Genomic DNA, 144,179 nt, shown 5'->3' with positions numbered 1-144,179 from the left:
GGCCTGTGCCAAGATGCCCATTGATGAGCGTCGTGCTTGGTCTAGCTCGTATGATACGCGACGGTCAATCAACAGAACTGTTTGATCTATGGTTTCGTTTACTTTGTGTAGAAATTGTTCAATTGGACCGACAGTAGTTGTTACGGTTTTTTTCATAGTTTTGCTTCTGGAGCCTCTCGTGGTCATTGTATGTTTGTTGACCAGGTATGGAGCAAAGGTAATAACCTTGGTTGATTTTGGTTCGAAAGGAGGAGTGCTTATACTTTTTATTATTAAGGGGCCTGTCCTCTGTGGTTTACCTTTACTTAGTTGTTAGGGGGGTGCACCCGGCCCGGTCTCCTCCGGTCTGTGACGGGCTTGGACGGGCCCACCCTTGGCCCAGGCTTCGCCCAGCGTCCCGCTCGCGTCCCGCGAGGGGGGCGCTGACGCCCTTTATGCGCCTCCTAGCGCGTCGTGAAGGGGGTGTGGCTGGAGACCTCGAGGGCTGCCGGGAGTTGTAGGCAGCCCCTCGCCTCGCTCCACTCGGCGGCCCCGCTGTCAGTTGGCAGCAAACAGCAGGACGGCGGTAGAGAGGCGGTGGGGGGTCTCAACAGCGCAGGAGTCCGTGACGGTGGCAGAGCCTTCCTCGCTCGCTCTGCGGAGTACAGGTCAGGCCGATAATGCAGCTGGGCTAGTTTGGTGAAAACAGCGTGTGTCAGTTTCCTTGTGGGAGTGACGCCCTTTATGCGCCTCCTAGCGCGTCGTCAAGGGGGTGTGGCTGGAGACCTCGAGGGCTGCCGGGAGTTGTAGGCAGCCCCTCGCCTCGCTCCACTCGGCGGCCCCGCTGTCAGTTGGCAGCAAACAGCAGGACGGCGGTAGAGAGGCGGTGGGGGGTCTCAACAGCGCAGGAGTCCGTGACTGTGGCAGAGCCTTCCTCGCTCGCTCTGCGGAGTACAGGTCAGGCCGATAATGCAGCTGGGCTAGTTTGGTGAAAACAGCGTGGACTTAAGTTGGCGTGGTGGTGGTGGTGGTGGCACTGAGCCCAATGGAGCGGGGGTGCTGCTCCCAGCTTGGTCCCCAGCAGATCCCGCTGCTGCTGCAGGCGTACTTTTTTTTTAACTCCCAAAAAATGTGGCGGGCGGCACACCAGTCTCCTTGGTAACTTGCTTCTTCTGCTCCTTACTGGCAACTTTCTTGCTAGAGGAGCTACGGGGAACTTTTTTGGGGGCCATCTTCTTCAGAGGTCAGAACAGCAGGCCGCAGTTGCATGAGTTGTAGAGTTGTCTGTGGCTAGACGTGATGTCGCGTGACGTTATGCTGCACACACACACCGCTGCAGGAATTTCAAATTTTGTAATTTCGCGCGTGCGAGATTGTTGCTGCTCGCCGAAACTACGTGTTCGCCATTGCGAACTCTCGCGATGCATGCTGTGCAAGGTGGCAAGCCGCGATTACGTAATCGCGGTTGCCAAACTCCCGCGGGATCCCGCAGCAAGATCCAAAATGGCGCAGCACTCGCAAAATATCGAGAAAAACAACTCGGCAAACGCTGAATGATGGTAAGTGAACGCCGCACGCCGCAAAATTGTATCACCAAGAAAAAAAAATCCGCTGCGTGCGAATTTGCGGATTTTCGGTAAATTCGCGAGTGTTCGCGGATTGCAAATTTACCAAAAATCCGCAAAGTCCGCGAGCGGAACAGATTTTACGCCCATGCTTACTGAGGACAAATTTAGATCAAAAGCTGAATTCAAGTTGTGAACCCTGCTGTCTGCAATGTAGCTCAAAGGTACTACTCAACAGAAACATTGGTGAATGCTATTTTATCACAGTTAATAGTATCTGGAGACACAGTACAATTGTTTTTGCCTTAAATAAAGCATGGCAGGATTCAATGGTGTCCTTAGTGTAGATGGAAAGTTGAATTGAAGTTGTGAACCCTGCAGTCCGCAGTGTAGATTGAAGGCTGTATTGAGCAGTTATAAATGAACGCTATTTGTCACATTCTTTTACAAAATCGGAAGATGTAGAATCCATTAGTTTGTACCTTACATAAAGCAAGGCTGTATTCATCGTTTTCTGTAATACTGGTGCTGCTGGTATCAAGTTTTGAGCTTTACTGTCTGCAGAATATATTGAAGGTAGTTGTCACCACAGATAATGAAGAGAAATTTTGATTCAAAGCTGCATTCAAGTTGTGAATGCAGCTGTCTGCAGTGTAGATTGAAGGCAGTTCTTTACACAAAGATTGATGAATGGTATTTAATCTCAGGTAACAGAATCTGAGGACACAGTATATTTGTCCTGCCTTAAGGAAAAAAAAGCTGAATACAATGCGGTCCTTAATGTAGAAGGAAAGCTAATTTGAATTTGTGAGCTGAGGTGTCGACAGTGTAAATTGAAGGCAGTTGTTGACACAAAGATCGATGAATGCTATTTAGTCGCAGATAATAGAATCTGAGGATAAAGAATAATTGGCTCTGCCTCAAGGAAAGCAAGGCTAAATGAAATGCTGTCCTTAATGTAGAAGGAAAGCTGAATTCAAGTACTGAACCCAGCTGTCCGTAGTGTAGTGTGAAGGCAGTTGTTCACACAAAGATTGAAGAATGCTATTTAGTTACAGATAACAGAATCTGAGGACACAGTATAATTGTCTCTGCCTTAAGGGAAAAAGACTGAATGCAATGCGGTCCTTAATGTAGAGGGAAAGCTGAATTGAAGTTGTGAATACAGCTGTCCCCAGTGTAGCCATTTGTCTCTACCTTAAATAACAAAGATTGGATTCAATTTTTTCTGTAGTAGTGTCCCTCCTGGTATGATGTTTTGAACTCTACTGACCGCAGTATACACTGGAGGGAGTTCTTGGCGCAGATAGTGAAGACAAATTTGGATTCAAAGTTGAATTGAAGTTGTGAACCCTGCTGTCTGCAATGTAGATAGTAGGTACTACTTAACAGAAACATGGATGATTGATTGTGTGTCGAATTTTGCTGTGGGAGGTTGAGAAATGGCTACCACATGGAAGCAAGCAACGTAAGTGCATGAAAATCCCATTGTGGGCGATAGGGTTGAAAAATTACAACACCGGGCCCATTTCAGGGCCTCTACTTTTAATTAGAATAATACTTGGCAAAGGCAGCAAGAAAGACAGCCTGTAGGTGTGTTTCAGGTAGTGGATGCAAAATAAGGTGAAAAGGAAGAAAGGTAGGAGATGCAGAGACAAGGTGCTGCCTTGTAAAGGAAATGGGTATTTGGTTTTCCAGTGCATTACAGACTGTGAGTTGGATTCCGCAGTGGGAGCCTGAGAAACGGGTATCTCATCTAAGGAGTTAAGCAAGTGCACAAAGTACACGCGCTGTGCGCTTGAAAGGACACAAGAAACAAAACAAGTGTGCAAATTACCCGCTGCTATTCACGGGTAGTAGTTATCAAGAATGTTCAATAAAGGGCCGGAAGTTTGAATTTGAATTAGTTTAAGAATAATTGACAACCCCACCCAAGAAAGGTAGTATGTGTGGAAACTTCACACTTTCTGTTGCCGGGGTAGTAGCTACAACAAAATGGCTCCATAAAGTGCCTAGACTTTGAGGGCCCGATTCACAGAACTAACTTAAGACAAAATCCTAAACTTACTACTTTTGGTATTCACAGAAGTTAGGATTTTGTCTTAAGTTTGTCTTAAGACAGACTTAAGAGAGACAAGTTAGGATTTTGTCTTAAGTCTGTCTTAAGTTTGTCTTAAGACAAACTTAAGACAAAATCCTAACTTCTGTGAATACCAAAAGTAGTAAGTTTAGGATTTTGTCTTAAGTTAGTTCTGTGAATCGGGCCCTGAATCAGAATATGAAATTGAAGAATGATTGATAACCCCAGCCAAGAAAGGCAGCACGTATGCAAATTTCTTACTGCTTTCGGGTGGGGTAGTTCTTACAATAAAAAGGCTTGATAAAGGGCCTGCACTTTGAATATGAATATGAAATAGAAGAACAGTTGATTACCATAGCCAAGAAAGGCAGCAAGTAGGTGTGTGTATGTGTAGATGATGTCTTGATTGAGTGGAAGATGTATAAGGTGAAAAAATAAGAAAGGGTGCAAGTGTGCAAATTACCCACTGCCATTCATTGGTAGTAGATACCAAGAAGGCTCAATAAAGAGCCTGTACTTTGAATTTGTATTACATGAAGAATAATTGATAACCGCAGCCAAAAAAGGCATCAAGTGTGCAAATTGTCCACTGCTTTTGGACTTATTTTCACTAAGACTTGTCGTCCTATCTATGACAGACTTTCCCTAATTGAAAAAAGACTTCTGTGTCTAGAGTTGGGACTTGATCCCATCGTGGCCTGGGTAGACCCCCTTGATATTGAGAGTAATGGTATTGGTGAGGGGGTGCTGTCCCATGGCCACGGAGAAGGCAATAATATCCCTGCTGCACTTCCTCGGGAAAACCAAAACCCCCCTCCTGACAAAGTCCTACAACAAATGTTGGACAGTGATGTACATAACTACAACACCACACTTAGAAGGGGGAGGTCTGAAGGGGGGCCAGGGCAGGGGGTCCATCAATCACAAGCCTGTAGGAAAAACGCACCGGAAGAGAATATAAAAACCCTACCTCGCATTGACCTTCCTCTGGAATCTATTCAAAAGGTTGTCGCCCTGTTTCTAACGGAGGGAGAGATTGGTACAGTCAGTAATGTTGTGAATTATCGTAGGGTGGTAAGAAATTCACCCTGGGAATCCATTTTGTTGGATTTAATGCCCTCACACACCCTTTCAGGTGTCATGCTTCATCATTTGGGCCTGCTCCTCGTTGGGTCGGCGGTGCAATACCCAACGGGCAACACCTCAAAGAGGGGCTCTTTAGCGGAGATCTTTTTCCAACTGCCGTATGGATGAAGTGCGGGTATGGGGCCAGAAACAAGTGGTAGACGTGGATGTGGTGAGTTAAAATAAAGCTAGTGGTACCAGTAATGCTTTATTCAGAAGGGCCACTGCCTTAGTTAAAAATGATTAACCTGGAGGAGAGTAATGGAAAATAATGTTTCCAACTCTTATCCAAGGATTACTGTAATCCGGTCGACATGTTTCTCGCTATGGTGAATTTATCTAGCGATTCTTCAGGACCAAAGAAGACTATCTAGCAGGTATCTAATGGTGAGAGGGACTGTCTACACTAATTTATCTAGAGTGTGGTGTATGTATGCTCGTATGGCTGCCACACTGTGAATGGAGGGGATAACACTATTATATTACCCTTCTTCAAGTTGTGATTGCCAGTACCTGTTAGGAGAAGAGGCAAAAGCATATCACAAACACGTTGATAGGAAAAATACAAAAATACATCATTGACTGTAATACTTGTGCGTTTAGCATGCCAGTGGGAATCAGGCGTGTCTCAACACCGTTGCACAAGTGTATCAGGCACTCTCAGATGTGTAATTTCAGTGAGAGTGACATGTGAAAATATAAAAACTTTAGAATCAAAAATCCCCCTATGGGATTCCTCATCTACTGCTATTTCAAAACTCACCTAGTGTTAAAAACAATCAGACAACGACAGTGTCCGGCAGGTAAAGCTTCAGGGAGATCTTCCACCATGAGGCTATATATAGGGGAACAGCTTAATGACTGTTGGTTATATACATTTATTGATTAATGTTAACAATCTAGTATTGGAAGATTATTCATCAGACTAGTGTCAGAATTACACATTCATACTTAGTAACTGGAAATAGCTACGATTGGAAGCATGATAATGGTTACAGAGGGCTCAAAAATCTGTAGTTCTGCCCTTAGTTCTCAGGATATATGGTACCCACTCCTATGGGGTTATGATGTTAAAAGTCTAGGGCCTTTTTATGGTCCAGGATGACTTGAGGGATTATGTGTAGTTCGTGCCCTCTCTCATGTCTCAGACCAGAGGATATATTTATCAGCGAAGGTATTATTCAAGAGGGTGTATCAACAAGAAAGTATACATAATTATGATACCGTTGCAAATTAACATTTGTAGTCATTGTCCCGCTGTAGGAGTGGCATAGTAGACTACCCCACTAGAGTTCCTTTTAATGTGTTCATCTTGGACCGCTCAAGATGACGGTGAAACAAGCATCATAACAGTGCGGTTGCCTGCATGAAAGACTCTTTTTTGTGTTAGCTCAAGATTATTATTATTATTATTAAGGAAGAGAGAGAGCTCCGGGTTACTGATGGATCTCCTTGTATTATGACCCAGTACGATCCGGGGCAAGACCCTGTGGTCGATTCTTATTCTAGAGAGTTTCCTGTAATCTGAAGAAGTATATGAGCCAATCAGTTAGCGTCTCTGGCGTTAGGTTGAGTGCGCTATTGGCCCGGCGGGACTGTGTACAAATAGAGCCTCTGTTTGTGAGTAAATGGGTCAGAATTCCTGGGGTAGAGTTAAATTAAATGCCCTAATCGCTCACAGAAACTATGCATAAACGCTGCCTATGGGGAGCTAATGATATGGAAAAGCTCGTAAGGTTTGTAAAGAGCGGCGTGTGCAGACTCTGTACCGGTAGCGTATGGTGTGAAGTGTCCCTTGTTATGGTACCAGTGTTCATCTTGGACCACTCAAGATGACGGTGAAACAAGCAACATATCAGTGCGGTTGCCTGCATGAAAGACTCTTTCTTGTGTTAGCTCAAGATTATTATTATTATTATTAAGGAAGAGAGAGAGCTCCGGGTTACTGATGGATCTCCTTGTATTATGACCCGGTACGATCCGGGGCAAGACCCTGTTGTCGATTCTTATTCTAGAGAGTTTCCTGTAATCTGAAGAAGTATATGAGCCAATCAGTTAGCGTCTCTGGCGTTAGGTTGAGTGCGCTATTGGCCCGGCGGGACTGTGTACAAATAGAGCCTCTGTTTGTGAGTAAATGGGTCAGAATTCCTGGGGTAGAGTTAAATTAAATGCCCTAATCGCTCACAGAAACTATGCATAAACGCTGCCTATGGGGAGCTAATGATATGGAAAAGCTCGTAAGGTTTGTAATGCGCGGCGTGTGCAGACTCGGTACCGGTAGCGTATGGTGTGAAGTGTCCCTTGTTATGGTACCAGTGTTGGTAGTTAGTATAAATAAATAAATAAATACCCCCGGTTCTGCTCGCATGTGCCGTAAGGAAAGCCCACATGTCCCTACCGAGAGCAATGCCCGCGTTTAAAATCGGACTGAAGCCTATACTTGTAGACGTCAGAAACTATGCATAAACGCTGCCTATGGGGAGCTAATGATATGGAAAAGCTCGTCAGGTTTGTAATGCGCGTCGTGTACAGACTCGGTACCGATAGAGGAATGTCCCTTGTTATGGAACCGGTACTGGTAGTTGGAATAAATAAATAAATACCCCCGGCTTTGCTCGCGTGTGCCGTATGAAGAGCCCTCGTGTCCCTGCCGAGAGCAATACCCGCGTTTAAAGTCGGACTAACGCCTATAATTATAGACGTTATTCCGTAGCTGAAGTGACCTGATGTAACTGTGTTCGAGGCCGCACTTAGTAAATTCTCTCATGAAGCAACGTAACAGCAAGTCGCCACTTACTTGGTATTTCCTGAGCTTCGCTTTTAGCACCTACCCATCGCCGCCGGAACCGGGTGGATAGGGTAGATGCTAAGAGTTCCGGTTTTATAATTTATGCAGATCTCATCTGGTTGGTCCGCTATACTGAGGGCCATCTTGTAATGGTAAAAACTGCAAAAGGTCCGTAGTCTGTACATACCGTAGCCTTTTGAATTTATGGTCATGCCCTTTAAAAGGTTCGAGCTTAGAGAATAAAAAGGGATTTAAACGTCGATCCTCTAGATTATCCATATGCATTTGTCCATAATATTGGGGAATAGAATTGTTTGAATTAAATTAATAATTAGGTGTGATAATCATTATTAGTCGTTTGGGCAAAGTCATTTCGGTCTTATAAATCAGAAAACTCATATTATCGAGGGTTTTGTTGAACAGATTTAGCACATCTAGGAACCCATGTCGGTGTGCAGTATTGTTTCGGCCACATTGGAATGGTGGGGTGATGTAGTGGTGCTCATATAAGAGTGAAACACCGGAAGTGATAGTTGTCAATACACTTTCTCTCACTTAATTTCTGTCTCTCATTATATTAGGGAGTGAGGTTCGGTTTGTGCATTTGAAGTAGATAACAATCCTGTTAGCTAGTCAGAGGCTGGTCCAAGGTATGTCTTCATTAAGACCATTGCTGTCACAAGATAGTCTATGAATCCACCTCTGTTCTTTGTAGAACAGTCCTTCTATGGATACATGTTGACATGCTTCTAGGACAAGCCATTGGAGAGAGTCTGGTGTATGGTTTGCTTCCAAGAAATGCTTGCACATTTTAGTGTTGTTTTTCTTGCATCTGAAGTTACTGCGGTGTTCAGAGATTCTGGTCTTAATATTGCGTGTCGTCATGCCTATGTAATATAAGTTACAGGGGCATATAATCAGGTAGATGCAGTTTGTGCTATTACAGTTTGTGTGAAGAAACAATACACTTGCCAGTGCTGAGAAACTTATTTTTCAAATCTAATTAAAGAAAAGAGTATGCATGAATAGAACATGGACACTTGCTTTATGAATTGCCACTTTTGGTTTTAATTTTCTTTTGAAGATTATTTTAGTTTTTAGTCAATTTTTAGTTTTTGTGCATGGGAATACAAAAAGGTTCTATATACATTTATATACAAACATGAACAATGCAAATGGGTATGTACAATAAATCAAACAGACTCACAAAAACTCACAAAAAACACTCTTGGCCATCCATTCATACTACTCATCATACATACTGGTCCCGGTGTCAAAGAACCTATATACACGAAGCCAGAAATGTCTTCCAGCTTTTTTTAGTCGTTTTTTGGAATTATTTGTGAAATTCAAAGGAAAGCAAACAGTCTCTCTGTAGATTGCGGCGATAATTAAATTTCAATATAAATTCAAAGGGATGACCCGGGACCGCCAGGGTTCTCCTCAGGACCAAATGTAACTAAAAAGAAAAGAAAAAACACTTTTAAATCTTATGTTTATAAATAAGAGAAGAACCTTGTTCACTATCTAGCTTCCCTCAGCCTACCTCTATTCCTGGGTCATGGCTCCAACCGTTAAACCAAAACAATTGTATTCCAAATGAAGGGGAGAATGAGGTGCTAGAACACAAGGAAAAAACATGTGCGCTAAGTTTTAGGTGCTGCCAACACAGTTATCACAGTTATCCGTCCTCTCTTCACTCATTCAGAGCCAAGCACTGAGCCTACCTGTGCGGTTGCGCGTGTTTACAAAGGAATGGGTCCCAAATAATCGGAATCTGTCGTTATGTTTCCCGCGTTCAGACGCTGAAAAATGAAAGGGAAACGCGCGTTACCGCTGAGTGTCTAGCGCGCCAGTGGCGGTCAATGGATGTGTCCGCTAAAACTCGTTGAGCCATTCTTACCGTGGCTATGTGCACCGCCGCTTCACGAAATCAGCTACAAGTCGTTCTCTTCCACTCCTTCTCCTTCAGTCTCCTGGGAGTGAATGAGCACAGACTAGGTTGTTGACTGTGGGTGTGGCTACGCTCCTGGAATTGTGGGAGATTGTAAAGATGAGGCGGAGGCAAGGAGTTGTAGATGGAGGTTTATTCAGGAGAAGAGAGCCGTCCAGCTTGAAGGGAAGACACAGCAGCTGCAACTGCCAAACAGGGAACACTGAGCAGGAATGTTCAGTACATGGAAACCCCATGGATGACATCACAGGGTTCAGTGATGAGATGATAACAGGCAGAACACAATACAGATCACCACACACCTCCCCCCTTTTTGAAAAAAGAGAAAGAGAAAAAAAAAAACTAAAAGCAGAGTGAAATTACAATGAAAAGCAAATCAGATATAATCACGAAATTTGTTAGGCCTAACAGTCATTCTTGAGCTTTTCCTTAAACCATTACCAACATTGACATTGGGTGAAGGAGCAGTTGCACGGGAAGGATCTTTAGCGACACGAGAAGTGCTCCACCAATTGCCGTTTGATAATTTGACAGCATTCTTGCGAACTTCCACAACTTGCTGAGAATCAAGACATTTTGAAAAACCTTTCTTAACAGTGACAGGATTCTTAATCCTGACCCAATCACCGGCATGAATACTGTGAAAAGACTTCTTGCCTAATTCCACATTGCAAAGCAGTGAACTGGAAGACTTTTTATTAGCACATTCCCACACCTCTTCCAAATCACAACCTCTGTGGAGACTTTTGACCATCCAAAAGGGGAAAGCCTGGGAACAGGCTTTCCTTCCTCTCATCAGTTCAAAAGGGGAAAAGCCCATGGCAACATGGGGGGAAATCCTATAAGACCATATAAGATCTTTTACAGCTTGGAAGATACAGTTATTGGACCTGAAAGCAGCTTGCACACATTCAACAATAACTCTATTAAACCTCTCGGTTTTGCCATTGCTCTGGGGATGGTACAAAGGAGTTCTGGTATGTTTAATACAGTAATTATTCAAGAAAACACCCATTTCCTTAGAAATGAATTGAACCCCATTGTCAGTGAGAATTTCTTCCGGACAACCCTCCCTCAGGAAGATTTTGCTTAAGCAATCAATAACACTTTTAGAATTGGGAACATTGATAGGTTCAACTTCGACCCACCTAGAGAGGTGATCAACAAGGACCAAGAAGTATTTGGAAGTATTGGGAAGAACATGAAATGGACCCAGAAAGTCCAGACCAATTTTTTGCCAAGCTCTAACGGGTGGGGGAACAACGGAATCACAAACACCTTCCAAGATAAGGACTTTGTCACTGGTGTTGCAACGTGTACAGAGTTTGATAGCATCCACAATTTGATTGTCCATTTTTGGCCACCAAAAATTTGATCTGACATTTCTCTTGGTAATGGTGGCTCCTAGATGTCCAGAATGGGCATCAGCAATAATTTTCTCTCGGTAAACAAAAGGGGGAATAAATTTATCACCCCTAACAATTTTGCCATTTTCCAAAGAAAGTTCTGAATTAATTTTCCAATATATCTGAAGTTCGGGAGAAAGAGATTTTTCTTTGGGCCAACCTTTTTGTATGAAGGAAATTACATCCTTAAGCACAGCATCATTTTCAACAGCTTTAATCCAATCACTTTCAGCGAAAGAAATGGAATTTTGGGAAATGTTGGCCACAAAACATTCCTCAATCTCAGTTTCCCAATCATTTTCGTCAGGTTCTTGTATGGGTAACCTGGACAAACAGTCTGTTCGTTTGTTTTTACCACCAGGAATATAGATAACTTTGAAATTGAATTCCAACAATTTAGTAGAAAGTCTAGCCAACCGTGTGGTTGTACGTTTGATATTTCTACCTGACAAGATGTCGACAAGAGGTCGATGGTCGGTTTGAAGAATAAACGGTCTACCCCATAAGTAAGATTTGAATTTCTCAACGCTCCAAGCGCAAGCCAGCAGTTCTTTCTCAATGACCGAATATTTTCTTTCAACAGGACGGAGAGTCCTGGAGGCAAATCCTACGGTAAATTCCTTACCATAAGCCAATTGTGAGAGGACAGCTCCTAAGCCATATTCACAGGCATCAACAGTGACAACAGTTTCTCTATTCCCATTAAAAGGCTGAAGGGCGGGAGCTTTAGTGATATGCTCTTTAATGAGCTGACGAATAAATCCTTTATGACGTGTAGAAGAATGCACTTGAATCCAGCAGAGATGAAGCCTTTGTGACGTGTAGCAGCCGGCAGACAGCAAGAGCGTCGTGACGAATGAAATTTGCTATGACAACCAGCGTGCGTGAAGCGTGGTGGCGCTTGACGGAGGAACGTTGGAAATCCTACAACGTCATCATAATGAAGAGCAGTTTAGTAGGAGAGGAACAAGCGGCAAAGAAAACACGCAGCGCTGGGATAGCGAAATCAAAGGTAAAGAAGACTTAAGTAGTGGAGAAAAAAGTCTTGATGAAGTCAGCCGGTAGAGGGAATGTTCCGTTGAGTTTCATAGACCGGCACAATGAAAAGTTGCACGCAGCTTAGAAAGTCAAATGCAGTTTAAAGTCACACGCAGACCAAGCTTAATTAGTAAAAGATAACGAAGTGGCAGGCAAATTGAACGAAAGTCCAGTGGCTGTGACGGCTCTCAGCAGGTACAGCAGGCAAATAAGTTTGAAAATGTACTCACATGAGCGTTGTTCGTGGAGATAAAAAGGTCCTGAATTTCAGAATGATTTCAGAACGATTAGCGTGACGGTTGCAGAAACAGCTGAGGAACAGCTGACCATCCTCGTCGCCAATGTAAAGATGAGGCGGAGGCAAGGAGTTGTAGATGGAGGTTTATTCAGGAGAAGAGAGCCGTCCAGCTTGAAGGGAAGACACAGCAGCTGCAACTGCCAAACAGGGAACACTGGGGAGGAATGTTCAGTACATGGAAACCCCATGGATGACATCACAGGGTTCAGTGATGAGATGATAACAGGCAGAACACATTACAGATCACCACAGAGATGTAGTCTCTTAAGAGATGACATGTATATGGTTCTTGAAAAGTTTACATATTTGATTTGTAAATTTCAGAGATTTCATTCAATCAATTAACTGCTGTGTCAAATTTCATTATTAACAGCGCTTCTCTTTGACTTAGACGTGTCTCTAGGTTGCCACCTCTTGAATCATTTTCAATTTTGGATAGGACAGTCCACCTTAGCTTGGTTTTGTCGTGATTCTTAGCCAACCAATGATTCACTAGGGGGGCATTCTCAACTTCTCGGCGTACTCTTGACTTATGCTGAGTGATGCGTTGTCTGACTTCCTGAGTTGTTTTCCCTATGTATAACATTGGGCAGGGACACATTATGGCATACACGACATTCCTTGTCTTGCAATTGGTGAAAACTTCATGTTTCCAATTGATGTTGTTGAATGAAAAAACCGTGTCCTCTATAGTTTCATCACAACATATGCAGGTTCCGCATTTGTGGTGTCCTGCTGTAGGTGGAAACCCAAACAAACTTCTTAGAGTGGGTCCTTTCTCAATCGGTAAGTCTGCTCTCACAATGTGGTTTGCCACGCTTTTCTCCTTTTTGTATGCAAACAAAGGCGGCACTTTGAAATCCTCATGTAAATCTTTTACTAGGTGCCAATTAGATGTTATCAATTTTTTGAGTTGGTTGGCCGCTGGACAAAAAGTCGAAACACAAACCAATCGCTTTTGATCTGCTTTAGTTTTCTTCTGCATTAGCGTTTCACGTGGCGTCCACCATGCCCTTTTGAGAGAATTTTTTTAAAGTTTTTTAGGGTATCCTCTTAGGAGAAGCCTCTCCTTTAATAGATTTGCATGTTCGAAATAATCCTCTTTTCTTGAACAATTCCTACGAATTCTGAGGAATTGCCCCAGAGGTAGATTTTGTCTAAAGCTGCGTGGATGATTGCTTGAGAACAGCAAAGCTTTATTTCTGTCCGTCGTTTTGTGGAACAAGGTGGTTCCTAGGCCTCCATCAAACGGTTCAATTTTAACATCCAAGAATGTTATGGATTTATTTGATGACGTGCAGCTAAATTTTATGTCATTTGTACGTGCATTCAGCCATCTGACAAATTCATTAAGAGTTTCGGGGCCTCCAGTCCAAATGAGGAAAACGTCGTCTATATATCTCATATAGTGGGAAATCCTGTCTTTGTAGGGATTATCATTGTAAATGAATTTTTGTTCGTAAAGTCCCATGTACATCACAGCTAGTTCCGGGGCAAATGGACACCCCATCGCTACTCCCTTTACCTGGTAAAAATATTCAGAGTCAAAAGTGAAAACGTTTTTTTGCAAAGCAAAGGAAGCCAATTCCAGAATAAATTCAGTAGGCACTTGCACTGGTCTATCACGTGTGTCCAAGAAGATTGACAATGTTTCAAGGGCCTGATCTTGGGGGATCTGGGTATAGAGTGATACGATGTCTAGCGTCACCATTAGTTGTTTGTTTTCATCAAACTGTATTGTCTCGATTTTTTGTAGAAATGCAGTTGTGTCTTTAAGGTGAGGTGGGACTGTTTCAATAAAAGGTTTCAAAAAGAAATCTATGTATTTTGCCACAGGCTCAGTTAAGGATTCACATCCAGAAACTATTGGACGTCCTGGTGTTTTTTTTTCATCCTTGTGAATTTTTAGCAATACATAGAACACAGGGGTTCTTGGATTTTTATTTTGTAGAAATGCCAATTCCTTTGGGCCCACAAAGCCTTGGTCGAAGCCTTTTTGAATGATCTGAAAAAGTTGAAACTGAAGTTCATTTGTTAGATTTTTTGCAATGCGTCTATAGCATGTAATATCATTCAATTGTCGATGGACTTCTGTTTTATAATTGTTAATGTCCCAGACTACCACCGCTCCCCCTTTGTCCGCTTGCTTCACAACCACTGTTTTGTCATTTTTCAAGGTAAATAATGCGTCTTTTTCTGCTTTGGCAAGATTATATTTCACATAGTTCCTCCTTTTCTCAAACGCAGATATTCCAGATAGAACTGTACGTATAAACAGAAGTCCATCGACAATTGAATGATATTACATGCTATAGACGCATTGCAAAAAATCCAACAAATGAACTTCAGTTTCAACTTTTTCAGATCATTCAAAAAGGCTTCGACCAAGGCTTTGTGGGCCCAAAGGAATTGGCATTTCTACAAAATAAAAATCCAAGAACACCTGTGTTCTATGTATGCCAAAAATTCACAAGGATGAAAAAAAACCACCAGGACGTCCAATAGTTTCTGGATGTGAATCCTTAATTGAGCCTGTGGCAAAATACATAGATTTCTTTTTGAAACCTTTTATTGAAACAGTCCCAGCTCACCTTAAAGACACAACTGCATTTCTACGAAAAATCGAGACAATACAGTTTGATGAAAACAAACAACTAATGGTGACGCTAGACGTCGTATCACTCTATACCCAGATCCCCCAAGATCAGGCCCTTGAAACATTGTCAATCTTCTTGGACACACGTGATAGACCAGTGCAAGTGCCTACTGAATTTATTCTGGAATTGGCTTCCTTTGCTTTGCAAAAAAACTTTTTCACTTTTGACTCGGAATATTTTTACCAAGTAAAGGGAGTAGCGATGGGGTGTCCATTTGCCCCGGAACTAGCTGTGATGTACGTGGGACTTTACGAACAAAAATTCATTTATAATGATAATCTCTACAAAGACAGGATTTCCCACTATATGAGATATATAGACGACGTTTTCCTCAGTTGGACTGGAGGCCCTGAAACTCTTAATGAATTTGTCGGATGGCTGAATGCACGTACAAATGACATAAAATTTAGCTGCACGTCATCAAATAAATCCATAACATTCTTGGATGTTAAAATTGAACCGTTTGATGGAGGCCTAGGAACCACCTTGTTCCGCAAAACGACAGACAGAAATAAAGCTTTGCTGTTCTCAAGCAATCATCCACGCAGCTTGAGACAAAATCTACCTCTGGGGCAATTCCTCAGAATTCGTAGGAATTGTTCAAGAAAAGAGGATTATTTCGAACATGCAAATCTATTAACGGAGAGGCTTCTCCTAAGAGGATACCCTAAAAAACTTTTAAAAAATTCTCTCAAAAGGGCATGGTGGACGCCACGTGAAACGCTAATGCAGAAGAAAACTAAAGCAGATCAAAAGCGATTGGTTTGTGTTTCGACTTTTTGTCCAGCGGCCAACCAACTCAAAAAATTGATAACATCTAATTGCCACCTAGTAAAAGATTTACATGAGGATTTCAAAGTGCCGCCTTTGTTTGCATACAAAAAGGAGAAAAGCGTGGCAAACCACATTGTGAGAGCAGCCTTACCGATTGAGAAAGGACCCACTCTAAGAAGTTTGTTTGGGTTTCCACCTACAGCAGGACACCACAAATGCGGAACCTGCATATGTTGTGATGAAACTATAGAGGACACAGTTTTTTCATTCAACAACATCAATTGGAAACATGAAGTTTTCACCAATTGCAAGACAAGGAATGTCGTGTATGCCATAATGTGTCCCTGCCCAATGTTATACATAGGGAAAACAACTCAGGAAGTCAGACAACGCATCACTCAGCATTAGTCAAGAGTACGCCGAGAAGTTGAGAATGCCCCCCTAGTGAATCATTGGTTGGCTAAGAATCTCGCCAAAACCAAGCTAAGGTGGACTGTCCTATCCAAAATTGAAAATGATTCAAGAGGTGGCAACCTAGAGACACGTCTAAGTCAAAGAGAAGCGCTGTTAATAATGAAATTTGACACAGCAGTTAATGGATTGAATGAAATCTCTGAAATTTACAAATCAAATATGTAAACTTTTCAAGAACCATATACATGTCATCACTTAAGAGACTACATCTCCCACAATTCCAGGAGCGTAGCCACACCCACAGTCAACAACCTAGTCTGTGCTCATTCACTCCCAGGAGACTGAAGGAGAAGGAGTGGAAGAGAACGACTTGTAGCTGATTTCGTGAAGCGGCGGTGCACATAGCCACGGTAAGAATGGCTCAACGAGTTTTAGCGGACACATCCATTGACCGCCACTGGCGCGCTAGACACTCAGCGGTAACACGCGTTTCCCTTTCATTTTTCAGCGTCTGAACGCGGGAAACATAGACGACAGATTCCGATTATTTGGGACCCATTCCTTTGTAAACACGCGCAACCGCACAGGTAGGCTCAGTGCTTGGCTCTGAATGAGTGACGAGAGGACGGATAACTGTGATAACTGTGTTGGCAGCACCTAAAACTTAGCGCACATGTTTTTTCCTTGTGTTCTAGCACCCCCTTCTCCCCTTCATTTGGAATACAATTGTTTTGGCTTAACGGTTGGAGCCATGACCCAGGAATAGAGGTAGGCTGAGGGAAGCTAGATAGTGAACAAGGTTCTTCTCTTATTTATAAACATAAGATTTATAAGTGTTTTTCCTTTTCTTTTTAGTTACATTTGGTCCTGAGGAGAACCCTGGCGATAGCAGGGTTTGAAACGCGTCGACCGACCCGGTCCCGGGTCATCCCTTTGAATTCATATTGAAATTTAATTATCACTGCAATCTACAGAGAGACTGTTTGCTTTCCTTTGAATTTCACAAATAATTCCAAAAAACGACTAAAAAAAGCTGGAAGACATTTCTGGCTTCGTGTATATAGGTTCTTTGACACCGGGACCAGTATGTATGATGAGTAGTATGAATGGATGGCCAAGAGTGTTTTTTGTGAGTTTTTTGTGAGTCTGTTTGATTTATTGTACATACCCATTTGCATTGTTCATGTTTGTATATAAATGTATATAGAACCTTTTTGTATTCCCATGCACAAAAACTAAAAATTGACTACAAACTAAAATAATCTTCAAAAGAAAATTAAAACCAAAAGTGGCAATTCATAAAGCAAGTGTCCATGTTCTATTCATGCATACTCTTTTCTTTAATTAGATTTGAAAAATAAGTTTCTCAGCACTGGCAAGTGTATTGCTTCTTCAGTTAAAATTGGCTCAGCCTTGCTGAGTTTAGGAGTCAAGACCCTTTTTGTTGTCTAATTACAGTTTGTGTGGCCTCTCATTACCCACTTGAAGGATTCAGATATGGTGATGCTTTTATATTTCTTAGTAAATGGTCATGCCGCACAGCTGCCACAAGGGTAATGCCCTGTTACTGGTGGTAAGTTCCATAGTGTGACTTGTCGGTTAGGTTCATTTTTGGTCTTAGGTCTGGTGTGGATCAGAATATCTTTTATATTTTTTGACCTTTTAAAGGCGAACCTTGGTTGCTCTATGGTCAAGGTGCCGGTATTGAGTATGGACCAATGGCGTTTCACTATTTTTCTTAGCTGGTTGGATTTTGGTGTGAACGTGGTCACACATGTCATAGGTTGACCAGCTAGGGGATTTCTTTCTCTTGGTTCTATCAGACTCTCCCTGTTATTGTTCTGTGCCCTCTTCATACTTATTTTTATTTCTCTGGTTGGGTATCCTCTTTCTCTCAGATTTCTAGACAGTATAGTAGACTCCGTTTTGTAATTAGCCATAGTACTATAATTGCGTCGTATTCTAAGGAATTGCCGAAATGGAAGGTTAGAGCGTAGGGCTTTAGGGTGATGACAGGTGTAATGCAACATGCTGTTGCGGTCTGTGCTTTTCTTAAATAGGGTAGTACTGAGGGTTCCCCCTTCAATTCTAATTTTCAAGTCAAGGAATGCTATCTGACTATCTGAGGCCGTGATGGTGAAAGTTAGGTAAGGATTGATGTTGTTAATCCATCTAAAGAACTCACTGTATGAGTCTCTGTTACCTGACCAAAAGATCAGGATATCATCTATGTAACGTCTCCATAGCTTGATGTTCTCATAGTATGGATTTGTCAATGCAGATATGTGGTTCTCCTCAAAACTAGCCATATAGAGGCAAGCTATACTGGGGGCTACCGTGCTACCCATGCAGGTTCCCTGTATCTGATGGTAAAAGGTCCCTTTGAATTCGAAGAAATTCTCAGTGAGAACTTTTTCAGCGCACTCCATGATAAAGGGAATGGGTGTTATGGATGTCCATTAGGTTCTTTCGAGTGCCGCCTCCATGACTCCTAGCTCCTAGGGAGGCCCTATGTGGGATGTTGGTATAGAGGGCCTCAACATCTAGGGTTATTAGAAAGTCAATGGATTGTGTCTCACCATAGTCTTGTAACAGGCGCAGTAGATCTGTTGTGTCCTGGATGTAGGACGGTATTTGTTTCACAAGGGGCTGTACGAAATGGTCGCAGAATTTGGACAGAGGTTCTAGCACTGAGTCAATACCGGAGACAATGGGTCGACCCGCAACAGGAGTTACCCCTTTGTGTATCTTGGGCAAGGTATAAAAATACGGAACCCTAGGGTTTTTATTCACTAAGAAGTCTGCCTCTTTTTTTTTTTGTTCAAATCTGTTTTTATTGTGAACACAGCGATAAGCCTACAACCTCATGCTGAGGCCGGCCGCGCATAAGAGAACTCGTAGGTGTATACCAACTGGGGTGGGGAAGAAGCGTTAACACAGCGCCCTGCCTACAACCCCACTAAGGGGGCCGGCCGCGTGGCTTAAGGGTGATGGTCGCAAAGGCTGGCTTTGCGCGGGTGCTATGTTGCTACGCTAGGGAGGCGCACATAGAATAGCTAACTGTAGTGTCACAGAATTTAAAGGCCCAACAGGGCTCAACTGCCCCATAGGGAGGCGAAGGCCAGGATGGCAGGTAGCAAAGGAGAAAAGATCAGAGGGTAGCTAGGTAGAGATGAAAGGGGGGCGGGGAGAAAGAGCGGCAGCATCGTAAATCCGGTCAGGGGGCAGAGTGCGGGAGGACTTGCACGATTGCAACAGCGCCTGCAGGGGAAAGGGTAGTCAAGGGCAAAGTCTGCCGGGGTCTGCTGGGATAAGGGCGTCGTCGGGAGGTGTAGAGCACGGAGCCTAGGAGGCATGTGGCGCGGGTAGCTGATTGAGCATAGGTGGTGCACAAGGGGTTCCCACACTGCTTTGAAACGCGCGTCTCTCGCTTGTATCCACGCCGTAAGCATTTCCATTGCTAGGACCTGCCAGAGGCGCACAAACCAGGAAGCTATCGGCGGTGCTTCGGCCCGCTTCCAGTACAATGCGATGAGTTGCTTAGCAGCGCCTAGCATTTGGAGCGTGAGGATCCAGTCGCTGCGCGTGAGGGCCCTAAGCTCGGGGGTCGGATGCCTAGCAGTAGCGTGCACACCTCCTCAGGCAGGGGGAAGCCCAGCACCCTTTTGATGTGACTTAGTACCTCCTTCCAGAAGACAGCTAGATTGGGGCACGTCCACCAGATATGCACAAAGTCACCAGTCGCAGATCCACACCTCCAGCACAGCGGCAAGGTGTTAGGGAACATTTTGCTAAGTCTCAGCGGGGTATAGTACCATTGTGTGAGCATCTTGTAGGCATTTTCCCTCTGGGGGATGCTGCGGTAGATTTTGGGGATATCGTTCCACAGCCTGTTCCATTGGGAGGGCTCTATGTCGACGCCTGCTGCCAACTGCCATTGCCCCTGATAGGGGTGTGTAGGTGCCGAGGCAGGATGTTGCAGTATGCTATATATTTGAGAAATAAGCCTCTTCAGCCCCCCTAGGGAACGTGCTACTTTCTCAAAGGGTGTGTAGGCCGTGGTGGCCGCCCGGTACATGTCGTCGCCCATAGTCCAATGGCGCAGCTGGGTGTATTGCAGGCCAGCAGTCGAGGGTAGTCCGAATTCCTCCCTGCAGTCCTTCCACGATTTGGGCGAGCCTCCAATGAAGAGGTCACCTATGACCCTGCAGTCTCTGTGCGTCCAGCTCTCAAATGCTCGAGTCCGGGCGGCGGGAGGAAAGTGCGGGTTTCCAGCGATTGGGGTGTGCGGGGACGGGAACGTAGTGAGGCCTTTGGACACCGCTATCTTGTCCCAGATATCCAGGACCGTTTTTGTCGGGACCGCCATGTACGCACTCCTGGATCGCGCCACTTGCGGCAACCAGGGTAGATCTCATATAGTGCGCCCTGTGACTGCCCTGTCCATGTGGAACCAGTGCTTGTCGCTTTCACGTGCACCCCATTCCACCACGAACCGGAGGTGCGCTGCCCAGTAGTAGTGTAGTAGGTTCGGACAGGCGAGGCCGCCTCTATCTCTCGGTTCCATAAGAACCTTCCGGGAGAATCGGGGGCGTTTTCCACCCCAAATGAACGACGTGAGATTGCGCTGGAGACTCCTAATGCAGTGGAGTGGGATCGGGGTGGGCAGACACTGAAAGACATAAAGAATTCTGGGGAGAATCGACATTTTAACCGTGTTAAGGCGCCCCAGCCACGAGACCATCAAGGGTTTCCACTTCCGTAGGTCTGCCAGGACTTCTTTGCGGCATTCCGTCCAGTTCACCGAGGACCAGGAGTCTAAATGGGGCGTCAAATCAAGGCCCAGGTACGTCTGCCTCTTTTTTACTCAGCCAACCTTGACATTCTGCTGACTCAACCATACTCTTGATGGACAGTGTGAGACGTTCTGTAGGATTCTGTGTGACTGCCTTGTAGTATCTTGTGTTATCGAGTTGCCTTAGACATTCTGTTTCATAATCCACTGTGTCCATTATTACAGTGGCACCCCCTTTGTCAGCTTGTTTGATGGTTAAAGAGGGATTGTTGGCTAGTATGTCCAGAATGTTTTTTTCTTCCTTAGACATATTGTTATATGTCGAGGGGATAGGTAAGTTGTTAATATCTCTCAGAACAGCTTGTTCAAAAATGAGAACTTCGCTTGGTGTCACACCGCTGTGGGGGGTGAAGGTGGAGGCGTTGTGTAGGCCAGAGTCACCCTGGGGTTCATGTGGTTTACCATCAAACAAAGCATGCAGTCTTATCTTTCTGAAGAATTTTTGCAATTCAACAGTTTGAAGGAAACTGTCGGTTCTGGGAGTGGGGACGAAACCGAGCCCTCTTTGTAAAACCCTCTCTTGTTCATTTGTTAGTTGATGAGAGGAGAGGTTGACAACAAGACTCATTTCTTGTTCGTTTTGCTCCGTGTATCCATCCTTTGGGGTGTCATATCCTCCCATTGCACCCGTTTGTCGGTTGCGTTCCCTCTCTTTCGCCCTCGCCCTCCGCCCCAACCTCTGTCTAAAAAAGGCCGGTTCCCTTGGGGAGCAAATTGAGGGGGATATTGTGGTCCAAATTGTGGCATGGGGTAAGGATATTGTGGGTACTGCCACATTGGGTGTCCAGGGAAAGGTACCTGTGGTGCGTGGTATTGATATTGTCCCCGTCTTCCACCTCTACCGCCACATCGTTGGCGGGGTTGCCACTCGTCCCCACTGGAATTGCTTTCACTATTGGACCCTCTTCTCGAAGAGTTGTTGCTAGAGTCGGAGAGGTACCCTGTACCAGATAGAGTGTAATCCTTTTTGAGGTCTAGGTATACTTTCTCTTTGTCAAAACGATCAATGTCCTTTTGTAACTTATTCACTTTTTGTTTCATAAGATAGTCCTTGTGCTCACTGATCTCTTTATTAATTTCTGCCAGTTTTGTTTTGAAGCCTGGGTTAGTGACCGCGTTCTTGAGCGTCGCTCCTAGGGCCTGTATCTTTTCCAACAGGGCATCGGCCAGGCGTTTAGATGTATTTACGATCAGAATTAATAAATAATGTGTGCACTTCCAGGATATCTGGCACCACTCAACATTGAATTGACCGTCTTCCCAGAAAATCCTCGGGAAATTCTTTACAATCAACCCATTTGGTGCGATTTTAGCCTTGAAATATTCTGCCATTAGGGCGCCATGTAAACTGACTCTAATCCACTCTCTTTTGAGATCAGAGTGTCTTCCAGTCAGCTGTATTACTGCCCGTTGCGGTGTCATTATGCATGTTTAAAATAGAGGGAGTTCTGTGAATAGCTGCAGCATCATCCTCACCGAAGCTTAATCCCTGCCCTTCCTTTTTGAGCAGTATGGGATAGCGCGGGGATGTAATTTAAGAAACTAAGCCTGGCCGCACTTGGGTTATGCGGTTGGAGTGGTAGTGGGGGACAGAACAAATCTTACCCACCAATAAGTAAACTCCTACGGGTGTTAACCGTGCAGAGGATTTGGTATCAAGGAGAAGGAGTGAAGGGCTATTACTGTTCTAAGGAGAGAGCAGAAGGTCCAGTCACGACGTGCCCCAACAATATATCTAGTCAAAAGGTTGTCGCGCTGTTCCTAACGGAGGGAGAGATTGGTACCTTTTGAATAGATATATTGTTGGGGCACGTCGTGACTGGACCTTCTGCTCTCTCTTTAGAACAGTAAAAGCCCTTCACTCCTTCTACTTGATACCAAAAAACTTCCTCTGGAATCCCTTCCATACGTGGTGGTGTTTGCCGGGATACCAGTCTTAAGCCAGGGGAAAAACGAGGATCATGTTGTACTTAAAAACAAATGCATCCACTGGCTTAGTCATAACAGGACTCTTCCCCCTAATATCACTGGGGAAATATTGTTTGTTGGACGGGTTGACTGGGTGGGGCCTAGACCAAAAACCATTGTAGCTAATTGTGTGGTAATTAATTTCAGGAACACCCATGCAGTGGAATATATTTGATGAGACCACTGACTGGACCAAAACACAAATTCTACCCTTACTCTTAACTTACTTCTACTATGCTTCCCAGTCGGGCCTAGGCATAATAGAGGTGATCAGTTCAGGGGGGCTCGGAATATGCCATCTAATACAATTCAGCATAGGAGTGCAAATTGGGAGGGCCCTCGACCATCTACACCCTTACTCTCACGGTGTCCACAAAGCAATAGGTAGAGTACCCTAGATCTAGTGGATTGACGCCCTGTGAGGCATAGTCCCCCACCTCAAGTAAACAGTAAACTAGGCCCCCAAGTAGAGACTGTGAACGGAAATGGTAATATCAATACTCATGGAACCCCAACCTTTTCTAAATGTAACAGCATTGGGGGTAGGCTGGAAACCAGGGTTAATAATGGACCGGCTGAAGTATGTGTCCCCATCGCTGAGCAGATAAAGGGGCGAGTTAAAGGAAAAGATACAAGTGTCAGAGAGGCCATTGTGCTCCAGTAGGAATGATATTAGTGAACACAGTCATGTTAAGGATATACCCCCACCTAATGCGGTGGAACCCGGTGTTAGTGTCAAAGTTCTATCCTGGAACCTGGCTGAGATGAATAATAAACTATCCTTACCCGAGTGGGGTCTGTTTATGGATAAACATGATATCTGCATGATGTAGGAAACTTGGGCATTGGACGACAGTATGAGGGTTGGTTTTGCCACTTTTAACATCCTTGACAAAAAGCAGAAGTACCCACACTTCACGTTATTTCAACAAATCTTACTCAAAAAGAGAAATGAACCAACTTTATCATGTTCATCTCGGCAATTATTTGTGCCTTTTAATCGTTTTTTTTAGAATAAACAATGCTGCTTTTTAGAAAGAGAAGAAGGAGTTCTTCACAGACATAGCCACACGTTTTTGTGATCTAAATTGTGCAACAGCATATGTACAGAAAAAGTGAAACATACAATCAATACGATTCATTTCATAGTATGACGTGTTATAAAACAAACAGGTGGAAAAAGAAATTATTAAAGTGAAAAAAGATGTCAAACTTGCTTCAAATAGACATCAGCACATAAATACAATTATTTCAAAATACTGAAATGTCATCAATTACTGTAGATATTCAGTATAAAGTCACATGCCAACAATATTTTCAATAGATAAGGTTCAGTCCCCTTTGTCAACAGTATTTTCAAAATTGTGGGATTTAATCCTTTATGCCAACGCGTTTCGAGTGTGGGTTTCCTGTACCCAAACTCTCATCAGGGCCGAGTAAATCGTTTTTCCAATCCTTATCCTAGTGATAAAAAAACACAAAATGTGTATACTTATTAGGACCGCCTTCCTTAGTTTTCCCAGTTTCTTAAATAGCTACATGGTTAAAAGCAAGGCGCCTTACCTCAAAGGTGTAGAGGTGAAGGTCACACTTGGAGCTTTAGAATGAAGCTGTGTGCATGCTTCTAAAAATAAAAATCGTTGTATATTTGTTAGATACGAATATCTAACATCATTTACTGCTTGCAGTCAAAATTATACAAAGCCAGGACAGAACGTTTTTACCTTTCACGATGTGTCTCAAAGGTTCAGTAGTATGTACTATTTTCTCTCATAGTTTTTATAAACAAGCGGGACCACTCCTGCCGTATAGTTCTGTGAAAAGAGTGACTGACATGCCATTATTATGTCTGTCTGCATTTTTAGGATCGTATCAATTACACTGCTTAGTGAGCCGCTAAAACACTCACCGCGAGTTTCCTCACGTGTTTAATGGTGTCTCTCACCAATCTTGTCGAGCGGTACTCGTTCAATGTTCACGGATCTGTAACATTAAAAGGCCATTTTAGGGACGCTGTACTCAAAGATAGGGTCGCAAACTTTTTTTCAGCGGACTGAAGGTACACGCTTACCTATTTCTTCCGCTTATTTCTCCTCTCACTCCACTCCTCGATCTGAGTCACCAGTGTTGTTTAGACCGGCAACTGCCTATGCGTTTCTTGAAACTTTCGTGACCAATCAAAGGAGAGTATTGCGAAAAAGCCAAAGGAGTGCATTCTGGGAATTGTAGTCAATGGAACAGTTCACAATGAATTTTCACAGTCTGTTCAATTCACTCATTGAGTTGAGTCCTTTATTGATACTGTCGAACCTCATTATTAGGTATGCTTCCTTGCGTAACAGCGCTTGTTCTACGTTTGGTGATCGATGTTTTGGGCCAATGCTTGATAGCACCGTCCAAGTGAAGTCGGACTCTTTATGATCGAGAGCCACAAAGTGGTCGACCATTGGGGCATTCGGGACTCTTTTCTTTAGTCGTGATCGGTGTTGTGAGATTCGGGCGTTCACTTGTTGGCAGGTTTTGCCGATGTATATTTTATTGCAGGCACACATTACTGCATAAATTACATTCTTGCTTTTGCAATTTGTGTGCATCTCATGTCTCCATTTGATGCCGTTGTAACTAAATGAATTTCCTTCCATAGTACTGCTGCAGGAGGCACACATACCGCATTTGTGGTGTCCAGTTATGGGTTTTAATTTCCACTGTGATATAAGATCACTCTTGGTTTTTGGGACATAACTGTCCGCCCGGATGATTTGTTGGCCGATGCTGGGATTTTTTCTCATGGCGAAAATTGATTTCTACAAAGGGTTTTCAAGTCCCTCTAGTAAGTGCCAGTTTCGCAGGATTATTTTCCTGAATTTATTGGTGTGAGCCCCATATGTAGTAACACAAACCAATTTATTAAGTTCCTTTTTCGGTTTTATTTTTAGGAGCTCTTCCCTCGGGGTATACCTTGCTCTTTTTGTTGAGTGCTTTAGCAATTTTCTTTGGGTAACCCCTATTAATCATTTCATCGCAGAATGTAGCTGCATGTGTATCAAAGTTAGTTATTTCAGAGCAGTTTCTTCTAATCCTCAGTAACTGGCCATAAGGTAAATTTTGTTTCAGACACTGGGGATGCGCACTATTATAATGTAGAATGGTATTTTTGTCTGTCTGCTTTTTAAATAAAGAGGTTGAAAACCTATCTCCTTCGATGCCGACTTCCACATCCAAAAAGGTCATTTTCTTGTTGCTCGAATCAATTGAAAATGTTATGTCCGGGTGTCTTGCATTCACCCAGTCATAAAAATTGTCAAGTTCAGTCTGGCTCCCCTGCCACAGGAGCCAGATGTCATCAATATACCGTGCCCACTGTTTTATGTTATTCCTGTAAGGGTTGTTCCTATAAATGAATTTTTCTTCGTACTGGGCCATGTACAACACCGCCATTTCTGGCGCATAGGGACAGCCCATGGCCGTACCTTTGATCTGAATAAAGAACTCATTTTCAAATTTAAAGTAATTGCTAAACATCCTTCATTTCTCTCACAATAATGGAGGTGGAGGGACTTTCCTTTTGGTCTTTTTCGTCGAGAATAAAAATTCTTACTTTTACCTTGGGACTTTTCACCTTCATAAGCACAATATTTTCGAATATCTTTACATCTATTCTATATACACATTGTTTTGGCGAACTTCAAATGTGTTTTGTCTTCTACATGCAGGTGTGTACGCGAAAATATGTATTATTTCAGTTCATTATGTGCAATGACACGTCGTGAATTTGGATCACTTTTTTCACCTTTTCTGAGCATGTGCATGTCACTTACATGAGTGAAATGTGCAAGTGTAACAAGTATAACATAATGATGTTGATAAATGGGGGTTCGTGTTTCGTACATGAATAGGACTTTTGGTCTTCAAACCCCTTCATTTCAATCTACGGTGCTTATGCTGCACAAAATGTTGAGATTTTAGGTTCAGACCGATATAAATCCCCGGGCATGTTATCAAGACCTGGGGCCTTGTTGAGAAGTAGTTTGAGTATCGCGGACTCCACCTCCTTAAGAGAAATGTGCTGTGGCCCATCCAGTTGTTGTTCAAACCCGGTGACCAAAGTGCCCAGACCCAACTTGACGTCCAGTGTCTCTGTTTGTTGATACTAATATCGGGCTCCTAGGGTAGCCAAAAGGGGGATCTCTACGGCTTCCCCCAACACAGGATCCATTGATCCCACAAGTCTGTGCTCATCGGAATGGTTCAAGGATCAGGAGCAAGGAGGATTCTTCAGTAGAATTGGCATGGAGTGCACCATAGTGAGCTTCCCAGGCTGCAGGAGCTATATTTGTCATGGGCGCTGGTACTCTCCCGCTCGCCCCAGAGCTAACAATTGCCCAAAATGCCTTGGAGTACTTACGAGAAAGTGCTAGTCTAAGTTCTTCCCATCTATTTTCCTCCCAGGCTTTTTTCCCCCCTAATAATGGCTTGTTTATACCCAAGTCGGCACTGCTTGATACTAGTTCTGTCCTTTGTTTTTATTGCCATTAGCAAATCTAATTTTGCTTTCCGGCAGGATGTATTATACCAGGGATGTGTTCTGGCTAGGACAGCATTGTTACTAACCAAAGTGTAAAACACACCAAAGAGTTTAGCAACCAGTTGCTTGTGGATCCCCATGATCGTAGCCAGGGCACCTGGGTCTAGATTCTTTACGCCCATTTCCCCCATTTCTATTTGCTGTGGTAATGCCAACTGATATATTTCAGCTAATTTAATCGGTGAACCCTGGAAGTTAGACCATTTAATTCTCTGCCTATTATTTGCTAATAGGAGGGGCGGTGTTGGATCAATAAGCTCAGGAGCAGGGTTAGACAGCCCAAAACGTCCAGGTTTCAGTGACAGAACGAGGGCATTATGGTCACTATCATTCCTGGGAAGCACCCTAAAATCCAGCACCTTAGCCAAATTTCTTTCTTCAATTATTATATAATCAATAATGGAAGAGTGACCTGGTCTGTTAAAGGTAAATGACCCCGGTATATCTGGCTCCATCCTCCATTTACACGCCCGCAAAGACTTTGTAAGGGCAAATTATTTGGTTTGAAGAACCAGCAGAGTCCAAGCTCTGACAGGTGGGATCTGGGTGTCAGGGACATGCCAGAGCTGATCCACATCGTTTAATTTTCCCAAGACCGGGCTCTCAAGGGGCTCAAACTGGCAATTGAAGTCACCTCCCACTAGCAGGGCTACTGCAGGATCTAAGGATAGAATGAACTGCGTTAATGGTGCCTGATTCTTGTCCACTCTGTCGCGGCCTTGAGTAAATGTTGAGTAGGGCAACCTGGGTCAAATCGGGGAGCGTCAGAAGTACACACTTGACGTCAGGTGAATTCGTAGGAATAGCAGCAGCCTGAATGCCCAAACACCCATATCGACAGGCCACCTGATGGTCTCCCCCTACCCCGGGTTGTTGCCAGGATGTTAAAAGTTTAGGAACTGGGGGGTATGGCCCTGTGGACAGAAGTGGGGCAATATTCATGCTAAAACATACCTTTCTCCTAATGATGGCGTATGTTGTAATTCCTATAAAAAATTAATGCACTTAAGTGATGGGCTTAATGCGACTTGGAACGGAATAGCCGTTTTTACAGCACGACTTACCACTTGACCGATGATAATTCCAACCCGGTAAGGGTATCTTGTGTAGTCACTCGTGATAATAATCTTCGCACACTTCTTCATTGTTTATGGGCAATACCCCACTTTCATGTGTACCAGAATAAAAAAGAAAGGTCTAAGTAAGCTGCTGATTCTAACCCAGTGTATATGAAAAAAATCGGGTTGCCAAAGCACTTATCAATATTTCAATCAATAGAAACGTCAAAAACCATAGTGATAACACTTTTGAGAGGAAATGGAAAATATGAGGCCATAAGGATGTTGCTACCTTGCACGAGACGATACCCATATCATTATATTGCTCTTTTGTTTACAAAAACGAAAAGATGCGACTCTACTTTATAACTATATCTTTGTCGACTATAGTCATTCAAAAACACCAGTCAAAGACAATCTAATTTTAAACATTGTTGCGCTATGGAAGAACAACCTGAAAGGTCTTTAGTTCCCCCATGATATTCTCCGACCAAAATGAATTTTATGTTGGTACACTTTTATCTCTTTCTGTTGAGTGGCAGTCATTGCCCCAATGTCTGCCTGAATCCATTTCACCCCCAAGCTTACTATGTTTGATGTAAAAAAGAGGGCAATTTGACCAGAAAAATGTTAGATGATATAGTCTTAACCTTAATGAAAAACCTTCTAACCTCCCTTAACTCAATCGAATTTAATAATCGATGCTCACCTTTAAAAAATAATTGTCATGTTATAGAATGCCGTATTCAGGCGCAAGGGCGGAACAGGAATAATCTTTGAAATTCAATCGTAAATTCCTAGAAAGAACGTGTAGAGATTTTCAAAATGGAATCTATTCGATATGTCACATATGTCACAGTATATTGTTATTAAATTAATCTAACACCTCACAGGGCTCGTATGCTTACTGCTTAGGAGAATCCAGTATGATCGAGTAGGATCTCGTTTGTAAAATAGTGCTATGTCGTTTTATTCAACACACAAAGTCCGAATGTCCCTGGACCTAAAATTGTCAAAATACATTAAAATTAACCCAAAACCTCTGTGTACGCTCTCTACAATGCATAATACAAGCAAATTCTTAATGTAATACCTCCTATTCTGCCCAGCCACGAGTCCGGCGTTTCACAGTCAACTGTGTAGCGCAATACGGAAGAGAAAGTATTAAAGCGCGAAAGATAAAGGTGCACTCCTCCCAGTCAGCAAAGGCTGGACCGCAAACACTTACTTCGGGTTTATCGTAAAGAGGGCAACCCGGAAAAGGATACAAAACGAGTTGATCTCCAACCGCATACGATTATAAAAACGCTGTGCTTTTGAAAGATCGTACATGTCAAGCATGTGTAAATTGTACGGATGGCATAGGGAGCTATATGTTACTACTATAAAGTTCAGGTGGAACAACAAAACAGTTGTGACTGTTTCAAAAATAAAAAAAATAAGAAAAAAACGTTACGAAATACTTGTGTACAATTCAATTTCTTAGAGAAAAAAATATAGGTCGAAGGAGACAATGGAATACCAATCACTACTGTGGTGTGGCGGGATACTTAAAGTAATTGTTCCCTTTACACCCGATGTCTGAGAATGATTTTATAAGGGCAATCTTAATCATGAAAAATTTGTATCTGAGTTCTGTCTCTAGAAATAAGTCCCCACATCATACGAATTTTCAAATTTTAGGGCGTAAGTAACCTATAAATCGTGTTCCTATATATTGATGTCCATGGATTTATATGTGTTTGAAGTCACCACGTTGTGCATTCTCAGTGACATACATGAGTGACCTTTACTATATGCATATATGGCTTTATATCTATGGACCCTTGTCTCAATACGGTGTCCTAATAAAGCATCAATAAGACATGTTACAGTTGATTACATACATTTGGATACACTGGAACCCGTCTTGTTATGCCATGGTGCACATTTATCCCAAGAAAAATTGCATTTCGGAGTCACAATTAAGACCCCGTTTCACTGATTCCAAACGCATTATCCAAAGTGCCTCAGCTCTGCGGATTCTAAGTTCCCTATTACCACCTCTTGGGTTTTGCTCTATTACCTCAATACCAAAGAACGAAATCTCCTTATGAGTGTTTTGGGCTGGCAAAGCGAAGCATGGATCGCTGCAGGATATCTTGGGTCTCCATTTTTTAGAGCTCTTATGTGTTCTGTGATTTGCTCTTTAAGGGGTCCGATGGTGGTTCCCATATACTGTTTGTTGCATTTGTATACCAGTATATAGACCACATATCTTGTAGTGCAGTTACTATTTTGTCTGATTTTGTAACAATGGTTGTTGGGTCCTTTGAACTCTTTAATTTTATGTTTGGCCCACTTACAAATGTTGCACAACCCACATTTGTAAAAACCTTTGCTGTGTGGTGTTAACCAAGTATTAACCTTTGGAGTTCTTGGCAAAGACGGGCTGAGTCTGTTGCGTAAAGTCCTCCCTTTCTTAAATGTAATCAACGGTCGAGCTGGTATTTCTTGTGACAAAATATTTTCTCGTTTAAGGATCCCCCAGTGTTTGTTGAGAGTTTTCCTTAGTATTTGGTTCATTCCATTGTATTCTGTGATCATGCGCACTGAGGTTGAGTCTGATTTATTTGTTTTGCCACCTTTGAGTGTTTCTGTTCTTGTTACCTTCTTTATTCTATTGGCTGCTCTTGACAATGTGGTGTTATCGTACCCCCGATTTTTGAATCTTTGTTCCATATCTTTTACACAAATTTTAAAATCTTGGTCATTACTACAAATACGTCTGGCTTGTAAGTATTCTCCATACGGTATTGAACTGATTTGATGTTGGGGATGGCTACTGGATGCGTGCAATATGGAGTTACACGAAGTGTCCTTTCTGAAGAGTCTGCTGTTCAGTTTGTTATTCTCAACATACAGTTCTATATCCAGAAAATGTATTCTCTCAGCACTATGTTCCATGGTGAACTGCATGCCATATTTGTTCTTATTTAAATACTCACTTCAATGGTCGAGCCCGACCAAATGAGTAAACAGTCGTCTATGTACCGACCCCAATAGACGATTCGTTCAATCTAGACAGACAAGCAAGAAGATGTTTGCCATGTGCTGTTTTTTTGCCCTGCCTACCTAGAAATAAGGAAATGCTGGGTGATTCCACTATGCAGGAACCTAGGATTTAGACAGTGTGTTCAAGCGTGCAGGGTCTTTAGATATTATCTGCACTTTTATGGTCATCGACCGAAATAAAGTTATCATTGAATTGAATTGATAATCTGATGCACCTCCTCACAATCTAATATGACCTTTGATACACCCACTACTTTAAAATACAGACTACCATGTTCAATACCATAGACACAGCAATACCAGTTATTACATACCCACTCACTGATTCCTAGGTCTACACACACATCCACTCATTCACCCATACAGTCACTCCTACAAGCAGTCACTCATTAATACAGCACAATCCTGTGCACTCACACACCTATACTGACACTCACACACTGCCACTCATCCATAGAGTTACTCACACGCCTGGTCAGTAATGCAAAGAATCAACCACTCTCCCATTTACTCACCTATACTGTTATACATACACCCCCTCACCTATTCATACAGACACTAACACATACTTACTCTCTTATACAGTCACTGATACAAGCACACACTCATCAGTACAGCAACTCTTACAATTACTCACTCTCACATATAGTCATTTATATACTCCAACACACACATATACTGCATTTCACATATGTAGTTACTCATACATGTAACACTGATACATCTATTCCCTCACCAACACACCCATACACACAACACTCACCCACCCACACAGATGCACTCTTGAATCCATACACCCAGTGAATCACCCACTCACACATCAATGTACAAAGTCACACACCCCCACCCACCCACACATACACTCAGGCACCCATTCAGATACTCAGGCAAACAATCAATCACCCATATAGACACTCATGTATCTACTCACCAACCCATGCAGCTGCTTACACAATCAATCAATCAATCAGAGCATTTATATAGCGCACTACTCACCCGGAGGGTCTCAAGGGGCTAGGGGAGGGGGGTACGCTACTGCTCGAACAGCCAGGTCTTGAGCTGCTTCCTGAAGGCAAGGTGGTCATGGGTCAGGCGGAGGTGAGTCGGGAGGGAGTTCCAAGACTTGGCGGCCAGGTAGGAGAAGGACCTTCCTCCTGTGGTGGCTCTTCGGATGCGGGGTCGGCGGAGAGGGCGTGGCCGGTCGATCGAAGCTGGCGTGCGGGAGTGTAGAAGTTGAGGCGGCTGTTGAGGTATGCTGGGCCTTGGTTGTGTAGGGCTTTGTGTGCGTGGGTGAGGAGACGGAAGGTGATTCTCTTGTTGACCGGGAGCCAGTGCAGATCTCTCAGGTGTCCGGAGATGTGGCTGCGACGGGGGATGTCCAGGATGAGTCGTGCTGAGGCGTTCTGAATCCGCTGGAGTCTCTTCTGGAGTTTGGCGGTGGTTCCGGCATAGAGGGAGTTGCCGTAGTCCAGACGGCTGGTGGCGAAGGCCTGGGTGACCATCTTCCTGGTCTCGGTGGGCATCCACCAGAAGATCTTACGTAGCATGTGCAGGATGTTGAAGCACGACGAGGAGACGGCGTTGACTTGTCTGGTCATGGAGAGGGAGGAGTCCAGGATGAAGCCCAGGTTGCATGCGTGGTCTGTTGGTTTGGGTGCGCTGCCCAGGGCGGGGGGCCACCAGGAGTCATCCCAGGCGGAGGGTGAAGATCCCAGGATGAGGACTTCCGTCTTGTCCGAGTTCAGTTTCAGGCGGCTGTTAGTCATCCACTTGGCTACGTTTGTCATCCCCTCGTGTAGGTTGGCTCTGGCGGTGGCGGTTTCGTTGGTGAGGGAGAGGATCAGCTGGGTGTCGTCGGCATAGGAGATTATGTTGAGGTTGTATTGGCGTGCGATGGCTGCGAGGGGGCTCATGTAGACGTTGAAGAGGGTTGGGCTGAGCGAGGAGCCTTGAGGAATGCCGCAGATGACTTTGGTGGCTTCTGATCTGAACGGGGGGAGGCGGACTCTCTGTGTCCTTCCGGTGAGGAACGAGATGATCCATTCCAGTGCCTTCTCCTGGATTCCGACGTTGCTGAGGCGCCGCACTAGGGTACGGTGGCAGACAGTGTCGAAGGCCACGGAGAGGTCTAGGAGGATGAGGGCCGCTGTTTCTCCGTTGTCAAGCAGGGCTCGGATGCCATCGGTGGCTGCGATCAGGGCGGTCTCGGTGCTGTGGTTGGCCCGGAAGCCAGACTGCGAGAGGTCGAGGGATCCGTTCGTCTCGAGGAAGGCGGCCAGCTGCTTGTTGATGGTCTTCTCGATGACTTTTGCAGGAAACGGGAGCAGCGAGATGGGGCGGTAGTTCTTGAGGTCGGTGGGGTCGGCTGATGGCTTCTTTAGTAGAGCGCTGAGTTCGGCGTGCTTCCAGCTCTCCGGGAAGGTAGCGGTGTCGATACAGACATTCAAACAGTTTAGTCACCAACCCATGCATTCAGTAAGACATGTTTAATCACTCACTTATCCAGTCAGTCACTCACCTACTAAATCATCTATCCAGAAACGTATACACTCACTCATTCTTCAATACACCTTGACATATATATAGATATAAAACATATTTAAACTTTACAGAAAGGCAGTTGCTGAATGATGTCATCAATGATATCATCAGTGATCTCATTTGAGATGTCATCAGTGATGTCATCAGTGATGTCACTGACCATGTCATGAATGATGTAATATATGACGTCATCAGCAGTGCATTGCGGGGGCGCAAAGCATATTTAGCTCAACTAATTATAACAGCTGAATTTCTCTGGTTTTGTACGAGTGAAATGTCCAACTAACTAGAACGTCTCTGAAACCTGTGCTTTTTTCAGTGAATATATGTCTCCCTTGGAACCATTTTTAGTACCAAAGGGGTAGGGGCCGAGCAGTGCCAATAAAAAAGGCCCTGGGAGCCCTCCCCATGGGCCAACATATTAAGAGAAGGAGAGGGTGCAGCGTGGTTCCCCCTCCCAAAGCCTTTAATGGCCCAGAAGAGCCCATTCCAAGGCCGATAATTTTAATTAAGGGAAGGTGCCACACAGCCCCTTCCCTGAGCCTTTTATGGCCTGGGAGTTCACCCCAGGGCAGGCTCAGATGTTGCGTCCTGGTGGCCCACTCTGGGACATAGAAGCTTCCCTGCCTGCAACGGCAAGAGCAGGGAAACCCATGTTTGCTCCTGCTTGACGGGAGTTTTTTTTAATCTTCTGCCATTCAGGCACAAACACAAAGCCTGGTACCAGCGGTTGGGATCTTGGAAAATGCTTCCACCAGCTAGCAGCAGAATTTTGATCTGTTTTTCTTCCCGCAGCGAAACAGAAATTCACTGAAAAGAAATAAAGGGTAAACTAATTTTAGAGTTAGGTGTGGTAGTACAGAAATCCACAGAAAAATGCATGGGTTCTAGTGACATTATACTTAGATGTTCAAAAGAGATAAGAACTAACATTTAACAAGACATCATTGATGACATCACTGATGACAAGTCAAATGACATGCTTGATAGGGATTTGCTTAAAAAGAACCATAGATGGTTGCATGGAAACAGCTATGTGCCACCTATGGTATGTCTTCTAGACACAAAGGTGTGCAAGGAAGCACATAGCGCTACTTTATGTTGCGTAAGGCCATTTTGCAATACAAATCAGTATTTGCATTAGAATACATCTCTCAACAAAACATTTGGTTCTGTGTTATGATCACTTTTGTGAAGCAAGCGCCGCACACACTGTTTATAAATTCCACCTTAGTACCTCCTTTCGGTTTCCTAAAAGGTGCAGTGGCGTTCATCTGATCGCTTAAATAGATTTGGTGGCATTTTAATGTATCAACTGTAGATTAAAATTCGTGAGATGTTAGCACCATATTAGTTTCCGCTACATGTTCAATAATATGTTGCTCAACCGGTATCAAATATCTCTGAATCCTCTTAGGGCTGACAAATTTAAATACTACAAGCATAAATCCGGTCTAGGGATCTAGGCAATACCGCTGCCACAAACCGCTTTATCTTTTGGAAACCCGCGGTTCTGCCTGAATTCGAGAAACTTGAAGTGAGCTTTGTAATTACTGGCTGACGAGAGCCAAAGCGAGTAAAATGATTGAAAAGTGCATTAAAACTCAAAATGCAAAACGTGACTCATCGAAAAGTCATCAAATATTTATTTGTCATGTGGCCGCGCACTCCGTCTGAGCTTTATTCCATATGACAGAGACTTTCCGACACTCGCATTAGCAATCGTCAGTGCTCCACTTTTAGAACAATGCCGAGTCCCATCCTCTTATTGTTCCCCTTAGACTGCAGCGAAACAATGTGCATAAATCAATAGGAACAACCTTGGCAGAACTTCTCTTTTAGGTATGTCTTCCAAAAGCAGCAGAAAAACTACAAAAAAAATGCAAATAGCGACTAACAATAAACATTCTCGACGAGGATGACGATCAGTGGGTGATAAATATAAATCCTCAGTCTTTGATCCTTTTCCATCTGTGCTTCTGGGAAGACAAGCGGGTCGTGCCCATGCTGTACCTTTGTGAATTTATTCTGAGCTATACGCTCTGAGCATTTTTAGTGAGAGCTCCAGGATGTGCGTGCATCCCGTGCTGTGTCGCGTGTTACAGTTCAGAGCAATTTCCATTGGGACTGAAGTACATGCCTTAAAAACGGATAATTAGGATACATTTTATTTACGGAATCTGTGCCTCTATTTCCAGAAGTAAAATAATACAGAAAAGCCTATTTTTACCCAACACGTTATCCTCTCGATGTTCCAAGGGGACATGTATACCCTGCCCCTTCGCCCATCTTCCCTGACCCAGTCCTAACCACGCGAGGTGGGGCAGATTCCAGAAATAGACACCCTTCGAAGCTCAATGAAAGTAAATAGCAATTTAGCTCTGCTTTTTACTTAAATCGCTCTGCCCCGTCCCTACCTCAGGGTTGGATTGGGATCAACAACAGGCCGGGGCATGCTAAAAAAAAAGTGGCCCACATTAGCAGGATCTTTTCATAATTTCACTTAGATTAAAAAAATGATTGGATTAGGTCACACTGCAGAACCACATATGAATGCAAGTGAGGCCACATCTGCTCAGCCCTCCTTCCCCACTCAATCTGCATACATTAATGGGGCCAGGCCAGCGAGAAAAAAGGAGTGATGCCTCCCCCATCCACCTCTGGAAAGGCCACTCGGGCACCACTGGGCCGCTGGCAGCATCCAAACAGCGCAGCCAGTGGTCTCCAAACCGGTCCTGGAGGGCCGGATCCCTGCCAGATTTTTAAAATTACTACATGTATCCCAATGGGGATATCCCAAAAATCTGGCATGGATCCGACCCTCCAGGACCGGTATGGAGACCCCTGGCACAGACATTCCACAGGCTGCCCAAACAGGCATTTACAATGCAATAGGTCTCACATTAGGAAATTTTGAGCTATTGGTATTGTAAATGACATTTTTTTTATTTCTGTGTTGGTTTTGAAAATAGCTAAATTAATAGCTTTGTCATTTACAATGCCAATAGTTATAACTTTTGCAAATGTGACACCTATAGCATTTGTAATGCAATATGTGTTGTATTTACGTGACTTGGATGTATTGCTATTACAAATTACAATGGCTTTTAATGTTTTTAAATAATTAATACTTAAATTAAAGTTATTGTAATTTATATTAGCAATAGCTTAAACATTTGTAAATAACTTTTGCAAGATTGTGTTAAGTGTATTTTATTGAGACGAGAATCCAAGAACAGAAGTGAAATATAAACATCTATTTGTGACATTTGTAATAAAGTTTGAGACATTGAGAGAACATATTTGAAACAGTTGTAGTTGAATGGTTGCACAGATTGATGCTGTGGTGCCCCTGAGTGGTGGTGCTGAGTGAGTGCGATAGGTAGACAGAGTAATGTAATGTAATGTAATGTGTCTTGTAAAGCGCACTGCTGCCCTGAGGCGTAGTGGCGCTGTAGACCGCTGGGGAACCCGTCCTGGCTATCCCTGTGAGATGGTCCCTACTGGGTATCTCCAAGGTGAAACCAGGCATCCCCGGCGAATGTGGGGGGGCTGTTGTAGAGATGAGGCAAGCTAATGCCCACAGCTGCCGAGTGTGATCCCTGGTTAGAGTAGGCACTGAGGCATTATCGAGTCCGCTGACCCTGGTCCACGACCCTGCCGTGTCGGGAATTGAACCCTGGTCCCTGGCCGTTCTCTGCTTTCGGGTCTGCCGCCTCTAACCAGTGAGCCACACCACTCCACTAGAGTGAGTGCGATAGATAGATAGAGTGAGGGCGACAGATAAATAGAGTGAGGGCGATAGATAACTAGAGTGAGGGTGATAGATAGATAGAGTGAGGGCGATAGATAGAGTGAGGGCGATAGATAGAGTGAGGGCGATAGATAGATAGAGTGAGGGCGATAGATAGATAGATAGATAGATAGATAGATAGATAGATAGATAGATAGATAGATAGATAGATAGATAGATAGATAGATAGATAGATAGATAGATAGAAAGATAGATGGATAGTGCCTATAAATAAACCCATCAAAAACATAAACACCTAATAAACAAAAATGCCTGATTATTGAAAATGAATAGACCAAGATATTAGATTTGTGCAAATACAATAAACAGAAGCAAGACAGTGAAGGGGCAGGAGAGAGTGAGCGGAAACTGAGGAAGAGTGGAGAGGTCAAGACAGTGAAGGGGCAGGAGAGAGTGAGACGGAAACTGAGGAAAAGTGGAGAGGCCAAGACCGTGAAGGAAGCGAAACAAAAGGGGGTGATGGACGGAGTGTTTGAGCAAATCTAACACTCACCCCCAGTCAACTGATCTGGGTTTAATCCATCACCATTCTTTAGCCCAGTCAGCCACCCCTGTTCAGACATGGCCATATGCAAATCAGTCTGACCCTGTGCCTCATGGGAACAGTCCAGCCCGAACTGCCAAGCCATGTCTGTGTCTCTGAGTGTTTGATTGATTCAGATGCTCCATCCAACACAACCCCCTTTTGTACCGCAAGACAGTGAAGGGGCAGGAGAGAGTGATACAGAAATAGAGGAAGAGTGGAGAGGCCAAGGCAGTGAAGGGGAAAGAGAGAGTGAGACCGAAATAGAGGAAGAGTGGAGAGGCCAAGACAGTGAAGGGGCAGGAGAGAGTGAAATGGAAACTGAGGAAGAGTGGAGAGGCCAAGACAGTGAAGGGGCAGGAGAGAGTGAGACAGAAATAGAGGAAGAGTGGAGAGGCCAAGACAGTGAAGGGGCAGGTGAGAGTGAGATGGAAACTGCGGAAGAGTGGAGAGGCCAAGACAGCGAAGGGGTAAGAGAGAGTGAGACGGAAACGGAGGAAGAGTGGAGAGGCCAAAACAGTGAAGGGGCAGGAGAGAGTTAGACACAAATAGAGGAATAGTGGTGAGGCCAAGACAGCGAAGGGGCAAGAGAGAGTGAGGCAGAAACTGAGGAAGAGTGGAGAGGCCAAGACAGTGAAGGGGCAGGAGAGAGTGAGACATAAATAGAGGAAGAGTGGAGAGGCCAAGACAGTGAAGGGGCAGGAGAGAGTGAGAGGGAAACTGCGGAAGAGTGGAGAGGCCAAGACAGTGAAGGGGCAGGAGAGAGTGAGACGAAAACTGAGGAAGAGTGGAGAGGCCAAGACAGTGAAGGGGCAGGAGAGAGTGAGACAAAAATAGAGGAAGAGTGGCGAGGCCAAGACAGTGAAGGGGCAGGAGAGAGTGAGGCGGAAACTGAGGAAGAGTGGGGAGGCCAAAACAGTGAAGGGGCAGGAGAGAGTGAGACAGAAATAGAGGAAGAGTGGAGAGGTCAAGACAGTGAAGGGGCAGGAGAGAGTGAGACAGAAATAGAGGAAGAGTGGAGAGGCCAAGACAGTGAATGGGCAGGAGAGAGTGAGACAGAAATAAAGGAAGAGTGGTGAGGCCAAGACAGTGAAGGGGCAGGAGAGAGTGAGGCAGAAACTGAGGAAGAGTGGAGAGGCCAAGACCGTGAAGGGGCAGGAGAGAGTGAGACAGAAATAGAGGATGAGTGGAGAGGCCAAGACAGTGAAGGGGCAGGAGAGAGTGAGAGGGAAACTGCGGAAGAGTGGAGAGGCCAAGACAGTGAAGGGGCAGGAGTGAGACGAAAACTGAGGAAGAGTGGAGAGGCCAAGACAGTGAAGGGGCAGGAGAGAGTGAGACAAAAATAGAGGAAGAGTGGCGAGGCCAAGACAGTGAAAGGGCAGGAGAGAGTGAGGCGGAAACTGAGGAAGAGTGGGGAGGCCAAGACAGTGAAGGGGCAGGAGAAAGTGAGACAGAAATAGAGGAAGAGTGGAGAGGTCAAGACAGTGAAAGGGCAGGAGAGAGTGAGACAGAAATAGAGGAAGAGTGGAGAGGCCAAGACAGTGAAGGGGTAGGAGAGAGTGAGACAGAAATAAAGGAAGAGTGGTGAGGCCAAGACAGTGAAGGGGCAGGAGAGGGTGAGGCAGAAACTGAGGAAGAGTGGAGAGGCCAAGACATGAAGGGGCAGGAGAGAGTGAGACAGATATAGAGGAAGAGTGGAGAGGCCAAGACGTGAAGGGGCAGGAGAGAGTGAGACAGAAATCGAGGAAGAGTGGAGAGAGAGGAGAGAGTGGTGTGAGAGGAGAGAGTAGGGAGAGTGAGGATAGTGAGGAGAGGGGAGATTGAAGTGAGAGGGAGGTGGGAGAGGGAGGGGAGAGTGGTGAGAGACGGGAGAGTGGTGAGAAGGGACAGTGGGGAGAGTGAGGAGAGGGGAGAGGGGAGAAAGGAGAGAGGAGAAGAGAAGAGAGAGAGGAGGGGAGAGGGGAGAGAGGAGAGAGGAGAGTAGAGAGACTGAGGGGAGGGGAGAGTCAGGAGAGAGAGGATAGGAGAGGGGAAAGTGAGGAGAGGGTAGAGTGAGGAGAGGGGAGAGTGGTGAGAGGGGGGAGTCATGAAAGAGGATAGAGTGGGGAGAGAGGAGAGAGTGGGGGGAGTGAGGATAGTGAGGAGAGGGGGAGAGTGAGGAGAGTGGAGAGTGAGGAGAGAGGAGAGCTAGAGAGGAGAAGAGAGGGGAGAGGGAGGGGAGTGAGGAGGAGAGAGGGGAGAAAGGATGGGAGAGAGGGGCGAGAGGAGGGGCGAGAGGTGCGAGAGGGGCGAGAGGAGGGGAGAGAGGGGAGAGGGGATAGTGGTGAGAGGAGAGTGGTTAGAGGGAAGAGTGGTGGGAGGGGACAGAGTGGAGAGTGGTGAGTTTGGGGATGGAAGGGCTTCGCTGGGATGGAAGGGCATGTTCTTCACGTTGCACAGAAAATACGTTCATAATCCGTTCATAAAGTTGTCGCAGTATCTGTTTGTTCTCTGCTGAAATGATTTAGCCGTCTCGTTTTTTCGTCTCTTAGAAACGGAAAATATCAATGACTGCATCTGTCAAAAGCTAAAAAAGAAAGTCGTTGTAGGCCAAAGATGATAGGCGCATACCCTGTTTATGTTGCAGCACAGAAATTACAGAATGGAAAGTCCAGGCAGGCCCTTCAATTCCATTTGAATCTAAGGACAGGCAAAAGTATGTCTGGGGATGCAGGACCTTTAGCAGTGCAATTACCAAGTACGGTTAGATCATAAATAAAGCTATTACTCCATGCCAGGCGTAAAGAAGCTCGTTTCTAAAATGGCTAGATAGCATTTGAAAAGCATAGTCAAGTTGCAACCGTTTCAACCAGCTTGTTGGCTTAAAAGACTGTAACCAGGCAGGGAGCATCAGAGGAGTACAATTTAATAATATTAACATCTGTTTACAGATACATTACATCTCCAGACCTTCGAACTCACACCATGCAACAGTGTGCCACACGATATCGACTGCCCTCACACGGTGGGAGGGAAACTGCTGGAGACCACTGCACAATAGTTTCTGAAATGTATCAAGTTGGCAGGTTTGCAACTCACATTTTTATTAGTATAATTGAATAGAAATAAACTCAGTATAGCTGGAGAAATACACGAGACAAAATAATATAGCCACATTAAGTGGAAACTTTGGAACAAAGTGAAGATTTTTTAAAGCCTGTACTATCTTTTTTACATATTAAGTGCTTGGTCATTGTACAGAAGGGTGGTGAGTTCCTACAAACTGTGCTAGAGTAGTAATTTACCTTATTGATGCAGGAGGAGTGTATGTGTTTTTAAAATTCCATATTAAAGTGAACGCACAATTGTCCCCCATTTTATGAGCTTGATTGTTAGTTTGATGTGCTTTTTTCTTTATTACTGGATGGATTGCTGAATAATTCGTTTTAATTAAACTGGGCTACAAAATCATTCAATGTACCCATTCCCTCGGTTTTACTTTTTTAGATTTCTTTTACTAAATGCAGTTCTTGGTACACCCACTCGATAAGGTATCAACAAAAAAAGAGAACGAGAGAGCAAAGTTAGATTCAGATTTAGAGGGGGTGAAACGACGACAAAGGCAGAGAGGAAAGGAGAAATACAGAGGGAGTGAAAGAGTGTATAAGGAAACGAGACCGGCGCAGACATCAGAGAATAATAAAAGACACAGAGGAAGAGAAAGAAAGGAAACAAGGTGAACAAGCAGTGTAACAAGAGGCTTTCTTTCAAGTCGGGTGGGGGGCGGGGGGCAGGGGAGCAAGCGAGTGGGAGGGAACGTGGGGCGAGCGCTGTGAGCTGGCTGCACAGGACAAAATGAGAATGAGCGGTGGAATGGGGGGGTGCAAGGGAAAGTAAATGCACACACATAGAAACGAAAAGATAATGCGCGGCGCTCATGAAAGAGCTCTGCGCCAAGCTAAATTATGTTAAAGTGTCTACAAAGTAAACAAGACACACAGCGGCATCTATTTAGATAGGAGCAGCAATGGCGCAGGGAGAGACTAGGTGCAGGGCATGAAATGATCACAAAAGCCTACGGAGTCTTCCGGGATCCCAGAGGTTAATTACCATTGCAGAAGTGGCTTCAAAGTGGCTGATCACCGTGGCTGTTGCAGCTGAAGAGGTGATCCCCGGGAGAGGCTGATGATGAAGGGGCAGTCTCCTTAACCTGGCAGCGGGGAAGGGGGGTACATTACCCAGGCAGCCTGTTTTAAGTGGTGGAAGTGAGGGCACCCCACAGACAAATGCATCGTCCAAACTGCAAGGGAAGCGGAAGAGACTGAACCGGGTCGAAGATAAACTCCTTAATCTGGCAGCAGGGGTGGGAGGGGCGTTCCATAAGCAGCCTGTGTTTGGTGGTGGGAGGGAGAGCACCCTTCGGGGAGATGGGGCTTTAAAGTTGAAAGCACGGCGTTCGTAAATGGGCGCAGCGCTGAATAGTGTGAAGGACAATAAAAAATAAGCTCTTAGCATTGCTGTGGGGGGGGGGCGGGGTGGGAGGGCATTGGCGTAGGAGCAGCAGCCTTTGTTGTTCGAGCGATTTGGAGGTAACACTATATGGGGTGTGATTGAGAAGTAAGGCCAAGCGCGCGCTGGGGAAGCGTTGCGCTTGAGTTCCTCACATGCATTGGGGACAATCCTTGCTGGTTTCAAGAGGCGTTTTGCCTACTATACTCTCGCAGAACAACGCATGCTCGTTGGTTCAACGAGAGCTAAAAATGGCCCACTGCTGGAACTTGGCTACTGGCCCTTCGGCCATTGTCCGAGTGCACGCATTACCAATCCGATGCTGCCCTACCTATATCTCTCACCATCACACATCTTTTTTCATTCTGTCCTTGTAGAAAAGATATCCCTATTAGTGTTGGTCATCTGGAACAGATCATAAGTAGGTAAGGTAAGCATTTTAGGCAATTATTCAGTTGCTCTCTCAGCTTTTTTTACTTTATTGAGTGCCTGTGTATTGTGTGGACGCAGGTTGTCTCTCCCTGCTCAGCTGCTCTAGCTGGGGCGGATGCTCGATGCTCCTAGGAAAGTGGCGTGAGAAAACCATTAAAGGCGTTTCTTTCCAGTTTTCTGCAGCACTGATTGAGCGTGCAAGAACGATCCTAGCAGTGCAGGTTGTAACAAACCTGTAATATCGCAAGATGGAGAGATTCAGGCAGGGTGCAAGTCGGGGGTACACACAGGTACACGGAGCCCACCCACTATTTTCACAGGGTGGACACTGTCCCCGGCCAATGAACTTGGGCCCCCCAGAATTATGTTGAACTTTGTCCCGGTGTAATTTTTAAACACCGGGACAAGGTCAGCAGCACCTGCACATTGTCTGCTATCTATTCCCAGCAGCAACATGCAGGCAGTGAGGGGTTTTTTTCACCTTTAGCTGGGCCGAAGGTAACGCCTTAACCACGGCGGCAATTCCGCCACGGTGCGGGCGTTCCATTAGTTGGGCGGGGCCATGTCGGCCAATGGACGTGTGCAGCACTAACGAGGTAGTGCTTGCGACGGCCATGGGCCGACGGGGGCACTTAAAGGGGTAAGGGTCCATCAGACCTCCTTTTGTTTGAATAAGCTGACTGGAGGTGGCCTGGAACCTCACAGTTAAATGTAAATGCTAAAGAGAGGACACAAAGGCACACAGCTTGCTATCACTTCACAGGTACTAAAAGAGGCATGCTTTTGCCTTTGTTCAGGCCTTGTATGTAAGAGACACATGCACTGTAAGAATATCAGGTTAGTCTGTACCGGTATTTACACAAATAACAATTTCAATAGCACTATTTTATTTATTTTAAAGGGCTACACAACCCAACAAGTGGCAGAGCTCTTTAAGTAACATACACATTATACATTGACAATAAATCATGTGCATTTGTAAGTCAATGTACAAGATGAGTTACATGAGACAGGGTTACTTACAAGGTATAGGAGTCACACTTTCTTCATAGCTTATTGTGCTATATTACAAGGATTACAATTTATGAACTGCAGGTAACAAAAAGAACTTTGTGTTAAAAGTAGGAGCCCACTTTTCAATCTACATAAAATACAAATCTGTCATCTGCATGTTACGTGATGTGCTTTGCAGGAGACACATTAACCTGCAATACTACTTTGATTCAAAACTGGGACTTCACAAAACACAGATCTCTCCAAAAAAAGGCGGTCACCTCTAGTTATCTCACCCTTATTTATATTCCCTGAGATTTACTGGGCACCTTTACAGCAGATGCCTTAACCCATAAAATATTTTAAAATACAGACTTTGCAACCAATTAAGCAGAATATATCTACTGTATTGCTGCTCCTGGTGGCTAATTTCTTTGTGACAGGGTTTAAAAGAATAAATACCGTTCAGGTAATCAGGTTATATATAGCAATTTAGGGAAACAGGCATCGCTGGTCCATCTATTGAAGAGCAAAGCCATTGAAGCCAGGAAAACCTCTGAAAAGAAATAGAGTTGTAAAATTACCCAGGTTAGGAGATTGTTTCTCTCGCTATGACTGACTTCAAGGACAAGATGTTGGTAGCTGTTGCTTGAGCCTCAAAAGTGCCAATTTGAAAGAGACAGTTTTTGGACTATGATGTTGAACAGGACCCAATGAATGTCAATTCACCAAAATGCCAGGGGTTGCGGAAATGACATCACATGGCATTTAACCTTTATTCATTTAGTTATTTATTTATAAAGTTTTATAATGCATGCATGCTCATTCATACAAATACTTACTCTCTCTTACTTAAGCAAGCTCTCACCCACAAGCATGCACACCACATATATTTAAAAGCATTTTTTCTACCCTAGTTTCCAGAGAGGGTCTTATTCCAACTAATTTTAATCCATTCATATTATAGCAATAGTGAATTATAAAATATTATTCACTATATCTGTAATCAGAAACTGACAGAAAACAAAGAAAGTAGACCCAAAACCAACATCCATAAAGACGAGCTGGTATTGAATACATGGCACTCATTTTGCCACCTCTAAGGCCAGGGGTCACAAGGGCATTGCCAGTCGAATCTGCGACCCATGGAAACCCCTAAATGACGTCCATGTAGGACTGTATCAAAAGTGAAACGTACAAAGAGCGCAGTTTCATGAAATTAAATAGCACATTAAAGAGATTCCAGGTTTGCAAATTAGTAATCAAAGAACATGGATTTGATTTTTATGCACACTATGCCGTTGCAAACACTGATGATCTCCCATTCCAAGACGTATTAGAAAACACAGTTTAGAAGGAGTGGAAAGACATAGATAAATCAAATTTCCCCAGGTTTTTGAGTAAGACGTAACCCCTGGGATTAATATGAAGACTTTAGGCAAATGCCAAAAGTCAATTGTAACGGTACCAATTCGCACAGGTAAAATTAGACCAAAAGTCAAAGTTTAGACACAAAATCTAACTTGACTACTTTTCGGTATTCACAAAGGTAAGCTATAAGTATCTTTACGATTACAGAGATTCCGCCTGTGTACGGAATCTGTGGCCCAAGAACAGAACCTCTGTAATTGTAAAGAATCTACTCACAAGTTACATTTGTGAATACCAAGAAAGTAGAAAAGTTAGGCTTTTAGTCTTACTTTACCTTTGTGAATTCAGCCCTATATGTGCAAGTATAATGTCCACTTCTTCCTTGGCATCTGAAGAGTCACACCTTCCTGATGCTGTAAACAAAAAGTGTGGAGACTACCATTAACCCCTTCGCTGCGGCGGCTATTCCGCCGCAGCGCTAAGGGGGGGCGGCAGTCGCGCGGCGGGCCCGTGCTTGTGACGGAACCGCTCCGTCACGGCTCACGGGTGAGCTGTGCTTGTGACGGAACGGTTCCATCACGAACCCGCCCGCCCATTAATTAGTCAGCGCAGGCGCGGAACCGTTCCGTCACAAGCACAGCTCACCCGTGGCTTGTGACAGAGCGGTTCCGTCACAAACATGCAACGGGTTAAAACGTTCATATTCAGTTGTCATTTAAAAAGAAGACTGGTGTCTATGCAGCTTGAACTGCTCATACTCTTGAAAGGCTTTGCCTCCTTTTTTGACTGTTTACAGGAGGGAGCTGGTCCTATTGCAATATTGGGCAATATGGATGTTTTGGGAAAATTGGTCTCAGATATGTAATTTCACATGTTCCTCAGTTACAGGTGGGGGGCCTCATTTGGGGAAAGGTGCTCACTTTGTTTACATATTTTGAAGTTAGATGCAAGGAAGAGGGCACTCAGCCAGTTATTTCTTTGAGGGATCAAAACTTTTTTCAAACAACTAAAAATTATATGGAACAAGTAAGTAGGCCTGGGCAGAATGTCAAGTTTATGGAGCAATTTTTGTAATTCTGTGATACTCTGTGATGTGGAATTATAGACAATAACACGATTATGTCTGCTCATGTAATCGGGAATAAATTGGGGGGAAAAATCCTACAGCAAGAGCATGTTTAGCGAGCGCTGCTGCTCACATGTGCTATTTATGTTTTGTGGCATTTACTGCTATTCCATAGGGCAAAATGCATTCTTGCATCCGTTTTGGGTGCAGTGGTGCATTTTGTGCTAAATAGAGAGTTTCAAATACTGGGAGTAAATGGGGGAAATCTTACCCCAAGTGCACATTTATTCATAATCTCTTGCATTTAATGCTATTTCTTAGAACAAAATGCATCCTCACACCCATTTTGCACACGAGGGGGCATTTTTGTGCGAGGAAAATAGCACTTAATGCAGAATTACTCTTCTTGCATTCTACCATGTAATCTTGCAACATTTTTGGGTAATTTAATGAGAATACACTACATGGAATTGGGGGAGTAATACCCACTCCTAGAAATAAATTCTTGAATGAGCAATTATACAAGTGTCACATTGCCAATGGAATGCTGGATTATACTCAATCCTTTTCTCTGTAGCAAAACCAGGGGGGGAAGTTCCATTTGCGTCTAGATCTGAAGACATCGAATAATTATATTCTATATGTGTAATTTTAAATTACAACCCTGGTGTCAGATTCTACTGGGGACAGATGAGGACTTTCTTGTTATACTGTACATTCAAGATTACTGTTTGCATGTGCCCGTTCATTCGTAGGGCCAGAGATATCTTCACTTTGCAGTGGATGGACAACACCATCAGTACAAAGGGCTTTCATTCAGAACTGCATGATCACCCAGGACATTAATCCAGGTAATAAAACCGGCAGTAGCATCTCTACATGTGAATGTACTATAGGTTTGCTCCTCCCCATAATAACTGGCTAATTTAGGTTTGTTCTTTGTGAATACTTGAAGGCTCAGTCATATGATGTTAAACTTTTGTAAAAGCAGCTGTTACCCACAATGGGTGTGCTGGCTCTATCATACCATCTTCAACCATCAACCTCAAAGTCTTGGGGTCTCATTCATACTATGTCTGGGGTTCTACTCACCTTCAGAGGTCAAGCCTGATACTAGCTCTGGAGAGGCACTTCACTGGAGCATTATTCAATCCAGAATAAGGACAAGCTATTCTATCGGAAACAAGAAAACAGAGTTAAAGAATGAGCTAACAAATATTTTATCTCAGCAATAATCATCCGAAAGGACATGTTGGAGAGTACAAGGGCTGATATCAGCAGATAAATCAATAGTTTCTTGGGCTAAACGTCACCTAAAACCTTTTACTCTCCTCCATCTATCAAGGCATTGGTCATCAGAATAACAGGACTACGAAGCAATGATACCAATTTCCAGAGAAATATCAGAAAGACTTCCGTGGTTGTTAATCTAGAACATCTGCAGAAGGGTGTTCCTCACACTCAAGTGGTATAATCAGTAGTGATGGAAGTTGGGAGGTGTGGTGTGTCTTGGATGAAGTTCTCAAGGTAAAGGGTAGTTTGCCCCACCCGGAGAGCAGTCAGTGTTCAAACTGGAAAGATCTCCTGCAATTCAAAATGCTTGTCAACGATTTGCTTCCCAAATACAAAGTAAACCAGTATCGGTATGTGCAGACAATCAAGTAGCCCAATACTGTATGAACAGGCAAGCGGGGATGAGAGTGAACGGCTTAATAAAGGTAGCCGGTTCCCTTTGTTAATGGGTTGGTTCACATTACAGTCTCTGAGCAATGCACCTTCCAAGGAAGCATAATTGTTAAGCAGACATCCTGAGCAGGAACATTCCATCATTTATGATCAGCTGAGCCAAACAACCTTTTGCCATGTTGTTCAAATGCTTGGTCAACCCTGGGTGAAACCTATTTGTGACCCCCTTGAATGTACTTTTTCCTAACTTCTGCTAGGTGACATAGTGTCTGGAGGAATGGGGTACAAATGGTCTGGCAGTTCCCTGGGACAAGAAGACCACTGAAAACTGTAATAATGATTTTTCCCAGCCTAGGATTGAGCCTTGCCTATACCCTTGTATAACCTCTTAAGCCTTTTTAGCCCACAGGGTGGCAGATTGGGAGTGTACATCCCCAATCTGATTCATCTCCCAGGTTGACATAAAATCTACTAGAAACACAGCATATTCTTAAAATAAAATCTATATGGGGTGCCTGCCCTGGCATAAGATTTTGCCTTCATCCTTAACCAAACTCAACAGAATGCCCCTGGACATTCATTAAATCTATTTGTGATTCAAACATTCACTCATCATTTAATATTACAAATTTCTAATTTCGAAAAGATAGTGACAAGAAACGTTTATTACAGTTACTCATTTTAAGAAAGTGCTATTTTTTATAATCAGGTTGTAGTAATCACAGCAGAAGATGTAATCTCAATGAGTTTTATTGTAATAAATAAAGTTCCCACAGACAAGTTCAGGTGTGTGTGCAAGCACCCCAAAGTGGTGGCATCAACTGATTCACAGATATCAACTGTCAAAGTACAACGGGTTCTCGCGTGCAAACGGGCAGCGCGAGACACAGAGCACAACAGTTTCCTCGCGCCGGGAGACGCGCGAGGAGAAGACACTACATATATCTCCTTTCCTATATAGAGAAGAGAAGAAAAATAGAAAGCTGTAGAAGAGGAAGAGAGAGAAAGAGAGAGTGAGAAAGAGAGCGAGAGAGATAGCGAAAGAGAGAGAGAGAAAATAGTAAAGAGGAAAAGAGGTGTTACCAGAGCCAGGACAGAAAGGGAGCGAAGAAATGGTCCACCTGTACCTGGCCGGTAATGTGGTCACTCTAAAACTTCTCCTAGAGGAAGCCAGAGGACGCTTAGAAGAATCTACATCACAGTTTTCGGATACAAAAGTACGTGTCAAGTCCGTTTCATTATTTACACAATGTCTCACACCAAACACATCATTGACTTTTACAACCTTATTCATGTTCCACCAATTACACCCATTGACAGGTACTGCACAGCCGCATACTTTGTCATTGACGACTGGTTCACTGTATTTGGGTGCTCCTTTTTTCACAAAATTTTGTTTCTTTACTTTCACAACGTCGCCTACAGCCAAACTCTGCTCTTAGACATGTTTTCTTTGGTCAAAATACATTTTTTGCTTGTTTTTCACCTCATGGACTTATATCTAGTTCTTGGGGTGATTCTTTGTTTTTAAACAATTTTGACATCCACGCAAGAGTGAACTCCGTGGAGGGTTTCCTACCTCTGAGCAATTCAAACGGTGAGACACCCTTGGATGAGTGGGGAGTGGTCCTGTAAAACCATAACATGGTTCTCACTGCAGCGGGTATGTCACTGTTATGGTGTATGGCCCACCTTATACAATCCCCTATGACTCTGTTGAGTCTTTCTACCAGCCCATTAGTCTGAGGATGGTAAAGTGAGCGTTTGAGATGAGAAATGGATGAATCTTAGAGGAAATCTTCAACATCAGATGAGTCAAACTGTACACCATTGGCTGAAATAATAGTCTTAGGGAAACCCTCCGTCATGAAAATGTCTTTCATGAACTCAATTATCTCTTTAGAGTCGGCTTTGGATGCAAATATGATTTCTGGCCATTTAGAATAATAGTCTATTAGGACAATGGCAAATTTGCTATGATGAGCCTAATTGTGAAAAGGTCCTAACACATGAATACCCAATTTCTCCCAAGGCCTTTCTGGAAAAGGAATACGGGTGAATGGAGGATTGGCAATGCGAAGACTTTTGTCGCTACTAGCACAAATGGCACATTCTAGTACTAGATCATCAATGTCTCTGTTCATTTTCGGCCACCAAAAGTACTCTCTAATTCTACGTTTTGTGAGCGTGGCTCCCAATTGTCCCTCATGGGCCTTAGTTAACAGCGTTTTCCTAACTTTTTTGGGGGGAACAATTTTGTCTAACCTGAAGACAAGTCCATCTTCTAATGATAACTCATCCCCTATTTTTAAAAACGGCTGAAGATCAGCATCTACATGTTTCTCTTTTGGCCACCCTTGTGTAATGTATAGTTTAACATTTTTCAAAATATCATCAGAGTCCATTGCAGCATACCAGCTACTTTCAGTCACAGAACACACATTTTGCAACTCTACACTGGTAATTATGCAATCTTCTTGCTCAAATTCCTCAATGTTGTCTTCACCCAGAGTCGACGTATTTGTTGCAGAGGGCAAGCGTGATAAAGCATCCGCACGTACATTCTTTCCACCCGCAATGTGTATAACTTCAAAATTGTATTAAAGAAGTTTTGGTGCCAAGCGTGCTAGGCGTGGCGTGGTGTTGTGGTGGTTGGTGTTCCCCAATATGGCGACTAAAGGTTTGTGATCTGTTTTTAAAGTATATTTCCTGGCCCACATGTAGCACTTGAACTTTTCAATACCCCACCAGCATGCTAGTAGTTCCTTTTCTATCACAGAATAGTGTGATTCTGAATCCCTCAACACCTTTGACGCGAAGCCAATGGTATTTTCCTGAGGACCAACCTCCTGGGTTAGATCGGCCCTCAGACCATAACAGCTAACACCCACTGTCAAGATGTAGGGCACAGAAGGTTCAAATGGTTTTAAAACTTTAAAATTGCACAGTTGTTCTTTGAGCCAAGAAAATGCTTAAATACAACCATCATCCCATACAAACTCAGTTTGATTTTTACAGGGGTTTTTACAGACTTCAGGTCACTAATGGCTGCATCAAGTTCATCTTCAGTTATCAGTTCATCCAGGGTACAGCACTGGATCACAGTTAAAGGAAGGAGTCGGTATATTGTTAGGAAGCGGTTGAGTACCCTCTATGGAGGGCCACAGACAAGCAGGCGTAAAGCTGCCTGTAGTAGGCTGCAAATGCTTCTGAAATATCTTGGGCTGTAGTGACTATAGATGCCGAGTCATCAGTGACCTGCGGATATATCATGAGGCAATGTTTCGAGTCACCAGTTGATATGAGGATCACATCGTTTTTGTTGCCTTGTTTGTAGATATGTTGGGAGGTCGCCCTCCAACAACAGCATGCTTCACACAAGAATAGTTGCCATAGTGCAGACTTTTCTAGATCGAGCGGATGGGTGAGCTCCTAAGTGGTCACCCGGTTCATCCTAGTCTCATTGTCAAATATGTGAGTTTCCAGGTCTGCAGTGCTTGCTGCCTATCTCTCTATTTACGCTTGAGGTAACCCCTCACCTTCCTGCCAATTGTTGAATTATTGCCCGCCTAGAGAGTGTCAGGGTTTTGCACAGACCCAGTATTAGTATCAAACTAGAAGCTGAGCTCGCTAGACAGGTGTTCCATGATTATCTAATCTATCAGGAGCCATACATTATAAAGGGCCACATAGGGCAAGTAGAAGAGGCTGAGCTGCAGAGCCGAAGGAAATGTGGAGAAAAAGCATTAATGCTCCCACCATGATGGAAACGTCCATCGATGAAAAGTAGCCATAGTCAATTTGGGACATCAACTTAGTGGAGGCCAACAAGTGGCAATAGGCCCTTCCACATGGATTCCAAGCCCTCCAGCCATCACAAAGACCCAATGAGGCCAACCAGTAGTTTAAGGAACGGGACCAAGCCTGTCAATTCTGAGCGAAAGGGTAGAACATGTCAAGAAGCAGATCAACCACTGCATTAAAGTTACCCCAAGGACCAATGAGCCCCTGCGGCAAGTCGGACATGAGCCGGGTCAGGTTGTGGAGAGTTTGTGATTGCAAGTGTGGAGGAATGTAGACACTAAACATTTTATCATGTATTCTGTACAGTGCACCCATCACCCTCACGTACTTACCCAAGGGGTCATGTAGTATTAGGGTGACTACAAGGGAAAAATTCTTATGGAGGAGGATGGTCATTCCTCTTGAACCTCTTTCAAAGCCAGCGTGGAAGACAGAATTGTAACCACATTTTCCAAGCAAGTGGCACGTAGTGCCCTTAAATGCATCTCCTGTAATATTACTATTCCTGGTCAAAGTTGATGAATACATTTGAGGACCATTGTCCATTTGATATGGTCCAGAAGGCCATTGCCATTCCAGGAGAGGAGACTAGGGCTGATCATCTAGCTCGGTGATATGTGAAATATGTATTTTTTCGGAAGGAGAGCAGACAGGTTCTCCACGGAGAATGGACAGTGGCCAAACCCAAAAAGCAATAAATAACAACAAAGCAATCATCTAAGACTCATTACAGTACTCCCAATTTGACCCACCCACACCTCTACATGGAAGCATATGTCGCCCAATAATGTTCCCCAACAAATCATAAAACACATCACTGGGACTTCGAAAAGACCTCCTACAAGCATTACTAGGGACATTGGGTCACGGATGAGTAAGAGTCAGTTCAGAGAGCACGAGAAGTCATGGTAAGGCTGTCAAAGATGGCAGGTCATTGGACACATATATATCACCTGCTGTTGGGGAATCACAGTATACAAAAAGGTGAGCAACCCAATATACCCTTGCGGGCTCGGGCAAGGTTTGTAAGAGAGAATGGCCAGCAAGGGGTTTTGTTTATTCTAAGATTTTTACAGCACCGTTAGGACTTGTTTAGGATTAATCACAGTACCTAAGCATGAGTTTAATCAGTGGCTGTTAAATTCAATTCAGGGGAAACAAGGAACATAAGATGTTACCACACTAACATCAAACTTAAGCATGAATGCTCAATAAAACGAGAAACCAGGATTTATTGTCTGAAAGTTATTATTGAACTTCAAGGCAAAATATATAAATTTCTGTACAAAAACAATGAACAATCATGAAGAATAGGGTGCATACATGGATATAATGAGGATATTCAAGGCCTTGGTTGCTTGTCCTTGGACATATCCAAATTTAAGTCCAGACTGCTACGTCACAGTAGTTGATTGGTTTTAACTCAAAGTCAGAAGAAAATCAAAAGATGACTTGAGACAAACTAGGCAGAATTGGACTGAACAGGTCGACGTTTCGGTCTTATTATGGTTATTCTTAAGACCATCATCAGGACTACAAAGTGGTATATACAATTGATGACCCTCTGTAAAAAAACAACAATAAATTACAATATGTACAGTTCTAGTTGAATACCTGGATATTGACATAGAATTATTATGACAAAGCTAGAAATATTTACATTTTAATATTTACACTAAACATATTTGCATTACATTGCTAACATTTAACATTTCATGATAAATAAAATTAGTCGGTGTGGCGACTAAAGTGATTCAATTTGAGAAAAAGACAGTCAACTTAGAAAACTTCACTGGGTTATTCAAGAATGCTAAGCCTAATGGGCAGAATTTGCTTGAAGTATTGATTGCTGGGCACCGAATTGTGGCTTACACTTACTTTTCAAAATAGAGACGGTGTCAGTTAAAAATTCTTGATGGCACCGGTACTTTTGAGGTTGGGCACAGAAGTAAATCAATTGTGCATGAAGTACACTAGAAGGAACAAAATATAACTATAATTCCTGTTTAGTGTAGGAAAAAACTCTTTTTTATATTTAGAGTTAGAACATTTACCTTGCAACGAGTTAAGCGAAGCAGTAGAGGGACTCTGATAGTTAGTCCACTTTTGGTTGAAGATCAATTGTCTCAGAATAGGAACTGAATGAAAAAGAATTGTGCAAATGATATAGCGTTGTTTGGTTTTACATAGTGGCGCATAAATCATAAGGAATTGTGTTTAAATTAGAAATATTGCAGTTAATCCTCTAAAAAACTGCATGTATATTTTTTAAAAATTAGTAACCAGTATTTTCCGATTGCACAGTTGTGTAATTATCGAATATATTGTAACAATTTTACAATGTTAATTACACATCAGTTATTAGGGCACTAGGCAGAGCTAACGTTATGGGCAATAAATGGAAGTCTGAAGGAACCATCTGGTATTAGGGCACTTGGCAGGGTTTACGTTATGAGCAATGGAAAAAACCACAGGACTTAAAAGTACCATTGAAAATATAGCCCCTTTAAATGCTGAAAAATAGGTTCCTGTTGCAAGTGGTTGTGCCCAACTATGCACAAGGCAAGGCTAGTTAGGTTGTTAAAAATCAAGGATGATGATTCCAGCAAGTGCGCAAAAGCGGGTGTCATGAACCGGCTTTTTTTTGGAGAGATTGCAGACGCGCATGCGCAAGGAGCCGGCTCTAAATCTACTTACTTGGGAACAATCCGCCTTGGAACGTCAATGAAGTACGATCGAGAGGATGTAACAGTGTTGCAGTTACACTCTCTTTATATATCGTTCATAGGCTGGCTAACCCTCGCGTGGTCTCGCGATATTCTGTGACGCGGTTAGTGACTTGTTGTATATTGGTAATCGCGGCGGCCATCTTAGTGTGTTCCCGGCGCGTTTAAAAGCATATTTAGAGTTTGTGCAAATAAATTTATGAAATGAATAGTGAGTTATTAAACATAGTCGAGGGAGACTGATTGGTCAAGTGGTTGTATTTTAAAGAAACGCGTCGCTATTTTACTATTAGCGCTCTTTATGAAAAAAGCACGGGTTGTGTCAAAGTAACCAGTAATTATCAAAAAAATATTACTGGAAGTACATTCAATGTTATATTCACCCGACAATGTATGAGATGGCATAGATGTCATTAAAAATATGGCGGCAAATTATTATGGAGTTAATTGCAATGGAGGCTCACATCAGGTTTCAGTGTGGGGATACAGACTAACTAGTGGCAATCAAATCTGTCACCGGACAGGTGCTCACAGGCTAGCCACTTAGGGTCTTTACAGTCAAAATAAAGCAGTATTGGGATACATACTAACCAGTGGCAATTGAATCTGTCACTTAATGGGTGCTCACAGTCTAGCCACTTGAGGTATTTACAGTCAAAGTATGTCATTATTCCAATCTGGTATACACATTCATGTTTAAGTACTGGCAGACATATAATAATGTGTACAAATGTAGTTGAGAAAATGTTACTGAAGCAGATTAGGTTAGGCAGGCCAGAGTGTGCCATTCGGTGCATGAATTAAGTCCATTTTTAACACTATTGGCCATCTCAATCCAGCGGTTTTCATGAATAATCAGACTCTTGTCACCGTTTTTTTGTCTGATTGAGGGTTTGACAACATCGATAACCCACCATGTCATTTCTTTTTCTGAATGTTTGGCCAGGGAGTAGTGTTCAACTAAGGGAGCGTTTTCCACTTTGCAGCGAATCCGGGATTGATGTTGAAGGATTCGCTGCTTAATCATTTGGGTGGTTTTCCCTATGTATACTTGACCACATGGGCATTGTATACAGTAGATGACGTTGGTGGTTCGACAGTTGGAAAAGTGTCTGATGGTGAATTCACGTTCGTTGATCACAAAAGTTTTAATGTTTGTAGTTGTTTTACAGGCCCTACAATTGTTGCATCTATAGTGACCAAGAATTGGGGATAGCTGTTTCATGTTGTCAACAGTGTTGGCATCCTGTTTATCGTAAGCATGAACTAAATGATCTCTAAGATTCCGCCCGCGCTTGAATGAGAACATTGGTTTATCTCTGAGTTCAGGTAGCTCATGTAGGAGAGGCCAATTCTTTGTAACAATCTTTTTCAGTTGCTGACTGTGTGTTCCAAATGTGGTTACACACACTAGTGGTGCCTGATTGTTTTTGGTCTTAGTTTGCATCAGAGCTTCACGGTCATTATACCATGCACGTTTCATGGAATTCTTCAGTAGTTTATTTGGATAACCTCTTTCCAGTAGTTTAATCCTCAGAATTCTAGCCTCGTGAAAGTAATCACACCGTTTGTAGCAGTTTCTGCGTAATCGCAGAAACTGCCCAAATGGTAGCCCATCTCGAAGAGATTTTGGATGGTGGCTGTTGTATTTGAGTAGGGTGTTGCGGGTGGTAGGTTTGGTATACAAGGTTGTATATATTGTGTTATCCTTACTGACTTTGATTGTTAGATCAAGAAAGTTCATTTCATGGGCATGGTAGTCCAAGGTGAATTGTAGTTGTGGATTTCTTTGGTTTACCCATCCATGAAATTCTTTCAGTAGTTCTTGTGGACCTTTCCATATTAAGAACACGTCATCTATATATCTTAGCCAACAGGATATGTTGGCTAAGAATGGATTAAGGTTGTTGTAGATGAACTCATTCTCAAAGTGGTTGACATAGATATTAGCTATGTTGGGGGCGTACACAGCCCCCATTGCCACGCCTTTCAGTTGTTGGTAAAACCTTTTTTCAAAAAGGAAAAAGTTTTGGCACATTGAGATCCTAATGCATTCCACTATAAATTTGCTAGGGACAGAATGTGGTCTATCTCGGCTGTCGAGGAGGTTTGTGATAAGTTCCAGCACTTCGTTTTGTGGGATGTTAGTATATAGACTATTTATGTCCATAGTCACAAGGTATTCATGTTCAGGGTCATATATATGATTCTCCAGTTTGGTGATTACAGCAGTCGTGTCCCTAATGTATGTATCGGACTCGGTAACAAAGGGTCTGATAAAAAAGTCTGCGTACTGAGCTAGTGGTTTGAGAATTGAGTTGCAGCCGGCCACAATGGGTCTTCCTGGTGGTTTAGTGGCGTTCTTATAGATTTTGGGGAGGATATAAATGGCTGGCACAGTTGGTGACTCATTGATAAGAAAAGTAGCTTCTTTTTGGCTCAGCCATCCTCCTTTGTATCCATGCTCACTGAGTTGTTTGATTTCCTTTTCTAAGAGGGGGGTTGGATCAGATTTTAGTAGTCTGTAGTTGTCAGTTATAGAGAGTTGATCTAACATCTCTTGCCTATAGGCTTCCCGATCCCATAGTACCAAGCCTCCCCCTTTATCAGCAGGTTTAATTACTGTGTCCTTAAGGGATTCAAGGTTTTTTAGAGCTAGATGTTCTTCCTTGTTAAGGTTGTTTCTGCAAAAGATTTTTTGGGTAAATAGTGACTCAGTTTCAATTAGGACTGCATTCTCAAAGGTTAAGATGTTTTTAGAGACCATATTGTTTGGAGGAAAAAATGTTGAGGGCGGCTTAAGTCCAGTAATATTCTTTTCTGGTATGCTTTCTTTCGAGGCAAAAAAGTTTTTAAGTCGAATTGTTCTAAAGAATTTGTAGAGTTCACACTTGGTTACAAATTGATTATTCCTATAAGTAGGAACAAAGGATAGGCCTGACGAAAGGACAGATGTTTCAGCCTCAGACAAAGTGTGCTTGGACAAATTGAATATTGGAATGGTAGATAAATTGTCTACCACTGGTAGAACTGATTCCGCGTTTGTCTCTGGCCGGGGGTGTATTGGTTTCTGTACCATCCTCGTTTCGCACCTCTGGGTTTCGGAGGTTGACCTCTCCCTCTCCTGTTGTCCTGACCTAAAAAAGGACGTGAAGTTGATGGCTGTTGGTCAAAGGGGGGTCTGTAGTGACCTGTTGGTATTTGGTCACCGTCGGATTCTGAACCAGTCTCAGAAAAGGTTGCTCTTTTCTGTTGTTGTTGGTTGGGATTGGGGCCTCTAGGATTGTTTTGGGCCTGGTAAAAATCTTTTTGTAAATAAGGGTATGTTATTTCTCTGTTGTATTTACGGATATCCTTTTGGAGCTTGTCTGTTTTTTTCATGGAGTTAAATTCTTCAAACTCTTTTATTGTTTGTGATACTTTGTCTAAAAGAGCTTTAGCGTTGGTGATGTTGGAGTCACTATTAATTTTATTTTCAAGTGTCTCAATTTCTTTTAGAAGGATTTTGATCTGTTTAGCCGCAGTTTCAATGCTGAGCACCATCCAGGTGCGTGAGCACTTATTGGCTGCGTGGCTGAACCCAGTTTTAAATTCACCGTCCTCAGTAAAGATGATGGGAATGTTACGAATCTGTAGGCCGGTGGGGATTATATTGGCACTAAGGCAATCTGTCAGGAACTTAGCGTGGAGTTCGGTTCTCACTAATTTCTTTTTTAGGCGTTCTAGTTGATTAAGATCAGATTCTAACGGTGAATTTACTGGTGTGCTTCTGTTGCCTAATAAAGATGGTCCAGAGGCAATTTTCTGAATGTAATCATCAGTGTAAGACAAGGTCTCTGCTTCAGACATAGAAGCACGACTGATGACCAAAGAGGAGATTACGTTGATTAGAGGAACTGTTCACTGACAGTTTTACCACTTAAGAAAATGGCTCACAGCAGAGGTTTTCTGCGCAAATACAGTATACAAAAAGGTGAGCAACCCAATATACCCTTGCGGGCTCGGGCAAGGTTTGTAAGAGAGAATGGCCAGCAAGGGGTTTTGTTTATTCTAAGATTTTTACAGCACCGTTAGGACTTGTTTAGGATTAATCACAGTACCTAAGCATGATTTTAATCAGTGGCTGTTAAATTAAATTCAGAGGAAACAAGGAACATAAGATGTTACCACACTAACATCAAACTTAAGCATGAATGCTCAATAAAACGAGAAACCAGGATTTATTGTCTGAAAGTTATTATTGAACTTCAAGGCAAAATATATAAATTTCTGTACAAAAACAATGAACAATCATGAAGAATAGGGTGCATACATGGATATAATGAGGATATTCAAGGCCTTGGTTGCTTGTCCTTGGACATATCCAAATTTAAGTCCAGACTGCTACGTCACAGTAGTTGATTGGTTTTAACTCAAAGTCAGAAGAAAATCAAAAGTTGACTTGAGACAAACTAGGCAGAATTGGACTGAACAGGTCGACGTTTCGGTCTTATTATGGTTATTCTTAAGACCATCATCAGGACTACAAAGTGGTATATACAATTGATGACCCTCTGTAAAAAAACAACAATAAATTACAATATGTACAGTTCTAGTTGAATACCTGGTTATTGACATAGAATTATTATGACATTATGTTGGGGGATCACAGCAGTGCGGAAGAGCCGCATTGTCCCCTGGTTGATGCTGCAACCCAGGATGTACAATGTTCGAAGGTGCAGAGGACTGATTACGGACTCCATTCCTGTTTTTAAATTTACAACATTGGTGAGAGCAAGGGTAAACACCAGATGATTGTGAGACTCTCGTGTTACGCCACCCAGTGTCCCCTGGCGGATTATGACTGCAAAGTGACCTTTGCTAAGCTGCCCACTCCCAAGCCACCTTCAGAGCGTCAGAGTGTCTAAAAAGTAGGTATGGGAAACATGTATCCCTCGCAGTTTGTCAGGTAAAAGAAATATGTAGGGGACAGACATGGCTCCAGGCCTCTGCTTCACCACATCAAATGATTTGCATTGCAGCTGGATCCCCCTCATACATTCACGGAATATCTTGATCCATTTTGATTGATATTGGAGAGTTTCTTGGGTGCACGCTTCACGCAAGACTGTGTAGTGGTCCCAGTAGTTGAGGCTTCATACAAACAGTTTTCATGTCACTGATTGGCAGGCCAGTTCCACCGCGAACCATAGTGATAGGGAGCCTTCAGAAATCCAAGATTGAAGCCAGATCTCTACAAACGCCATTGAGCGAGAATCTCAACCCCCACAAGGAATCCCAACAAGCAGAGGTTATTTCAACAGGATCAATTTTCAGGGTCTTCAGATTCAAAAGGTTTGCAGAGTAGATACTCTAGCTTTAATGTATGAAGAATCATTTCCAAAAGTGGATAGGTGATTTTCAGCCTCTGTCACCCGACCCGCTACAATTGTGGAGATCTTTTAGCAATAGGGCCACATCCATTCAGACCTCTCCTATTTTAGATTCCAGATCTTCCTTGGATCCCTGGAGGGCCTGGAGGATATGATGCACATCAAGAGACCGCACCGGCCAGTGAAGGCCCCCTGTCAGTTTCCTTTGAAGGTCAAGTGCCGATGAAGCAAACCTTGAGGTTCCATGACGATCGTAAGTGGTGTTTTTTGACTCGCACGAATATGGTCGAGTCTGGTATCTATGAACCGCAAATGACGAGTTTAGTGGGTGTACTCAGTTTCGCTGTGCTAACCTAAACCGTTCGGTTGTTTCGTGGGTTCCTACATCTGAGCCCATGGGTTCCATCTTAGGTACGGCATCCATTTTGTCTCTTGCCCTCAAGTAGCCAGCGGACGGACGCTGTCCGTTTCGCGACCCTGGGATTCCCAAGACTCTTGCGGAAGACACGTTTCCTTTGAAAGTGTCTTTATGATGAGGGGGATGATACTGTAAGGCAGATGGCCCCGCTCGAGGCTCATCTTGCCGTGCCGGTCTATTGTCTTAGCCGTGCATCTCATTAGGCGCGTCCCTTTGATGCTTGCAACTCGTGTTTCCCGATACCACCCCCTTTTACACCCTTTCCGATCTCCCCACTGTTTCTGCCTTCCTCTGCACCTGTTTCTGTTCTTCCTTCGATCTGTTTACTGCCAATTGGAATGTACTAATGGTGGGAAGATGGGTTTTTACAGTTGGGAACCACCAAATGTTTCCGTACTTATGTTCCGGGCCCTGAATACATGAAGGCAACCCCTTCTGGCGTTTATTATGGGAACCAAGTTGTAAACCTTTGTGTATCATGTCTATCTATGAGAGAAATGTGTATAAAAGGAGCGACCCACAGTAGCAATTTGAAGCAGTCTCCCAGAACTTACACGTGTTGTACTTCTTGTGACTTCTGTGTTCCCTGCAGTAATAAACCTCGAATCTTTGACTCCGAAGGAAGTGTCCCGTGTCTCTGTCATTTGTACGCCGGAACAGGTTACCCACGAAGGTTTCAGGTGTTTACCCCTGGCACCGCTGGGTCTTAGAATAACCCAGTCCTTCAGTTGGCGCCCAACGTGGGGCTGCATCAGTGGTACCGGTCCAAGCCCGACGATCGTGAGGAACTTCGTGTGAAATCTCTGAGGGAAGGTGCACCCCGCTTCATCGATCCTGTTGTCGAAACAAGTGGCCTGACGACTTTTCCCGCGAAGATTCCCGCCTCCTGACGGCTGCGACGGACTGCTGCCCTGACTGTAGACCTGTTTTGGCGCCTGGCGTAGACCTTGGTACAGCGAGACGATTGACGGGCCTTCCTGGTGACGCCATCGATCTTTGAGTTAAGTATTTGTGGGTCGCTCCCAGAGTCCTTAGTTGTGGTTGCTTAATTGTTGCATGGTTCCATTGCATTTGTGGTTCTTCGTACTTGTTTCTTTGTTGTGATATTTGACGCCTGCAGTCGCCAAAAACCGAGGGTTTTTGCTCTTTGCTGGGACTTGGTAAATCCCGTAACCCTTGAAGTTTGTGAAACTCAGCTAGTGTGCAAGATGCCTGGCCGTAGTACTTTGTTCAGTTGTTTTAGTCGTTGTGGTGCGGATTCCCGATTGGAGGACTCGTGTCCGATACCTCCGGTTGAAACTCCAACTTATGAATTATATAGCAAGCATGGATTAGGTCCGATTACCTTTAATGAATATTGGATTTGTTACACTAGAAAGGACGGTGTCCTTAGTTGGCCACCTCATGGTAGTTTCGAGACCCCGATTTTAGATAACCTTGAGGCTAAATCGTTTAAGAAAAAATCAAGGCCGGCCATGTTTGATGCCTTTCGGTTGTGGCGCAAAGAAGCCAAACAGAAAGAAATCAGACAGACAAAACGTAATCAGATAGATGGAGTTGCTGCCATAGTAAAGAAAGCAGAACAGTTTCAGCGAGATAAGGAGGAAAAGGAATAGGAAGTTTTTGATAGGCTTCAGCGTATGTCTATAGATAAATGTTACCCCGCTTTGCCAATGGAGTCGGATAAGAAAGAGGAATCAGTTGAGGACCCTTTACTGTCCTACCTTCTGAAATCACCACCTCCGTACGCCCAGGGAACCGCAGTTCCTGTGGTCCCCCCTGTACCTGTCCCTGCACCTGTTCCTCAACCTGTTCCTCAACCTGTACCCGTTCTTCTGACTGTTCCTGCTCCTTTGCCTACTTCTATTCCTACTGCTCCACCGCTTGTACTTCCTCATACTCCTGCTCCCGCTGCTGCTCCTGTTCTACTTACTCCTGCTGTTTTGTCTGTTTCCGACTCTTCTCTTGTTAATCCCCTCTGTTATACTTCTCCATCTACCCGACGTCGCAGCCCCTCTGTTGCTGCTAACTTTTTCAATTCTCTTGGACCTATTCTTGAGTCCGCTGGTTCGGACGGTCCCCAAAGACGTAGTCAGCTTCCCGGTAATAGGGAACGTGCTGCATTATATAATATGGCGATGGCTTGGATGAGATACCCTCTTAGAAATCCTCCAGGTGCGGTGCTTGATACGTTCTGTCAATTCAATATACCGACACAAAGATACGTTTTCGAAGAAATTTGCAAAGTTTTGCGTGATCAAATATCGGCCGATGCATCGGACGATGTGTTGACCGCTTTGACTAATCTGCAGCTCCAGTTTTTGAGCGGAATGATAGTCGATTCAAATGTTCGACGCGCTGTTGAGCAGTTGTTATCTTTTCGTCCTTCTATAATGCCTCGGGCATTGTTTGTAGAAGACATTGAGGGATCACCAGCAGCGCCTGTTCAGTATCCCATGCGTGAAGTTCCACCAGTGTGGATGCAGGGTAATGCTGCAGCTCAACCTCCGATCTTGCCACATTTCCAGAGAGTGTGGATACATCTCCCGTGGAAACGATCAGAAGTTCTCCAGGTGAAGCAATCTTTGCCTGACCCTCGCAAAAATCCTGCAGGGTATTATAAAGAATTATCGCAGCTCGTAGACGCTACGATAATGATTCTTGCCGATATCGATATGCTGTTTGGCAATGTCGTACCGCAACCGGTATGGGCAAAGATTCGTCAAGAAAACCATGTGGCAGAATTAGGTGGTGATTGGGCTGCTCTTACCGCGGCAGACACACGACAAATTGGTGGGGCTAAACCTGAACAGCTCATTACCGATCTCCCTCAGAGGATCATTACCCTAATGAAAACGCTTATGCCAGCTATGAAAGTAAATTGGGATAAGTTGTCTGCTTGTAAACAAAAGAAGGATGAGAGCGTCTCTGATTTCTTTACGAGATTTGAGGAGGCTTTCATTGACCACAGTGGTCAAGACATGGGTACCGAAGGTGCTCAAAGGTTGTTTGTGGACAAATTTGTTTCAAATTTACTGCCTGACTTAAGCAACAAATTACAAAATTCTGAAAGTGCGTGGGCTGTTTCTACTTCTGCTCAAATATTGGCTACGGCTCAATATTATGAGAATAGGGAGAAAGAGGAGAACAATCGTGCTGACAAGAAAACGAAAGAGCTCAAAACTAAAGTGTTGTTGCAACAGGCGTACCCTCCGCGTTCGAATCAGAATGACTCGCAACAACGTAATCGATCGCAGTCTCAGTCAAATAGGTCACAATCACGTAATGATTTCTCTTCACAGAGATCGTCGTTAGGATACAATCAGTGTGCCTATTGTAGACAGGCGGGTCATTTGAAATTCGATTGTCCAGTCCTCAATGAGCGTAATAGTGGTAATTCGTCTAGAGGAGGTCATGGTGGTTCTCAACAGACATCACGTGGTAGAGGTCGCGGTGCTCAGAACGATCGTTCTACTAACACTTCTGACTCCAATAATTGTTTTGATCAGCGTGGATCGTTGCAAGGGCGATCTGCTCAGTACAATGTAGATGATTATTACGTCGATCAGGATGCTGACGACGGTAATTACTAGGACAGCCATAGACAAGGAGAGGGAGTGGTATCAGTTCCGGTTGATCAGAGAGGGCCTTACGTCGCAGTTGCCACCTCGGGCGTCGTTGAGCCTTTTCTGTTGGACACTGGTGCAGCAAAAAGTTCCATAATGCATTCGAAACTCCCTGGCGCACCTTTGTCTGGCTTAACAAATGTTTCCGTTGGATTCTCTGGCGCCCCTGTTAGCAATGCGGTTTCGCACCCTTTGCCTCTTACAATTGGGCCGCGTGAGCTCAAAGCTCCATTGATTTTGACCACTGGGTGTGGTGAAAATCTCTTGGGCCTGGATTTGCTAAAACGTTTGTATGCGACTTTGTATTGTTCTCCTGCGGGAGTGAAGCTTACTTTGGGTGAGAGAGTTATCTCTCCAATGTACTTGTCTCTCGATAAGCTTCCACCGGAATTGAGTTCTCTTCCTGCATCTTTGTGGGCAACAGGTCCCAATGACGTGGGCCTGCTTGACATCTCCCCTTATGTTGTTCACTTGAAACCTAATGTGCGTTTGCCACGTATTCCCCAATATCGTATCTCCCTTGATGGTGAACGAGCACTGTTAGCCATCATCTACGATTTCATTGAGAAAGATGTTATCGAGGAGACTCGGGGAAATGTGTGCAACAGTCCTGTGTTGCCCATTCTGAAACGTACTGATCCTTCGAAACCACCTGTTTATCGTTTTGTTATCGATTTACGGGAGGTAAATAAAATTGTGATTCCTCAGTTCCCTGTTGTGCCTGACATCACGGCGCTACTGACTCTGATTCCAGCCTCTGCATCTTGGTTTTCAGTGATCGATCTGAAGAATGCGTTCTTCAGCATCCCGATTGTTGAAGAAAGCAGAGACCTTTTCGGTTTCTCTCTTGGTGGTCGCAGCTTCCAGTTTAAGCGTGCTCCTCAGGGCTACTGTGAAAGTCCATCGATATACAGTCAAGCCTTGAAGGGCCAACTAGATGCGTTTGTGTTGCCGGCTGGTGCAGCCTGATCCAATATGTTGACGACTTATTGGTGGCTGCAGATACTCAGGACATTTGCAAAATTGCCACGGTATCGTTGTTGCAACATCTCTGTGACTTCCATCACAAGGTGTCTCCTTCTAAACTTCAATATTGTTGTCAAGAAGTAACCTATCTAGGTCACTTATTGTCAAAGGAGGGAAGAAGGTTGACCCCAGAGAGAATTGCAGCGATTGCCCGAATGACTGTGCCAACAACTCAGAGAGATGTGCGTGCCTTTTTGGGCATCACGTTATACTGCAGAAAGTGGATCCCAAATTTTTCACTGTTAGCGAAACCATTGGTGGCTCTTACGTGTAAGGATGTTCCAACTCCTTTACCATGGACGGAAGAATGTCAGAAAAGTTTTTCTGAATTGCGTGACGCGTTATGTTCGGCTCCTGTGTTAGGCACCCCTGACTACAGTAAGCCGTTTACACTATACGTGCACGAGAGAGAAGGTTGTGCGTTGAGTGTGTTGACGCAACCTTTTGGTGGTAAGCAGCGTCCATGTGCATATTTTTCCTCGACCTTGGACCCAGTAGCTAGAGCATTGCCGAGTTGTTTGAGAGCAACAGCGGCAGCTGCAGTGTCCATCCGACAATCAGCAGGATTGGTCATGGATAATATGCTTACGGTGATGGTTCCGCACGCAGTTGACACTCTCTTAAATCGTACGAAAACTCAGCACTTGACGAGTGCAAGGTTGTCTGGGTACGAGTTGACGCTCTTGGCAAGTCACATTCAGATAAAACGTTGTAATGTCCTGAACCCGGCGACTTTGTTACCCATTAGCATGGAATCAGACGAAGTAACCCCTCATGACTGCTACTTGCGGACTGAGGAGGAAACAAAAGGTCGTGTGGACCTTAAAAACACTCCTTTGGAAGATCCCGATGGGACTTTGTATGTGGATGGTTCATGTTTTAAATTGCCAAATGGTGATGTCACGACTGCGTATGCTGTGGTAACTTTGAATACTGTCGTGGAAGCTGCGAGATTGAATCAGAACTCTGCTCAAGCTGCAGAACTGATCGCTTTGACTAGAGCGTGTGTGTTGTCGAAAGGGAAACGGGTGAATGTGTTTACCGACAGCCAATATGCTTTTGGCGTTGCCCATAGCTTTGGACGATTGTGGAGAGAGAGAGGTTTTATGACATCGCATGGCACTAAGATTCAACATGGACAGCTTGTGAATGATCTTTTGGATGCACTCACGTTACCTAAGCAGGTGGCGATTGTTAAATGTAGTGCGCATCGTAAGGTGACAGATGATGTTGGTCGTGGTAATGCGTTTGCGGATGAGACTGCTAAGGAGACTGCCCGGAACCTTAGCACTAGAATGTATGTGACGAGTTCGGTTAGGTGGCCTACAGAGACTAGTATGTGCGAGGATACCATCGAGAGTGTGAAAACGATACAGAATGAGGCCACCGAGACCGAAAAGACAAAATGGAAAGAGAGTACGGGAAAGTTGGATGCGAATGGTTGTTGGATTGATTTGTCAGAGCACAAGAGGTGGATGTTGCCAGATGCGTATGTATTAGCTGTTGTGACGATGGCACATGGGTTAGCACATATTAGCGCGAAAGGTATTTGTAAGTTGTTGTCCCCTGTGTGGAAGAATGATGGTATCACGAAGTGTGCTGAGAGATTGGTGAAGAATTGCATGATATGTATGATGTGCAATCCTGGTAAGGGAACCCCTACACCTCCTGGCCATTTTGCTCCCCCTTCATGTCCGTTTGAAGTGATCCAGCTAGACTTCATCCATATGGAGCAATGCAATAACCTGAAATATGTTTTAGTTGTGGTTTGCGCATTCTCCCGATGGATTGAAGCCTACCCTCTTAAAGACAACACTGCTATGTCCACTGCGAAAATCCTACTGAAGGAATACTTTCCTCGGTATGGAATGCCACGAATTGTATGGTCTGATAACGGAAGTGAGTTTGTAGGGAGTGTGATGAAGAGTGTGTGTAAGGGCCTTGGAATTACTCAAAAATTCCATAGCACCAATCATCCCCAGTCAGCAGGTTTGGTTGAAGGGTATAATGGCACCCTTAAACTCAAACTAGCGAAGATTCAGGCTACGACTGGTCTTTCGTGGCCTGACGCTTTGCCTCTAGCTCTGTTGTCAACAAGGGCGACTGTACACTCCCGAGTAGGGCTCAGTCCCTATGAAATAGTGTTCGGCCGTCCTGCGAATGTTTGGGGGGTCCCTAGACCAAGTGTGTTTTCTGATCTTGAGTATCCAATGTTGATCGATTATCTTCATGATCTGACTGCTAAACTGAGGTTAATTCACCAACAGGTCTTTGAAGCACTGCCGACGCAGACGGAGGGTCCAGGCCACCAGCTCCAGCCCGGAGGCTGGGTGGTGACGAGGAACTTTGGAAGGAAAAGAAACCTCGAGCCTCGTTTTACTGGACCCTTCCAGGTCCTCCTTGCCACGAGAACTGCTGTCCGTTTGGAAGGCCGGAAGAACTGGGTGCATGCCACCCACACCAAAAAGGTACCTATACCTTTACCGGCGGACTCGTGGGTGAGGAAAGGCATTGCTTCATCTGAAACGGAAAGATTGCAGACCTTCGTACCCTTTAGCGACGCCGAACCTGTCGGAGAATCCTCAGTGCAGCAGAACGACATTGTTGAACCTTTGTCATTGCGAAGCTCAAGATCTGAACAATTGACTGATCAACAGAACTCTGTTCCTTCATCGGACCCATTGTTCGACGAACAGACACGTCCTGGAAAGAGCCGATACTTTTTGCGATCTAACACCAAGGACAAATAAAATTTGCTTTTGTTCCTCGACATCTACGTTACCCCATTGCCACGATCAGTCTAAACACTCGTAATTTGTAAATATTGAGTTTTTTCCCACATCTGTGTTTTTGCCTCCACAGCTGAAAGACTTTGTGCATATTTGTGAAATAAAGATACCTTCCATCCAGGTGTACCGTAGGGCCGCGCGTGTACTTCCTTCTGGTTAGTAGGTCTTGACACTAGGTCAAAGACCGTCGGTTCCTGGGAACTCCTAGGGATTGACTACTGCTACACAGAACGAAGTGTGTCAAGAAACGTTGCGGACGGTTTTAGGGGATGGCGTTTTCAAAACTTGTGGACTTGGAAAAAGCTCAGGCGCAAAGATTCAAACTGCAACAAATTACCCGTACCAAATGTTTTATGTTTCAGGTGTTCCTTCTGTTTTTAATTGTTTCCTCATTATTGGCGGGTGGGGTGTATTATATGATACAGTACTTCCTACCTTCTGCCATACCTACTCCTACTTCTGAACCTAAACTTACCACCACTGTGTCCCCTCATTCCTTTCACATTTTACCTCAACACGAGCAGGCTAGACGTGCAGAATTCAGAAATAATTCCTTTATTCAGCTTCTACATCAGCATCAGTTAGTGGTTAATACTACTAATTGCTGGGTGTGTGGGTTAATGCCACATACCACGGATAAGGGAATTCCATATCTGGTCCTTCCTTATAGTTCCCAGGGTTCAGCTCGAGCATTCCAAACAATGTTTCGAAGCGCACTAGATTCCTACCCCAATCGAGAGCCACGTCCTTCCCACTTTGGTCCTGGTCCGTATCACAAACCTTTGGCTATAGCGATCGCTGATTTAGATAGGGATATCTATGAGCCTTCGCTCATCCCAGAGGAAGAGGTGCTAGCCTATAGGGACCTGAGTGAGGCTGAGTATAGTGCGCTCGTGGGTGAAAGACAGCTTAGAAGCTCGTCTCCGATATGGATCGTACCCCACCTTGGTAATTTTTGTCTAAAAGGTCGTGGCCGAAGACCGAGAGCTCATCTTGGAGAGAGTGCTTGCTCCGAGACGTATGTCTTGCCGATGCTCTCGTCCCCTGTGTTTCTGACTGCCAAGGGTACGTACTTTGTCTGTCATGATCGTGCGTATACGTGGTTGCCCTCCGACTTTGCGGGCACATGTTATATCGCAAATTTGTTGCCTCCGACATTCACCGTAGATGCAGACTATCACAAGACTAGAGTTGTGAGGGGCGTGATTAGCGAAGAGGACACTGCCGGTCAAGAGGCAGGAGACTTTTTCAAGGGTTTCTTTCCGTTTTGGGGCCTATGGTCAATAGTAGGAACCTGAGACAGTTGACTCGAGTAGTGGAATCGACAGCTAATATCACTGCCAGTGCCCTTGGTAATATCACAGCAGAACTTCAGGCGGATAGGCTCATGACGTTACAAAACCGTATGGTTTTAGACGTTGTTTTAGCAGATCGAGGTGGAGTATGTAAGGTGATCCATTCGAGCTGCTGTATTTTCATTCCAGATAACGCTCCGACCGTCTATCAAGCCATCTCAAAGTAGCATAAAATCTCTGAGTCCATACACGTGGACGTAGGGGATTGGACGCTACTTGGGTGGTTTTGGGGCCTAATGTCGACTTGGGGTTGGAAGATTCTGATGATCGTCGGAGTTGTTGCGGCGTTTCTGTTCACGTGTTGCCTTTGTGTGCAGTGTGGTCCTGCCTTATGTGTCCTCTGTGCTACGACGTGTATAAGACAGCCGCCTGTTACCAAAGGAGCTCAGATGGATAGAATTATGCTGCAGCAACATCTAGATGGTCTGATGAATATCGAATATGATTCTGACTAGTGCTTGCCTACATGAGGGCAAAAGGAGCGTCTGAGGTTCCGTGACGATCGTAAGTGGTGTTTTTTGACTCGCACGAATATGGTCGAGTCTGGTATCTATGAACCGCAAATGACGAGTTTAGTGGGTGTACTCAGTTTCGCTGTGCTAACCTAAACCGTTCGGTTGTTTCGTGGGTTCCTACATCCGAGCCCACGGGTTCCATCTTAGGTACGGCATCCATTTTGTCTCTTGCCCTCAAGTAGCCAGCGGACGGACGCTGTCCGTTTCGCGACCCTGGGATTCCCAAGACTCTTGCGGAAGACACGTTTCCTTTGAAAGTGTCTTTATGATGAGGGGGATGATACTGTAAGGCAGATGGCCCCGCTCGAGGCTCATCTTGCCGTGCCGGTCTATTGTCTTAGCCGTGCATCTCATTAGGCGCGTCCCTTTGATGCTTGCAACTCGTGTTTCCCGATACCACCCCCTTTTACACCCTTTCCGATCTCCCCACTGTTTCTGCCTTCCTCTGCACCTGTTTCTGTTCTTCCTTCGATCTGTTTACTGCCAATTGGAATGTACTAATGGTGGGAAGATGGGTTTTTACAGTTGGGAACCACCAAATGTTTCCGTACTTATGTTCCGGGCCCTGAATACATGAAGGCAACCCCTTCTGGCGTTTATTATGGGAACCAAGTTGTAAACCTTTGTGTATCATGTTAATCTATGAGAGAAATGTGTATAAAAGGAGCGACCCACAGTAGCAATTTGAAGCAGTCTCCCAGAACTTACACGTGTTGTACTTCTTGTGACTTCTGTGTTCCCTGCAGTAATAAACCTCGAATCTTTGACGCCGAAGGAAGTGTCCCGTGTCTCTGTCATTTGTACACCGGAACAGGTTACCCACGAAGGTTTCAGGTGTTGTCCCCTGGCACCGCTGAGTCTTAGAATAACCCAGTCCTTCAACCTGTCTATCTTGGATTGAGAGATCAAAATGGAAGGTTTGTTTTTACCTAACCTGACCTCCCTGAGAAAGGAGTGAGGGCGGTCCCCTGAGCAATAATGGATGGCAACAGTTCACTGAGGATCCAGATATGATGCAAGGACACCAGTGGATAGGAATTCGTGTGACCCTCTCCTCAGTCCAGATTACACACTGTAGAAAAGTAGTGGATGTCCCTATCCAGACAGCTCACTCCGCACCCAAGACAGCATGAGCAGCTGGGGCAAGACACACAGGCCTTAGGGAGCAATTAATGAGAGCTCCCAACCAGTGAGGAAGCGCCTCTTCACTGCCAGGAGGCCCCCACATCCCCAGGCACATGGGAAGAATCAAGAAAATAATGCATGCAGCTCGTGTTGGGCCCAATAGCTCGCACCCAAGGAAAGCAACATCACTTCAGCACTTCAGTGGAGAAGTGTGGCTCAATGGTTAGAGCGGCAGACCTTGATGCAGAACGCTGGCCAGGGACCAGGGTTCGATTCCTGCCTCGCCGGTATCGGGCTTAAATTCCTCTGACCGGATATTCTTGCCTCAGTGCCGAATCTAAGCATGGGCCCCACGCTGCAACTCTGGGCAATAGCTTGCTTAGTCTCCACAATGGCCCCCGACGCACAGGGGATGCCTGGTTTCACCATGGGATGCCCAGGAGTGGACACCCCACAAGGAAAAGCCAGGAGGGGTTCCCTTGTGGTAGGCGTACAAGCGCCGGGATGCTGACGGGTTACTGTTTGCGCTATACAAATACACCACATTTACATTTACTTTAGTCTGAAGGTGAGTATGGAGGTGCACAGTCTCAGCAAATTGCATCTGCAAACAAAAGATCAGCAGTATAGGAGCCGGGCCCTTGCATATCCTTGTCCTCAGATTTAGGAGCTGGTGGTCGCGTTCATGCTTGGGCTTCCCCCCTCGCAGCTCCGGGATCACCTGCTTGCTAGTGTCAGTCAAGTTGGCGCCTTGTGCCTCATCCAGAATCTATTGTGGGACTCAAGGGAGGGACGATATTTGTGGTGAAGAAGAGCAGGTCAGGCAATCAGGTGTTGTCACCATGATGCCCACAGCCCCTCCAGCACCACCCCACCCCAGCTGGAAGCGTCAGTCAGGATGGAACTGCAACTCCAAATGCATGAAACCTGTCAGTGTCGCTGCGTGCCCTGCAGCAACATAACGCCACACCACTCCAGATGGGAGGATATGACAAGACAGTGCTACGTACTCCAGGCCTTGGCTCAAGCCAGCACTGCCATGTGGCCTGGCAGAAGCTAGACAGGCAGGACCTGCCCGGCCCCAGTCGACAGCAAGTGTCAACACCAGTGGTAAGTCCTCAAATCAGAGTGACAGATGACAACGCCCCCAGATCCATGGCTGGCCCTCTAGGAGAAACACACCTCACAGGTCATGGTTCAAGGGCCGCTGCCATCTCACGGGAACACAGACATGGCCCGACCAAGAATAGTCTTACAGATTTTTGCCCCAAGAAGAGATGGAAGGCAGAGTTGAGCTGACCCCTCTGTGCAGAGGGGGCAGGGAGGCCGAATCAGGGTGTTAGGGGACCCAGGGTGCCAGGTTCAGGAAGGATTTAGGAGGAGCCCTTGTGAGTATCTCCATAATGTGTTTTTTATCGTGGCTGCTCCATCCATACCCCAGAACAGTGCTATTACCATCCAAAGACCCTATATGTGTATACATGTCCTCATAGGGTGGACTGATCAGACTCCATTGCATCTTCCTTCTAAAAAGCATAAACCCAAAACATATAGACACATTTAAACACCAAACAACAATGGAAGCAAGCCTTACGACAAGGGGATAAACAATGCAGGAAGTAAAGACCCATGGGGCCCTATTACACGTAGGGTGCACTTTTCCTTTTTGCACTATGGCACACATTAAAACAGGTGCACTGGGCGCAAACAGAGAAAGTGCACCCTATTATATTGAATGTGCTGCCCCCAGTGTAGCTGCGAAGTCATGCTGCCCTGGGGGCAGCACATTCAAGTTAATAACAGAGAGGATTTGAAGCAGTTGCTTAGTTTTTTAATGTGTTGGTGGTAACCCACCTGCACTTTTAAAAGGGGAGAGAGAATCCCTTGCAGGTGGCTGCAGTGAGTGATTGAACATGTCTACCAGGGGATGTCTGGGGAGGTCTATAGAACCCACTTCCAGGGGGCGCACTGACAGTGCGTCATCTTTTTGATGGCACACTGTCAGTGCACCTCCTGACAGCTTCTTTGCCTCTGTGCCCACGTCTATATTACGACCCAGGTGCAAAAGCAAAGGGATTCACTCAGGTGCATGGGGCCACAACACTATGCACTTGAGGGAAGTCCCTCTGGTGAAAGTGCTGGCACATCATATGTGTGCCAGCACTCTCCGTATTATAGAAAGGTCCACATAAGCATCTACAGCACTTTCTGTAATTCCTAAGTGCACCGGGGCATGCAACGTTTGTGCACATGCTCGTTGCACCCCCTGGGCACTTTCCATAATATGACCCCTGGTGTTTCAAAAAGTCCACTATCCCAATTCTGTGCTGCACAGTAGAGTTCACAATCTGCCGACGTTTCAGTCCCCCTTTATTTATTTTAAGGCACCATCCTCAGGACTTGATGAAGGTCCAATAATTAAAGGGTGCTAGAATAAAATATTATTTCACAAATTAATCTGTGCTCTCCGAAATATCTCTCACAGAAAAGGTGTCAGATTGGAAATACCAACAATCTACCATATCTCATTGTGATTAATTACACAGCAATCTGCTAAAATTGTGCGTATTAGCAAAATAAATGTCACATACGCTTAAGAAAGCTTCCACCTCACTTTCTTGAATGCATTTGTTGCCATGAAACATTTCCAAACTCCCCTATTCCATTAGGCACAAAATACCACTTTTAACACTCATGTAATTTCAAATACAACAATTATTAAAAGCCTAAGTAATTCAAAATCCCACCCATAAACATTTCACAATATCCATAAATTCGAAATTGTTAGTACTTCAGAATAATGCAGATCTTATGTACATATTATTGAACATAATCACAAGCTCTCCCATTTTCTCCTACTGCTGAAAAAAATTCCATACAACATAAAACAGTGCATAAAGTATATATAAAGACATACATATACATATTCGTCCCATAATGATCTCTGTCATCCTTTCAAAAGCGGAGTACAGTTGGCAAACACCAACGAGCCATCTTTAGAAAAAAAACTCTAACATTAAAAGAAAGAAAGGAAAAGGAAACCTTAGGATTTTGAATTCAGTATGTTAAACGCGCATCTAAATCACAAAAAAGGACAGCTCTCCGACAATATTGATGTGTTCTGCAGCAGTCGGAAATATAGAGAAATCTTTGTATCAATCAGGGCCACCCTGAATTACATGTGATGAAATACAATATATTCCTCCCATACGAATTTGAAGTAACGTAAATAATTGGTTTAAAAACCAAAAACGTAGAAAAAGCTTCTGATAATTGAACCATACCTTTAAACATCTCAAATAAATATCTTTCAAACAGCACACTGTCTTGATAGCGTTTTTATCGCAGACCACTCATCGCATGGGAGAACATACACTATCAAAAGAAACAGCACTAACACTGATCTGAATAAATATGTATTCCGAGGTGACAGAATACTTTGCTTTAATAAGCAGCAAACTCGAAAATTCACCCACAAAGAATATTTTTGAGTGTGACCAAAGTCCTCATGATCTATTGTGCAGCACCCTTTAAACATTTATGGAATGGAGATCAAATTTTTATCGGGCCAGCCGTCTGTTTCTTGAAATAGAAAACTACAAAGAAAACGTAAGAGATATAAATATCACAAAGTTTTATATCCACTATGGTCGGTATGGTGCCCCAAACATTCTAACTTCAGGCTCCAAATAGCTGGCAACAACCTGTTCATTATCACCTACGGTATCCTGGGATATCCTTCCATGGTGAAAGGATAGGTTGCCATCGACACACACCCTTAGGAGTGAGTGTGACTACAGGGATGTGTCTCACCTGCTGTATAAGGTGATTGGAGACACCTTGGAGACAAGGCACAATGGAATGCTCCAGATTGCAGGTTCAAGCAAGTAGCCCAGCCTCGTACATTGCATGTTTGTCCATGTCCTAAACATTTCACTAACATTATTTGACTGAATAGACATAAATATCCTGCTCAGAACTGTGACAATAACAGAAAAATAAGGTTTATTTCATAGTGCTGATTAAAGCCCATAAGAAATGGCTGAAACATGTCAAATTTATTATAGGGTGACCAACCGTCCATAAATTTCACGGAGTGTCCGTAATTTGGACCTCACGTCCGTTGTCTGTGAGGATCCCTTTTCTGGACTCCTTTTGTCTGTAATTATGGCCATTACAGGGAGCATCACTGCTCCCCTGCAAGAAACCTTAGCCCCTTGATGGGGCCACCTCGCACTCCTCCTCGAGCACAAGAGCAGCCCCACCCCGCCCATTGTCATTCTGCATGCTGGACAGTTGCCACATACAGAATGACAATGGGGCAGTCTGGACTTTTAAAGCATGTGGTGGCCTCCTCCTGCCTCAGTGTACAGGAGGGCATTCTGTTAGATGGATCACCTCCTGCCTCAGTGTACAGCAGGGTATTCTGTTAGATGGATAAAAGGTCAAATGCCCATGCTGCAACATGAGAATACAGTTTATAAAAAGAAGCCAGTGAAACAAGAAAAAAAGAACAGGTTATAGTTCTTTTACTGTCTCATCATTTTAGAACTGACACATTTTCAATATTTTATTCAACAAAGCAATGGCTGCTTCTTTTTTATTTTAAGCAAATAACAGCCGTTGAAAAAGCCAATAGTCCCGGCTTGTTGTTGGTGTAATGATACTTGCTGTATTATGTATCTGGATCCAATGACAGATACAACATAATACCAGTCGGGCGGAACACTGTGCTAAGCACAGATTTTTAGCATAGGTGTTTTAAACCATGCCCTTAATTACATCGAACACCCCCCTTGAAGAGACCCCCAAGTTTTTTTACCCCACTTAAAGCCCTGGAAACAACACCATGTCACAGTCACCTCACGTCCTGGCACGGTGCATCATGCATGACTCGCGACTTCTACGGTGAGGCGAAGTTCTTGATGGGCTTCTTCTGTCTGCAACTCTGAAGACAAAGGCTCAGCTCATAATGTGAAAAGGTGGGTAAGTAAATAAGTGAAGGAATGTGTGAATGGCTGGATGGATTAGTGAAAGGTTGATTGGATGAATGAAAGGGTATATAGATAGATGATGAAAGAAAGGATGGATGGATGAGTGAGTGAGGGGAAGGATGAATGAGAGAAAAGGTAAATAGTTGGATGTATGGGTGGAAGGGTAAAAGGATAGATGAGTGAGTGAAAGGATGGATGGATGAATGAAAGGGTAGATGATGGGTGAGCGAATGGGTGGTTGGATGAGTGAAATGATGGATGGATTCATTAATTGATAAGTGAAAGGGTGAATTGATGGATGAGTGAAACGGTGGATGTAAGGATTGGTGAGTAAAAGGGGGTAGATGGAAAAAACAATGGATAGATGAGTGAAGAAGTAAAAGGGTGGAAGGATGAGAGATGGATGGATGAGTGAAAGGAGGGATGAGTAATAGGGTCAATGGATGGATTCATGAATGGATGAGTAGATGGGTGGGTGGAAGGATGGATAGATAAGTGAAAGGGGGATGGGATGGAGAGAGAAAGGGTGGAGGAATGACTGAAAGGGTGAATGGGTGGAAGGATAAGTAACTGGGTGGATGGATGAGTAAGTGAAAGGATGGATGGATGGGTGAAAGGGTAAATGCATCACCGCCGATTCGCACAGGAGATGAAGAACCCCTTTAGATGCAGGCACTGCATTGTCACCGTGTTCTCCATCGTCTTCGAGCCACACAGCCCATCAAAGAAATGTTGTGGAGCGGCTCCTGCATTGGTGTCGAAGGGTAATTCGTTTGTACTGATCGGAGCAGAGTTGTCACTGCATCGATTTAGCTGGTTCTGGACCTACCTTTCAAGGGCCCAGGACTGACTTGACACCACTTGGCTAGGACACACAGATGACAGAGTCCAGGTGTTGTTGGACAGTAGAAGGAAGTTTTTGATGGCTCTGAGACTTCAGAACAGGGGCAAGCCAGCAAGCCCAAGGAATCACTCTGTGTTCAAGTGAAATGGGTTCAGTCTTTGCCCTTAGCACGTCAGAGCTCAGCTGACAGCAGGGCAGCTCAGCAAAGCAGAAAGCTAATCCTTCGGATTAGCAGTCAGACAGAGTGCCAATCCTTGTAGCACAGCAGCCCTAAATTATGGCAGAGTTCTTCCCAGGTCCAGTCCTGACTGCCTAGGTAGAGCCAGAGCCCCAGTACATATGCCCAAATATGCATTTGAAGTGAGGGTGACTTCAAAGCAAGCACTTGGGGTGCATATATCTCCTTTCATTCCAGCCCTGTCTGCCAACTGTGTGGGGGTGAATCATTCCTTTGTGTGGGACACAGGACACTGCCTATTCATGTGTAAGTGTCAGCTCCCCTCCCTCTTCCTGCCCAGAAAGAGCTATCAGAATATAGATGAATGCAGATGAGTTCTCTACCACATTCACCCTTCCTTTGTTTGTATCTTGAGGGAATGTACAATGTGCAGCTGTCACCCACCCCTGACATGTATTAGAGACAGGCTGCAAGGCACTTAGAGCAGTAAGGTCAGTGAAATGTTTACTTTCTGAAAGTAGCATTTCTATAACAGTAAGGTTAAATCTATCTTTACAGTTAAAGAGGATTTCTCAATACTATTTCAAAGATTTGAAACATGATGTAAATACTTCTCATAAAGCAGGAATTGCTGCATGAAAGTGTGTTAATGAATTCCCAATGCAAGGATATGAGCGGAGTAGGCCTCACACTGGTGTAAAACAATGTCAAGTCAAGTCAAGTTTAAATTTGTATAGCGCACTACTCACCCGGAGGGTCTCAAGGCGCTTGAGGGAGGGGGGAGCTTTACTTATCAAATATCCAAGTTTTAAGTTGTTTTCTGAAGGAGAGGTGGTTCTGTGTGAGGCGGAGGTGGGTGGAGAGGGAGTTCCAGGTCTTGGCTGCTAAGTAGGAGAAGGATCTTCCTCCCATGGTGGATCTCTGGATGCGTGGAATTGTGGTGAGGGCCTGATTGGACGATCGAAGTTGGCGGGTGGGGGTGTAGAAGGACAGGCGCTTGTTGAGGTATTCCGGTCCTAGGTCGTAGAGGGCTTTGTGTGCGTGGGTGAGGAGAAGGAACATAATTCTCTTGTCGACGGGGAGCCAGTGGAGGTCTTTCAGGTGACCGGAAATGTGAGCTTGGCGGAAATGTGTAGCTACTTGTCATTACCAAGACGTGAAGTACATGTCTTATCTTTTCCATAAACAGCACCCTTTCCTTAGGGCTACCCAGGGCTTACTTTAGGGGTGCCTTATGTGCAATAAAAGGGGAGTTAAAGGCTTATCAAGCGGTTTTAAATGCCATGTCTAAGTGGAAGTAAACTGCACACACAGGCCTTGCAATAAAAGGCATGAGACAGGTTTGAAAGACAACTTGTGTGAGTCGCTCAACCAGTGCTGCAGGCCCATTAGTAGCATTTAAATTACAGGCCCTGGGTATATGTTATACCACTTTACAAGGGACTTATAAGTGAACTATATATTGCACTGTATTGTATTGTAATTACATTTATATTGAGCTTACTACCCCTGTTGAGGCGTGGAAGCCCTTTTTCAGTGAGTAGCATGCAACTCTGGAACCCATAAAGGATTAATAGTTAATTAGCATAGTGAAATATAAAATCTATTTGATCGGTGCATATTTTAGCCTGTTATTTGGATTGAGAAGGATAGTGGAGGGATAGAAGAGGGAAAAGGTTTGGGTTTATATAGCGCTTGTTACTCCAGTAGAGGCGTTGAAGAGCTTTTTACCAAGTAGTATGCTACTTCGGTACCAAAAAAGAATTAGTGGTGAATTAGTCTGGGAAAACATGAAATTAATTTGAGCAGTTGAAATGTTAGTCTGTGTTTTGGATTGAAAAGGTTAGTGGTGGGAAGGGTCTAGAAAGTGTTTATTTTTTTGGCATCTGACCACCCCTTTACCATTTTAACAAAATATGTTGATAATAAATGCTGTATTGAAATCTGGGCTTAGTTGCCAACAGGGTCATGCCCCTGGAGACAGCCTTGTTTGCATCTCGTTATCAGGACCACACCCACATCAGTAATCCAGTGAGCATTTTGGAAACCATGCAACCAGGGGGAATGGATTTTAATGCTGGTCTTCGAATGGGACTAGTTGTGTAATCTTAGACATTCATTTTCTGTCTTTCGTTATCTTTACAAGATTGGACACATTTAGAATTTGGCTTAGAGTTTTTAGAAGTGTGTGATAATAAAACTGGATTGGAACCTGTTTAGGCAGGTTCACCCCGAGACTTTTTGCTTTTTCCTAGCCTGTTTCTGTGACCTGGTGTTGGTGATTTTAGGCCTCTGCGCACTTTTTCACTGTGGTACTGTGTAAAGTGCTTGAGCTCTTTGTGTATGTGTGGTGAGTGACCTGCCCTCCCATAGGAATGAATGGGGAATATGCATGCCCATGGTAGTTCCTGATGTGTGGGAAGTGCAGGGTCGAGTTTGATATGTACAAACTCGTGAGATTGAATGCTGCGAAATGATATATGCAGCATGACTGTGTCCAGTGTAGAAGTGCCACTTTTAGAGGTTGGCATATTTGTGTAATTTGTGTCTGGCGTGTGATTGGCTGGTGAGCCTGGCCCAGGAGTGCCTGGGCCTGCTTGTGGATTGACTGTCTGGTTTGAGGATGGCAGGAGCTGGGGAGCCCCAGGAGGTTGTCTGAGTCAGCCCGTGGATGAAAGGCTGCATCTGCTGCCAGGGAAGTGGGAGGAGATGGCACCTGGGAGTGACTAGGGCTGTGCCTGCCTCACCACAATGCTGGCTCCACCTCCCGCTGGGCCACAGTCACCTCTGTCCCTGACACTGAAGAGAGTTCCCTAAAACCAGTTCTAGCTGGTTCTCACACTGCCTGCACAAAGACTTCAAAGACTTTTCTATGTATAAGAAGGGGCTGTGTCCCCTTCCAATTTGTTCTTGTGTCTGACTTAAATCCTACCAGGGGCATGCTGCTGCTTGGGCCCAGGGGAATCCCTGGGTCCTGCCCAGCCCCTGGATACCTGATGGACTACTGGAGGACTTCTTCCTGGGGGCCCTTTCTGCCTAGCCTGAGGATGGCTGGGAGAGTTCACTTGCCCTAGAGCCTTGTCCTGTAAGACCCTGCAGCTGCTGGGACCCTCCTTGCTGTGGGGGTCCTCTGTGGGGCGTTTTCATGATTTCTGGGCTCCCCAGCGCCTCGTGGGCGCTTTATCCTGATTTCTGGCAGAGCGCTGTGGCTATCCCGTGTGGAAAGCGCTCCTGCCCCTTGTGTGCCGAGTGAACGGGTGCCACCCCGTTTATTGAGTTATTTAGCAAGTGCCTACTTCGCTGTGTTATTTTTAAACCCAAGGGAGCCTACCCCATGTATGCCGCTGGAAGCTCACCGCCATCAGCCCCCGGGGTCCGCTGACGAGACCGAAGGGGCCGCGCTGCAATTGGGCCGCCGAGGGAAGCTGATCTAAGGAGCCGCGTAGCCATTGGCTGGCCGCGGGAGGCTCATCCTGCGAAACGCGTGGTGATTGGGCAGCGTGAGAGGAGCTGCCACGTCAGCGGGAGGCTCGTCCCGAGGGCCGCGCTGCGGTTGGATCCCGGCGGAAGAAGCTGCGGCGTCATAAGGGGCTCGTCTCAAAGGCCGCGCTGGGATTGGCCCAGCGCTTGTGAAAGCCGGCAGGAGAAGAGAAGAATCATGGCGGCCGGCCGACAGGGCTCCCGTGAGCTGAGGGAGCCCTGCAGCGAGAGGAGAGGAAGCCGCGAGTGAAGCGGAGCCCCCCGACCAGCCCGGTGAGTGTCAAAGGGCTGGAGTTATGTGGGAAGCTCCGCGGGCAGCAGTGCCGGATGGAGGTAGTGTTCGAGTGGCCCCGTGGCAGCGGGCCGCTCCTCCGCGATGTGTTTCTCCAAGCCCCGAGGCTCTTGCGGGCATTGGTTGTTTTGAGCCCTGCAAGGCTCCCACATAGGGGCACATTTTAGTGTGGTGCTGTAGGGCGGCCCCGGTTGGCAGCGGGTCGCCCCAACGTAGTCTAGAGCCCCGAGAGGCTCCACCAAAGGCCCGTATTTGTCTCAAAAGTCCCTGTGAGGGGCTTAGGGGCCATAATTGTTTTAGGAACCAGGGTGCTCCAAGGCCCACATTGATCTTTAGAGTCCCCCCGAGGGACTTGGGGCATAATTGTTTTTAGAGCCTGTGTGGCTCCAACGGTTGTGTTAGGTCAGAGCCTATGTAGGTTCCAATGTGGACACGAGTGCTTCAGAGCCTGTGTGGCTCCAGCAGTTAGTGCAGTTTGCACCTAAGGGTCAGTGAGGACCCTGTCGCAGTTTGGATTCACAGCTGCCCAGCAAGTAGTGGGCAGCTGCACCGTTTAGGCCTTTTTGTGATTGCTTACAGCTGCCCAGCACTTCGTGGGCAGCTGCCACGTTTAGGCTTTTACTTTGGACTGGCGCTGCATGGCAGCGCGCCCTGACATTCTGGACACAGGGCTCTTAGCCCCTTTATTAGATGGGGGCTGGTATGTGATTTCTGCGCAATGTGATTTCGATGTTTTTAATAGTAATTGCCTACTGTGTGTTTTTGCGCTATTGAGTTGTGTTGGGGCACCTCTGAATGTTTTTATGCATCATGTGCCTTTCTTTCCCTGCGCTGCACCTCTGAATGTTTTAGGCATCATGTGTCTTCTTGCGCTGCACCTCTGAATGTATTTTATTGCATCATGTGCTTTGTTCTGAACACCGCTGAATGTGTAGGTTTATGCATCATGTGTTTCCCTTGTCTTACACCTCTGAATGTTTTTAGGCATCATGTGTTTTTCCTTTACTACTCCTCTGAATGTGTTTCATGCATCGTGGGCAATGTGTTCTCGTGTATACCCCTAAATGTATTTTATTCTTAGGTGGTGGTGTTTTGCTTAGTATAGTTTTACTAGAGAGGTTATGTGTCCATGCGTGATCTAGGCCTATGGTTATTAGTATTGCGTAGTGTGTACCTACCTTTACCAGTAGTTACTGGTTGTGATTTATAACTGTTATCTTGTGCTATACTTATTCTATTTCTAAAAGTGTTGATTCTGACAGTGACCCATGTGGCCCTGTCCTGTACATAATCCCTTGTGAATATTGCCTGTGCCAGTTGGCACCATGTATTTTGTGTGATACTATCTGATGCGTTTTTTACAATACAAAAGTTATTTTATAATAGTCTTGTGTGGAGGTCCTTTTGTGGTGTGCCTAGTATGTTGTTGCTGTTGTGTGCTGGCGCAAATGCTTTACACATTGCCATCCGTTTTTAGCCTTACTGCTCGTGCCAAGCTACCAGGGGGTGAGCAGGGGTTATCTTGGCGTGTGACTCCCTTGCCCTGACTAGAATGGTGGTTTCTGCCTGGCTTTGGCGTCAGCCTTAGCCAACCAGAAATAGTCAGTTCTAACAGAACGCAATACTTCCTCATTGGATATTATGGGGTCCATTAGGATGTTGAGCAGTGGCACCACCGCGGTTCTGGCGGGGCGGAAAAGCGCCTTTTTCTGCCCACGAGCAGCGTGAATCACGTCCGCCATATTAGTAAAGGAAAACATAGGTCATTTCCCGTCCGCCGCAGAGCGATTTGCACCGCCATCAAAGTGCGCCCGCCACCGCAGTGGTGTAAGCCAATGGAGACTCTACGCTGTGCGGAAGGATGTCCGCCCCTCTCCACAAATTTGGATGGCCCAAACAAACAGATGCACCGCTGCAGAGACACCGCCTAACCTGACACGGTAGAACCTCGACAGCGGAAGGCGATAGCACAGACCCGGTCCTCTCCACCCAGTCATGAACTCCATGGACCCAGCCCTACATGCATTTCCGGTGCTGTACCTGCTACACCACTATCATCAAATGCGCCGCCGCGGACGACGCCGCAGGTATGCAACTACACAAACACAAGACTCAACACACGGGCTGACACAGGGTACAATTCCACCACAGACACCCTGCAGGGGGTCACAACACATCCACAAGGGCTCCCACACATGACCCACCTGCCAACAAGTCACTCCACTGCAGCCAGGACACACATCGACCGCAAACTTGCAGCAACGTCCCGGTCCCTGTCACGTCACCGCAGTGGTCAACACATGCGCACAATAAAAAAAGCAGGGCCACTCCAAGGCGTGGGCGAACACAAAGACCACATGGACACACAACCCCAACCACACATCAACACATACCATCAAGTTACAGACCAGGTGCCCAACCTGTACACCCCCAAGCACAGCAACAAGCAACAAGCACTGCAACAAGCAAGACCAATACACACTCTGCACCGCACATCACACAACCAGGGAGACAGCCACTGCAGGAGTGGCTGACAAGAAACGCACAACACCAGTGCCACACACACTGAAGGCTGACAAAACTTGCCAGCACAGACAAACACAAACAAACACACACCCTGGGTGTAGCCACAACCAGGACACACACACAGGGAAGCCTGAATAGATGCCTGCACAAAAACAACACACAAACACCACAGGAACACACAAACAACACCAACAGAAACACACATACCCCTTCAGCGAAACTGTGGAAAGGCAGTGGGAGCACAATCACAACATGAGTGCTCAACCTCATCACTTGGGAACAAACACACACAACAAAACACAAATCACACAAGAAATGCACCAGCACATAACTACACTGCCACCTCAAACCAACCACAGATGCACAGGAAATTGAAATCAACAAACACCACAGGACATCAGGGGATGCACATCAGGCAATGCCAAGCCCACATACACACAGCACTGTATGCACAACAAGCAGTGTGTACACACAAGCACAGAAGCCACATACGGACATGAATGACACAACCTCAACACACACAACACAAATCAGCACAGCACAAATACAACAGCACACCCAGGAAGTGAAGTAATACCACAGCCAACACACATACATCCAACACAACAACAACAGATGCACCACACTTGGATACAAGAGCACAACCATCTTCATCTGAGCACTGGGCAGCACACACAGCTGAAGTGCACATGACCAATTCTGAATGACCAATAGCACAAGAACAATGTCCAGAGTGGGACATCACTCTTGGCCCAAGAACTGCACCACTAAGCACAGTGTCACAAATTAAGTGATGGGGAGGCACACACACATGGAAACCAAGGGGACAGCTGAATCAAAGTGAACTGACTTGCATATCAGTAATAGACATGTACGGGGTGTACCATACACAAATAGAGGAAGTGCAGACCCACAATGTGTAGGCATAAGTGGCATACATAGAGGATGGAATTACACCACACAGACCATGCCATAAAGGAGGAGAAAAGGCACCATGTGCCTGCAATGCATGAAAAACACAACCACAATGCCAGTGCTGAGCAGCAGGGCCACACAGTCTACACAAACACAACCAAGACACATTGATGTACAAACAAACACAACACAGATGTGCAACTCACACACCTTGCACACTCCTAAGTGACCAAAACAACAAGGATGAGTCAGACAGAACTGCATGGACACACCAACACTCTGCACAGTGCACAACAGACAACTCACACATGTGCATACAATCCTTTACACAGGGCAGGACAATCCAAACAACAGACACCCAATTCCTGGGTGATACATGTGTGGCTATCACAATCCAGGGGCACACACACATCCACACCCACTACAAATTCACACCCTACACACCTCTTGACCACCCAAGACCACACATCTCATGCAGGCCATGGGACCAGGACTAAGGGCCAACACAAGATGACCATACACATACACAGCTGGGCACACAGAAAGGAATAACACACATACATTATGACATTGCCCAGCCTGCATGCAAACCTGTGCACAGCATCACACCCTGTGCTGGCAGTGTCCCCCAACCTGACATGACAACAATGTTGCCACCAATAGCAAACCACTAAAAAGTGAACTGCATGACAGGCAAAAAAAGCCATCACAGATAACACCAGTATCAGTGTCTGAATGAACTGACGACCCCTGTTTAAAAATGTGATGCGGGCAAAGATCTTGGCAATGTTGAAGTGACACACAGATCATGGTGCACAGGCAACCAAATACACACACCAAAATCACTTTAATCAGCAAGGACACTGACAAAACACACAACAGGAGTAACTGACTTTATTCACAAATTGCACGAATGTGACAGCAGAACAACAGTAGACCAGATCAAGTCACAAAATGCTGGTCATATGCAACAGAATCTGCACAGGCAAACAACAAACAGGAAGTTCAGTGGCCATGGCAGCTGGCACAGCAATTACATGAGAGGCTGCACAGGTGAGATTACAACACATCAGAGCAACAGGGCCAGTGTCCATGGCACATGGGAGACTCCAACACAGCAGAGCAACAGGGCCAGTGTCCATGGCAATGTTCACAGCAATTACATGAGAGACTGCACAGGTGAGAGTACAACACATCAGAGCAACAGGGCCAGTGTCCATGGCACAGGGGAGACTCCAACACAGCAGAGCAACAGGGACAGTGTCCATGGCACTGGGGAGAGTACAACACAGCAGAGCAACAGGACCAGTGTTCATGGCACAGGGGAGACTCCAACACATCAGAGCAACAGGGCCAGTGTCCATGGCACAGGTGAGACTCCAACACAGCAGAGCAACAGGGCCAGTATCCATGGCACAGGGGAGACTCCGACACAGCAGAGCAACAGGGCCAGCGTCCATGGCAATGTTCACAGCAATTATATGAGAGGCAGCACAGGTGAGAGTACAACACATCAGAGCAACAGGGCCAGTGTCCATGGCACAGGGGAGACTCCAACACAGCAGAGCAACAGGGTCAGTGTCCATGGCAATGTTCACAGCAATCACATGAAAGGCTGCACAGGTGAGAGTACAACACATCAGAGCAAAAGGGCCAGTGTCCATGGCACAGGGGAGACTCCAACAGAGCAGAGCAACAGGGCCAGTGTCCATGGCACAGGGGAGACTCCAACACAGCAGAGCAACAGGGCCAGTGTCCATGGCACAGGGGAGACTCCAACACAGCAGCAGAGCAACAGGGCCTGTGTCCTCGCACCGGGGAGAGTACAACACAGCAGAACAACAGGGCCAGTGTCTATGACACAGGTGAGACTCCAACACAGCAGAGCAACAGGGCCAGTGTTCATGGCACAGGGGAGACTCCAACACATCAGAGCAACAGGGCCAGTGTCCATGGCATAGGGGAGAGTACAACATAGCAGAGCAACAGGGCCAGTGGGCATGGCGAAGTGCAGAGTCAGGACATGTGAAGCTGCACAGTGAGTGTGTTTGACTGTACCCTTCCATGGCCGGTAACACACTCAGGTGGTAAACAATGGCCAGGACTAGCTTACCTGTATGTGAGACAGGTGTATGAGGGGGACAACCACTCACTCTTGGCTGTCAGGCAGACTTGGAGCTGGCTGTGTGTCCAGGACAGCAGGACCACTTGATTGGGGAGACAGAGGCCCAGGTGATGTAGGACTAATAGTGGTTTGGCAAGCTTGAGGGCTGTTTGGACCAGGTGGTATAGTAATGTGTGTGGCATCGGGGCACATGGACTCACCAACAAAATATCCATCTACACAAGTGTGTTCGTGTGCAAATATACAGGGCTGAGATGGTGCATATCTTCATTTTAGTGTGAATGAACAGGAGTAAGGACCCAGTAAGTTCAGTGATGTGATCTCGTTTTTGACGGCGGGCACTGGGTCTAGTTTCTGGGTTCACACCGAGTCGGACAACAGGGGCACACAGAGACAATCACCTGAGCAATTACTGTCCTGGCACATGCATGTCCAACATCCTGTGGCTCTGTATGGCTGATAATGTAACACACTCCACTCACACATACAACTGCAGGCAGGGAAACAGTGACATTGGGACACACACACTCCCTCACCCTGGAGACAGCTTGTCTGTCAGTGTATGACACAACCCCACGCCCTCAGGCATATACTGCAGCAGCACAACTACATGTCTGACACCCCCTGCCCTACACCTCCCTTCATGATGACTTACCACTACATTGGGGCCGCCATACAACCTTGGGTACTGTGCCAGCACCTCGTCCACAAGGACCTCCAGCTCCTCGCTTGTGGATGGACTGGCACGAATCTTCTCTGTCCTTGCCATCCCTGTGGACATGGAACACCTGTGGTAGAAGTGAGTGGTGAGGGGTCCCATGCTTGAGGTATCAGAAGGAGAGGGTCCCAGGCAGCAGGAACTTCAGGCAGCAACAGGAGAGGGTCCCAGGCAGCAGGCACTTCAGGCAGCAGCAGGAGAGGGTCCAAGGTAGCAGGCACTTCAGTCAGCAGCAAGAGAGGGTCCCAGGCAGAAGGCACTTGATGCAGCAGCAGGAGAGGGTCCCAGGCTGCAGGCACTTGAGGCAGCAGCAGGAGAGGGTCCCAGGCAGCAGGCTCTGTGAGCAGTGGAAATGTGAGGCTCACTCTCACAGATTTATAGCCCCCTGGGGTCATTTGTAAGGTGCAAAGCTGCAACAATTGATTGTCCAGGTCTGCCTCATTCAAAACCATCCAATGTCCGTCTTCGTGGTGGTGGAGCACGCCTTCCGCGAATTTCAAACCTGCATCATGCCACCGCAATCATCACTCCCATTGGCTCTAGGCAATGCTCCATGGCGGTGATGCACCGCCGGGGCCAGGCGGTAGCTACTGCGATTTGGCCAGCTGAGCATGCCCACCTCCATCTACACATATCTCCATGCCAATGGCTACTGCACTTGTGAAGGGGGTGGTGCTGCTGTCAGATCACCGGGGCCAGGCGGTAGCTACCGCGATTTTGCCAGCGGAGCATGCCCACCGCCATCTACACATGTCTCCATCCCAATGGCTACCGCACTTGTGAAGGGGGTGGTGCTGGTGTCAGACCGCCGAGGCCAGGTGGTAGCTACCGTGATTTGGGCCACATGCAATGGCAATGTCCATTGTGAACACTGCATCAGTACACAGCAGCAACATGGTTAAGGGCACATCATTTTGCACACAATGCCATTATTCCATATGACCCACAGGTGGACACACGTTATGTGTGACGCACATTGGTCTGTGGTCCCTGCCATGTCACTTATGCATTTGATGGTTGATGATGCTTGACAGTGTGAAGCTGGTGTCAATGATGTGAAACCAATAAATGTGTTGTGGGTCAGCCTGTACCTATTGATACGGCATAGTAAAGCTAGGAGCCCATTAGGAGATGCTGCCACCCAAACAGTTGCCAGTATAAACATCAATAAACCAGAGATGGACAATATCCTTAAGCTGATGTCCTGGAACATCACTGGGCTGTCCGCTAGAATGAGGGACCCTGACTGCTTATTTTTTATACAGGATTTTTCTATCATCTGCCTGCAGGAATGTTGGGCAATGGAGGCCGTACATGTTAATGGCTTCCGCATTTTCCACACTCCTGCTAGCCGGTGGACAAGAGGAAGGAAAAAAGGGGGGTTATGTAGCTATGTATCAAATCTTTTGAAAGATTGGTAGTGATCTGAATACTATCAGATACTGCAAATAACTGACGTGGGTAAACAGAAAACAGTCCTAATCAACTTCTATAACAACATTGCTAAAATGGAAATAAGTAAGATATTAGAAGACTTATGCGATACAAAAGGGGGTTATGGACGGAGCGTTTGAGCATATCAAACACTCACCCCCAGTCAAATGATCTGGGTTTAATCCATCACCATTCTTTAGTTCACTCAGCCACCCCAGTTCAGACATGGCCATATGCAAATCAGTCTGACCATGTGCCTCATGGGAACAGTCCAGCCCGAACTGCCAAGCCATGTCTTTCCTGGACCGGAAACTAGCATCCTGGGACCGGTTTCGGATTCATAATCCTCATCAGCCAGGCTATCTTGAATCCAGTGGCCAAGTGAGCAAGGGACTCACGTCTGAGCATACCCTGCCAACTTAGGGCGAACAAAGCGATACAAAAAGGGGGTGATGGGCGGAGCATTTGAGCAAATCAAACACTCACCCCCAGTCAAATGATCTGGGTTTAATCCATCACCATTCTTTAGCTCACTCAGCCACCCCAGTTCAGACATGGCCATATGCAAATCAGTCTGACCCTGTTCCTCATGGGAACAGTCCAGCCCGAACTGCCAATCCATGTCTTTCCTGGACCAGAAACAAGCATCCTGGGACCGGTTTCGGATTCATAATCCTCATCAGCCAGGCTATCTTGAATCCAGTGGCCAAGTGAGCAAGGGACTCACGTCTGAGCATACCCTGCCAACTTAGGGCGAACAAAGCGATACAAAAGGGGGTGATGGATGGAGCGTTTGAGCAAATTGTTTATTCCCTATCCCAAATTTCTGTTTTATGGCCTCAAAGGTCATAAACCTTGAGTGCGAAATAATATCCCCTATAGTATTAACCCATTGAGCTAGCCAGACTTTAAAATAGGCATCCAGAAAAATTTCTGGGAAGAGAATATTCCTTGCAAAAGAGGAATATATGTGGAATCTTCCGATTTTAAACATTTTCCGAACCACCGTACAAACTTTAAAGGCACCGAGCAGCACCTTAAACCTCACCCTTTTAAAATAAGCAATATCTATATGTCGAAAAAAAAGCCCCCTGGCCTCTACCGCCAAAATTAAATGATATATTGAAATGTCTGAACGATCCAAAACTCCTGTATCTAATAGGTCAGAGATTTGTCTCAGTGTTATGGACCAGTAATATACTTGAAAGTTGGGCACTGTCCAACCCCCCTATCTCTAGGCAAGGTCATGAATTTCAAAGCCCTTCTAGGGCGTTTTCCAGCCCAAAAAAAACCGAAGTAATCATATCTATTTTATTTAATCAAGTTTGATCTATCAGCAAAGGAATAGCTCTAAGGCAGTATAGAATCTTGAGGAGAAATACCATTGTAATGACATTACATCTACCCATCAACATCAGCTGTAAGTTATTCATATGACGAGCATCCGCTTCTAATTTACGAATTAGGGGATTCAGTTTGATCTCAACTATTTCCTCAGATTTGGAGCTAATCTCTATCCCTAAATATTTGGATTTGCCTACTATTCGGGGATCAGCTAAAGTGTTTTTGTCATTAAATTTTATTTTAGTTTTTGCTTTATTTAAATGGTAACCTGATTTGTCGCCGAACTGTGATGATAAAATTTTAATTTCTTGTAACGCGATCTGCGGGAAATCAGTCAGAATTGCCAAATCATCAGCATAACAGAGAATTTTCGTGTCACCCCCCATCGCCTGCACCGGTTGGATTAAAGGGTCATTAAAAATGTTCTTAATTAAAGGGTCAATGTAAATAGCGAACAAGAGCAGGGAGCAAGGGCACCCCTGCCTTGTTCCTCTAGGTATATTTATTGTTGCAGATTGAGTCCCCATCACCGGTACTTGAGCAATTGGATGAATATACATACTCTGGATAGCTCGGATATATTTTTCCCAAAGACCATAATGCTTCAATGTGGCCCATAAAAGTGGCCAGGAGACCATGTCGAAAGCTTTTTCAGCATCAAGCAGAATTAAAGCCATAGGGTCTCCTGTACCCTTGGTATAGTTAAATAACGCAATTGTGCGGCGTATATGTTCGATAGATTCGGTACGAAGCCGTGTTGCTGCGGAGACACCATTTTTTTTGATCATCACAGCCAGCCGATTTAAGAAAAACTGTGAGTAAATTTTGATATCACTATTGATCAATGTAATTGACCTGGTATCCGTCGGTATCTTCCCTTTCTTTAAGAAGGTTACTATCCTAGCTCTCCGCCAGGATTCGGGAGGCTTATCGCCGTTCTGAACCCAGCGAAACATCTCGAACATGACAGGAGTGAGCTTGGGTCGAAAGATCTTATAAAATTCTCCAGGTAAAAAATCTGGCCCGCAGCTTTGCCAATTGGGAGATAATCTGCAGCTAACAGTAGCTCATCAGAGTTAATTAGGGCATCAAGCATACCCTGTTCTTCCAATGATAATGCTCCTACCTCAATTTCACTAAGATATCTTTGTATTTCAGCCTGAACCCCATAATTATCCCTAATATCTTCAGCATACTAATTTTGATAACATTTTTGGAAAGCCAACACTTTTGCCCCTTCCTCAGTAACCATTCCAAAATCTGGATCCATGATACTGTCAATACGTGAGGTGGCCATTTTTTCTCTGGTCCTTACAGCTAGCATCTGACCGGCTCTTTCACTGTTCTCGTATAATTTAGATTGCCAGGCTAGGAATTTACTTGCAGCTTTAGACTGTGAGATTTCAGTTATGGCCAACTTGGCAATTAATATCCGTGTTTGTGCTTAGTCCCCTTCTCAACCCCCCGATAAAACCCTGTCAAGATTGATCTCGGCCTCTTCCAATTCTCTATATAGCTCCTGTACCTTCAGTTTTTCCCTTTTATGACTCTCTCATCCATACAGAGTAGTCTTCCCCCTTATCCCAGCTTTAAGTCTATCCCCCACATTCTGTATATTGGTGCTGCTTATATTTTCATTGAAAAATCTGGTTATCCATATCGCCATACATTCATTATAGGCGCTGTCTCGTAGCAAGCCCCGGTTAAAAGTCAATACATCTTGCTTTGTTACCCTGGACTGTATATTAACCTTAAGTACTAACGGATTATGGTCCGACATTACACTCGGATATTTAGTTATGCTGGGTCCCTGTGTCAAACTTAAAGAAATAAAAAAATAATCCAACCTAGAATGTGTTTTATGTGGTGCTGAAAAAAAAGTAAACCAAGGGTCATTTCTCCTAGAAAAGCCCACGTGTCAATTAGGCCGTGTAACTCTTGCATTTGAGCCAGGGACCTATAAACTTTATGTTTCCGCCCAGAATACCCTGAGGCTGGGCGGTTGGCGAGCTCACAAGCTATATTTATGTTAAAATCACCACATAATATGAGCAGAGGAGGCCAACCGACCAACTCCAGATTAAGCCAATGGTAAAGTTCAGGGTCATCCAATACCGTGCCATAGATGGAGCAAAGTGTAAATACTTTATTATGAATATTACGATGAATAATGACCCACCTACCATACTCATCCGCTGAAAGACGAATTATATTAATCCACCCCGGCGGGCCCGTATCACAACCCTTTTAGTCTTTACCGCCAGCTTTGTCCAGGAGATCAGCTGAAAACCCTCAAACTCGAGGAGTTTGTGGAGATGTCAGGATCTGTCTAACACAAATCAAGCTTTCAGAAAATAAGAGAGAGGATGGACAAAGACGTTTAATTAGGAAAAATGCCTTGAAGGTTACCAGACTCTTTTTAAGGCGTTGTCTGTTGATCCCACAGAAAAGCAACATGGCGGCCACTAGCGCCATCAAAACAATTAAGTCAGCATCCCAGTCTTTCAGACTTGCGGTCGAGCCAGGTGTTCAACGCGTTAGCAACAAGTAACTGCGCACTTCAACCGTCACTTTTTCAGAGTTGGAAGCTTTTTCTTGTGCTCCATTTGAAACTACCTTGGAGTTACTAGATCATACAATTTATTGCGTTTTGTAGTAAAACATTCAACGCACATTCATAGTTTTGTTTCCTAGTACTTTGTCTTCAGTTTTTTGACAGAGAAAATTCAACGCATGCGCAACAAGGGAAACCTGCCGAATTGCCGAAAAAAAAGTAATTCTTCAAGGCAACAGTTCTTCAAGCGATACGCCCAGAAGTAGAAGAAATTGTCAATTCAGTTACAGTGGTCGCAGTGGTAAGAGGTGTCTGTTGACACCACCTTGGATATACCGCCACTATTGATTGATTGTTGAAGTACTTCATGAGTGAAATTTCCTAGTGTTTCCTGATATTGACTAATGCCACATAATTAGTCTTGTTAACAATTATAGATTGAATTCGACTGCAGTCACTACAGAAGTTTACCTGGTATTTCCTTGTTGAAATTAAATGGAATATAGTTCTGGTTATAAATACAACTAGCTATAGTCTGTCAATTTACTATGTTACAGATACATTAACAGGGAACTCCTCAACAATATAGAGAGAAGCAATAGCCTATGTACACCTGGTAAATAAACTCTTCTTTAAAAAATGGAAATTCAATCTGTATATATATTGTGTAGGTTTTTATGAAACTCTCATTACTGCAGCTGCAGATAAAGAAGGTACCAGCAGAGCAGAACCAACATCGTGTACATCATCTACATATTGAGGCAGTCTCTCTTGTTTATCCACTTTCCCTTCCCCCCCTGCTCGTGCGTTGTCCGGAAGGAATTTATTCTTTCGGGCGTTGTGTTGATAGTGGGGAATTGGGTCCATCTTCGACTCCTGTGGTTCAGATTATGGCTACTGACATATTGAAGTGCCAATTGATTTTTCCACCTGAGTCAAAATGACTGAAGGATTGGATCTCAAGACTTCAGCAAGAGAATAGAAGTTTAAGAGAGGAAGTAAGGAGATCACAGAATGAAACACAACAGATTAGATTAAGGATGCAGGAATTAATTGCAGGAACAACCTCCTTACCTAGAATGGGGTCTGATAGGAAGTCAGCCTCAGAGGTGGCTACGCAAGTTATACATTCTGTAGCACCAATAGTTCCATTAGCCGCACCAGAAAGATTTGCAGGTGACCCGCACATTTTCCTCACACAATGTTCATTACATTTTTTGTGTAGATCAGCGGTGTTCACAGAAGATCGAACGAAGGTCGCATTCATGCTGTCCCACATGAGTGGTGATGCCGCTGCCTAGTCCATGCCCATGATATTGAGGAATGATCCAGCCTTATTTGATTACGAACTATTTAAGAATGAATTTCTGCAAATAAGGTGGGATTAGAGGAAAAGTCAACTCAAGGATCACAACAACTAGCAAATACCTTGCAGTCAGCAGAACCTCATTTAATTGTGTCCACTACTATAAAATTTCTATCTCAAGAAGTTAGAGAAGTGTCTGCAATGATTGATTCAGGCGCCACAGGCAATTTTTGTTATCTACAATATGCCAAGGAAATTGGCATATCGGCAATTAGGAAAAGACATTTTGAGGTAGTAAAGGCAGTGGATGGCTCGGATCTCACTTCAGGTCCAATTACAGAAGAAACAGAAACTTTAAAACTGACTGGATTGCAGGGACATCGAGAATTCATCAGATTCAATTTAAAAGACGCTCCACAATTCCAGTTAATTTTGGGGTTACCATGATTGTCAGAGCACAATCCTAAGATTGATTGGGAAAAGAAAACCGTCGAAAAGACTTCAGATTATTGCAAGGAAAACTGTTTCTTTCATAACGGCAAAGAGTTTGCGAAATCACCAGCTTCTGAACTAGCTCAAATAAATCATCATTTATGTGTGATGTAAGTCAAAGAAATTCCGAAGGAGTATCAAGACCTAGCCAGTGTTTTTGATAAGCGCAATGCAGAACAACTTCCACCCCATAGAAAATACGATTATAGAATCAAATTGGAGCCAGGCGCCATTTTGCTGTGCAGTCATATATATGCATTAACTGGTGCGGAACATACACATCTAAAGGAATATTTGGAAGAATATCAAAGAATAGGATTCATCAGGCTTTCACAGTCCCCAGTTTTGTCACCACTATTTTTTTGACCTAAGAAAGACGGTACCTTGTGTGTATGTATCGATTACAGAGCCTTGAACTTGGTGACTGTGAAAAATCAGTACCTGTTACCCTTGATTTCTGAACTTCTAGATCAGGTTAAAGGAGCCAAGGTGTACACCAAACTCGATCTAAGAGGAGCGCACCATTTGGTGAGGGTCGTCAAAGGCGACCAATGGAAGGCAGCTTTTCGTACCAAATATGGGTTATTTGAATACCAGGTTATGCCCTATGGATTGAGTAACGCCCCAGCTGTCTTCCAACATTTTGTTAATGATGTTCTTCGTGAATTTCTGGATCGTGTGGCAGTGGTGTATATTGACATCTTCATTTTTTCTGATTGCATGGAAGATCATGTGAAACATTTGTGAGCCATATTACAGAAGCTTTTGTAAAATCAACTCTATGTGAAGTTAGAAAAGTGTTCTTTCCACACAGAGAAAGTTGAATTCCTTGGGTTCATTTTGTCGACTGATGGAGTGAGCATGGACCCTGCTAAGGTACAAGTCATACAAGATTGGCAATATCCTACTAATGTGAAGGAAGTCCAAAGTTTTCTTGGGTTTGTCAATTTCTATCGGAGATTCATCCCAAATATTTCGGCCAAGGTCTCACCTATTTCGCAACTGTTGAAAAAAGGGGAAAAATGTGTTTGGTCCAACGATGCTGAAGCAGCGTTTCAATTTCTCAAGCAGACATTTGTCACTGCTCCTATATTGGCACACCCAGATCCTGAACAAGCCTTTCTTGTGGAAACTGATGCGTCTGATTTTGCTACTGGTGGAATCTTGTCACAGAGAAACAAACAAACTGGGCAGCTACATTTCGATCAAGGAAGCTTTCAGAACCAGAATTAAATTATCCAATAGCCGACAAAGAGTTTTTGGAGGTTAAGGAAGCTTTTCAGGATTGGCGTCATTACTTATTAGGAGCAAAACACTGCGTCACAGTGTTCACTGATCACCGAAATTTGCAGTTTTTGAAATCGGCCAAGACGTTAACTCCACGTCAATTGAGATGGTCACTGTATTTCTCCGAATTTGATTTTGTGATCACATACAAACCCGGAGCAAAAAATGGTAGGGCCGATGCGCTATCCAGGTTGAACATATCAGAGGATGTTAGAATTTCATCTGATCACCCCATTATTCCATTGGACAAGATTATTGGAGTCATCCAATTAACTGAGTTCGCCAAAGAAATCCATGAACAATGTTCACAGCAGAGTTTACAAGACTGGGCTCGAGACGATGAGAAGAAGAACATCATTCAGGAGCTTCCTTATTATGAAGATGCACTGTATCGACCGATTAAACAATTACAGGAAAAGGCTTTGCAAAATTGTCACGATGATCCATGGGCAGGACATAAGGGCACGAAGAAGACTTTGGATTTGCTCAAGAGACATTTCTGGTGGCCTGGCATGGCGGCTCATGTGGCACAGTATGTTTCAACTTGTGAATAATGTACTAAAGGAAAAACTAGCAAGCAAGCTCCACAGGGATTATTACAACCCCTTCCTAATGCACCCTATCCATGGCACACAGTGACTTTAGACTTAATAGTTGATCTTCCACTCAGTCAGGGCTACACAACCATTTTAGTTTTTGTGGACACGTTTTCGAAAATGAGTCATTTTGTCCCACTCAACTCTGTCCCAACAGCTACTCAGTTGATTCACTTGTTTAACCAACATGTCATTCGTGCTCATGGGGTTCCACAAGTTCTCATCCCAGACAGAGGAACGCAGTTTGTGTCAAGGGCTTGGAAGAAATTTATGCAGGGATTTTAGGTGTTGATACGCGGTATTCCACCAGTTTCCACCCTGAAACTGACGGGCATACAGAAAGAGTTAATCAAGAGCTGGAACAGTATCTAAGACTCTACCTGTTGGAGCAGGATGGTGATTGGTAAAATATGCTTTGGACAGCAGAATTTGCATATAATAATGTTAAACATGATTCAACTGGGTTTACACCTTTTTATTTAAATTCAGGAAGACATCCTAATATAATGACTGGGAAAAAAACATGAAACAGTGCCTGCAATCAGAGACTTGTTACTACAGTTAGAACGCTCTCACAAGTTAGCTAAAGAGAATTTAAAAAAAGCTAAAATCTCATATAAAAAACAAGCTGATAAAAAAAGAAGGGTGGGTCCAGAATTTAACGTAGGTGATCAAGTTTGGCTCTCTACTAAAAATTTGAGATTGAAGGGTAATAGGAAGTTTCAACCCCGCTACATTGGTCCATTCAGAATCAACAAGAAAATTAACCCTGTAGTGATGAAGTTACAACTTCCAAAACAGCTAAAGATACATCCTGCCTTCCATGTTTCCCTTCTCAATAGGAATCCGCCTAGTATGACATTAAGAAAGACTCCAACACCAATAACTGTTGAGTCAGGTGAAGAATGTGAGGTTAGCAAGATCTTAGATTCAAAATGGTCTCGAGGAAAATTGCGTTATCTAGTGGAATGTAAGGGTTATGGTCCAGAGGAACGGTCATGGGAGCCATCTAATAATATTCATGCCTCAAGGCTTATTAAAAAATTCCACATGATCTACCCTACCAAACCAAAAGAGGGAGATACTGTCAGGATCTGTCTAACACAAAGCAAGCTTTCAGGAAATAAGAGAGAGGCTGGACAAAGGCGTTTAATTAGGAAACATGCCTTGAAGGTTATCAGACTCTTTTTAAGTCGTTGTTTGTTGATCCTGCAGAAAAGCAACATGGCAGCCACTAGCGCCATTAAAACAATTAAGTCAGCATCCCAGTCTTTGAGACTCACGGTTGATCCAGGTGTTCAACGCGCGAGCAACAAGTAACTGCGCACTTCAACCGTCACTTTTTCAGAGTTGGAAGCTTTTTCTTGTGCTCTGTGTGAGACTACCTTGGAGTTACTAGACAAATAATTTGTTGCGTTTTGTAGTAAAACATTCAACGCGCATTCATAGTTTTGTTTTCTAGTACTTCGTCTTCCGTTTTTTGACAGAGAAACTTCAACGCATGCGCAACGAGGGAAACCTGCTGAATTGCCGAAAATAAAGGAATTCTTCAAGGCAGCAGTTCTTCAAGCGATACGCCCAGAAGTAGAAGAAATTGTCAATTCAGTTTCAGTGGTCGTGGTGGTAAGAGGTGTCTGTTGACACCGCCTTGGATATACTGCCAGTATTATTGATTGTTGAAGTACTTCATGAGTGAAATTTCCTAGTGTTTCCTGATAGCGACTAATGCTACATAATTAGTCTTGTTAACAATTATAGATTGAATTTGACTGCAGTTACTACAGAAGTTTACCTAGTATTTACTTGCTGAAATTAAATAGAATATAGTTCTGGTTAAAAATACAACTAGCTATAGTCTGTCAATTTACTATGTTACAGATACATTAACAGGGAACTTCTCAACAATATAGAGAGAAGCAATAGCCTATGTACACCTGGTAAATAAACTCTTATTTAGAAAATAGAAATTCAATCTGTATATATATTGTGTAGGTTTTTATGAAACTCTCATTACTGCAGGTGCAGGTGAAGAAGGTACCAGCAGAGCAGAACCAACATCATGTACAACATCTACTTCCCCTTTCCTCCCTGCTGGTGCATTGTCCGGAAGGAATTAATTATTTCGGGCGGTGTGTTGGTAGTGTGGCATTGGGTCTATCTTCGACTCCTGTGGTTCAGATTTTGGCTACTGACAGGCGACTAGCTTCTATATGCGTCTCTTGAAGACAGATAATATCAGCCTTCAAGAATCGGACATCTTCTCTTACCCTATGCCATTTAGCTGGATCGTTCAACCCACAAATATAATAGAGGCTATCCTAATACTTGCCATCCTGTGTAAATAAACATTCCATAGAAAACCATAGCAAGTATGCCCCTCATGTCACAACTATCCTCTAATCAAAAACCTGCCCAATTATTAGATCAAACCTCCCCTTTCCCTGCAGTGAACCCCCCACCCCCACCCACAGCCCCCACAACCCCCCCTACCCTCAAACCCACCATAAAGGGAAAAAAGGTCTTCAGACCCTTGCAATGCCTCCCACGTTCCTGAGTGTCACCCAGTCACTCCCCGACCTCAGAAACACCAAAAGAGAGAGAAACACACAAAAAACTCAAAAATAGATAAACCTCAGGCCCTCAAAGCCCCAGACCCCACAAATTCCCCCTCCTCTCTCTATCACTTGCAGTGAAACTACATCAAGAACAAAGTGGGAATTGAGAGTTATAAAACAACCAAACTTTAACCACCGAGACAGATCAAAAAAGGGAAGAAGAAAACCAGACAGGCTATGTAACTTCAGGCTAAGCTAGCGTCATTCAGCCATCTGTTACTTCCTTCAAATAAATTTCAGCTTGGATTTCCGAGGAAAATACCCAAAATCTTACCCTTGGTATATAACCTTTAGCCGCGTAGGATTAATCAAATAGACCTTCCATCCTTTTTTTTGGAACAGGGTAATCATCTGGCGAAGCCGCCACCTTTTTTTCACTGTTGTGTGGCAAAAATTGGGCCGCACAAAAAAAGTCTGGCCCTCAGCTGATTTCCTGGCGTCTGGTCGTGCCTTTTCAAAAATAGCCAGTCTCAACAAAAAATATCCCAAAAAATTAAGATTGCTCGGGGTCTAACATCGGAGCCTGGTTTTTTTTTCATCGTATGGGGGAATTGATGGACTCTCTGAATATCGGTTTCCCAACTAAAATGCGCTAGCTCTGGGAACACTAACTTAAACAGTTTCAGCACAAACCCTCTAATGTCATCCCCCTCTGCTTTTTCCTCAATCCCTAAAAGACGTAGATTGTTCCGGCGAAGCCGATTTTCGGAGTCCTCCAGCTTCCACATTATATCTGTGAGCCTTTCATCATTAGCTGTTGTCTTGCATTCCGCATTTTCTAACCCAGCTTCCAATCCGACAATTCTTTCTTCCAGGGCTGTTGTTCTAGCTACCACCTCTGCACAGACTTTAGTATTTTTTAGTATTGCCCCTTGTATTTTCCTAGTTACAAGCTGCGCTCTTTTATGTTCTTGTCGTGCTTCGTTTTGTATAGATTTAAGCATGGCATATATCAGGGTATTTGATGGAGGTAAGTTAGGCTTGCTGCCGGGGGCCCCCAGATTGTCTTCCTGCCCTCTCAGCCCTCTTGTACCTGCTAGACTCATTGTAAAATAGTCCCATTGCAGATTGTCACTAGTCTCAGAGCAGCCGCTCTCACGTCGTCCTAAGCTATCAGACAGTGTCTTCCTGATTTTGCTATGCCGAGGTGTGGTCTTTCCTAGAGTATCCGCAGTGGTTGGGGAACTCCCACTATCTTCCCAGGATATATCCTCTGAGTATTCCGAGTCTGTACTGTTGTCAATATCTGACTCTTCAGCCAAAGAAAAAAACTCTCTCCGTCCTGTGTATCTGGCAAACCACCAGTACCGGCTCCCATTTCTGATATCCCCCCTACAGGAGTTTGGGAGACAGAAGTAATCTCAGTGTCGGTCTCCTTCCCTTGTATGTGTTTCTCAAAATCCCCCTCAGACCCTCTAACGGAAATATACTCCATATATGTTACCACAGGGATTGGTGTGTTTGCAGTGTTATCAGAGCTAGCAGTCCCAGGCCTATTAGCTACATCTCTAAGTGCTTTATCCGTAATTTCAGCATGTCAGGCACATTAGTCACACCAGCTGTATTCATAATACTCAGAGGGGGGTGTACCACAGTTTTTATACTAATGGGCTTACCGGAAATCATCCCTGGGACAGTCAGTGTCGTTCCTCGCCCAGCCCCATCGGGGAATGGAGGAGCACCCCCTGGCAGTCCATCCTGTCTACTCATTGCCTCATCACTTATCGGGCAGGGGGAGTGCGTTATCTTGGAGCATTTCACCTTACCAATACCCCCTTTCTTTAAAATCGCAGCCATTCCTTTAATTCCAGGCTTATCCGGCTTATCAAGCACTTTCTCAGCTTTCCCAGATTTCTCGTCTAAAGTCAAAGCCGGCACCTTCCTCCCTCCCGCTGCCACCGCAACCGCTGCCGTCCCTGCAGCTTTGATGTTAAGACCGGGTAGATTCCCATTCTTGCGAGGCGGCATATCGGTTTTCAAACAGCCGTTCAGATCCGCGTCCCGTCCGAACCTTGCCGGAGACCACGCCAGACAAGTCCACAGGTGAGCCCGGCTGCGAAGCACAGTCACTGCAAGCCGGACTGAAATCTGCCACGTCTTTTGGTTCTCTAACTCGCTGAACATGCGTCTTCTTCCGTTCCTCCGTTATTCTATGAGTCAGCCGCTCTCCCGAAAATTCATCTGCCATCTCAACAATCCACTCTGTGAACTTCTCTCTCTCAAACGCCAAGACTGAGCAGCAGCGGTCGGGAAGTGACACCCTCTCAGCTCACGCGGCCGCCATCTTGCCTAATACTATAAAAATTCTGAAACAAATGACACTATAATTGGTTGTATTTGAGGTGACTCTCTTGTTACTGTTAAAGTTTTTTCTGTTCCCCTGTTTTTGTCTGCTGATAAATTTGGCTATGAAACACCAATCTCAAAGAATCCCTGTTTTTTTTAACATATTTGACTTTATGGAATTTACCAAATGAATGTTTAAGTATCCAATTACAAATATTGCAGATATGGGTCTCCAAATGTGCTCTAATTTTCTATCATATAAAATCCTATTGATGTAAACAAATATCAGTAGATAGGATAATCTCCCAGTATTTTTGCTACTAAAATTGCTTAAACCAATATGCTATTTAAATGCTTTAAATTCACTGTATGTATAAACATTGTATAACATTAGCTTTGTTATTGTATATCTTTATAACCTTGAAGAAGTCTTGTGGAGACGAAACGCGCTGCGTCGGCTACAAATTTGTATTATGTTTTAAAATAACTGAATGAAACATAACCTATCAAAATAAAATAAAGGAAGAAGAATTTTTTTTTTTCATAACAAAAGTCTCCAGCAAATTGATTTTGCCTTTGGGAGTTTATTTGTCGTGTTTATGATTGATACTGGTTCTGATTTGAAAATTACGGATTGTATATCACTTTTGACATTCCAAATATATGGGTATGTGCTGAGCTTTCTTGAATCTAATCTCATATGTCACCTGACACTGCTGGAAGACATGGAGGATGTTGCGATCATTCACGAATTCCGCCTCGACAGACCTACACTAAAGAACCTTTGTGTCTGTTGGAGCCCCACCTGCAGCCTGGTTGCCCCTACCCAACAGCATTCACACCCACGTACAAAGTGATGGCAGCCCTCCACTTCTTTTAAAACTGGTTCTTCCAGGAGACCGTGGCCAGCGCTGCAGGGATGTCACAGCCCATGTTGTTCCTGGTGCTGAGGGATGTTCTTGCAGCATGATGATGTATAAGTATCGATACATACACATCCCCAGGGGAGCAGAATTGGCCGTTCTGAAGGGTGACTTCTATCCCCTTCGGCACATCCCCCATGTCGTTGGTGCCATGGATTGCACCCATGTCGGTCTGCTGCCACCACAGGCGAAAGACCACATTTTTTGGAATCGTAAAAATTATCATCCGATGAACGTGTAGGTGGTGTGCCTTGCGGACATGACCATATCACATGTGTGTGCAAGATTCCCCGGCTCAGCCCATGACTCATACATCCTGAGGAATAGCATGGTGCCCCGGATGATGGCAAATCTCCTTCCTGAGCGTGCTTGGATTGTGGGTGAGTATGTCAAGTGAAAAGGTGTGCTGTGTGTGTGACCTGCTGCTCTCTGCCTGTGCAACTTTGCAATGTGTGTTTGTCATTCCTAGGTGACTATGCATATCCCAGCCATACATTGCTGCTGAGCCCACTACAAAATCCCAGGACCCCGTCTGACATCAGGTACTATGAGGCACATGGCAGGACCCGATGTGTCAATGAGCGGACTTTTAGCATGTTCAAGTAAAGATTCTGCTGCCTGGACAGGACAGGAGGTGCACTGTCATACTCGCCTGGGAAGGTCTGCAAGATCATTGTGGCATGCTGTATGCTGCACAACATGGCCATTCACAAGGGAATTCCCCTGCTCCTGGACGATGGTGAGGACCCAAGGACACTGCCTGCTCAAGGACCTGAGTCCAGTGATGAGGACAGTGGAGAGGAGGATGAAGTTGATGCGTCAACAGCTCAAGACCCGCTACTTCACTTGAATGTGGGTGAAGAGGTAAGACTTGTACATTGTCTGCTGTGATTGCTGTTGTCGTGGAGGGCTACGTGCGGATGGTACAGACAGGCACATGTGGAGTCACCTGTGTGGGGAAATGTGGCAATGACATTTCACCTGTGAACGTATATGGAACTCTGTTTGTCGACCCGTGTTGCACATTTTGTTGTCTGCCTGTTGACTTGTGTAGATGGTTGGTGTAGTGTAATGTCTATGATGCCACACTCACGCCGGTGACTATTGTTCTGTTGTGTCTCCCTAGGTGCCTAAAATGTTTCCAGGCCTATGTACTGTACATCTTTTGGCATACATTATGGCTATTTTGAACAGTGGAAATATTACACTAAAGACAAATCAACACCAATTGAAGGTGTTTTATTTACGGAGTTAACATGTGAGGAGTGCAGGCATATTTACATGAAGGTGGTGATGGAGCAGTGAGTTGACAGTCATGGTAAATGAGATGTAGTAGTAGACACCACATGGATATGGGGACTCAGTCCAAAAGACAGGTGCCATTCACAAGGCAGTGTGGGGAAGGACAGTCCAAACAGTCAATGCAGTGGGGAAAAGGGTTGCCATCAGGGCTGGCTCCATGACTGGCATTTGGCTGGTGCTTTGTCACCAGAGTCTCCCAGGCTCTTCTTATTATTGCCCCTTGTTCGCTTGGCCGGGGGGGCTCTGCTGCTGGGCCAGTGGCGTCTGAGGAATCACCCATCTCTGTGGCCACAGGGGAGGATGGTGCACTGTCATCCTGCAGCACAACAGAGGGGGGCGGAGGTTTTGTTTGGGACGCAGGCCTGTCCCTCAGTAACGCCACTTGCTGGCCCATGAGGTTCAATGTTAGACCTGGCCTCGTGGCGCGGTCCTCCCTGACCCGTAGCACCTCCCTTCCGAGCTTCCACCACAACAGACCCCTGAGTCCCCCGGCCTAACCAACCCTTCCCTGCACGTTAAGTCCTGACCCTTCCCGGACGTCCCGGCCCGAAGGCCCAGTGTGCCCACTTTCGGCATCTAAGATGGCCGCCCGAGCCAGCGCAGCCTAGGCCGAGAGGCGCCAACCTGGCGGGAGGACAGAGCGCTCCCAGCGAGTGAGAGAGGGAGGAGCAGTATCCTTCACACCTCCGACCTCTCCTTGAGAAGTGGGTTTTGATCGCCCCTCTGGCCGCCCGGAGGGCTGGCTCCACGCCTGCTGTGTGTCTGGGACTCCTCCCGAAACCAACCTGAATGGATCAAAGGGCCGCGTGGCAGGAAACCCCAACAAGCGGCCCCCAGGTGCCAAGTCCCCTGCTGACCAGACTCCGGAGATCAAAAAGGAGGAGTTCTATAACTGGGGATGCTCCGAGACTATCGGCAGATTCGATTCTGGAACATCGAGCGCCCTGCTGACGTGATTGCGGCTCGTTTGGCAGAGAAGGACTTCTGCCGGAACTACCTGAGCCCTGCTGAGTGACTTGCGGCTCCCCTGCAACCTTGGAACATCTGAGCCCTGCTGAGTGACTCGCGGCTCCCCTGAAGATCGTAAGAGCTCCGAAATCCTGCTTGAGCCCTGCTGAGTGACTCGTGGCTCCCCTGCAACCTTGAACCATCTGAGCCCTGCTGAGTGACTCGCGGCTCCCCTGAGGATCGTAAGACCTCCGACATCTTGCTTGAGCCCTGCTGATTGCCTCGCGGCTCACTGACTCTCCTGCCCTCCCCTGAGGTCGTCTTCTAACATCCACCATTTGCCCAAGGTGTGTGTCGATGGACCTCATAAGCTGTATGAGGTCCAGTAATAGTTCATCAGACCAGCCACTTTGTCCCTTGACTTGTTCGTATGCACCAATGACTCTGGTGAAGTGGTCCCGGGATGGTGTCCCAACCTCCTGAGGTCTGGGGGTGACCCTGGCCCTCCCACCTACCCATCTGCCACGGACCTGCTGCCTAGACACTGTGAGTCCCTGCACACTCTCCCTGCTGTCCACAGTTGTTGGTGTGGGCTGGTCATCCCCTGGAACAGAGAGGGTGCTGCAGGTGGCACTGGAGTTTGTGGTGGATGTGGCGGCGGTGGAGGCACAGTCCGTAACTGCAGAGGTCTGCTGTGCAGTTGTTGTTCCAGCAGCCGTGGTGGTGGTGGTGAGGAGGGGGGCTGGGACCTGTTGCTCCCTGGGACACCAGAAGGCCGGCCTGGAGTTCATCGTCCAGAGAATCCTGGGCGTCTACATCCGAGAGTCCATGTACCGGGGATGGAGAATGGCTCTGCTGGTCGTTGTCGTGGTCCTCAGCAGTGAGTTCTTCGTCACATGTGGATTAGATGGAGAATGGTCAGTGTTGTGCACTGTGCAAGAATTCTTTTAGCTGTGTGTCATCCACTGTCTGTACACTACACAATTGACTCATTTTCAATATTTTTGCTTAGCGCAATACTGTGCCTCATTATATGTTGCAGAGGTACATCAATTACTCGTACATGTCAGATATTGATGCATTGCATGCACTTGGTGCTGTGTGTAGTGATGCAGGTCTCCCACCCACAAAAAGCCAGCCCAGAGAAGATGGCTACCTACCTGTAAGTTTGTTTGGTGAACAGTGCAATGGCTTCAAAATGCTCCTGGGTGGGGGAGGGCTCTATCTTGCCTAGGGGTGAGACAGGGGCATGGTGGGAGTCGTGGTACATGCCTCCCACCCCCAAACAGGCTCCCCAAGCAAGATGGCTAACTACCTGTTAGGGGAAGGTGAACAGTGCAATGGCTGACACATGTTACTGGGTGGGGGAGGCCTCCATGCTGCTGGGGTATGAGACAGGGGACATGGTGGGAGATGTGGTACAGGCCTCCCACCCCCAAACAGGCCTCCCAAGCAAGATGGCTACCTACCTGTTAGGTGAGGGTGAACAGTGCAATGGCTGACACATGCTCCTGGGTGGGGGGAATGCTCCATGCTGCTGGGGTGTGGGACAGGGGGCATGGTGGGAGTTGCAGTACAGGCATCCCACCCCCAAACAGGCCTCCCAAGCAAGATGGCTACCTACCTGTTAGGTGAGGGTGAACAGTGCAATGGCTGACACATGCTCCTGGGGCGGAGGGCTCTATCCTGCTCAGGTGTGGGACAGGGGGCATGGTGGGAGTTGTGGTACAGGCCACCCACCCCAAACAGGCATCCCAAGCAAGATGGCTACCTACCTGTTAGGTGAGGGTGAACAGTGCAATGGCTGACACATGCTCCTGGGGCGGAGGGCTCTATCCTGCTCAGGTGTGGGACAGGGGGCATGGTGGGAGTTGTGGTACAGGCCACCCACCCCAAACAGGCATCCCAAGCAAGATGGCTACCTACCTGTTAGGTGAGGGTGAATAGTGCAATGGCTGACACATGCTCCTGGGTGAGGGAGGGCTCTAACCTGCTCAGGTGTGGGACAGGGGGCATGGTGGGAGTAGGTGTGCAGGCCTCCCTCCCCAAATACCCTCACTGTCAATATGGCTGCCTACCTGTAAGTTTGTTTGGTGAAATGTGCAATGGCTTACACATGCTTCTCGGTGGAGGAGTGCTCCATGCTGCTGGGGTGTGGGACAGGGGGCATGGTGGGAGTCGTGGTACAGGCCTCCCACTCCCAAACAGCCCTCCAAGGCAAGATGGCAACCTACCTGTTAGGTGAGGGTGTACAATGCAATGGGGTTTTGGTTTTACAAGAAAGTACATATCAGTGTGTTGGTTAACATTTGTTTGTACTTACCAGCCTCCACTCCCCCGGATACTCCTGTGAGACTCCCAGGATGCAGTATAGCAAGTACCTTCTCCTCACATGGTGTTAATGTTTTCGGTGGGATGGGAGGGCCAAGCCAGTCCTCTCAGCCAGCTCCCGGTTCTTGCTTCTCCTCTCTTTGACAACCCTCTTGAGATCATGCCACCGCTTCATGATCTCCTTCTTGGATCACGGGGTGGTCCCTACTGCATTGACCCTTTGTACTATCCTTTCTTACATTTGGGTCCTTGTGGCTAATGGTATCTGTTGGACCATGCTTCCAAACATTTGTGGTTCCACTCTCACTATCTCATTGACCATGACTGTCAGCTCACTCTCTGAAATTTTGCATTTTTTGAGATGCCATGGTTTGTGGTGTTTGAAGTGTTTTTGGGTGCAGGGGTGTGGGTGATGGGTGTGGTGTTGGTGTGTGAGGTGTGTTGTGTGGTGGGGGTTGTTAATGCTGGTGTGATGATGGTGGTAGTGGTGGTGTTGGTGGTGCTGTGTTGTCTTTTCTCTGCTGTCAGGTCTGGTGTGTGCCCTTCTCTTCTGGAGTGTTTCAAATGATTATGGTCAGTGAAGGGGCTGGTGTTATATTCAGCTATGTGGATGTGTCCAAATGGAATTGTGCTGTCAGGTGTTTTTTGGGAGTTGTCCTGGGATTTGTATCCAGCACCACCTTCAAGGAGCGCCAGGAGGCGCATAAAAGTCGCGCTCACACTGCAGAGCGGGGGAAACCTTTGCTGATTCAAATATCCTGCAAGCTGTTTGGCTGTCCAAGCTAATTACCACCAACCCGCCGGAACGCCACAGGACTACCCCCGCCTCCCGCCGCACGACTCCCGCTGGTTCTGGGAGACTGCCGCAGAGCGGAGAGCGGGGGCTGGGGAACTACATCCCCCAACAGGCCCTGCGACAGCACCACCTTCAAGGAGCGCCAGGAGGCGCATAAAAGTCGCGCTCACCCTCCCTCGCGGGACGCGAGCGGGATGCCGGGCGAAGCCCGGGCCAAGGGCGGGCCCGTTTCAGCCCGTTCCAGACTGATCCAGGCTGGGCTGGGCCTATACCCTTGGTTTTACTTTTAACTGCCAGACGCTGTATTCTCCTGTCACAGGTACTGTCCCATGTTATTCGTGAACTTTGGAACTAGTCCCTGTACCCTATAACCCTACCATAATGTCATCGACAAGGGGCTCCAGAAGTAAGACTGCCCTCAGAACTGCACTGATTACAGGTCCTATTGATAAGTTTATTTTAACAACTACTGAGGCCATTAATCAAAATATTTCCCTTTTAGAACGCAGGGTATCCCAGGACCTTGCGATCGCCAGGAGATCTTCAATGGGCCCTATAGCAGCGGCTCTAACCCCTGCTCCCATCAGCTTCTCCTATCCCAATTTTAATCCAGTCTGGAACTGCAGCAGCACAAGTACATTCTATCCCTAATGCTGTTGATTTATCGGCCACGAACTTGTCACTGGATTCAACAGGGAACCTTGAGAATACTCCGGACCTTGAGCAGATTCTGGCTGAAGATTCTGTACAAGTAACCCGGCTCAAGGGGGTGAGAGAAGGTGCCGTACCCAAGCAGCCAGTACCCCAGAAGATGGGGAATAACGCCAACCAACATTCTAAAACCAAGAAAAAGAAAGGTTCTACAGTAGCATCAACTATGAATGCTCCCTCTAGTATCAATTCTGTACCTCCTGTTCTACCTAACTTACAATGTCCCACATTGGTTAACGTACAGGAGGGTGGTCCCCGTCAGATGGACTGTGATTTTTCCCAGCTTTTCCAAAGTTTTAGGGACTTACCTAAACATCATCTCCAACCGTTGGAACGGAGTATTATGGCAATTGAAAAGCAACTTGCCATACTTCTTGTTAAAACTCCCAATCAGATCAGGGCAGGATCTGTCAAACCTGGGGGGGCATTCTCAGCAGTTAACTTGGGGGTTCTCCCAGCCAACTCCGATAAACCGTCTGTTACGTCCAATGTCCAGCCCAAAACAAAAGAGCCCATAACTCCTATATTACCTGTTTCAAATACCTGTGCAAATTGCGCAAAACCCAAGTCTAAAGCCAAATCCTTATCCCAGACACCTTTACCCAGTCAGCAAATTCCCTCTGTTCCCACCCCTTTAGTTTTGCCAACCGCCGTTAATCATATTACGGCTAATGTGTCTTCACAGCTATCTAATACTAAACCCCCGGTTCTCTCCAAAACTAAAACTCATCCCCAAGAAGGCAAGAGGGGGACTAGATCTAAACGTCCATTTCATCTGGCTCCTGAGGCATCTCCATTTACTGTGATTCTAACAGGAGTACCTGAGTTGACAGTAGGAACAGACGAACCCCACTGGTCCCTCCGGAATAAAATCCTCCAGTGGCTCAGTATTAATAGGCCATTAGAGCCCTCCAATACCTGCAGAATATCATCTGTACGCAGAGTACCCTGGGTGGGGAAGAGCCCCAAGAGTATTCAGGGGGACTGCGTCATCGTTACTTGCGAGGATGCGTTCACTGTGAACCATATCTGTTCGTGGCCAGATCTGGAGAAGAAAGGGGGCATTGATACACACCGACTGTCCTTTTTCTATCCCCCCACATTTAACTACCATTACCCAATTCCACCACCAAACTGGGCCATGCCCCGAGAACAACTATGGAATTATGAAGACCCATGGCAAATTCAACAGAATTGGGGCAGGGAATGGGCACCTCGCCCCTGGTACCCCAACAAAAGCCACTTTCCGGGCAATGGGTGGCAAGGTATTCAGACAAACAACAGATTTGATTGCCTGGAGATGGTTGACTGACATTATGTCCCACCATCATTTAATCATCCAGATAATAGGCAGTTAGGACCTGATTTAAGTATGCAATTTGCCCTTGCTAGTGCACAAGCAGCCCCTATTATGGATTGCGTATCTCCCAGTGGCCATGTGGTTTTACAGAAGGTCTCTGCACCGGAAGGTATCTCCACACAATCCCTCCCTCTTAGACACCATTCCACCAACACCCAGACTCCTACTAGGAGGCCAGTAATTGGGCACCCTCGGAGAAATGTTCCACACATTAGCAAAGAAGCGAATGTGGCCTCTGGCAACCCTAAGGCCATCCCACGTGCAAGTGCCAATGTAGATACCCGGTTAACAGCCCAGGCATCTAAGTCAGAGCATTCTACTAATAACTCAATTGAGTTTGCTGGTCTTACCCTCATTTCCTGGAATATTGCTGGAATTGCAGGGAAATTAAACACCCCTTTTTGGTCCAAGTTTATAGGAGAAGGATTTGATATAGTCCTCCTCCAAGAGACCTGGAGCCAAGAGCAAATAAATATAGAAGGTTATTCATCCTATTGCCTTAATGCCACCAAATCCAGCTCAGGCAGGGCCAAGGGGGGCCTTTTGATACTTTTATCCAACAGACTGTGTAACTGCAAAGTCAGGAGTAGTACGACTGTGGGAGTTCATAGTCAGGTATTGAGGGTTGAATGTGGTAAGGGAAACGATTTGGTCCTCGTTAATTTTTATAACAACATCTTTGATGCCACCAGAGGGAATATTCTGTTCCCTTCTGAAAAGGAAATTGCAAAGGTCCTGGGCATCTCTAAGAAGAGGGCGGATATCCTATGGGCTGGGGATTTTAACCTGCAGCCATGCCATCTATCAAAAGGGAATCCATGTGGTTTTGGAATGGAGCTGGTTAACCGTAGAGGGGGTGTGGGTGAGAGTGAGGATTTTCCTCATTTTCCTCATTGCCACTATGGCTCCATCTTAAATAAAATGTTAAATAAATTAGATTTACACCTGCTAAACTGTAACAAAAACAATCTGAATGTCATCTGCCCTACCTTTACAGGGAGGGAAGCTGGGACATTTATCGATCATATCCTGTTCTCTAGCAACGGAGAGTATCTAAATCTGTATATCAGAGAAGAAAGTCTTAGTGACCATAACAGCATCTGTGTCACCCTACCCGGACGGGGTGCCAAACTAGTGACCGGAGAAACCTGTACCACTGATATAGTTCCGATCAGACCAAATGGTCTGAGGATTAAATGGTCAGGGACCAACTCCATGGCCAAACAAAGGGAGGTCATAGTTAGCTGTAAAACTGAGATCAGTTATTGCTTAAAAGATGTTATTAATCCTGATTTCTTGTTATCACAATTTATCAACATCAACACTATCATAGAGGGTATTTTTAGTAAGAAATCATCCTTTAACAAAACTGCAAAATTGGGATGGTTTCATAATTCCTGTACAGCAGCTTTACGGGAATTGAAGAAAGCCCTAGGGTCCAAACCCCGAGATAGCAACAGAATAAAACAATTAAGGGTTAACTACAAAATGGCTATTTTTAATAGGAAAAAGGTCTTACAGAGAGAAGCCTGGGATAAGCTGAATGAAGCAGCCGAGACTAAAAACTACAAACTGTACTGGGAAACAGTCAATAGCCCCTTTTTAAATACTGATGGCATTCCGGAAATTACTTCCTATGTTGCATGTGATGAGTGGATTACCCACTTTACCAATATCTTTAACCCAGAAGGGACACCATTAACCTTACCTTCCGCCGAATTGTCCTCATGGATACCTCTACCCCTGGGGATAACCCTGGAAGAGGGACTTGAAGGGCTTGCTAACAGTAAGGGGGGTAAGGCCCCGGGCCCCGATGGGGTTCCCATCGATTTACTAAAAGCTGAACCTAACCTGTGGGCCCGTATCCTGGTGAGGACTTTTAATTGTGCAGCTGAAGGTAATATTCCTCCTTCTTGGGGCCAATCGATTATTATTCCCCTTTTTAAAAAAGGTAGTAAATCCGAGGCCTCCAATTACCGTCCCATTTCTTTGTTGGACGCCTCAGTAAAGGTCATGAGCAGAATCCTGCTCAAAAGATTAGAAACTCGGGCTGAAGATATGAATATTTTAACTAAAGTGCAATATTGTTTTAGGAAAGGCATGGGCACTTTGGAGCAATGTGTAAACCTGGATCTTTTAATTAATAAATACACAGTAGCCAAAAAGGGCAACCTTTTTTTATGTTTTGCTGACCTGAGCAGCTCGTTTGATTTAGTTGACCACGTTATTCTTTGGCAGGTTTTATTGGAGTCAGTGGCACCGAAAGAAATAGTTTACTTTTTGGCCAGGCTCTATGAGAAACTTTCTTGTAAAGTTCGCTATGGTTCCCTAGGCGAATGTACGCCGTTTTTTAAAGTCTCAAGAGGCATTCGCCAGGGATGCGTGTTAGCCCCTCTTTTATTTTCCCTTTTTATTAATTGTATTGACCGCACTTTGGCCGCCATACCAGCAGATGCTACGCTGATTGGAGGCAAATCTGTCCCAATCCTACTATATGCGGACGATGCTGTTCTTTTATCCCGTACCCAGATTGGTCTACAGCGTCTCATTGACGGATTTATGCTGTTTATTCAAAACAGGAGGCTCTGTGTGAACAAATCCAAGACTTATGTAATGTTCTGTGGGCAGTCTGCAAATAAATTGAAGTCTAGTTTTTATTTAGATAGTGATAAAATGACACATGTCAAATCATTTTGCTACTTGGGAATCACCTATGCCAACGACGGGTCTTGGAAACCCGAGCTTGATAATATTAGGATGAAAATGTTGCAAACCACCAGCAGCGTTATCCGATTTGCATCCAAGCTCGGATCAAGAAGCATCCGAGATATGATTAACATATACAATATACGCTGTGTTTCCTCTGCATTGTATGGGGCGGGTGTGTGGGGCCACATTGATGGCATTTCTTTACAAAAAGATGAAAATAAGTTTTTAAAAAGACTGTTATGTGTCCCCCCTTCCGCTTCCGTCCAACTAATCCACGACGAGGTTGGGATCGAGTTTATTTCTGACTTAGCAGCCGTTCGTCCACTCTTATTGTGGCGCTCTATTTGGGCTAAGCCAGAGAATCGATTCACTCAAGAAATTATTCTTGATTGTATAGGATTGGACTACTCATCACGCCTCCTTTAGTTGAAATACATCCATTTCTGGTATAAAACTTTATTTGAAATTGATGTTCTCCTTGATCCCGAACTGGCGGTTGAAATCCCCAAAAAAGAAATCAAACTAACTTTTTTAAATTATAAAAAGAAAGGGCGAGAAGAGGCGTATGGCAAGCTGGCCACCGTGAAGTTCTATAAGGAACTAAATTTAACACCGGGGTTTCAAGCCTACCTTTCGATTGTTTCTCGTCCCTCCCATCAATTTGTATTAACCCGAGTTAGGCTGGGTATTGTACATCATCTTGTCGCGTTTCCAGTACAGAAATTAAAATCAGATACCCCCTGCCCATGCGACAATATTTCACGCCAGAGTTGCTGTCATTTCCTACTTTTTTGTAAATTTTATCACTTTTTAAGAATAAGGTACCTAAAACCCATTTTTATTAAATATAATATACGGTCTTTCAAGAGTGCCCTAGTGTTACTATCATCCCTAGAGAACGTGGATATTTGCTTCTTTGTTCCTACTTTTATTTTGAAATGTACAGCCGCCAGGAAGTGCATTGTGCTGCTATAATTTTATATACTCCTGTCTGTACCTTTTTGTCTTTTAACAGTATTTTGCAACTAACCACATATTAGGCCCTTTTTACTTTGGGTTTGTCTTATAATGTACAGCTGCCAGGAAGAGCATTTTGAACGATAATTATTTTACTCCTGTCTGTGCATGTATGATCCCCTTGCCTTTTTAGCTTTTTTATCTTATTTTTTCACCATTATCACTATCATCATTAGAAAACGTGGATACTTGTTTCCTTTGTTGTTACTTTCATCTTGAAATGTACAGCTGCCAGGAAGTGTCTAGTGCTGCCATAATTCTATACACCCCTGTCTGTACTTATTTGTTTTTTGTTTTGTGTTTGCCCTAAAAATGTACAGTTGCCATTAAAAGTAATATGTGTGATAATCATTTTTTCCTGTCTGTACATGTATGATCCCCTTATTTTTTTAGCTTTTTATCATATTCCCAATTTTGTATTGATGCCCAGTGCCTGCCAGTATATGTCCTCCCCTTTTATGAATTATTCCGGAGTTCACTTGAGTCACTTTGTTCTTTAGAATAACTTTGAATGTAATGAATTGTTTTATAAGTTTATGCTTGTATGATTTGTATTTTCAAATCGAATAAAAGCTTATGACTTGTATTATTATTTTTTGCCATTTATTTTTACATTGGAATGTGTTTTTTATATTTGGGGACATGGCTACTTTGATTGGTGCAGTGTTTTGCATTTCTGCTGTGTTTTAGCATCGTCGGCCATGTTTTTATGATCGTCCGCTGCGGTGGCTATGCTGCAGCTCTACCGCTGTCTCTCCCATTCACTCCTGTGTGCGACAGCGGTGGTCGGAAACAGCGGATCATACCGCGGGACCATCGGGGATATTATAATTTCCTGTGTGGTGTCTCCGCTTTGCTTGCGACGGGCTGAAGCTTTTCCGCTGCATTTCCGACCGCCACAGTCATTTTTTTGACGTCACCGCCAGCGTCGAGCAGTTTCTGTTGACCCACTACCGCCGCGGTCGGTCTTTTTTGGCGGTTGTTCCTGATTTGACCGCCGGTTTCTTCGCGGTCGCGGCAGGCGGTGGTTACCCATCTCCATGGCGGTCGGGGTGGTTTTCGGCCCGCTATCCTAATGGGGCCCTATGTATTTGAAGACTGAACTCAGTCTTTTGGTTCACTCTTAAACCTGTAGTGCAAAAGCCAAGATCCTGGGAACAAGTAACAATTGTAGTTTTAGTTCTTCAACTTCAGCAAACTATCTGCTCTTGTGCAGAAATGAAGCAAGTGTTTAAACCTTTTTTTTGGTTGCAAACAGTCCGAATAGCAGGGTACGCTCGCAGAAATGTTTTTTGCTATTTACTAAACCCATTAAAGGAATCAGTAACATTTTAATGGCTTCTAAAATGATTCAGTATTTGGAAGGGCATATTGGGAGTGTCCCTTTCAAAAGCCCATATTGATTTGAGTTCAGCCCTGTTTACTTCCAGGCAAATGGGCAGATTTAAAAAAAAAATAATAATCTTCATTTGCAATGCTATCAGAGACATGGCGGTCTGGTGACCCTTGCAGATCATAACCTCTATGATTGTGTCCAATCAAATCAAGTCACTATTTGGGACCTACCTAGTAAATATTAATTGTGACTCATTCAGATTTAGAATTTGTGCATAGTTTGGGTCCACACAGGTAGGAAATATACTGGTTGTAAATTGAGACTACTTTATGCAATATAGCAGTACACCTGATCCTTAGTTATCCCAATGCCTTTCTCCTTTATCTTTTGATAAGAAGTTTGAGACAGGCTCACTATCAAATTTGAGTACCAAATTTGAGTACCAAGGAAAAACACTTAGAATGATTTTTATGGCTAAGACGGAACTAATGGCAGGTAATGACTATCTTATGCGCCACAGTCCCTGGATAATGAATCCCCATGTGTAGAGTGTGCAGTGGTTCCCTGCCAGTCAGGTTCAGAGGGCCTGTGTTCTTTCCCTAACTTGTAACATTGGTTCCACATTGATGCAACTCTGGCCTATCTGCAAGTTCATTATAAGGAGAACCTATGGTACCAAGGGCATGGTACCCAGAGAAAGGCCTCTGAGGGCTGCAGCATGCATTCTACCACCCTCAGAAACCTCTCACCACAAACAGGCACAACTGCCATTGCAGCCTGCGTGTTGTGGTGAGTCAACAAGGCAGTGCACCCTATACCTAATGTGAGGACCTATCTGTATGAGCAGATAGGGAACTATAATATCTAAGGCCCTTCTTAGATATTATAAGTGCCCAGTAAAGACATCCTGAGTATATGTTCTAGAAACTGGTCATTACAAGTTTCCTAGCACCATCATGACTTTACTGAATTCTGCAATGCTTGCTTACACACAACTCAGAATTATACACCTGCACGGATTCCAGTGTCAGATTTATTATTCAATGCACTCAGGAGTCCCTTCCAGAGTGTACCCTTGAACCAAATCAACCGCTGGTGAGTTCTTGACTGGTGAACACCAGCCTGCCAACACAAGAAACGTTTCTGGACCCCATGGGGTGGGAGCCTTTGCTCCCTGGGCCCAGAAACAATGCCATATGTGGCATGGGAGCTTCAAAGTCCTTGTCGTAATTTGACAATGATCGGGTTAGCGTTAAGATTTGCTACACATTACTCCCTTATCTTGACTATAGTTGTTAAACGCCATTTTGTATGTAACGGCGCCCATTTTAGAGAATGCGTTACCTCGTGGTCAGCATGCCCTTTTGTCTTTCCTCTGTACCACTGACCACTCGAGTTTGCCCAGCAACAGGCTATTTTTAGTAATGGTCAAGCCCACACATGCGCAGTTTAGACTGACCAGTCATCACTCAGGAATGTTCCGCCAAACTGACCAGTGGTGTTGTAGCCCCGCCTATGAGTTGGCTGTGTTCCAAAAATGACCATATATGTACCTAAAACTCTGTAACTGTGTACCGCCTACCTTTTTATGTCTGTAAAACTGTATAAAAGAAGGACTTGCACCAATGTTCGGTGTGATACTTCTTGCATTGCCGAAGGGTGCTGTAGGAATGTACCACCACCCCATGGGGTCTTAATAAACTTGTCTTTTGCATTTTCTAGTTTCCGTGCCAACAGTTCTTATGGTGTAGAGGGTATTCTGTGGAGTATGTAGGCCTGGAGAACCCATTACCACAAAATGGCGACCACGAAGGGACTCATCGGCGACTCGGATGCCCGAAGGAGAGGTCGTGACGAAGGTTTGGAAACTCGCCATGGACGCGTACGCTGCCTCTGAGTGACCCGAGTCGAGGCACCCACGGTGTTTTCTTCCTTTCCTTCTGATCTGACCTTCCAGGTGGCGCCGGTCCCCGACTGAGATCCTGCTCGTTTGAGTTGTCGTACAGTGCCGGTTTGGCTGATTCGATTAAAGACCTTGGCAGTTGGAACCTGGATATTTGAGATTTTGGTAAGCTTGTGATTGGTAAGGTAGTCTGCAGACGCTTACTGTGGTTCTATGAATATGTTTTGAGTTAGCTAACATTTGGTTCTATGATTTGAACTATATGTGCAGTGCACTACACATAGGCAGGCATGTAGAGATGTTTCTCTAACTTTGTTTGTGTTTTGAGCGGCACATTTTGTGTGAAGTATAGTAAGTGCCATTTTTGCGGTATCACGTTTTCGTGATACTTTTTGAACATGCCTGTTTTAAGCACACTCCGAGGAATGTGCTGTCTTGAGAATGGTACCACTTATCGACTAAACGAATCTCAGCCGGCTCCCCCAGAGGGGACACCCAATCGTGAAATGTATATTAAATTTGGCCTTCCCCCTATATTGTATAGTAAATTATGGAATAAATACACCAAGTCTGATCCCTAGTTGCAATGGCCACTACATGGGTCGTTTGATTTACGAAAGGTTCAGTTTGTGGAGCAATGTTTGTTTCAGCGCAGGTCTAGACAAGATATGTTTGATTGTGTACGAATGTGGGAGAAAGCAGTGCGTGAACGAATGAAGCGTGAGATTGCCTTGGTGGAAAAAGAGCAGCGCAAGGCTGCTCGAGATAAGGCTTTACAGCTGGAGGAAAAGGAGTTGCAGGAAATGAAAGAGAGGGAGGCACGGGAACGTAATTTGCAAACGAGCGGTCAATTTCCTATTCGGCATCCGCTTTATCCTGTCCTTACTAATGAAGTTGATGATTTTTCATTATTAGATCGATGCCCGCTTCCGTACGTTTTGCCTACGGCTCCGGACGTGGACTCGGACGACGATGGTCGAGGGAGTAAGAGTAAGAGGTTAACTGCTAGTGAAGCTGCAGAGTTGCGCAGTTTTGCTCGGAAACTCAATTTGAATAAAATAACTATGTCAGAGATTAATATTGAAAAGAATAAATGGTCAGAGCGAGACCAGTTGTATTTTCTAAGTGCTTTCGGAGATGAAGTTGTAGAACGATTTCGGAAAAATTCAGATGATCTAGAACCTAAGGACATATCAGTTCATCGTGAGAATATGCGTAAAGGTTTATTTGTTATTACAGATGCGGATGGGTTTTTCCAACGGTTGATCCAGCTACGGGATGAGGCGTCCAGATTGCGGGAAGCACGAAAAGCAGCAGACATGCCTGCGCCGGGGTCGACGGAGTCATCCAAACAGTGTTCTATATTTGGAACAGATAAGAGTTCTAAAGTTCATGTTATGCCCATGCGTGAAGCTGCACCTTTGTATGTTCCCCCTAAAGGGCAAGGTACCAGTGATGATAAATTGTCTGGGGATGCAAAAGGGTATTTTATATACAATTGGGTGTATACGCCTTGGAATAGAGCAGATGTAATGGCATTGAAAAACGCTTTACCCGATCCCCGTAAAAATCCGGCAGCTTTCTATGAAGGAGTGGAGGGGGCTATTTCTTCCTGTGTTATGACACTAGTTGATATCGATCTTTTTTTTGGGGTTAATACTGCCCCCTGATATGTGGAGAGCAATGCGTAAGTTTGATGACCAAGCGCTTTTAGGAGCTGACTGGAAGACTATAGGCCAAGCTGATTTAGACAGGGAACCTGCATGTAAGCCTTGTCAGTTAATTCTAGATCTCCCAACAGCTATTTTGAACAAGTTAAAAATGCTTGTCCCCCCTAAAAAAATTGATTGGACTATGTTAGCCTCTTGCAAACAGAAACAGGACGAGTCGGTATCTGACTTCTTCACGCGTTTTGAAGAAGCGTTTCATGATTATAGTGGGCAATTATTAACGGATGATACGGGTAGGCATCTGTTTGTCGACAAGTATGTGGCTAATCTCCTACCGGAGATTGCAAAGCGATTGAAAACTAGTGAAAGTTCCTGGACCACGGCGACCCCTACGTCTTTGTTAACTACGGCTCAGTACTATGAGCGGCAGGAATTAGAGGCTAAAGAAAGTACTGACAAGAAAGCGAAGGAGTTAAAGACGAAGGTGATGTTGGCTCAGGTTCGTGGTACGCAGCCAAGAGGGAATGATAGAGGCAGGCGAGGAGGGTATAATACGTCGTATGGTCGTACCGACATTGCTGAGGACCAATGTGCATATTGTAAAGAGTTTGGGCATTGGGCTGAAGATTGCCCGGTGCTTCGTGAGCAACGTAGTCAGCGTGGTCGAGGAGGTGGAAGGACACGGAATAGTTATTTGGGGGCGAGAGGTGGAGCAGGTGATCGTGGCAGGTTTGAGGCGAGGGGTCGTGGTCAGGATGAACGTAATACTTTTGATCGACGGAATCAGTACCAGATATCGGAGGGTGAGAACGTGGAGAGTCAGGATTATGTGCACGCATAGGATTGCGTAGGATGGGGTGTGGAATCGGTTGAAGTGCCAGTAGATCAAAGAGGTCCATATGTATCAGCGGGCGTTTTGGGTTCTACTAATCAGTTTTTAGTTGACACAGGAGCTACTCGTAGTGCTTTGTCTAAAAGCTTGGTTCCAAGGGCTCCCCTGTCTGGCGAAACGATTACATGTATAGGGTTTGATGGCACACCCTCTCCAAGCCCACTGTCACAACCTCTCGCATTTTGCATTGATAAATTCTTTGGTCTGTGCCCATTCTTATTGTCGCCTCATACCCCAGACAATATTATGGGCATAGATTTGCTTAAATATTTTCGAGCAACAATACGCTGCGCTCCTGAAGCAGTGTGGGTCATTTTGAATGGCAATTATCCGGATGTAGGAAGACTATGTACCATGCAGGAAATTGAAGCATTAGCCTCTCTCCCACACACGTTATGGGCGACATCAGATACGGATGTGGGACAGATGCTCATCCTGCCTATTCGAATAACTGTTAAGGAGGGAGTGTCTTTGCCACGTGTACCCCAGTATAAGATATCTAGAGAAGGTGAAATTGCCCTGACACACATTGTCCAGGATTTGATTATTGCAGGGGTTGTGGAGGAAGTTCCCTACAATGTTTGTAACAGCCCGATTCTTCCGATTTTAAAGAAAGATACTGACGACAAAGTCTATTGATTTATTATTGATTTGAGAGAAATAAACAAAATTGTAGTGCCCCAGTACCCGGTGGTGTCTGATATCACCACCTTACTTACTTTGGTCCCCCCCACTGCCACCACGTTCTCTGTCATTGACCTTAAAAATGCCTTCTTTTCCATTCCCATCCATCCTGACAGCAGATATCTATTTGGCTTCACATTGAATAATAAATCGTATAGATTTTGTCGTGTTCCTCAAGGCTATACAGAAAGTCCTGGCATTTATAGCCAGGCTTTAAAAAGACAGCTTGATTCCTTTGAATTGCGGTCTGGCGTAGCTCTTATCCAGTACGTGGATGATCTCTTACTGGCTGCAGACACATATGCGCAGTGTGAGGAGAGTACTCTTGCTTTGCTCTCTTTTCTTGCTCAGAACAATCACAAAGTTTCTAGGAAAAAGTTACAATATTGTAGACCAAAGGTGACCTACCTCAGTCATCTTTTGTCTGAGGAGGGACGTGCATTAACATCTGATCGAATTCAAGCAATTTTAGACACACCAGTCCCCCGTACTCAGAGAGATGTGCGTGCCTTTATAGGTTTAACGTCTTTTTGTAGACAGTGGATAATGGGGTTTTCACACATTATAAAACCTTTGTTAGCGTTATTGTCCAAATCTACACCAATGCCCCTTGAATGGACAGATGAATGTCAGAATGCTTTTGAACAATTGATACAAGCCCTTTGTTCTGCACCAGTGTTAGGTACACCAGATTACACAAAGATTTTCACGTTGTATGTGCACGAGAAAGATGGGTGTGCATTGTCGGTGTTAATGCAGACACACGGGGATAAGCAGAGGCCCTGTGCATACTTTTCGGCAATACTTGATCCTGTAGCACGAGGATTACCTGGGTGTTTCCGTGCAGTTGCAGCAACAGCAGTAGCTATACGGCAGAGTGAGGGAATAGTCTTGTCACACAAACTGTTGGTGTTAGTTCCCCATGCAGTAGACGCTCTGCTAAATCAAACGAAAACGCAGTATCTCACGAGTGCACGTTTAACAGGATATGAGCTCACACTTTTGGTGCCACACATCACACTAAAGAGATGTGCTACCCTGAGCCCTGCCACTTTATTGCCGTATCCGGTTGCTGAGGGCCAGGAGGAAGAACACCATGATTGTGTTTTCCTGACCGAAGAACAAACAAAGGGTCGTGTCGACTTACAGGATACGCCACTTCCAGATGTGGATGGGGAACTGTGGGTTGATGGATCGTGTTTAAGGCTGCCAGATGGCACAACTTCTGCAGCATATGCGATCACGACGCTTAAGACAGTGGTAGAAACAGCACGAATACCACAGAAATCGGCCCAAGCAGCGGAGATAATAGCTTTGACAAGAGCCTGTGAATTGAGTGCTGGCTTATGTGTGAATATCTACACAGACAGCCGGTACGCCTTCGGAGTAGCGCATGACTTCGGCCTACTCTGGAGAGAGCGTGGGTTTTTGACGTCGCATGGAGTACACATCATGCACGGAGAACTAGTGCGTGATCTCTTGAATGCGTTGCTTTGTCCAAAGAAAGTGGCGATAATAAAATGCAGTGCACATAAAAAGGTCACTGACAAAGTGGGACAAGGCAATGCTTTTGCAGACAGTATAGCAAGACAAACGGATATGTCACGAAATGACTCGCCAATGTATGTGGTGAAATCACAGGCTGAGCGATGGCATGATGCTAGAGAGGAGATATTAGACATTCAGAAATCAGCATCTGAAGTGGAACTCGCAACCTGGGCAGCAGAGGGAGTGCTGGATGATTAGGGTTGTTGGCGAAGCAAAGATATGGAAAGATGGAAATTGCCTGCAGCTTACTTGCAAGCGATGGTCCAAATGACACATGGATTGGCACATGTTGGAGCTCTTGCAATTACTCGATTGCTAACGCGAGTTTGGGAGCATCCTGAGATTGCCAATAAGGCCAAGAGAGTAAGCATGGGCGAATTTTGCGGATCTCGCGTTCGCGAATTTTGCGGATTTGCGGATTCGCAATCCGCAAAATCCGCGAATTCCCGCGAATTTGCGGATTTTTTTTTTTTGTGTTCGCCCGTGTTTCTGCCAGTTCGCGAGGGTTTTTACAATTTCGCAATTTGCGAACTTACCTGTCGGGTCGCAAGTTTCGCGAACTTGTTGTTTCTACGTGTCCAGCCTGTTTGGGACACTCTTCTTCATCACTGCCACTCTCTGTCACCACTGCCACTCTCTGACTACTCATGCCACCCTCTAGCCAACCCATGCCACCCTCTGTTTCATCACCACACCCTCTGGTTGTCCAGTGTACATTATTTTCGTCAAAGCAAAGCACACCTTCCCTGCCTCAAGTGACCTGAATTAATTTGGGGCTGATTAATGTGTCACAGAATATTTTTTTAGCTGGCACCTGCTTCCTTAGTGCGCCCTGATTAGTGATCTTTTGCACTTGCTAAGTGCTTTCATTGTTGCAAAATTAGTTACAACACCTGCCCTGCCCCAACTGACAATAATGAATTAGGGGCTGATTAATGGATTTTAACTTCCAGCCTGGCTCCTGCTTGTCTCCCTTAGCTGTAATTCAGGACCTTTGTGGCATATGTGTAACTATTCTGAGGTTCAGAGCAGGGTCACATAATAGTTTCAACTGGCAACTGAACTCTGGAGGGGCCCCTCAGGAAGCACTACAGGAAATGGCTACTAATGATGAGCCTGAACTTTTGAACCTGGTAAGTAGTTACTTTCAGTTTTGCTAAAATCGTATTTCTGCAATTTTGCACTTATTCGCGGGGCGCGAACTCACGCGAACAGTGCGAGCAGTGCGAGCAAAATCCGCTGCTCGCGGATTTGCGGATTTTGCGGGAGATTCGCAAATCTCGCGGATTGCGAATTTCCCGAAAATCCGCAAAATCCGCGAGCGGAACGGATTTTCCGCCCATGCTTACAAGAGAGTAGTACAGACCTGTCTGATATGTTTGCAACACAATCCTGCAAAAGGGACGCATACTCCGAAAGGAGGTTTTGCTCCACCTACTGCACCGTTTGAAGTACTTCAAATGGATTACATCCAGCTGGAGCGTTGTAATAACCTTAAGTATGTCTTAGTGGTGGTGTGTGCTTTCAGTAAATGGATTGAGGCCTTCCCCACGAAGGATAATACAGCGTTGACAACAGCTAAGGTTCTGCTCAAAGAGTACTTCCCTCGGTACGGCGTTTGTAAATTTTTGTGGAGCGACAATGGTCCTCATTTTGTTGGGAAAATTGTGGAATACGTGATGAAGGGATTGGGAATTCAGCAGAAATTTCATGCTGTATTTCATCCTCAGTCAGCAGGTCTTGTTGAACGGTATAACGCTACTCTGAAATTAAAGCTAGCAAAGATTGTGGCATCCACGTCCTTGAAATGGCCGGATGCCTTGCCTTTGGCATTATTATCTATCAGATCAGTGCCCCATTCCCGAACAGGCCTCACACCTTATAAAGTGGTGTTTGGAAGGCCTATGAACATATGGGGAGTTCCTAAGCCTCGATTGTTACATGATGTGCCTTGTATAATGATGAACGATTATTTGGCACGATTAACAAATGATTTACTTTCTATTTATCAACAGGTTCGAGAAGCGCTCCCCGACAATCCCATTGGAGAGGCTCACAATCTTCGTCCTGGGGATCATGTCATGATCCGTTCCTTCGAGAGAACAAGCAGCCTGGAACCGAGGTGGCATGGTCCTGAACAGGTATTGCTGGCAACTCGTACGGCTGTGCGAGTCACTAACAGGAAGCGGTGGGTGCACTCTACTCACTGCCGCCGTGTCCCTCCGGATCTGGTGAGCCCAACCGTGTTATCTGACTATCGAGACATCTTGGACGAGGAGAAGAGCCCAGCTGTAACGTCTGTCGAATTGGAGGGAGCCTTCCTGGACCATACTGTTTCTGGACGAGAAAGATACAATCTACGACCACGATAAGCTGTGTTTTTTTTGGTGCGAGACTGGTTGAGTTACCGCTCTGGGGTTTGTGAAACGGAAGCCGGGAATATCAAGGGGGGGGGATCTGTTCTACCAAGTGTAGCGACACCCGTCTTGAATCTCGGAGAAGAAACCAACGGCTACCTCGGAGCTCAGCACTCATATTTTTTATTTTTAGTCGTGTTTTTGAGACACTTTGAACTTTGAACTATGGCGTCTTCCGCAGTACGAGATAAGAGAATTCTTGGTGCTGTATTATTTGTATTGACAATTGTTGTGATAGCTGTGATAGCCTGGGTAGTAGAACTTGTGGTACCAGTGCGAGAACATTTGTTACCAACTACCCCGGCTCCATCTGAGCATTTTCATTTCACTCTGCCTTATCATGAAGAGCGACACCGACAAACTTATTTGAACAATAGTTTTATTCAGATTCTGCATCACACTCACAATATGACGAACACTTCAAACTGCTGGGTATGTGGGATGTTGCCTGGACATCAGAAGAAAGGAGGCACACCGCTTATCCCATTCCTGTTTTCTCATAATGGTTCTTGCAATGCCTGGTACACCCTCCTATTCACTTTGCGATGGCCAACAAAAGGGGGGCTGCTCTTTCGCCTTAATAAGATATGTTTTAATGATCGAGACGGCTATCCGCAAGCTGAAGGAACTAAGTTTGAATGGTAGGAGTACCGCCCGGATAATATGTCAGCACCACGAGTTTACAATAATCAACGGAGTGTCAATATGTCCAATTCTCATGTCATTAATGTCATTGATACCAAAGCTGACTTATGTGTTCGTAATAAAGGTACAATCCCAGTTGGCAGAAGTGAATGTAACACTACTCTCACCTTTGATACCCCAAATGGCATTTCATTTGTGGCCTCCCGAAATACGTATTTTATATGTAGTAATAAAGGCTATCATCGTCTCCCTATAGGATGGTTAGGAACATGCTATAGATCTTTGGTACTACCCCCTGTGTTTATCGCCCCGCCTATGTATCATAACAATTATATTCTTTACCATGACTTCATATTGAATAGGGTGAAGAGAACGGTAGTCCTTGATGATATAGACCAAACGGACACTGCGTTGCAACAATATGTTGATTTTAATTTAGGCCTGTTTTCTTTTGTTGGAGCTGCTTTGAATAGCCGGAAAATACGAAGGTTAACTCGTGTTGTAGAAGCTGTTGCCAATGATACTGCTTTTGCGTTAGGAAATTTAACTGAGGAGCTTCAGATATTTAGAATTGTAACGCTCCAGAACCGGATGGTGCTAGATGTAGTACTAGCTGATCGAGGAGGGGCATGCCGCATTATCGGAAGTAGTTGCTGTGTTTACGTGCCAGATAATTCCCCTTCTGTGTATGATGCCATATCCAAATTACATAAAATTGCTGCTGAGATACATTCTGATAATGGTACATGGACCTTTTCGGGGTGGTTTTGGTCAATGCTTAGTACCTGGGGCTGGAAGTTACTGACGATTCTATGTGTAATAATTGAGATATTATTCTTCTTATGCCTTTGTATTCAGTGTGGCCCTGTATTATGTTCTATGTGTCTCTCTGCTTGCATTCCATCTAACCGAGCTTTTGCTAAGCATGAACAAATGATTCATAAAGAAGTGGCACAGATTATGTCTATTGATATAGAAGATGAGTATCCCGATTATGTCCACTATGAAGTAGCTTCAGCTAAACGCTAAAAGGGTCGTCTGTCGTAATTTGACAATGATCGGGTTAGCGTTAAGCTTTGCTACACATTACTCCCTTATCTTGACTATAGTTGTTAAACGCCATTTTGTATGTAACGGCGGCTATTTTAGAGAATGCGTTACCTCGTGGTCAGCATGCCCTTTTGTCCTTCCTCTGTACCACTGACCACTTGAGTTTGCCCAGCAATAGGCTATTTTTAGTAATGGTCAAGCCCACACATGCGCAGTTTAGACTGACCAGTCATCACTCAGGAATGTTCCGCCAAACTGACCAGTGGTGTTGTAGCCCCTCCTATGAGTTGGCTGTGTTCCAAAAATGACCATATATGTACCTAAAACTCTGTAACTGTGTACCGCCTACCTTTTTATGTCTGTAAAACTGTATAAAAGAAGGACTTGCACCGATGTTCGGTGTGATACTTCTTGCATTGCCGAAGGGTGCTGTAGGAATGTACCACCACCCCATGGGGTCTTAATAAACTTGTCTTTTGCATTTTCTAGTTTCCGTGCCAACAGTTCTTATGGTGTAGAGGGTATTCTGCGGAGTATGTAGGCCTGGAGAACCCAAGACCACATCCTTGCCTCCTTTGCAACACAACCCCCAGCCTCTCTTGCTATCAGGAGCTTGCCTCCTTCCTGTCTCGCCCCCTTTTTGGCAGGAAGAAGGGTTGGAAAAATCAGAACAGCCGAGAAAGTGTGCCCATCTTTGCCAAGCACACCCCTCAGGTGGGGGAGGCGAGGTTAAGTCCACTCTTCAGTGCCTGCCATCTTGCAGATAGCAGTCACCTTCCAATCAGGGTCAAGGATTGTTCCCACTCCCCCACGTGGGGTGAGCACACTAAGGGTGTAGTCACCCTTAAGGATAGTAGCCCATTGGCTACTACCTCAAGACCACTATAAATGATAGAAATGTGTCATACAATTGCTCATAAACAGAAAATGTTAAACAGCAGTATAAAAGAAGTGAATATGTTTACATTGGAAGGAAAATAGTTGAGTTCCGTATCCCAACTCACCCCCACCTTGAATATTAATGACACTCGAAGTCAGTGTCAGTGAAATCCAATAAAGAGCTTCAGGTATACTGGAAAGAAATATGGGCAACTGTATGAGATATCATGAGAATGGAACTACAGATCTCCCATTGCGCCACACTATGATATGTAACGAATATCCATAAATCAACCCGTAAGTTGATTGCTCTTGCTCTCCTGCTAGGCAACTGTAAAATAACCATGAAATGGTGACTTAAGACTGTACCACCTTATGGAAACTGGCCAAAGGATCTAACTGACTATAGCAAAACTTGCAAATGTATACAGTGAACTACTACCAGCAGTATACTACCAAAGAGATATATGGGCACCGCTTCAAAACGACTTCCTAAGTAGTACACTGTACACTGTAATCCACTGATGCACTATGATGTTTGTATCGTGCTGTTAAATACCCCTATTTATTATTATATATGAGATATTAAGAGAAATTTTAGTTAATATGTCGAGTAATGATTGACTTCAATCTGTTGCCTTGGGTTAAATGCTAGTTTGAACCGTGATATTACAATTGTATTCATGATAAGGAATTGCCCCTTTGTTTTGATGTTGTAAAACAGAAAATAAAGTCTAAAACAAATATGCAATACGGATCTAAAAAGGGATTCAATTTATCACAAAATTGACTTATGTAGACAATAGAATCAATTTCTATTCAGACTTACAAGTCAGAACAAATATAATGGTGCACTGCATTGGCCGGCCGCCATAATAATGTAGATCAGTGATACTCAAAGTATGCCCTGATACGCATGTGGCCCTCATGACCTACACATGCGGCCTCCTGATGAATGACCGCACTGGACTACATTTTACTTGAAAGAGAAAAAAACCATCAGCAATTTCTTAAATAAACAGGGAAGCATACATTTATAGTTTGCTGGATTAAAAGAAATGAAGCAAATATGGTATACTGCAGCACATCACTTTAGAAACATTCATTTTTTAAGATATCTTGCAACAAATGTTTAAAAATATGACAAATTATCTTTTTTTTTTTTTTAGTTCAAAGAAAAATTTATTAAGATAACTGGATAATGGCAATATAGTATACAGAGAGAAAACAACAGGAATAGCATGAATATGAACTGAGAACATTATAAAAAGCGTGATGAAATAAAATGGGGGGAGGGATAAAGAAAAGAAAGGGAGGGTAGGGGAGAGAAAAAAGAAAGGGGAGATAACAATGAGGCTAAAACTACATAACATTAGAGGCAATGCAAAAAAGTGTATTTCATTAACATGTAGAAGTTTCACCTTAGTTCATCATATTATATCAGTGTATTAAGAAGTATTTTTTTTAAAGTGATAGTTTTCAAAACTGAATGAAGAAACATTTATGTCTACTCCCACCCTACAACAATGCCAATAGTTAACTTAGAGGGAAGTCAGTTGTCACGTCGAATCTTCTGGGGGGCATGGGTTGTTATCATACATGGACAACATTATAGCTTCTTAAATCAAACACAAGAGAAGGTTTTGAACAGTGCATATTCTGAATGCATATATTTTACATGTGGTAATGAGGAAAAAGGTGGCAAAATGATATAAAACAGTTGCCAAGGATCACACAATTTGGCCAGGTGGGGAAACTGGGATTGATGCTAGGATTTCTGGTTCCAGATTGTGCAATTCTATTTCATTACAATCTATAATTAAGATACTTATTTTTTACAATTTCAAATTCAAATTACTTTATTTAGACAATCAAGTCTATCAAAGTGAGTTACACAACAGTTTTGAGGTCATCCTCATGGGTGACTTTAATATACACCCTTGCTGTTCAGATTGCATCATGGAAGATAACGGGGGGCCACCTTATTCGTTCCCCACGCATTTTGAACACACTAAACAAGGGGAAGCCTTGGAGAACCTTCTGGCCTCCTTTAACCTTTATGAATAAAGTTGTTGTCCAGACGGCCCTAAACTCCTAACGTTTAAAGGGAAAGACACAGGATCAGTTATTGATTACATTTTCTTATCATCTTTTGTTTTGTCCTCGATCTTACGTTATAGGGTAGAAGACTCTATTTTTAGTGACCATAACCCCATGATATTAGTGGTTGTTCATGGGGTGTTATTGGATTTTAAAGTCACCCTGGCACTATGCACCACGGACCTGACAATAAAAGACCAGGGTAGGAGGCTGAAATGGTCCAAAGTGACTCCGGTCACTTTATTAAAAGATGTTTTGACCAAGGTTGAAGAGGATGCTGGTATTTGTTTAGATCCTGCCGGCCCCAATATTAGGATAGTTAAGGCATTTAACATAATATGTCAACAAGTGAACACTGACTTAATGGTTAAAGCAAAAGCAGGTGGGCCGAGAGGAAAATGGTGGTTTGACTCAAACTGCACCAAGGCACACCCCGCCCTTTTGAAGGGACTGAAGGAAACACCCAGAAATACAACACACATAGCGTTCCTTAGGAAGAAATACAAACACGCCAATCAGGGCCCGAAAAATCAGATTAAGGAAGAAGCTTGGAATGACCTGCAATCAGAAGAAGTTTTGCGGGATAGCTCTAAATTTTGGGAGGTCATCAATCAGCCCTATTTCTCAGGCGTGGAGAATCAAGGTGTGGAATGCGTTATTCCAGATGAGCAGTGGCTTGCCCACTTTGGAAGCATCTATAGTCAGTTAACCCCAGGTCCCACACAGGAGCCTTTTCCCTTCCTTCGTTAATAGCCAATCTTGGCCTTTAGGGAGGAAGACGTATAAAAAGCTATAAAGAACAAGGCCCGGGCCCTGATGGGGTTCCTGCGGACTTATACAAGTCTGCACTGAAATTCTGGGCCAAGATTTCGACCAATGTTTTTAATGCCTCAAGAGAAAATAACTTTCCTGAGTCCTGGGCTAGGTCCACTATTATCCCAATCTTCAAAAAGGGCCAAAGGGGTGATCCTGCCTGTTATAGGCCCATTTACCTAATAGACTCTGCCGTTAAAATCGTGGGCAGAGTCATCCTAGGTAGAATGACAACATGGCTAGAAGGCAGAGGAACCCTGTCTAATGCCCACGGCATCAGGGCTAAAAGGAGCACATTGGATCAATGTTTAAATCTCCAATTGATCATCAGTAAATATACTATAGCGAAAGAGGGGGCCTTGTACATGGCCTTTATGGACCTCTACTCAGCATTCGACCTGGTCAATAGGTCGAGGCTGTGGGGGGTCCTCTTGGACATGGGCATCGACCCTCGCTGGTTGGTTTTTTGGCTGACCTCCATCGCAGTTTACAGGCCTCTGTCAGAGTTACCCGGGAGGGGAGGTGCACTAGCCATTTTAAATCAGAGAGGGGGGTGCGGCAAGGGTGCATCCTTGCCCCCCTCCTCTTTACATTATACATAAATGCTCTTGAGCCAGCCTTGGCCATTTCAGCTGCGGACGTTCCGCGTGCAGGGGAGACCAATATCCCGGTCCTCCTGTACGCGGACGACGCGGTTCTCTTGGCTCGTACAGGTGTGGCCCTTAACAGACTATTGGCCTCTTTCGGTGATTTTATGACCTCTTTAGACCTGACAATCAACACTCAAAAATCCCAGGTCATGATTGTCGGATTCACTGGCAGGAAAAAGAAATCAATAACATTTTTCTGCAGAGGGAAAGAAGTTAGGAGGGTCTCATCCTTCACTTACCTGGGGGTGATTTTTGATGATAGAGGAACCTGGGGTGCCCAACATAAGTAAAAAACCAATGCAATAGCAAGATCAGCTGCAGCCTTGTTGAGTTTTGTTAAAGGAATGGGGGCACGACCAATGGAGGCTATCCTCAAAGTTTACAAAGCCAAATGCTTGGCCATAGCCACCTATGGGTCTGCAATCTGGGGATACATAAAACCTGATAATATCCAGAAGGTGGAAAACACATTTCTCAGATCTCTGCTCTCTGTTCCCCAGTCTACTCCCACTTTTACCACACACTCAGAGCTAGGTATTGGGTTTGTCACAGACTAAATAAAATCCGCTCCTGTTATTTGCTGGTTAAAAACCTGGCTTAACCAGGAAATCTCCTTAAATCAATTGATCCTTAAAGACTGTCTAGCCCTGGAATAGTCGATAGAATCCCATGGCTGGTTTACGTCAAATCGATGCTTTCAAATGTGGGGCTTCTTGAGCTCTTTCATTTTCCTGAACGCATTAAAAAAGAGGATGTCATGGTGAGAAAATCTACACTGATAAACATGTTTGCGGCAGAGCGGGAGGAGATAGAGATGAGAAAACCGCTTTTCAGAAGGAATTATGCTGTTATTACTGTCCCAGGCCTTGAACCCTACCTAGTTTTTGTAACCAGACCGTTTCATTGCTTTCTTTAAACCAGATTTTGTTTAAATTTGATACATTTGCTGCTTGGTTCCTATGCTACATGGGATACTTCTGTTAACGCAAACCCTTGTGATTGCGACCATTTTTCTATACAGGACACATTACATTTCACTATGTTTTGTGAACACTATGCACAAATTAGAAAAAAATGCCTGTTACCAATTTTGCGGGAGGCTGGCTTTTTACAGGTCAGGCCAGCGCTCCTGTTTTTACAACTTTTGTCCAGTGCACGTGTCACTTTTCATGTAGCAAGTTTCTTAGTGGCAGGTGTTCGTATAAATAAGAAGTGCTTCAATTCACGGCACCAACACATTATAATTGAATCATCTTAGTCGTGCTGGCCCTTTCTTAAAAACTAGGAAGTTAACTGTTACATGGACATTTTTTAATGATGAAAGAAATAATTAAAAAAAATATTTTATTGAACTTATGAAATATGTTCATTTTAAACCTGAAATGTTATTTATATTTTGTATTCTTTATTATTAATTAGAATTGCATGTATTGTTGCATTGTATTGTCTGTAATGATCTGTATCTTGTGTCTTTTTGTGATTTTTATTAATCGAATAAAAGTGATTGACTGACTGACTGAGTTACTGCCAAGTAGAATTAAAATTATAGACAGTGCCACAATTATTTCAAAAGTGCTGATAATTCAACAGATAACCCATAGATCTTCAGCAGGTTTCCTCAATGGTGGTACTTTTAATAATTTAAAATGCAATTCAATAGCAACTAGTAACATGGTAAAATAATATTTAGTAAAAATTTCGCCATGTGAAGATATCTATTACTGTCCGGTCTGCTTGAATAAAAGCCAATACTTAAATAAGCAATGCTATGTTTCAATTTAAGGTCGTCTTTGAGGCTGCTGGGATTCAAGGGGCCTCCCCTTCTTCGTTTTGTGTTTCTGCGTTATTTCTTAGTTGCTTGTCTAGAATCTCCATGAATGTTGCCAGTTTAGTAATTACTTGGGGCTGCTCATTGTTCAGTAGGACTCTAACAGCAGATGGTAATGTCGTGACCCCTCCTTAGTCCACATATGCCAAACCAAACCTATGTGCTCTTCCAGGAGACTAGGGCATATGCGGAGCAAGTGAGTTATTGATTCCTGTAATGAACTGCATAGTCAACCTGTTTTCGACTCTGGTTTGACTGCCCATGGGGGAGATAGGTCAAATGACGCAAAAGAGCCCAACCCGAGCCGCAGGTATTTAATTTTATAATAGGAGGAGAATGGTTCCATATTTATGTGGGCCTTCTCTATTGTAACTGCTAATATGGGCATGTTCTCTTTTGGCAAATGCTCTTTGGTCAGATTCAAGAGATTTTGTTTTTAACTTTTCTATTCAGAGCTGTTTGAAACTGAAGATTTGGTAATTTTAAATTCCATAGATCCGTTGGGAATGTTTGCACCAATGCTTCGGAAAGGGCATGTGACCAGACATTTGAGTGGCTTGCACTCTAGGGACACGCACCTTCGAGCCAGATGAGTTTTTCCAACGAACCTTGCCCAGCTGACCTTGTGGAGTCCAGATATTTTATTATGCTGGCCTTCTGTACAAACAACTGGTCCTTCAATACAAATGCCATCCTGATCTGGACAGGCAAGTTATTATATGGTAGTTGAAATAGAGGCCAGAACACTGCTCTCTTTAAAAAGGCCTCCAGTTTCCCCAGGTAAGCCTCTGACCCATATGACAATGTTGTTGCTAATTTGGCAGAGATTATTTATACAATTGACTCTTTCAAGTTAGTGCTAGAAAGTAGATAAGGCATACCTTGAGGTGCGGTAGAGGGATAGCCATTAAAATATAACGTTACACAGGATTGTCAAATCTATGACTCTTTTTAGAGACTTGGGGTTTAATTTAGAGTAAGTAAGTAAACTTTATTGTACAGTTAATTAAAACCATTACAAACAACTTCCATTTTTATGCAGTTTCAAGCTGAAAATGAGAGGACAACAAATTACAATAATAGTTCAACGCTAAAAAGGTTGTTTGTTCAGAATACAATATAAAAACTATAAAACATCCGGTTAATAATTTCTGAACCTCAGATAAACATAAAGGCTAACCCATAAATTCCATTGTCAGAACCCTTTCTACTACAGGGGATGTTGGGAAGGGAATGTAGTACCATACGTACGGATTATTAAAAGCCTTAATAAGGCGACCAGGGGGCCGTTGGAACGATTTTGTTGCTCATTGCACATATGAGGCTGTACTGGACTTGAGAGCAATTAGCCAGATCTATAAATGCGAGGTTACCAGGGCATGATTTAAGTTTGTGCTAAAAAATATATTTTTTTAAATGAGGGGACTTATTACAAGCAAGGGCATTGACAGGTGTTGCAGAGGAGCTAGGGTTAGCCACCCCCCCCGGGGTAAATTAATCTTGCTTGATCTTCTTTTCCGCCCGACTAGTTATTAGAGCCTTTGGTGCAGGGGGGCGACAGGAGATAACCCACCGCATGATCTTAAGCTATCATAGTTTCCAACCATCAAAAGTTTAAAACATGTGATTCAAAAAATATTCATTAACAAAGTGATCTGGAAATCGCGATCGTCGCCCCTTCAGATGTAGTGTCTTGGATAAAAAAGGTCCAAATGCCAATTCTGTTCTTCCTTTTTCCTGTTCGCTGGGATATTCAGGAGCTTTTCTTTAATTGAGTCATGAGAGTATGTTCTCCTCTGCATCCGTACTCCTGTCTCTGTGAGACTCTATTTGTTTTTGAGCCGAGCTTAGGTCGCTGCCAAGAATTTTACCATCCGACAGCTCAATTGGATATCATTGCCACTAAAACATGCCAGCACTGCTTGCCTGCAAGTCCAAATCCGTTTTCTGTTAAAGAGCGGTCTCAGGAGGACCCGTCGATCTTGTAATAGTTCCCTGCAAATGGTTATCAAATGTTTTCTTCACCTCCGCTACAAAGACAACACCTTACTGGTGTCTGGGCCTGTAACCAAGGGAGTAGATGATTTGCTGAAGGTAGGAGCCCTAGGCGCAGCTTCAAAAATTTCTCTTTTGTTTTTTTTGAGATACCAGTCTGGAGGTATCCTTGAGGGAAGGGTTTAATGTAGGTTTGTATTGTAAGCCTGCCGTGGGCACGCTCTACTAGGGACGCTTTATCCTGCAAGAGTGATTCTTTCCTGATAGTCTTGTTTACTGCTTTTTTGAAGCCTGCCAGGGCCCCTGGCAGTTCCCATAGCTGTTGTAGTCCCAGTTGGTTGATGACAGCCTCCAAATAGAGCCTTGCAGGGCAGGTTTCTTTGGTTTGTAGCTCCTTCCACAGGAGAGCGTTTAGCGTATTCAATTCTCCCCTGCTTATTTTGTGCAAGCTTTTTATATATGATCCTTTGCGTGCCAGCTCTTCTCATTGAGCCAGAATTCAAGTTTCATCTGTGCGGGCGATGTGTACCTTGGCAAGCTGAAGATCATGCGCAGTGCTCTTGCTATGGTGCCATCAACTATAGCAGCATCCCTCCCTCTCATAGCCTCGCTGCCGTAAGTGATCGCTGGAATTAGTTTTGCTTGGATCACCTTTATAAGAAGAACGAGGCTTGGACTGGTGATCTTGTTTTTTAAGTTTCTTAAAGCTACGGCAGTCATTAGGCCTTTCTTTTTTATGGCATCATATTGTGGCTTGAAATTGCCCTTGTCGTCTATGATGACCCCCAACTATGTGTATTCACAGACAATATCCAGCTTCATTGATGCCAAGAACCAGTTATTGTTATTCTCTTTTTGTGGATGTTAATGTACATGACTTTGGATTTATCTTGGTTAATGCTAAGAATATTTGTTACAGAATATCGTGATGTTATGCCCAACAGCCACTGTAAGCCTTCCGGGGTTTGGCTAATGAGTACCAGGTTGTCTGCATAGAAAAGGTTGGACAACTGGGTTCCCCCTAGCTTGGGTGTGTGCGAGTTGCTTTCATTCAGCAAAGTTGATAGCTCTCCCATAAAAAGATTGAAAAGTGTTGGGTGTAGCACACAGCCTTGTTTAACCCCTGTGCTTGTTGGGATTGTCTTCGATAGACATTCACTGTTACCTAGTTTAATTTGCACCCACGTGTCGCTATGCAGGAGGATAAGTTGGTTAAGGAGCAGTGACAGGAGGTTCAACTTTCTTAGTTTTTGCCAAAAAAGGTTTCTATTGACCCAGTCAAATGTGGAGCTGTAATTGATGTAGCACAGGTATGGTGGTTGTTTTGCTGCAAAAGCAGCATCAATCATGAGGGATAGAGCTAGAATATTGGTAGTCGTCGCTGTACTTTTGCAGAAGCCGGTTTGATTGTATAGAATTGCTGTAACTTCTGTTGCCCATGATGTTAATTCCTGGAGTAGTAGGCCTGCAAGGTATTTGGCCTCGTTGCCAAGTAAGGATACCAGCTGGTAACTTCTCGGGTCATTTCTATATCCTTTTTTACACATTGGGGAGATAATGGCCCCCCTCCAGGATGGTGGAATTAGTGAAGTTTCTAAGATCTTGTAAAACATTGGTTTGAGAATGGCAGGCCAGAATTCGGGGTCTTGTTTAAACAAAATGGGGGGAATCCCATTTGGCCCTGGCGCACCCTCTCGTCTTCCCTTCGAAATTCTTTTACGGATCTGCACAGTCGTAATTGAAATGTCCTGTTCAGATGCCTGTTTTTCTCTTGATTGTTATAGCTGAACTTTAGAATCATGTGAGGAATTATGCGAGCCTTGCCTGGTTTCTTGAGTTTCGTTAAAATGTAAGCCAACAAAAGTTGTCCAGGCTTTTTCTGTGGCATAAGATTCAATACCCTTACTCCTTTCACTTGTCAGATTGTTGATCTTCTACCAAAACTCTGCACTGTTGCCTGTTTTAATATCATGTAATAGTTTGGCCCACAGAGCTTCTTCTGCATCATGTTTAAGTTACCAAATCAGCTTCCTGCAGTCACCCTTTAAATGTCTTAGTTCTTGTTGAGCGGAAGGGTCTGTCCTCAGTCTTTAAAGTGTTTGATTGATCGAAGTCTCGAGCTTTTTTATATGAGTGTTATTTCTGAAAATTACATTTAAATTGATCTTGTGCCTCAAACTTTGACCGTCCCTTCAGCATGGCCATTGCCCATCCTAGCTCCTATTTTATTTCGTAATGTTCTTGTAATCACCTCCCAGCTCTCAATCAGGTCTGTTGTTCCTGTTTGTACTTCGCCTAAAATCTGTTTAGCGTGAAATAGGAAACTTTGTGGGTCATCCGTTCTTCAATTTACCCGTCTCTCATTCGCAGTGTATTCCAATCTGTGTGCGTCAGCTGTAGGTGGGTTAAGTATTGAGATCATAACTTCCTGGGGCAAATGTTCACTGTGGTCCTGTGAACCAAAGTGGAAATCCCTTGCCCTTTGGTACAGACTGCTTGAAAGGAATGTAAAGTAAATTGTAGAACTGGCTATTCTACTGTGAAAGGCTGCTGCTTGAGGGGGGTCCCCTGAGAATCTGCCATTAAGTGCTCGGACGCCCAGTTGTTCTAGAGATGAGAGCAGTCTCTGTGGTGTTTTCGAGCGTGTGCCTCCTGAGGTATTATCTTGAGAAGTTCGCTCCCAAGCGAATGGATCCTCCTCATGGGTAATATCAATAGTTGGGTTGCAGAGCATATTTAGATTGAAGTCACCGCTAATAATCCAACTGTTTGTATCCTCACCATTTAACAATATTGTGATCTCTTCCTTCAACTGTTGTGCTCCGCTGTTTTTTTTTCTCGGGGATGTAGAAAGAGGTTTATTCAAATTAATTCTTCCATTTTGGGCCTCCCCTAATTGAAATTCGTAGCACTTGCATTGCATTTGGCGGAGTTAGTTTATGTGCGAATGGTACTACTGCCTAAATGCTCCCTATGAAGCTATATATGACAAGGCCGCCCTTTTTATGGCCAAACCCTGCATTTTGCGTGGGAGGAATGAAGTTCAGATTATAGCAGGGAAGTGTTGGCGGATGATCGGACCATGTTTCTTGCAATGCAATAATATCGAATCTTTTCAGATAGTTATAAAGTTCTGCAACAGTCAACTTATCACCTAGGCCATTCATATTCCAAGAGCACAGGTTAAGAGTGTTGGAAGAGTTCTCGTCATTATACTTATTTCGTCATTGATTTTTCTGTTTTGACATTTATAGTCCTCGAGAGCCAGTTCCAGTCTTGATCGGCAACGCTTTTAGTTGCAAACGATCTTTTATTGCATCGCTCTCTAAGGTCTGGGATGTCAGGGGTGTTCCTGCGAGCCCCACACAGTACCAAAAGTAATTGTAGATTTGGATCGGATTTACCGTTCTCTTTCCGTTGTTCGCTGCCTGGTGCCATTGGATCGGTGTATTTTGGTTTTGAGAATGGTTGGAGCTTTATACCCCAAGTGTTGAACTTGGCTTGTTCCTTTAGTACTCTCTGAGCCACTTCTGGAGTTGACCAAACTGTTTTTGTTGCTTCTGCCCCTGGGCGATCCAGTATTTCTATGAACTCAACAGACTCCGCGTCACTGGTGGAAATATTTTTTAGGCTGATTATGGAATTCAGTAAGCGTAGTATGTTTCCCCTATTTAAGATGTCAAATGGGCCCTTTGATTTATACTCTGGGAAGAACATAATTGTGGGGCTGTCTCCCTGTCCCATCTTGTGGTTTGGGCTGTCGTGAGTGATGGTAGGAACATCCCCTGAGTCCTGGTGTTCCTCGCTCAGAGTTCCTCGACCCTGAGCTCTATTTTCCTTTGCCTGTGTTGACACTAGGTTGCCTATAATTGCTGATGTTGTTATGGCCCCTTGTGGCTGACGCATTTTGTTTCTTTGAATGGGGCTGTAGACAAATCTGCTGTTTTCTCTTAAATCGGGATCCATATCTATTTAATTGCAGTGCTCGGCAGACATATCTCTTTCTGGTTCTGAGTTTTCCCTGAGAGCATACACCAGATCTTTTTCATTGCTCCTCCGAGAATGCCCTGCTTCTTTTTTGTGAGTGATGCTAGTGGCAGTTTTTCTATTAAAATTAATGTTCTTTTTGGTCTTTTGTCTCTCTTCTTGAGTCGAGTTTTCTCTTAAATCGTGATCCATGCCTATTTCATTGCAGTTCTTGGCTGACATATCTCTTACTGGTTCCGATGTCAAACCCCTGTACTGTTATTTTTTCTCTGGATATTAAGGGGATTTTTTTCTTTTGGTTGCGGCCCTTCCTTCTCTGCTTTCTCCCCTGTTTTGTTGATTTTAGGTATTCCAGTGATTCTTTATTTTGTGGGATTTCGCCCAGTAGCGTTATATTAATAGGTGATGGCCGTTAACTACCACTGTCCCTTAAAATCCTTTCTGGTCCTTGCTTTGTTAAGTCTGCAGCTTCCTCCTCCTGCTGCGCTTCTTGAGTCGGCTTTGCAGTCGCCAGACTTTGTGCCCGGGAGCCTGAACTCTGTATTGGCCATGCTTTCTTTCTTAGCTGGTCCAGACCCTTTGATGGGGATTTTGTAGTAGCCTCCCTGATGTCTGAGAGGAGATTACCCATTGCCGTTGGGAGTGTAGCCAGTTTGTCTATGATTGTTATACACGAGCAGTTGGTTTGTGATAGTTGTGTCTCTGATTACGCCATTCTTACCAAATTATGGAGCTCTGCTAGCTTGCCGTCAATATTGGCCACGAAGATGGAAAGAGAGTTAAGGACAGACAGTTGGAGATCCATCTTATCTGATTGATATTGGATGGCATTTATGGACATTTGCATTGTGTGCAAAAGAGACGCCCAAATGTCTTCATTTGTTTGTGAATTTTGATTACCAGGTTTAGGGTTTGGCGCATTCTTGTTCATGCCTGGGGGTTCATCCTGTGGGGCCGCAGAGTAGGAGGCTACCAGTTCTTCCCACTCTTCTTGAGTGAGATACGAGGATTCAAAGTTCGTAGTCTGCAGTGATTTGATAGGGTTGGTGGCTGGGGCCAGGATTTGAATTTGAGTTTGGCTGGGCGCGTAGCTTCTCTTGAGTTCTTCGACTTGTTGGTCGAATTGATGGTCAAAAGAATGAGGTACAGACCGGTATTGCACTGTTGATTGTGGTGGAATTGGTATATGAGGAGACCTTCTCTCTGGCATGACAGCCAATATAATGAGATCTTTCTTTCCCTCAATGTCCTCTTGCTGTGTCACCATGCAGTCAAGCGTTGGGAATGTGTGCTTGTCGTGCCCTGACTCCGCTTGAGGTGTCGAATCACCATATCCTTTGGTTTTAATGTCACCCTCATTTGGCGTATTATGATTCCTTGGTATGTTGAAGGTTGATTCCACAAGCCCTTCAGTATTGTCCGGCGGTCCCTCGTCATCGTCCAGCAATTAAGCTACCCCGTGCCTTGCTAGGACAGGGGGGCTCTTCATTTGGTGTTTTTTCTTTTCCGATCCAGGGCTTGTGGGGAGTTTTTGGGACTCGCTTTCATACTTATTACTGGTTCCACTCCCATTAGCCATTGGCTTTGCATCCTGCCAATCCTGCATTTTTGGGCTTGTGGGGACAACATTTTCTGATCCCCTATTAGGCTCTGCTATGCTTCTGTGGACTGCCTCTTCCACATAGCTCCCCTCTTCTACAACTTCTACAACTTCGGCAAATTCTTTTTTAGCAGGAGGTGAAAAAGACTAGATGCCTGTCGCAATCTATGAGGAAGGAGCAGATAATAATGCTCCCCAAGCCCGGTAGAAACGTGGAGGATCCGGCTGCATACAGATCTTTGTCAATGTTGGGAGTGAATGCCAAATTACTGGCTAAGGTCTTGGCCACGAGATTGCGAAAAGTATTGACCTCATTGGTACATGAAGGTCAGTGTGGATTCATACCTGGGAGAGGAACACATATGAACTTACATAAGATGTTTCAATTCCTCCATTCAGTGGCCGATAGCAAACTCCCTGCAGCAGTTGTTGCCTTGGACATCTAAAAGGCCTCTGATACACCGTGGTGGGAATATCTGTGGGAGGTATTATGAAGAATAGGTTTTGGCAGGGAATATGTTCCGTAGATTAAACTGATCCTCTACCAACCAAAAACTTGTCTGTGGAATGGGAGTCAATTGTTGGATACTACACAGATTAAACGGGGCATGGGACAGGGATGCCCGCTATCCCCACTTCTTTTCACACTAGAAATGGAACCCCCTAGTGGTGAGACTGCAGAGGGATATGGCACCATGGGGTATAGTAGTAGATGGCTGCACACATGTGGTCTCCCTGTATGTGGATGACACACTCCTATATATTAGACAGCCAGAAGATGCGATTATGGCTTTTTGGAGGTATTGGACTCTTTTGGTGCAGATTCTGGCCTCTGAATTAATAATCAGAAAACAATACCTTCCCGCTGGGGGTCCTTGCGCGGGGGACCCCCCAAGACCTTCCTGAAGTAGAACTGGACTGGGAACGCAATAATTGCAGATACCTCGGTATTCAGGTAGCACACCAGCCAAAGGCCCAGTTCGACCTCAATATGGATATAGTTATCACAGGACTAAAAGCGTTGAGACAATTTTGGAACAAGCTTCCACTTTCGATCATTGGGAGAGTGGTCGTGCCAAAAATGGTGGTGCTGCCCCGCTGCTATAAGTCCTGCAAAACTCCTCCTGTAGAATTCCAAAATCCACGTTTGATGCACTAACCAGCATCCTGATCTCACTGGTGTGGGCTGGGGGTCAGAGTAAAGTCAAGCTAGCAATTCTCAAGCTGGATATGAGTGCTGGAGGCCTTGGATTGCCTGATCTCAGATTACTCTACAAAGAGTCACTGGGGCACTAGAATCATGGGTCACAACTGTGAAGGTTTCTTATGATGGGATCGAGGGTCCCAAAAGACTGTCCCAAATAGTACGGTAAGTTTTGCTGAAGCTTGGGAACAGGCAGTCACACTAGTCCTTCGTAAAGCACTGTATGCTGGTGCGCTGCCCCTTTGGTGGTTACAGCGATTGCAGAGTATCCAGGCGACCATGGACATCTCAAAGTGGTATGAGGAAGGGTACAAACTGGCGGGGATCTGTATCAGAATGGAGCTTTTCTGAACTTTGAGAAGACTGCTTCCAGATTCCAGCAGGGCACTTCCTGTGGTATGCAAAGGTCTCACGCACTGTCAGGAATATATGGACCACATTTCCGAAGGAGCCACAGGAGTCACACACGCTAGTGGCACTACTGGATCCGGGCTCTATTGCAGGCCTGATTGTGCTCATATACAAACCGCTAAAGGAAGACCAGGTGGCCAACTTATCGGCTTTCAGGGGGAAATGAGATGAGGACTTACTTATCCCATTCGCAGATTGGAAGTGCGGAAGAGCCCTAGCACTGCTGGCTGAAACGACAAGTAACGCAAGGTATAAGCTCATACGTAAACCCCACAGTATCGAGCGCGGTTTACTGGGGTTTGTTACCTCCTGTCTACAATGTGGCTTAGACCCTGCCACTTTTTTACATATGACCTGGAACTGTATATGCTCACAATTGTACTGCAATCAGGTTGTAGAGACTCTCCACACTGCAACAGCAGTGCATATAGAAGTTTCCATAAAACAGTGTTTACTGGGCATTCTCCAAGCACCGAAAAAGGGCACACAGATACGGCACAGGTTCTTGATGATGGGCCTGGTTCTGGCAAAAAGGCAGATAGCAAAACATTGGATCCTCGCAGCACCCACCATGTTGGGCAAATAGAAAAATGATGTGCGTGAGTGGGGTGTGGCAGAAGAATGTCGCTTTAGTGCAGTAAGAGTGGATGAGAATGCTGGGAGAGATTTGACAGAGTGGGGACAAATTCTAACAGAAGTGTCCGTGATAACAATCCAGAGCAATGATGAAGCTTCACCCACACGTCACAGGTACCAAAAACAGAAAATACTATTGACCCTCTTACACAGACCTTAAATTAGTTACGCCAGCCGATCTGATTGCCCAGATAATAAGTAATAGTGCCACCAATTTCTGCCGGGGGGATGTGGAGGTTTCATGTTTTTCTGTTTATGTTTTATAATTATAAAAAAAATTAACACCTTCACTTCGGCGGCAATTCCACCGCAGTGCTAAGGGGGTGGGGGGGCCACGCGGCGCTCCCGTACTCGTGACGGAACCGCTCCGTCATGAGCCTCGGGTGCACTGTGCTGATGACGGAGCAGTTCCGTCACGGCCCGCCCGCTCAAAAGAACGTTCAGCGCAGGCGCGGAATCCGCGCTGCGCAGGTGAGCCGAGCGGGCCGTGACGGAACCACTCCGTCATCAGCACAACGCATCCGTGGCTGGTGAAGGAGCGGTTCTGTCACCAGCAGGGGAGGGGTTAAATGGCATTGCAATATATTGTGACCCACTATGTGATTGGATAAAGAAGTACATAATCATGTGGATACCGCATTGTAAACACATATACAACAAATGTGAATATGTGATTATACAACGCGATCATTTAGATCGCGGTATGTTACATCGCGTTATTACAACGCAAGTCGTTCCAACGACATGCGCTGGACTTAGTAATAGTATGATTTACTATTTCAACTCCAGTGTGTGTAACAGTAGGGAAGGTGTTGGAATAGTAAATCATACTACCAGCGCAAGTCATTGGAACGACTTGCGTTGTAATAGCGCGATGTAACATACCGCGATCTAAATGATCGCGTTGTATCGTCACATATTCACATTTGTTGCATATGTGTTTACATTGCGGCATCCACATGATGATGTACTTCTTTCTCCAATCACATAGTGAGTCACAATATATTGCAATGCCCTTTATTTTTTTTTATAATTATATTTATACTATTACTTAGTGTAGAGAGCCATCCAACGCAAGTTGTTGTAACGACTTGCGTTGTAATGACCGCAATGTAAATGTATTGCAGTGTAACGACCGCATTGTAAATGTCGTTTCTCGACAAATGTACATGCTGTGATGCAATGTTTTCAATAAAAACAGTTAAAAATAAATAAGCCTGATTGTGGGGCCAATCATGGGGCCCCTACCATAAGCAAAAGCTCCAAGCCAAATAATTGGCCTAACCAAGTTTTGGTAATCATTAAAACTTAAGATTGATAACTGCAAATGACAGCAATCATTCCTTAGAATACATTTAAAGTTAAATTAATGCTTCTCCTTCCTCACTAAATTATTGTGGCACATGCCAACACAGTGCTCCAACAGCACAATAGTCGGTATCAAGAGTTAACAATTGAAGTGGGTGAAATAATGAAGGCAGAACAGTAAGTATTTTGCCAGGATGCTGTAGACTGTTGATAACGAATGTGTTTGCGAATATGAAGAAAAATGGGTTCTGACTGATCATATAGCATCCAAGACTGGCAACTTGAGCTACATGCAAGTATCTGATGTAGGGAGGCATTTGGGGAAAACAGAACAATGTGGGATCGAACTGGAGCCTACACAAAAGCAAAGACCTAAGCAGAACTAGCAGGAAAAGGTAAGAAGATACTTCTCCAGCCTAGTGCAACCACCAGTGTACACGGAGAGAACTAGCAAAGCCTTCAGTGAGGGGTTTATTAAATGATACCATATAGAAAGCCATTTACAATGTAACATCACTGTTTGTACTAAGTTCATCATTCAAGATTGATGTGTAGACATATTCCCGTCATTTATATGTAATAGTTCTTGCTTAAGACATCTTTTCAAGTTACTTCACTTAAAACTCCAGTTAGGCCACTGAAAACTTAGGGGTAGATGTGCTTCTCATTTTCATGAGAAACATCTTCCTAGGAATGAAGTCGAGGAGGTTCCCTCACAGTGGAACAAAACATTGCAATAAAAGAAGCAGGGGACTCATATTCCACCATCAAAATCCTCATCCCAAACCGAGAGAGGAGCACGATATTCACACTTCTCGGAAGAAAAGCACTATCGTACAATGCATGAGGTGATAAAAATGCAACACCACAAGACCGTCGATATGCCAATCAGATAATCACCAATGTCACCATGTTTAGGGTAGAAGCATATGCACTTTAGCATGGGTCAGCAGTGGCAAAGTGCTAAGAGTTTAGAGGCCCAAAAAAGATACAGCAAAAAGAGAAGGTTATCAGGCAAACTATTTGGGGGAAGATCACCCTAAGGACCACAGGTCTAACATTAAACAACATCATCCAACAAAGAAACAAATTAAAAATGCTGCCTCAGACAGCATGCACACCATACTTTGTGCAAAACTGCAAACAGAGAACAAATTATGACAAAAGACCATAAACACAAAAAAACACAAGCAAGTTAATCAAAAATGTTAATCAAAACCCTCGAGTAGTCTCTGAAATAGACATACACACAATAACAGAAGGCAACTAGGT

This window comes from Lissotriton vulgaris, chromosome 5 (genome assembly GCF_964263255.1).
Source record: "Lissotriton vulgaris chromosome 5, aLisVul1.2, whole genome shotgun sequence".
In the NCBI taxonomy this organism is placed as follows: Eukaryota; Metazoa; Chordata; class Amphibia; order Caudata; family Salamandridae; genus Lissotriton; species Lissotriton vulgaris.
Note: the sequence above shows the minus strand (reverse complement) of the source record.